Below are 144,179 nucleotides of genomic sequence, written 5' to 3' on the forward strand. Positions count from 1 at the left end.
TAATACCGAAACGCTAACCAGCTTGACTTTGACCTCCACCATGTCATTAACCACCCTGCTAACTAAAGCCCCTCCTTATCACCGGATCACATGCTTCCCCCTTAAGTCTAGTTGAAGGAGGTTGCAAGTCCGACTAACTAGACGAGCTAGTCTAAAGATCGGTTGACCGATCTGCCGTAATACTGGTTGAACCCCAACCGGTCTACCCGAGGGTGTCGGACAACCTTGAGATTGCTCCTTGAGGTCGATCGGTACTTCACCACTCACACTTGGAGAAATTTGTAGTTTCTATCCTTGGCTGAGAGCGGTCAATGCTGACATCATCCGAATCCCTTCAGAATTCGTGCAAATCATCTTCATTAAAGTCGAGCACGCGCCCATGCCTGTTAATGGCATTCATTAAATCCTGTCCTGTAGGCGTGTGCCACGTGTTATTGTCGTCGTCATCCCACGCCCGAAGCGACAGACGTTGATGTGACGTTTGACAGTTTGAATTCAACGACTAGATCTGCGCTCCGGCTTTCGTGACCTGAATCGGACGGCCCCAGTCGGTCGAACTCAAGATTTATAAAGCCACAGTGTCGGGTTTTTCCTCTTGCATTTTCTGCGAAGACTGTCAGCGAGTTCCTGCGCAGTTGGTGCTTCGGCGACGCTGCTCCTGTTTTCGGCGATATTTTCTTCTCCTGTAAGCTATCTCGTTCCTTCCTCTCACCAATCGATCGCAACCCTCTTCGTTCCTTGGAGTTTTCCTAGTGTTCGTTTTGCGTTTCCTGCTTACTGTTTCGTTAAACTTCTGTCGAACTTCTTGTTTTTCATTTTTCGACAATGGCAAGCTCTTCCCGGTTGTCCGACCCCGCTCCTGGTCTTTGGTAGACCACCATGGAGACCAGGTTTGACGAGGGTGATGCTGAGAACCTCCAAAACACTTTCAAAATCCCGCCTGACCATAAAATCATTTTGGCCTCTTCGTCCGACCGGCCTAATGATCCGTCGATCAACACAATATGTTTGTTCAGAGACCAATTTGTGACCGATCTTTGCTTCCCAATCCATCCTTTCATCCTTGAAGTTTGTAATTACTTCCACGTTCCTCTCCCCTAACTAGTACTCAATTCCTTTCGTCTGCTGTGCGGTGTTGTTGTCCTATTCCGACTACACGACATCCCTTTCAAATTGCATGGTGAGGGCCCGAGCGGCCACGATGTCTCCCGGGCAGCTCGACAACAATCATCTGCAGATGCCCACTGGGGTACGTATTTCATCACTTCATAATTTTTCTCCGATCGACGTTAATATTTTTCTGTTCTCCTGCAGTACTGGGTGGAGAGTGTGGCTATATGCCAACGACTCGCCCTTGTGGAGGAAGAGCTCAAGATTTTTTGTGGCGCGTCTTCCTCCCAGGGGCCATCGGTTGCGCAGCTACAGGCCAATCTGGAGAAGGCCCAACAGCTCCTCGCGGCAGAGTAGCAGAAGTCGCCCGATCAAGCCATTAGGCTAGGCCAGATCGAGACACAGTTGAAGACCTACGACAGAAAATTTGAGCTGCCCTCTACAAGGAAACAACGAGCCATCGCCGACCTGGAATTGAAGAACCAGGATGCTTGACGGCTCGCCCAAAAGCTTAAAGAAGCCAAGGACTATCTGATCGCCAAGCGGGCCTGCCGAGCGGCTGGAGAGGAGTCTCTGAGTAAGAAACTTAAGGATTCCGAAGATGCCCTGGAGGCCTCCCGTTCTACCCTAACGGTCTACCAACAGGAAGAGCCGAGCCGATTTGTAGTGATGAAATAGGAGTACCTCTGCTCGGACCAATTTACTGACAAGGTCGTTCGTCGGATCGTCCGAGCCTTTGAATTGGCTGTGGACGAGACGATCGGTCAGCTCAAGGCGAACGGTCACCTCCCCGAGGCCCTGACTAACGACATCATCAATCGCAGCCAGCTCAATGACTCAATGTCTGACGATGTCTTCAATTTTCTTGAGTGAGGTGGAGAGTTTGTAGTAAAAATTTTTGAAGTATGTTTGTATGCCAGCCATTCGGCTACCCCCACTTCTTCTTAATGAAAGATCTCTCTTGCCCACTTTTGATCCACCGGTTTGTCTTGCTCTCTGTGCCGTTAGCGAATTTTTAACTGTATCATCCTGAGCGGACAGTATATTCGAGATCGGGTTGTAGTTCGACCGCTGATAAAATCAGTAGGGTTATACCTCTCGGTTTTAAGGTCGCCGCTCGACCATTTATGAGGACTCGCGCTTGATCGCCACCATTCGACGATTTGATAAAGTCGTGGGTTTAGGATCGCCATTCGACGATTTGATGAAGTCGTGAGTTTAGGATCGTCATTCGATCGTCGATGGAGATCGGGGTTTAACATCGCCGCTCGACGGTTCGGTGGAGACAGGGGTTTAACGTCGCCGCTCGACGGTTCGATGAAGACAGGGGTTTAACGTCGTCGCTCAACGGTTCGGTGAAGACAGGGGTTTAACGTCGTCGGTCGACGCCTCGGTGAAGACAGGGGTTTAACGTCGCCGCTCGACGGTTCGGTGAAGACAGGGGTTTAACGCCGCCGCTCGACGGTTCGGTGAAGACAGGGGTTTAACGTCACCGCTCGACGGCTCGGTGAAGATAGAGGTTTAACGTCGGCACTCGACGATTCGGTGAAGACAGTGGTTTAACGTCACCGCTCGACGGTTCGATGAAGATAGGGGTTTAACGTCGTCGCTCAACGGTTCAATGAAGACAGGGGTGCCAAATTTGATCCTGTCCGAGAGTCGAGACAATGGATGTTGGGGACGTGCGCTCCCGTTGACCGTCGGTGGACTCCTCGTCAATGAAGTCTACAACCACAACAACGTTAGTGCCGAGGCGGAGAGGGGGTTCCCCGGCGATGACCTTCCACGCTCAAGTCAAACACAGACGATGTAGAAAAAACATGGAAGCAAAATGGCAGAGTAACTGTAGCTACTGTAGAGATTATGCATACCTCCGTCGAAGCTTGGAGCCCTCTGTATAGGGCTCCAGGGAAGCGTGTGCACGCTCCTCAACACATACCCTGAAAAGACGTGTCAGAAAAATGTCCCTGACATAATACCTTAACGACCCGAGCATATCTCTGACAGGACAGTAGAAGCTTTCGTCGTACGATCCTTTGTCTGACCATGTCGCCAAGCATGTCGTCTGTCGGTGCCACAGGTTCCCAAAAGGATATCCTCTGATCCTCCTTTTGTCTGTTACAGGCCGTGCGGAAGAGTCGCTCGGCCAGCTATCGGTCGTCCAGGTGATCCTGTCCTCGGGCCGAGCAGTCATCTATCGGTCGTCCGGGTGATCCTGTCCTCGGGCCGAGCGGAATGACCGCTCGGCCAACATCCCACTGCCCAGGCTCCGCTGCTATGCAGAACGGAGAAGCTGTGTCTGAATGTAGTCTGCTCGGTCGTCACTATTTTATCGATGTGAGTCCGAACGGTTTGGTCGCTCGGCACATACCTTGTATGTCTGAGCGTCGGAAGCTCGATACATGGCCGAGTTGTTCTAACATCTGCTTCATGTAGGCTCAGCGATTCTTCCTCCCGGTCGAGAAAGGGGGTTGCCCGATCAGACGATAATACCGAGGCGCTGACCAATTTTACTTTGACCTCCATCATGTCATTAACCACCCTGCTGACCAAGACCCCTTTTTATCATCGGATCAGTATTTTTTTATATAATCATCCCACATAGATTTATTATTTAAAATTTAAGAAGGCATGAAAATAATTACAATAAAAAAATATATTTACTCACAAGCCATCTCTAAATTCTCGATTCAGCATCAAAATCGGGCTTAAAACTGTCTAGCAATTATTGTCTCAAATTGCATGGTGGCCAATATTGATCTTCGTAATATTACTTTGACATTTGGTGCCAAACTATCAATTGAAAACTTAAGTTGTAAATTTTCTAAATATATAATTAATTCTGAATTTTGATAGGGACCCAATAACGATGAGAGAGTGTCTATATATTAAATTATGAAAAAAATTCAATAATATTAATAATTATTATTATTATTATAATTATATATAATTAACAATGAATCAAATAAAAATATGAGATTAATATATATATATTTTTAAATTTCTTCGGTCAATATCTCCTAAAATACTCTTACTGTTGGTGTTTTCTCAATGCATATGACCCTGGCTATGGTATAGTGGTACAATATTTAGATTATCACTTAAATATTCATGATTCAAATTCTAACTATGATAAATTTGTAGGAATTTTTTTTTCAAATGGGGCACGCAACTAAAGAATGTAGGGCTCTTGGATTGCCCACTGTAAATACTTCCTAATTTATCCTGATGATCGATAGAAAATTTCTATAGGATCGGATTAATCACCCCAACCTCGGCGTTATCCGGTCTAATTATTTTTTTTTTCTCAATGCATATTGTATTATACTGCACCGTCACTTATTTAGAGCACTTATTTAAATAGTGTTATAAATGAGGAGTATTATAATACTTATATATTAATTAGGTTCGATTATTTGAACACGGTTAATAAGCAAAATTTATATATAAAAAAAAAGAAAAATTAAGAAAATAAATTTTGAATATAAAAAATATAAATAAATAAATAGATAAATAGATAGTGACGCTCCTAAATAATAATAATCAATGCTAATATTAAAATAATTTTAAAATATATATTAATCATAGAGAAGTGTTAATACAATAGATACTTGATATCTTTTTTTTTAAAGAGATGTCGTATATTAACATTCAAACATGTGGCAAATGTTTGGTGTGGACTAGCGTGGACTAGCGTACTTGTGTTTCAATTAGGTTCACTTGTTCGGTGTGGACTAGCGTACTTGTGTTGTGAAGGATGGCTTAAATAAATATAATTATTTTTTACTATAACTAGTATGTATGTATTCGCTTCAATGTTGGTTGAAGGTCATACATATTATATGGTTAGACACTAAATTCTCGGGCCCACATCAAATGATAGATTCAATAAATTTAGCTAGGTGTTAGGGTTAGAGCAGGGAGGGTTTATAGGTGGGCTGGATGTTGGAAATTTTATATGTGATTGAAAGATTTATTTGGTTTTGATCCATCAGTTGGGTCGTGTTAGTTATCTTTATAATGAATCGGTGGCTTGAACTAGTAGAACTTAGTATGATGACGTGGACCTTATTTCATTTAAACTCTTGACACATCTTTTCGATTATCGAGGTACCTCTTCGAGTAACATATGTGATCTTTTTGATATCATCGTTACCCACTTAATCTCGTTGGTCATTGAATTATTTATTCGGATATCGACACAACTCCTTTAAGTAAATTTATCCCTAAGGATAAGAGTATTAAGGTCAAGGTGAAGCTTAGGCCTTCCTTTCTTAAGACGATATTACCCCACTCAAGTGATTACGGTTTACCAACAATCGTCTCTCAAGATACAATGACTTGCGTCTCGAAATAAGAGCACTTTAAATTTCGAGCCCTATCAAATTTAGAAGCCTTGAAACTCTTAAGAGAGAGGAGAGAATCCAATAGGAGAATTCACAACTTGAGAATTAAGTAATTTAAGTGGAAGAAATGATGTTTCTTTTATAGGGATGAAGGACTACTTCCAAAAGGTGAAAATACATGGGATGTGCCTTTTCACTTAAACCTTATCCATTATTATTAATTCAAATAATTAATTTGATTAATTATTTACTTAATCTATTATAAATATTAATTAATCAATTAATTAAAATCATCATCATGTTTAATCTTTTAATTAATCAATTTGATTCAATCAACAAAATTAATTATAATTTCACACACCTCAATGGTTCTGCATCGAGTTAGTATTCATGTAATCTCATCCATAAACTCAACTCGTGTGCGAGTCAAACTTTCATCCGATCATATTGGACCAATCATTCATTAGACATTAATTTCTCATTTACTCAGAAAATTGGTTTACGACGATCTACTTGCGAAATAGGCATCTTATCCCTATTTAATTTATTGGTCACCAAAACTAGTTTTCCAATAATCTCCCACATGAATGAAAATTATGGATAAGTTTCAAGTCGCAAACAAGAGTTTCATCAGAATACTATCACATCATGAGAGGTAGCTTATGTCTTTGAACCTTCTGTAGTGGAATACAATTGGATTTACTTGGCTGCCCAATGAACTATATATTGAATTGTTCAGCCGTTGATATCAACTAAGACAATCATATCCACATAATAGGCCCTAGGCTTTTACCGGTTCTATATCGTGTCCATCTTAGCCATGTACAAAGTTTGGGATTCATAATTGTTTCATTGAAGCGTCCGTCTTCACACTTATATAGGTGATCTCCTATTAAGAGTACCCTGTAATCCCCTATTATACCCTTTGTGGTATAATGTATGAATCATTAAGAATTTTTGTTCATCCTTTACTCATTTTACAATTGCACATTTTGTCTCTAGAATGAGTTAAAGTAATTATTTCTAGGTGCCTCTCTTGTAGCTTAGTCATCCCTTTGAACCATGATATTGAGATCTCCAATCAACATGATTGGGTTATCACTACTTGATTTAAATGTTAACTTTTAAACTCATTCCCCTAGACTTATAGTATAGGTGATCTCTTAGGGTATCCGCACAATTATCCATATTCAACGAAAAATTTCATTAATGAGAACTGCTTTTTTAATGGTATTAAGTCATTTCAAGACTTACCATTTTACACTAGTATCATTTTCATAATTTCTTAGATATCTATCATATATATTGGCACATATAGATGCATTTTATGCAATTAATTTTTTGAACCCCCAATTTGGATAGTTATATTCAAAGACCCCTATATTTATTGGTTCACCCCCACATTTATATGATTCGTTGGAAGGTTTGTGACCTTCCAATGCCCTATAGAGATTTTTTTTCATTTTTATCTCACCGGGATTTGTGGTTTGCCGAGAGAACAACTTCTTCCATAATTTTCATGATAAATCCTAAACTCATCAACATAATTTGTTATCATCTTTTCAATGTTTAGTCACCGTTGTTGAATTGAGATGAATGTGATATAGTCGATTATTTAATATTATTCTTTCTCGAGAAATATTCCTTAAGCAATATCCTGCATTCTCCTCCTCAATCATCATAGATGATCTTGTTTAATTGATTTTTTTCAGCCACATTTATAGTATTTTTAAAACACTTCATGGGATTCAAATATTGCTTAAAAGCAAATATCTAAAACTCAAAGTTTATGATTTCACCAAGTTAAAATTATGGTTATCTAATCAAGATGTTGATCAAGATTGTACTTGTTCTCAAAAGTGCTTAATCCAAAAAGTAAACATCACTTAGTCTTCCAATTTCATCAAGCCAAGCTGTGATTGTTTGATCGGAGTGCTGACCAACATCACTTGGTCTTCCAATCTCACCAAGCTAGAGCTATGATCATTTGATTGGAGTGTTGACTATGATTTTATTTATTCTTTGAGAGACATTCGACTCAAGAAGTATATATTTCTTGGTCTTCCAATCTCGTTGAGCCAAAGTTGTGACCATCTATTTGGAGTACTGACTAGGATTGTATTACTTTTTGAGAGACATTCGACTTAAGAAATATACATCCCTTGGTCTTCTAATCTTGTTGAGTCATAATTAGTCGTCTGATTGAAGTACTGACCATGATTGTATTACCCTTCAAGAGACATTTGACTCAAGATGACAAAAGGTGAATACGTTCGCCCGCAGTGCCCCCGCCAACCCATCCCTGGGCTAGCACAAAGGAGGTAAATAATGGGTGACTACTAGCCTTTGGAACAGTGACTAGCACATAAGGAAGACATTTACCTCGGCTTTGTCGAGATTCGAGCCCCATACCTCATAGTGGCAACACCTCATGTGCTAGCTACAAGACCGTCCCGAGGGAACCAAGGGACATTTGACTCAAGAAGTATACATCTCTTGATTTTCCAATCTCCTCAAGCCAAAGCTATGGTCGTCTGATTGGAATGTTGACCATAATGGTATTTACTCTTCGAGAGACACTCAAATAAAAAAGAATACATCCCTTGGTCTTTCAATTTTGTCAATCCAAAGTCGTAGTCGTCTAATTGGAGTGCTGACCATAATTGCACTTTACTCAATATTTTAGTCAATTGCAATGCATGCAACGCAATCCTCCTAATTTATTTATTTTTAACCTCCACTTAAGTCTCATTAAGTTATACTCAAATATAGTTTTTGGCCAAATGAGTTTGATCTTTTATCTGAAGTCTTTTATTAGTATTTTTTTTTTTATAGTTTAAACTCATTATCCTCAATTTCATGATTTTAATCAAATGCCTCCTACAAAACCTTGACTATCATTGTTACATTATACCCATAGTATAATTTTGTCGTCTATCATTTTAAGGCGTGATTATTGCATAGTAAAATTCTATTATTTCTTGCGAATAAATCTCTATCGCTTAATGTTCACTTTTAGATGTGTTAGAACTCTTTTGATAGTAACGTTAAAAGTTACATTTTCTTCGAGTAATACAGTGTATTTTATTGTCATCAATTGAAGATAATTATGGAGAATTTCTTCAATTTCTCTCTAGTAAGAATGATATCCATGGTCACCATACCTGCAAAATATAATATTAAGAAAAGAAAATCTAGCCTCCTTCTCGCTCTTAATACTCTTATCTTTAGGAGTAAGTTTATCCAAAAGGGTTATGTCAATAATTGAGATGATAACTCGACGATCGATGAGATTAAGTCGATAACGATAATATCAAAAAGGATATATCTATTACCCGAAGGATACTTTGATAATTGAAAAAGTGTGTGTTCTATCGATTCAAGCCATTGACTCATCATTAAGATGATTAACTAGGGCGGATCGAAAATTTTCAACAGTAGGAAGTGATGAATTTTTTGAAGATTAATTTTTAATTATGTATAAGTTATATTTTATATTTATCCAATAGATAAATTTTAAAAAAGACGCATCTATCTATTATAAAATTTAAATAAGACCACCTACAAATTCATTTTGTTCTCGAAATATGCATCTGTTGGTGTAGTGCTTATCTCGTAAAAAAAAAAAATGAACCTAGCGCCCCGTCAACTTGTCCCTAAGTCAACACGGAGGAGGTAAATCACGGATGGCTACTAGCCATTAGTATAAATGGCAAAGACATGAGGAAGGTCATATTCGGTCATGCCGAATTTCGATCACAAGACCTTATATGATAATACTCTATGTTTTAATCATCGCATCATCTCGAGAGAAAAAAAAAAAAAAAAAACCATGTTCACTATGTCAGTAACAAACGTAAAAAATTATTACAACAGTAGCGTCTCACATGCTTTGGAATATCTTGGACCGCAAAGACATAGCTCTGTGTTAACCAAGACTAAAGTTGCTGATCAAGTTCATTCCAAATTATATAGCGATATCATTGGTATATTTTAGTTCAATTAGTGCGACTTAAAAAGGTGATTTATCAAAATTTGAACACCCAATTGTAATGTAAAAGGGCAAATATAAATGGGACGTCTCAGTTTTTTTTTTTTCTGAATAATTAAAGAGGTATTTATTTTTAATAAAAGGTGTCTCATCCCACTAATAATTTTTTTTTATGTATAGTTATTCAACTGTCTTCTCATCTTATTACATTATGTATTATCTAATTGTCATTTCGGATAAATCTAATGATTAACGTATGAGATGTTGTCATCATGAGGCCTGAGGTTCGAATCTCGAAAGATTAATAATCGTCTATAATTTATCTTCTCCGTATTGATTCTAGCAAGAATTGACGAAGACATTAGAAATGAACGTTAACCATCATTGTGTATCATATATTTTTTTTTCAGTTAATTGTACTAATAAAATAATGTAAATTGTTTTTTCCACACAACACCTCCCACTCTCTCCTATTTTAAATGACCTTTTTCCGTCTCTGTTTTTAGAATAACAAGTTATTTTATTTTAACTCTTACCTTCTATTTTTTTTTTAAATTTATTTTTTTCTAATTTTATTTTTGTAATCAATTTTTTTTTATTTTTTCATCAATTATTATTTATAATTTTTTTTATCTATATTTTTATATTTTGACAAATAATAATTCCTAAAATTTACTGTTAAAACAAATAAAAGATTATAAGAGATCGAATCCTCTGGCCTCAATATTACCTATCTCTATGTCCCACTCATCACCCCAGCTCATCGCCAACGGCTTTCGGCTATCGTCTCGATCAAAACTATATCCTAGAGGGAAGGTGAACGCAGGGGGTCACAGCCGACTCGATCAGTGCCAAAATCCGGTCAAATTTGAGCTGATTTTTCTCTGCCATCGATCTGAGTCCTTGTTCAGATTCGGTCGGATTCCGACACTAATCGTGCTGGTAGCACCCCCTAGGTTCATCTTCCTCTAGGATATAGTTATGGTTAGCGTGGCAGTCGGAGGCCACCGTGCGGTGGGCTGAAGACAACAAGTGGGACACGAGAACAGAAAAAATTGAGGACAGAGGATCCGGCTCTAATTACTTTTCCCCCTACTTGACGGTATCTCTCATTTCAAATGACCTTTATATCTCTCTTTTTTATTTTTTTTTAAACAATTTTATTTATGATTTTTTCATCAAATTTTTATATATATAGATTTTTATTTTTATTTTAGATTTAATCAATTTTGTTTTTATTTTGATTTAATTTTTAATTTTATATTATTTTTATTAATTTCATATATATATATATATATAATCTACTATTAAAAAAAAATACAAATATATAATAAAAAAATATAAAAAAAATAAAACTGATAGAAAAGAATCTTTTGTTTTTTTTAATTTTTTTTAATGCTAACTGATAAAAAAAATAAAATTGATAAAAGAGTATAAAAATAGATTTTAGGGTGAAATAGGAGAGGGAAAAATATGGAGGTGAGAAAAGCAGGTTTCTAAGATAAATCTTGATTATAAGACAATATTACAGTAGTTACAGTTTAATTATCACAATTAAAATTTATAACTGCTACGGTATATATGATATTTTTTTAATAAAAGTTATTAATAAAAAATATAATACAAATATTATTAGACAAAATAAATCTATATTTTAGCATCTATAAAATTATAGATACTATAATATAAATATTGTAGAACCAGATGAATTTGTCTTGTGAAATGTTGCTATAATGTAAATATAATATTGTTTAACAAGTCAAATTCATTTGATAATATGTAATTAATGTGGCAGAAAATTAGAATGAGATGTTTATTTAATATTTTCTTTTACATGGTGAGTTATTTTAATTTTTGGTGTCCCGGGGCCATGATACGATGATAGAATATACAAGTTATCATCTAGACACCTCGAACTCCAATTACGACGTATTTACATAAATTTTTCTCTAAATGAGAGGTGTAATAAAAAAAATGATAGACTTCTAGACTGACCGCTACGTACGCTTCCTGATTTATCATGATGATCGATGAAAATTTTTTATTGGACCGATCGATCATCATGAAAAAAAAAAAATTAACGAGGCTAACTGATATTATTTTTTGTATTATTTTAATTTTTGCTAAAAAAGTTAAAATAACTTGCTACAAAAGTTATTTTCATTTTTGCCCAGAACTAAATTAGCTTGAACAAAATAGCATGTAAATAAAATCGAATAGGTCCCTACTGACACTTAATGGTCAAAAATGTGATTATCATTGCTAATACGGAAGACTAATTAACCTATTTCACATCGCCATGCTTATTAAAGTCCCCTTAACACTAATTAAAACTAACATAACTCATAAGTTAACAATACCTCATCAACAATAAAGAGTCACTGCCATTTTTTTTTTTTTTTTTGGGTGGGATGGTGTCATTCTTTATTTTAGATCTATTTTAATTGGATAATTTTTTTCCTTCAAATATTCTGTTTATACGGACTAATTTTAAGAATTCGACCTTACATTTTGTTCATCTTTTAAATTCAGAAACATAAAGGTCCATAACCTGATAACCTTGCATCGCCAGTAGTTCCAACATCACAAACGTCCAAAATAGACTGTATCATAATCAAATCCTAAAATCCTATTCTTTCAATTTGATGAGTGATTACGTACATAGCGTTCAAGTTGTGTGAGATGAATATGTGACTGTATAAGCTTGATTGAGCTCATTCAATCTTTATTTTGAATATATACATTTATCCTTCAGAATTTTACTAAATCACGTTAGAAAATTTAAGTATTATTTATACTTCATTTTTATAATTCTAAAAGCAGACATCACATTTCCCTTATAACCCCCCTTTCTTTTTCAAACTTAAAATTTTTAACTGCTCGTTAAAAAATTCACCTTTCAATTTACGGAATCGAATTCACCACGAAACTAATTAATAGATCTAACAAATTCTAAAGCATTTTAAAACCAAATCAATATACTTATGTAAGTCTCTTGAATGTATCCATATTCTTAAATATGAATTCAACATCATAAATTTAAGGGGGCATTTGATTTAGAGTAATAGGAGTGGAGAATGAGTATGAGAATCATTGATCCCATTGTTAATATTTGGATTATAGGAATAAGAATACAAATAAGGGAATGAATCCTTGAAATTAGGTAATAACTCATTCTCATGTACCTCCCCTTCAATGAGCCATTACCCTATTTTCATCAATCAAAATATTCCCTTATTCCAAAAATACCCTTAACTTAAAACTAAAATTTTCTCCATTAATATCAAATATCAAAATATATTTATTTATTTTTTCTTTCATATCACTTATCTCTCCTTATTATCTCTCATTATATTTTCTCTCTCATCATTTTTTCACACACTTTCTCTCTCCTTTATCTCTCCTATCACACTCTCTTTCCTCTTTTTTTTCATTACACTTTCTCTCTCTCATCATAATTTCTCTCTCCTCAATTTCTTCCATCGCACTCTCTTCCTTTTTTTTTCCTCATCACACTTTCTCTCTCCTCAATCTCTCCCATCACACTTTTTTTTTCTCATCACACTTTCTCTCTCCTCAATCTCTCCCATCACACTTTTTTTTTTCTCATCACACTTTCTCTCTCCTCAATCTCTCTTATCACACTTACTCCTTTTTTCCTCAACACACTTTCTCTCTCATCATACTTTCTCTCTCCTCAATCTCTCCCATCATATTCACTGTTCTCTTTTTCTCTCATCATACTTTCTCTCTCCTCAACCTCTCTCATGATACTCTCTCTCCTCATTTTTCTCACTATATTTTCTCTCTCTTCATCCTCTCCTATCATACTTTCTCTCACATCATATTTTCTCTCATCATGCTCTCTCCAATCATACTCTTTTTTCATTTTCTCTCATCACACTTTCTCTCTCATAATACTTTCTTTCTCATCATTTTCTTTGATCATATTTTTCTCTCACATTCATCTTTCTCTCACATCTAATTTTTTCTCTTATTTTCCTTTAAGGGTAAAAAAGGAAACTTTGATTTATTCCGAAGATATACAACTAACCAAACATTGTTTTTAAGAGTGATATCCATGCTCATACCTATTCTCATTCCATAATATAATGATTCCCATTTCGATTTCTATTTTTAGGAAAGAATCAAACGCCCCTAAATAGATAGAGTAAAAATTAAAATGTAGCAAAAAGGAAGCGACATAATGGACATGTAATATGTGCTTTTGAAATTATAAAAAATGGGGTAATACTCAAATTTCTTCGCTCGGTCAAATAAAATGCCGTTTATCCTTTATATACTTTTTTTATTAAATTAATAGATTTCCAATTATTTAGAGTTCAACTGTAAATTAAAGAACAATTTGGGGGCAAATAGAAATTTGTCCGCATATTGTGGGTTGGGTTTCATTTATATATAAAAGGAGGGACTTTAGCAGCATTTTCTCGATGGCAATGGCATGATTGATTGCTAGAGAGTGAGATTAAACATGGCTCGGCCTCGTTAGGGCGAAATAAAGAAGGGCAACAGCAGCGAGCGACCGAGGCAGCACAAAGATTATCAAGATTCTCTGCACCCTCTTCCCTCCGCCGTCGGTCATCCTCTTCCTCGTCGGTCATCCTCTTCCTCGTCGGAAAAGCCAGTCTGAATTTGACGCATTGAACTGTCCCGGTCGCTCACGACGCACCAGTATCAGGGCATCTCGCGGGAAAGGAAACCTGGTCCGAAGATGAAGGGGAGCGGCGATGTCGTCGCCGGGACGACGACGGCGGAGGCGCCCCTGCCTACGCAGCTAGACTGGAAATTCTCGCAGGTGTTCGGGGAGCGGACGGCGGGCGAGGAGGTCCAGGAAGGTATGAGCTTTTGATCCCTTACTCAGATCGGTTCTTGGTGGTGCTAAGTGAGCTTAGGATGCTGCTGGGATTGTTTTTGTTCTGTCGGAGCCGACATTCTTTTTTTCTCGCTACTATGCTCATAGGTCTGTAACCAATAATGTAGATTTGGTTGGCCTACGGCTGTAGATCTCCCTATTTTACGTAAAGGTTAAAGCTTTTTTGCTTTTCTGAAGCAAAGTGTCTTAATGTATATGAAGTTTCTGTCGTACTGTTTACCATTCGTTATTTGCGATTGTGAACTACTTAGCTGCTGAGCTTGCGATTATTGCATGGAGAAATAAAGTTATGGATCCACGCTGTGTTGTGGTTATAAAAGATTTACTAGACTTTCTGGATAATTCTCTTATGGTAGTCATGCCATGTACATTCTTTGATCTTTTCAGTTCGTTCATCATCTCTTTTCAGAAGACCACTAAGTTTCTCATATTCATTACCAACCTATACATTTCACTAGTAAACTGATATGTTTGCACGGGATGGAACTTGAATAAGGGAGTTTATGGATGTTGATATGTAGATGACACTCATGTATGAGTTGATTCATCCTGCATGCTCAAGTTAACCTAAACATCTCAGAGTTTCATGTGTGCATTAAATATAAACAACTTTTATCTATAGAAAAGATGATGATCCATCTTATCAGAAGATGGCATCATATTGTCTATCTGATGATGGGGTTTTTTAGTTCTTATGTTTGACACTATTGGATGGTGCTCTCTGATTAAAAATATGTGTTATTTTGCATGACATTCTTTATCATTCTGGGAAACATTTACATTTTAAGTTAAAATCATACTTTTATATGGAGACATTAGCAGATGTTACTTCTCTTCAAATTATTATTCATATCATTACTTTTATCTCCTATATACTTATTTTTGATGTAGCAAATCAAAATCAGGTGATGAAGTGTTGAACAAAGAAGAAATTGAGTGTTGTTTTAGAATTTTTAGATGTTAAACAACTCAGGAATGACCGAGTGTCATGTTCAAATGTTAGATTATTATACAACTAAGAAACAAGTCAGATTTTAGCTAATCTAGCTTGTTGCTAGTAAGTACTTTATTTTCTGTTAGATCACTGGCGATCTTTCATCTAAGTTGCATCCATGGCCCAACTCTTTTTTTTTTTTCAGTTGTGTTTCCTCCTCACTTAGTAGAGGGCTGATCAATCTCTTTCCAAGCTAATACTTATTAAGCTGGATAAATGAAGACAAGTCAGGACAAAGGATATAGGCTATGCCTTTTTAGTTTTTTTATTGTTGAGCCTTGAATATTATTATTTGTCTACCAGAGATTATAAATGGGACTTGCGAGTTTTTTTTTTTTCAATTCTAACGAGTCCTCAACAAAGAAAAACAGTTCAATGGACTGCTCCTGCAATGTTATGGAAATGAGATTAGGTCTCCTTGAGCTAGGAAGAGTAGGTTTCTTATGTTTCTTTATTTTTTTTAACACGTATGAATCTTTTTGGTAGTGTGACAACATCATTTCCCATCTATTTCTCTTTCTTTCTATTTTCTGTGTGTCAATCTGCATTCTATGTGTATGACCTCACTCCATTTATTTTCTTTATATGAATGTGTTATGTTTTGGGATATTAGGTCACTTAATCTGTACATATGGCACTTGTCTGTATTTGGTCCAGTTCTACCGATTTGTGAGACATCAGTTGCTACAGTCCAATGTTATTAGTAATGCCTATAATTCTTATTAAGATGGAAGGGTTAGATCAATTCTTCTTGTTATATCCTTGGGAAATGCTTTGCTAGGACCTTATTTCTATCTCTTTACCCTTATCTAACCTTCCAAATAAGGGAAGTAAAAAACTGTATTTAGAACTACAATTTTTTTGGATGACATGCTCTCATCATGATTGACTATTTTTCAAGACTTGTATAATAAGTTAATAACAGGTGTTGGTTTCTCAAGTCCTTTGTTAAGATTTATTCATCTAATCTGTCAGAAAATTAACCAAATCATATCAGGAACACTGGTAGTAGTTCCATTTCCACACACAAAATTTAATTGTTGTTTCCTTTTTATATTGATCGCTAACAAAATTACCATATTGGATATTCTGGTCATATCTTCATGTTCTATTTTTAATAATTTATAACTTTCTTGGCTTCTTCAAATCCTGCGTCTTGCCATGTGACAAGCTTGATGTCTGTTTCATTGCAGTCGATATTATTTCAGCCATTGAATTTGACAAGTCTGGTGATCATCTTGCCACTGGAGATCGAGGAGGACGTGTTGTTTTGTTTGAGAGGACTGATGTTAGAAATGTATATAAAATCCCTAATCTCCATTCTTGCTTGTGTCTTAGTGGTTGACTAACTTTTTTTTTTCCTTTCACATTTTCCATTTTAATCTGCAGCATGCTTCACGGAAGGATTTGGAGATGGATGGCGATCCAATTAGTAGGCACCCTGAGTTTCACTACAAAACTGAGTTCCAAAGCCACGAGCCTGAGGTACATTGTGATAAATAAAAGCTATTTAAAGTGTACCCCAATTTGAAATAGAAGCATGATGTGTCTCATGTTCATACTTCAGTTTGACTATCTTAAAAGCTTGGAAATAGAGGAGAAGATTAACAAAATCAAGTGGTGTCAGACAACCAATAATTCTCTTTTTCTTCTTTCTACCAATGACAAGACAATTAAGTGCTGGAAGGTAAGTCTTTTTCTCACTCCTGAGATTTTAATCTTTCTTCTTTGATCAGTATCATAGAACATTGGTTTTTCTTTTTGAAATTATGATTCTATATAAACTGAGAAATTCAATATGCTTGTTAACTTTTTGACTACACAAAAATGTTTTCTTTTTCAGAAGATAGTATCGACACAACACCAAATTGAACTATTGGATATGTAAGGACGAAATTGATAAAGCAAACGGGGATAAACTATGTCACATAAAATAAATTTTGATCTCACATACAAAATTGAAATGAGATTCTTTTATTAACTGAAACTTTGTCCTCATACGTGGAATCATAACTTGACAAACGCCATATCAAATTTGTTGCACGTTGAGAACCTAAGATCACAAAACTATCTTCCTCAATCTCCCATCTCTTCGTTGCTCTTATGTGGTTTAGCTGTTTCCTTACCTCCTTTTCTGTGGCAAGTGATCACTGCTGATTTCTTAAAACATCCATCCATTCCTTAATCCATCTGACTTTTATCAAGTCTCCAATGATTTTGCTGCTGTAATTTTAGTTCTATTTGTTTTTGTTCTATAACCTGAGAATTTGGACAACTTTGTATTGGTAGCAGTCAATTTTGAGAATTTGTTGAGTTTTCCAACTATGATATGTGAGGTAAAGATTTTCTTTGAATAACAACAATGCAATATTTTATCCCTTTTAACTCACTTATCGAGACTTGGTTGCTAAGTAAATAAACTTAATAGAAAGAGATTACAGGAGTAAAATTCATTTCATTTATCTCATCACACTTTAATGAATGTTGTGCCATACTAGGCACTCTAAGTGCATTACAATTAAGATTATAGAAAATTTATAATTTTCCATTTTTATTTTTTGTGCATTTGCTTTCATGTCTATTTGTTGCTTCTTTTGTATTATTTTGAATTCAGTGATTTTACATTAAACTTCATCTCTTGGATTCTTGGGTAAGTTTGCCTAGATTTTTCTATACTGTATTATATTTCTATACAGTTTTTTTTGTAATAACATATAATATGCATATTCATTTCTAGCAATTGTAAGTTCATCTATTCTTGTTTCACTTAAAAAAATTTGCTATAAGGAGAAATCAAACTGTGCTTGCAAATATAGTTTAGTGAATCATTAGTTTTGTTACCCTTAACAATGCATAAAAGTTATAAAAGAAACTCGTAATTCTTACGCATTTAGTTAAAATTTCATATAATTTCAACTCATTTTGAATTACTATAATTTTCCAAGAAAATTGATTCTCTTAAGTTTATAATGACATTTGACATTGTAGATATTTGGAATTTTACACCACCAATTGTTCCTTTCTGAAACTAAATAGGTGCAAGAAAAGAAAGTGAAGAAGATTGCTGAGATGAATATACACGCTTCAGAAAATGGGAGCATTGCGAGCTCAAGTACAACTACTTCCACGAGTTACTTGCCAAATGGTGCTTGTGCTGTAATACCCCACAATCACTTGAGCACCGACCTCTCTTACCCCTCTGGATGTTCTGCATCACTACGTCTGCCAGTGGTAGTTGTACTTAACTCTGCCTATTACATACAAAGTATGATCTGAAACCTAGATGCAAAAATAGAAAAAACCATTCAAAAGGAGTCGATCCCTGGAACAAAATGTCTTGGCACCTATAGCCAACTAGCAGACCTTGTTTGCATATGCGTTGCATTTACCCATTCATTCATGTATTTTGGGTTCTTATACTTCTCTGCATACTGTTCCATCATTTCAATTCATGAGTTCTATTGTACTATAGGTGACAAGCCAAGATACATGTCTTATTGCCAGATGTAGAAGGATCTATGCTCATGCTCATGATTATCACATTAATTCCATCTCTAATAACAGGTGAATGGCTCATCTCCTACAGTTCTATTTTCTCTCTTTTCATTTCTACCATGTTTAGTTACTTTATGGAAAAATTCTTTGTATCTTCCATTCAACTTGATGTTTTTGTTTTCTTAGGCCTCATTAATGTTGTTATCAAGGCAAGTTTTTGATAAGATAATTTCTAGGGATTATGCAATTAACAAATTCCATATATAATTTTGAATAGCCAAAGTCAAAATTGCCTTGGCTTATCATATTGGACTTTTGGCTTTGGCTTTGCTTTGGTTTACTCAATTTGTCATGACATATGAGGATGAACATGATAAGAAATGAGAACGTCAGAAAGAAAGTTAAAGCCAAAGTCAAAGTTGCACCTATTGAGAGAAAACTTACTTGACGACCAATGAATGCTACAATTAAGCAATGTGAAATTATGACAAATACACATATTAAACGAGGAAGAGGAAGATCAAAGAAGACTTTGTTAGCAACGATAAAATAAAATAAAATTTATTTAAATATAGATGATGATATACTAGGGGATAGAGTCTAATGATGTAGAAAGCACCAGATCGCTGACTCCACCTAGTTGGACAAAGCTTGGTTGTTGTTGTAACATCTTGGATGGTAGTCCTTGTAATCTGCTACAATTCTTTTATACAGCATCTTAAAGGAAAGATTTGTCAGATTTCAATAGCTATAATTTGAATTTGGATTTATATTCAATTTCTTAGTTAGGAAAAGGTGCATGAAAGATTTTGTAACTGAAATTGGCAAGAATCTTTTTGATGATTACACATTGACCTGAATTACATCAAAGGTGTATGTCTCATGAATCAACATTTGTATGATATCCAATCTATTACCATTGACCTCAAGTTCCTTTTTTATTATATACATCACACCTTTTCTTTCTTTTTAATGTGACATTGTCTCTTTTAATTATCATTAATTATTACTTCTCTGAGTTGCAAAAGTTCAGACATCAAATTGTCAAGCCAAAATTTATTTTGGCTACATATTGCGACTATACAAGGCTTTATTAGACTCATAGGATAGCAGACATTTTGGATCTTAAAACTTATATTCTTCTTTTGCATAATCCTTGTTCAAGATTTTCATTTAGAATATTTGCTAACCTATTGGCCATCACTTGATCCACATTGAATTCTGGATATAAACAATTTTACTGGAACAATGACCTTGTTTGTGTGGGTGGTGGAATATCTTTTGCCACTAGTTTGCCCTAATATAATAGAGTGCTTATACATTCCATAATGGAATGCTTGTGCTTCCAATGAGAGTTCTCAATAATCTTAGTGGCTACACTTTGAACTCTTTCTTAAGGTTAAACTCCTATTGCAATGCTAATTATATCTTCTTGAAATAAAGACCCAGTTCAGCCTAACTATGGTCCAGCTGACATTATTCAAACTCAGACAGTTATTCTGAAAGTCTGAGGAGTTGACGAAGATAAAACCAGACAAGAACTGCTTTTAGTTCATCATCCATATGGACTGTATGGGCTGCACCATGAGCTCCTGGAAGGTTCCAGACATGATCTGGCAAGCTCAATAATGGCAGTAACTAAATCATTCACCTTCAAATGTGAATTAGACTGAATAGTTCTGATTAATTTTCCTAAATGCCTTTGGGCAATCCTCTTACTTTTTTATGAATATTCAGGAGCTTTATGTGACATGGTATATCATTTCTTAAGTAGAGAAATTGTTATTGATGCTCAAAGATTACTTGTATTGTGAGACTTGATAAAACAAATATTGATTCTCATTTCTGCTCAGTGATGGCGAGACATTCATATCAGCTGATGATCTGCGAATAAATCTTTGGAATTTGGAGATCAGCAGTCAAAGCTTTAATATTGTTGATGTGAAACCTGCAAACATGGAGGATTTAACTGGTATTGCACAACATTTGTTTTATAGAAATTTCAATACACTGGCAACCACCAACTCAAGAAAAAAGGCATTTTCATCAGTTTGGTTTCCTTAGAGTTTCTGGCTGACTTAACAAGACATGGGATAAGGACTTGAGGCACTCCCTAATTCTAGATGCAAATCATCATTGGAACCACAGTTGTATAGGCAATCCATAGTTTCTATCATTCTATGTGAATCTGATAGATATTCTGTATGAGCCTTCTAAAAATCAATACAGCAGATTAATCTGTTGAACATTTTGGTCCTAATAACATTCTTAGCTGAAGACCTAGGATAGGACAGATTAACAAAATCTGTTGGGAAGGAATTTTTCTCTGCTTGATACTTATCTTTGAATTCATCCATTTTGTTTTCTGGTTTTATGTGATTAGATCATTTTCTTTTGGCGATGGGTTAATTCTTGATCCTTATCAACACTGGGAGTGTGGATATAACTTGCACTATGAGATTTCTCCATCCTTCAGTGAGAATTAAAGAGCCTATTTTAATATTATCCCGACACTTTGTGAATGCCAAAACAGATGTTTGGGAAAAAAAAATAATAGAAGATGGCCATATAAGATCCTCTTATTTGTTTGTTTGGGGCTTTTCTCTTGTGGGACATATTATATGCTCATTGATTCATGACAAGCTGTCATTTTTGCGGTTGTCCATCTCTCATATTGCTTCTCCTTTAATCTTCTCTTCATTGTCATGTATCTTAATTTCTTGTAATTCATTGTTATTTATTCAGAATGTTTCTTAATTTCTTCTAATTCATTGTTCTTTCCTGTAATTCATTGTTATAAAACTATTTTCATTTTTCTAATACTTCAATTTATGATTTTTTTTAATGGTAAAATTCCATTAGAGGTGATAACATCTGCTGAGTTTCATCCAACCCATTGTAACATGCTGGCATATAGTAGTTCAAAGGGCTCAATCCGGCTCATAGACTTGCGGCAGTCCGCCTTATGTGATAACCATTCCAAGATGTAAGTAATTCTTATCTTACTATATTCTCATATTTACTATATTCATCAATATGAGAATGAATGAAGAAGAAAGTGCTAGTCACCAGATTTGTCATCTTATGTTCTTGATGCCATCTAACATAGAAGTGAGATATTTGATCTACAGATTGGATGAACGTGAAGCACCTGGTTCACGGTCATTTTTCACAGAGATTATTACATCAATTTCAGATATTAAATTTGCAAAAGATGGAAGATATCTCCTTAGTCGAGATTATATGACCCTTAAGGTTCACTCTCCTTATTATTCTCGAGTCATTTGTCTTGTCTCATTACATTTATGCAATATCTCTCAAGCCACTGCCATTTTTTGGCATACATAAGATGAATAAAATTAAATAACCAAAGTATCATTGAGTAAATTATGGTAATTTATCAAGCTTGTTGGGTCTGTTGATATTGGTACTCATCAGATTTTTCTAGCTAGGTTTTAGGTAGTCCAAATTGCCTTGGGACACACTTGACCATCTATGGTTACTTCTGCCCATAGTTCATGATATTAGATAATTCTAAAGGTTGATACAACTCCAGGATCAGCATTAGCTGATTTAAGATTTATCATTTACACAAGAAAACATAAATCATATGGTGGTCTCAACGGCTTAGCATCATTTTGATAGTTGGTAGTGGTTTCACAAGAAGCATCATCATGTTGGCTTAGCTTGGTTCTCATAGAGAGATGATAAATTAAAAGATGGTTATAAAAAAGTTGAGAAAATGGAAGGGAAGAAAAACAAAAAAATTTCTTTTGGCTTTTTCCCTTGAATGGATGCATATAGATGTTGAACAATTTTCTATTGGAATTTTTGTGACGAAAGAAGCCATGCACATTGTAATGTCACATTGTAACAAGATCTCAGATCTCCTAATGGTTTCGAACCATCTTTAATGTTGACTATCAATCTAGATATTATTAATTAAAAGGTTAGATAAATAAGTATCAATTTCTAATTTATCTCAACAATTTTTGATTTAGAAATCAATTATTTACAACTTTTATAAATATTTTTTTAAAAAATGTTTCATGATCAAGTTAATTTTATAAAATTAATTTGAGCCTTTTAATATTCTAATTGAAATGTAATTAATACTCAATTAATTTTAATTTATCGCTTTCAATTTAATTGCATAAATTAGGCCCTTAATCTTGCAATCAAGCTCTCTAATTAAATTTAGTTGAATAAATTAACTCTTATTTTCTTCCAATTAAATCCTCTACTAGTTAATCAAAATAATTACCTCTTAATTATCTAATAACTAATTAGAATAATTAACTCTCCATGTTTATCAAGCTACATGCATTTCATGCTAAAGTAGACTTGAGCAAGTAACAATATAGACAATTTACTTAAATAATTAAAGATTCCAATTAAAATTCTTCTTTAGGTGTGCAAACTTTAATGATCCTTTAATAAGACATCAAAACTCTATTACTCTAGAAGTGGTGAGTAGCATGAAAGTCTTTTTAAGCGACAATTGTCATGCAATGCAATTTTTGTTATGATCTTTGGGTAATGTATGACTAAATAACTAGAGGGGGTGAATAGTGATGGTTCCTAAAAATACAAATTTTTACCATTTTTGCTATATATAGTTATCGGGCCATACCAATCGCTAATATGATCATGTAATGTGGTTCAAAACCCTTGTTCCCACACAACTTTGAGAAAAGAAGAATATCTTCTTCATTGAAGAGTAGGTATATTTATACACAAACTACAATCTATCTTAGGAAACTATAATTAGGCTAATTGATAAATTTGCCTAATTCACATATATATATATATATATTACCTAATATATGTAGATAATATGGAAACAAATAGTATATATAAATATGGTAACTATTACATATAATACTCCCCCTTAAGTTGGAGCATAGATATTTATCATACCCAACTTGTTACAAAGATAATTAACCCGAACCCTATTTAAAGCTTTTGTGAAGATATCCCCGAGTTGAGTTGTGCTTCAGTCTTCACATATCCTGTAGAAATCAAGTTTTGTTGAATTTTCTCACGAACAAAATGACAATCAATTTCAATGTGCTTAGTTCACTCATGAAACACATGATTCGATGCAATATGAAGAGTAGCTTGGTTATCACACCATAATTTTATTGGTACTGAAATTTTAAGTCCTACTTTAGTCAAGAGTTGATATATCCATATTATCTCACAAGAGAAATTATATGGAGAATTTTAGAAAAGAGAGGTGGTAGCGTAATATATATTGAACTAATTAAGGATATGTATGAGGATGTAACGACCAGAGTAAAGACTTCAGGCTGGGTAACTGAAACATTTCCAATAAAGATAGGGTTACATCAAGGATCAACTCTAAGCCCCTATCTTTTTACACTAATTATGGACGAACTCACTGCGCATATTCAAGACACAGTACCGTAGTGCATGTTGTTTGCAGATGATATTATTTTGGTAGATGAGACATGTGAAGGAGTAAATGTTAAATTAGAATTTTGGAGGGAAACACTAGAAGGGAAATGCTTTAAGCTTAGTAGATTAAAGACAGAATATATGGAATTTAAATTTAGCAATATTAGAAGTAATGAAACAATTGTTAAGATAGGAGAGGATGAGTTGCCCGGAACGGAGAGATTTAAATATTTAGGATCATTTCTACAAAATGATGGAGGGATGTCTTACATAGAATACAAGCAGGATGAGTGAAATGGAGGGGAGCGTCGAGTGTTTTATGTGACCGTAAAGTACCTCTTAAACTTAAAGGTAAGTTTTATAAAACCGCAGTTAGGCCTGCTATGTTATATGGAGCTGAATGTTGGGCTATGACTCGAGCACATGAGCAGAAGATGAGAGTTGCAGAGATGAGGATGTTAAGGTGGATGTGTGGACATACGAGGATGGACAAAATAAGAAATGAGAGCATTAGAGAGAAAGTCGGAGTTGCATCTATTGAGGAAAAACTCCGAGAGACACGTTTAAGATGGTACGGACATGTACTTAGACGACCAATAAATGCTCCAGTTAGGCGATGTGAAACTATGATAAACATGCATATTAAACGAAGAAGAGGAAGACCAAAGAAGACTTGGTTAGCAACAATAAAACAAGATAAAATTTATTTAAATATAGATGATAATATAATAGGAGATAGAGCTCAATGGCGTAAAAAGATTCATGCAGCCGACCCCACCTAGTGGGAAAAAGTTTGGTTGTTGTTGTTGTTGTATTCAACTTTCTCTCACATATATTTTTTTCTCTTATTTTCCTCTAAGGGTAAAAAAGAAAATTTAGGTTTATTCCGATTGAAAATATTTAACTAACCAAATATTATTTTTAAGAATAATACCCAAGCTCATATTTATTCCCATTTCATAATACTATGATACCCATTTCCATTCCGATTCTTAAGAGTGAACCAAACACCACCTTAAGATATGGGATTCCCATAGTATCACTTTCGTGATAATAATATCATCCACATACACCACTAATAGAATGATACCAGCTATTGACTGCTTATAGAACATAGAATGGTCTGGTCAGACTTGCTCTTCATCATACCAAATTTTTCAACAAATTAAATTTTCCAAACCAGACACGAGGACTTTGTTTTCAAACCATACAAAGCTTTATGAAGATGACAAACTTTCCTTTCCCCTAAGCAATAAACCCAGAAGGTTGCTCCATACACACCTCCTCCTGAAGATCACCATGAAGAAAAACATTCTTGATATCAAGTTGATGTAAAAGCCAATTATGAGTAGCAACCATTGAAATAAATAATCGAACAAATGTCAACATTACGACAGAAGAAAAAGTGTCAGAATAATCCACACCATATGTTTGAGCATAGCCTTTAGCAACAAGACGGACTTTTAATCTGGCAACCGATCCATCTGGATTCACCTTAACTGCAAATATCCATTTGCATCCAATAGTCCGTTTCCCAGAAGGTAGATCAACCAAGTCCCAAGTGTCATTGTCATCCAAAGCATTCATCTCCTCTTTCATTGCATCTTTTCAACCAGGATGAGATATGACATCATGGACAGTTTTAGAAATAGAGATAGAGTCAAGTGAAGCAATAAAAGAACACGAGGAAGACGACAAGCCGTTATAAGAAACAAAAGAAGTAGGATAAGTACACTAGCGTTTACCTTTATGTAACACAATAGGAAGATCATTGCTCGAGATGTGATCTGATGACAAAGTAGCAGGTGTGGGACATGAATTAGAGGTTGACGCCTGAAGTAGACTTGAATAATAGAAGGCTTGACAAGAGTCGGTTTTGGGACGAGTGCAGAGGATGTGATAGTATACATCAACAAATCATCATTCTCCCTTTGACGAGTCGAAATAGGTGAGGAGAGGAAATAAGGTATATCTTCCATGAAAGTAACATCAATTGAGACAAGATATTTGTTAAGGGACAATAACACCTATAACCTTTCTGAAGACGAGAATAACCAATGAAGATACACTTTAAAGACTTAGGATCTAATTTAGTGATATGTGGACGAACATCTCGAACAAAGCAAGTGCTACCAAATATCATAGGTTTAATAGGAAACAACAACTTATTGGGAAAAAATATTTTGTAAGGGATCTTACCATAAAGAACAGAGGATGACATGCGATTAATAAGAAAACATGTTGTATAAATTACATCAGCTTAAAAAGGTTTGGGAACATTCATTTGAAATAAAAGGGTCCGTGTAGTTTCAAGAAGATGTCTATGCTTACGTTCAACTACACCATTTTGGGATGGAGTATCAACACAAGAGGTTTTATGAAGCATGCCATTTTGACTCATATAAGATTGGAATGAACCAGATGTATATTCCTTGGCATTATCACTTCACAAAGTACGAACATATTAAACTGAGTTTTAATCTCAGCACAAAAGACACAAAATAAAAAAAATAATTCAGAACAATTTTTCATTAAATATAATCAAGTTATACGAGAATAATCATCCACAAAAGTAACAAAATACCTAAAACCAGGTTTAGACAAAATAGGACAAGGACCCCAAATATCAGAATGAACTAATTCAAAAGAAATAGTAGTACGTTTATTGATTCTAGGACTCAAACTAAGACGGTGATGTTTTGCAAACTGACATGACTCACAATCTAATGAAGATACCTTACCATATTGTGGACAAAATTGTTTGAACAAAGGAAGAGATGGATGTCCCAACCTATAATGAGCCTCGAAAGGAGAAGTGACACTCGAGCTAGCAAAAGAATTTGGGAGCGGTGTATCAAGAATATAGAGGCCTCCACACTCATGTCCTTTACCAATAATCTTCTTTGTCAAAAGATCTTGAAATAAGCAATGACTAGGAAAGAATGAGATGCAACAATTGAGATTATGAGTTAGTTGACTGACAAAGAGCAAATTAAAGGATAAATTAAGTAAATATAAGACAGAGGATAGAGGAAGAAAAGGAGTAGGATTAATTGTGTAGGCCCACGAACACAAGATAGAGAACCATCAGCTAAAGTACATAGAAGTGTTAGTTTTGGATTGAAAAGTAGAAAAGAGACTAGAATTACCTGTCATATGATTTGTGGCACCAGAATGAATGACCTATTTAGAGGATGAGGAAAGAAAACATGCGTTTTGTTCACCTGAATCAGCGATAGTAGTGATAGAGGAAGATGAAGGCTTGAGTGATTCCTGATATTTTGAGAACTTGACAAATTCATCTGCAGAGATAAGAACCGTTTTATTAGAGGTATTAGTTGATGCAATATGGGCCAAGTGTTTTTGTTGATTTTTATACTGAAGCTTTCAACACTCGAACTTCGTATGACCTGGCTTATGACAGTAGTTGCATACAATACCACCTGAATTTGACTTTCGAGTTCCAAAGTCTTGTGAGCTACCTCCTTTGTTTCCAGTGTTACTAGTTGATCTTCCAAGTTCATAATTTGTCTTGTGACTTACCAAAGCACCACTAAGAGGAACATGTATACGGAGAATACAACTAAATATATCTTGTAAAGAGGAAATCTCAGAACCAGAGAGAACTTATGACTTCGCAGACTCGAAGTCAAGAGATAGGCCAGCGAGGAAGCTCATGATAGCTCTAATTGGTGTTGTTGAACTTTCACATCAGGCCTAAAGGGCAACAACATATTAAGTTTCTCATATATCTTCTTAAATGCCATAAAATAATTGATCAGAGGTTGATCTTGTTTTTCCACACGGTAAAATTCCTTGCAAACCTCATACATGCGAGAGAGATTTTCTTTTCCGAGTATAGAAATTCTAAGTAATCCATTAGTTCTTTAACAAATTTGATTAATTAAACCAATTACCTCACTATCAATACAATTCTGAATATGAAGGAACAAGCGAGCATCTTCTCTAAGCCATGCCTGCTTCGAATCATCTTGAGGAGGGTCATCAGTCGAATGACCATCTTTGTCAATACTTCGTAAATAAAGATGAACAATCTTACTCCAATCCAAATAGTTCGAACCATTTAACTTATAGTCCGTGATCATAGGCACAACATCCGTCACAATAGAAGGCTTATTTTCAACCATAAGATTTTATCCCAAAGTTTGTGAAATAAAAGTCAAAGGAGCTAAGGCTAAAGGAAGACTAACTTCTCTGTTTGTACAAAAAGAAGACCAAGATGTGGCTATAGCTGCACAGAGGTGCGGTATTGGCCGGCAAAGCAATCAGCCACGAAGCAAAGAAGCAACGAAGACGAACCAAAGCTAAAGTTGGGAGTTGAAGCTAAAGTTTTGCTCCAAGTTGCTGGTTTGGAGGCTCCAAGTTGCTGTTTGGTTGCTGTTTGATTCAACGAACAGCTCCTAATTTTGCTGCTGTAGCCCAACGTGAACAACAACGAAGACGAAACTAAAGTTGGGAGTCGAAGCACCCAATCCAAGACCAAAACTGGGCTAGAGAAGCAGAAGGATGTTGTGCTTGCTCTGTTCACGAATCCTAATCCACGGTGTTGACAGTTCGATCTATGTGTTGATTGCGCCGAGGGAAGGGATGAAGAGGTTGACTTGTCAGATCGCAAGGGTGGAAGACGCGTCACACTACTCTGCGTCGGCGGATGTCGGGGAACTGTGATTATGTGCGACGTCATGCGCGCGCTGCTAGAGGAAGGCGGTGGAACGAACTCGCAGCTAGGAACACGCAAGTGTGAATCTGGTTGGAAGGAGAGGCGACGTCGTTGGGGCTTTGAGCTCGTCGGAGAGCACGTGAACAGGTGAGAGGCCGAAGGAGGCGATTGGCTACAGAAAACTAGGGATGGCAGAGGAGAACGCTCGGCACGAACAATGTATAGAGAATGACGATAAAAAGAATAACAAATACCCTAAATTTTAAATTTCTAAACTTGCTCTGATATCATGTTGATTTTGAGAAAAAAAGAATATCTTATTTATTGAAGAGTAGGTATATTTATACACAAACTGCAATCTATCTTAGGAAACTATAATTAGACTAATTGATAAATTTGCCCAATTCACCTATATATATTACCTAATATATATAGATAATATGGTAACAAATAGTATATACAAATATGGTAACTATTATATATAATAGTTATTTGGTTATACCAATCACTAATATGATCATGTAATGTGGTTCAGAACCCTTGTTCCCACACCACGACTTATAACTCGTCATTAGTGAGTCATGCCTGAAAGCCCGCTATCGTTTTGCTTCACAAATAACCTCTGAAAGTGAAGAAACCTCTTACAACGAGAACATGCAATCAAGCTTAGAGAGGAAATTAAAGAGGACTAGGTGTGGCGATTTCTGACCTGACACGAAAATACGACCCGAACCGAACATGAAAAAAATCAGATTAGGGTCAGGTCTTATTGGGTTTGGGTCGACCTGAAATGATCTTATTACAACCTATGAACCCATTTATAAATATTTTTGGATTGGATTCGGGTCAGATTCTGGTTGAGTTCGGGTTAAAATAAGTATATTTTAATAAAATGGGTCTTTTTGGGTTGGATTCGGGTTGAGCTCGCGTTTTGATGAACATGTTTTTATAAATGGGTCATTTCGGGTCGGGTTCGGGTCAAATACAAATAAACGGGTCGGGTTTGGATTGAACAATTTCATCCGAAATATTAATTAGGTCGGGTTTAGGTTTTGATGTTCCAACCCGTCAACTCGCTAACCCGAATCCGCCAATCCGAACCTAATCCGAATTGCCACCCCTAAAGAGGGCAAGGAAAAGACTTAATATGATCTCTATAATCATTTTACTGCTAGCCTTTAAAAAGAGCTCCATGCTCCCCTTTCTATAGCCTTTAAACACCTCAAACTCCACTTTCTGTTTTGTTGATCTGTCACCCATCAATCGGGTAGTTTCACTTCAGCCTGAGTCTGCTAATGACTACTTGAGTTGACTGCTCCACTATAGCTCTTAGGTGATGGAACCATTGCAATGCAACTTTGCCAAATTAAGGACTCGACTTTCTACTGTAGCAGCAATCGATACTGTAGCAGCAATCGATTAATTATTGATCAATTGACGATCCAGTTGATATAGCTATGAGCAGAAAGATTTAGTTCACTGGCTGATCAGACTAAGTGACTTAGCTCACCAATCAATTAGAATTAGCTCTAGTTGACTAGAAGCCTGACTATTATCATCCTAATTATCTAGTCTAATTGAGATTTACTCCAACATGTCTCTCAATTCTCACATCTCACATACCATATCTTTCCTTCCACAACCACAACATGGCTTCATCACCAAGGTCTGCTGTCGTCAAGTTACTTATATCCCTCGAATAGCTCGTGACTCACTTTACGTGTCATCTTTTATACTTCACCTACATAGTCCGCCTTTTTCTGTCTCTCATCAATGTTGCTCCTCGATGCTCCTTACTTGCGGTCCCTCGAATGTCCCGTACCATACTTCTCTAATCTTCAGTAGACCTCAAGTCATCAAGCCAATCAATTTAGTCGCGTTAAGTCATGATCCACAAGCTACTCTAACACTACCTCAATACTTCTCTTCCTATAGTCCCTTGAGAATATTGCTTATCCTAATTGAACACATTTATTCAATATAATTGTGACTGACTCGAAAGAATACGAATTTGAGAAATATTCTCAATTGGGTTCTACTATGTATATTTTTTGAAATGGTCGCCCACTAAATTGGCTAGCATTATGCACCTTTTTTTTTACTAAGAGTAATAGTTCTATGTTAACTATTCATTCACCTCCATAAGACTAAAAATATACCCACTAACAACAAAAAATGCATATGCAATCCTTTCAAGGATTCAACCCGTAAATGTCAAAGTATAATGATCCTGTTATAAGATGATTGGAAGCTCAAGTTGAAGGATTAGCTGCATCCCATAGTCAGCTATGTAAAATATAGTTCTCATGATCGCATATGTATACTCGTCTAGATATTAACATGTCTTTAGGCATGAGGTCACTTATAAATATAATATAGTCGAAACATACTATATACTAATTGTACTACAAATGTTCTATTTCAATGTCATTATGACTAAAGATTATCTTGTATGTTTTAAGATCGTATCACATTATAATTAATCATTCACTAAAGCAATAATACTGAACTTTCTATTACAATCTACCATTTATATAGAAAATAACAGGATTAACAATAAAAGAATAATTTCATTAACACAATATGCAATTATATCATAGGGATTCTTTACAATTCCTTTATCTTTAGGACACTATCACTACCATTTTCTTATACTTAACAAGTGTGATAAGTTACGTAGGTCGGATGCTTAAATTCATTAATTCAAATATTCATCCTCTCTCTTAGTTGAATAAAGAAAAGGGATAGATGATCCATCTGCCAACTCATTTCTTGCTCCCATTTTATCGTTTGAATTATGTGTGAACTTATATGGTTTAAACAGTTCATAACTAAGTTGGGCATGCTATTTCAAACTTATAAAATTGTACTGTGACAGCCGATCTGCTGTACACAAAGCCTCTAGTCTTCACAAGAGGACAAAACACAAAGATTGATTGTCATTTTGTAGTTTTGTTGGACAGAAGTTGTAATTTAGTGATGTTATCACATTGTTTGTTAGCTCCAATGATTAATTAGAAAATATGCCAATTCTTTAAGATGATCTATGATTGAGGATATGTGTAACAAGATAGGTTTTCATAATAATCTTAAACCAGCTTGAGGACAGGATGCTAGTGACTTAAATATAAACTTATATCATCTTTTGTTTGTATTTTCTGTTTCTGGTTAGTAATGGATGGGAAATGGTATTGGATTTGTTTTTCCTTTTTGTCTACGTGAAACTTTTTCTCAACTCTCTCATATGGTTTTGTTTTATTGTACAATAGCTATGGGACATAAACATGGAGTCTAGTCCTGTTTCAACTTTTCAAGTCCATGAGTATTTAAGGCCTAAGGTAATTGCTTGGTTTTAGACAATCTATATTTTCTCTATTCCAAATTGAGATTTGAGATTTTTTTGGTATACAATATTGTGGATGGATTCTGGTGACCATAGTCTCTTTTCATCAGCAGCTTTGTGATCTCTATGAAAATGATTCAATCTTTGATAAATTTGATTGCTGTCTCAGTGGTGATGGGTTGCGTGTTGCAACTGGGAGTTACAGGTATACTTCTATCTAGTGACGATCCTGCATTATTGCTGCTTTCTGGCATGTCTTTTATATTCTACTGTTTGTGAATTGCAGCAATCTTTTTCGTGTATTTGGTTGTGTTCCTGGCAGCGATGAAGCAACCACTTTGGAGGCCAGTAAAAATCCAATGAGGTACTGAAACCCTAAATCACTGTAGCATGTCTTCTGTTATGGAGTTATGCTCTTCAGGAATTGTTGTCAGGGTGGAGGTGGACTGCATTGGTTAGAGGATTGAAACTAAAATCGTAGAAAGTTATGGACCTTGGAATGTTAAAAGAAGATTGATTTCATTGAATCATTCTCAAAGTTTTTCATGTCAAAGAGTTTATGTTTTAATAGTTATGTTGTGTTTCCTACATAAGGTGTTTAGTTATTGGTTGTGTGAGAATCTACGGTGCAGTCGTTCTCCTTATTAAATATTAAGAATAATAATATAATTGTTATTCTCACATTAGGTATTGGAGCTAGCCGTCTCCTAGGTTTATAGTTGTGTACAAGAGCGCCCTTAGGGGGAGCTTGTGTGTTTGATGTGATTAAGCAGCCTTCCTCTGCTGTTGCAAAACCCTAATCTTCTCATAAGTTCCGTAACTCACACGTTCCTGGCTTCTGATATCAATATTCCCTCTTGCCTAAGATGACAAACCTTGCTATCATTTCTACACATATCTAACACCAGATCTAGTTATGAGGTCAGATCTTTCTTGATGACTGATCATCCAAAGAAGCCAAATTCAAAGATCTATCTGCCGTAGCTCCAAATGTCTGCCCATTGTAGCAACAAAGAGTTGTACTGTTCCACAGCTGACCATGATCTCTCAATCATCACCGAGCCACCCTTGGTGTCCTCTTCCAGCATGCTTGGTTGTAAGGTGTTCTAGTGAGTGAATATTTGATGGTGTGCTCTCTTCAAGACGGTGTTGATGCCCTTGACTTGAATTCATCTCAATTGAATCGCTGCTGCAATGATTGCAATAGTTGCATCTCTTCAAATGGCTGTTTCATCATCAGCTGTTCTTTTCTGAAGATCCTGAGCTACCTGTGAGATTCTAGAATTGAAGATATTTTGCACAAATTGAAATTTTATAATAACTTTGAATGTGCATGAGAGGGAGTTTTAGGGCCTATCTGCAAATAATTAGGTATTTATTAGTAAATATTCAAGTACACATGAATGGAAATGTAAAATGATAACAGTATATTATACATGTATAGAGGACCCACCTAATGAATTAATCCTAATAATTTCCCTTCATCAAGCATCTTCACTTGCTTATTGAGTCCTTCTGTTTAATAAATTAGGAAACTTCTGCTTAGTGGAAGTGGTTTGTGACACATCTTGGGTGGTTGTATCTGCATCTATTTTTCACCCTCTCTCTTATCAATGTTTGCCATTTGGAGATGGGAACAATTTGTGCCTTATGGATTGACTTCCTCTTTTGTTGAAAATCCCATTATAGGCTGCAAGTGCAAGCTCTTCCAAAACCTGCAAGGTCTCTAGGCAATTTGACACGAGTTGTCAGACGAGGTTGGGTCACTCCATGAATTATTATTTTTCACTATATTCTTATGCACTATGTTGTCTCATGTGAATTTAACTGCCACAGGTTCAGAAAGCCCTTCAGATGTGAATGGAAATTCATGTGATTTTACAAGCAAATTACTCCATTTAGCATGGCACCCTACAGAAAATTCTATTGCGTGTGCTGCAATGAACAGCTTGTACATGTACTATGCATGAAGATGCGACTGGACGGAGCCTCATTTTGCAACTGTCTTGATTTGTTTCCGGAGGCAATTAGCTTTTGATGTTCGATGAGCACGTACTGGGGCCATTAGTTGCTTCAAAAGTTGGACTTCTAGTTCGAAGGTTCTTATGATAAATTTTGTGGAACCGATGGAAATCTTGACTAATTTTTTGAATGCCCCACGTTGTGGTAGATCTGTTGCACATATTGCACAAGGTATTTTCATGATTCCGAAGTATGGCAGTTCAGCATTTGGAGTGGTATCTGTGCCTGTGGGATGTGCCTAAATGCGTACTGAAGCTCGCAAAAGCTGTTATCCTGCAGTGTTTGCATCAAATATCATACACTAACACCCCTCAGCTTCTTGATCTTTGGACTAGGTTCCCAGTAGCAATTGGCTCCATGTAATGGCTATCGTCATTGATATTTTTTTTTACTTATAATCTTTCGAATAAATACGCTTGGATGCCTCGTGTATGGCCGCTTGTATGTTTCACGTCCGTTTGTAGTTAACCTTCAACACTCTTTGCTTTCATAGTTCATTGCCTGATGATCTCAGTCATGTTCCTTGAAGTTCAACTTATGTTCTTTGATATTCATTGGTAGGGTTTTGCTAGGGTCTCAGTTCGCCTTGCAGTAAGCAATAATATAAGATGGAATAAGTGGGTTAAAGTAAATATTTTTAAAAAATAGAGTATGAAATGCAAATAAGTTGTAAAGGATGGGCATAGTTTATCTTCATGTATAGTCGTATGGATATGTTACTTTCCAACAAGAGTCACGCTATACCGTAAAGTGACTAGGTAAGAACAACAATTAGGTTTAAAATTTCAAATCATATCAAAGTTCTGGTTTTTGATTGAAGTGATATTGTTTTGGTATGTGTTGATATTTTGATGTATGATATCGGTAATGGATTGGTATTGTATTAGGTTGGGCGGGAATTCGGTAAATTATCAAAACTCGATATCATTCAAAGCTTGTTTTGTTTCATCTCCTTTTTTCTTTCAACATTCAATATGTCATCAGCACCCTGCATTGGAGCATCGACAGAAACTGGAATGGTATCTTTCCTGTCAAAGGTTGAAACAATGATACGATTTGAAATTTTGAATTTTGGTGAGTGGTATCGAATTTTGATGATGTATCATGCTGAGACTTGCCATACTTCTCACTCATTTCCTTGCTTAATGTGTTGTCAAATCATTGCATCAGCAACATTATAGTGATATCTGCAACATCAACATGGCTGAAAGACCATATGAGCTCTCCTCACTCTTGATGATGAGTACTTCCTGTGCAGAACAAGCACCAAAACTAAGTCCCGCCGTTGTTCCACAGGCCTTCTAGCATTGTAGACACTGATCCAATGCGTCCCAGTGAGGGCTAAAGGAGCTAAGCTGAATTAAATTTTGTAGCATTCAAACTATAAGGTAATTAAGTCATTGAAATTATTGTTCAAGCTTGGTTTAATATCCTTTTTATAAGTTTGAGTTTGGTTCAAGTTTAATTTGAGCTCGGGTTGTTTATATGTTATCAAACCGTCAATTCAAATTTATTTTATTATTTTAAATTTTTAAATTTTAAATTTATCTGATTAATTATTAAGTGTGATAATATAAATTTATTTTTAATTTTTAATTTTTTTAACATGTTGATAAGAGTTTTATTGATGATCATGATTCATGAATTATGTTTAATTTAACGAGTTATTTATTTTATTAATTTTATGTGTATTGAATGAATATAAATAAACTGTTATTAAGTTGAATATCAAATTTATTCACTTTAAATTCATTTACCGTCCTAATCTTAGGCACATCAACATGTAGCGGAAGAGTGTTAAGTTGTCATCCAGATATCTGATTTAATTCACAACTATGGCGCATTTAAAGAGATTTTTACTCCAACATACAACTACGAGATATGGGAAAATTTTTTATAAGACGAAATGATCGTCCCTCCCAGATTTATTGTTAACCATTTCATTATTTTTTTTCTTTAGTGGTTCTTCATCGTCGTCATCAATGGTCAGTCGACCTCTCTTTTGACTTCCTAAAATGATTCAGGAAACACATGAGGCTGGTTCTGGTTCGTGGCAGACGCCAATTGGAAGTTGAGTCGACTGTACGCCTCAAGGCTAGTCTTTCTTGCATCGGTTGGCTATATAACTGTACTCATTGGGATCAGAAAAGTAAGGGGGTGTTTGGTTTAGGGGAATAGAAGTGGAAAATGAGAATGAGAATCATTGATTGTCATTGTTAATGTTTGAATTATAGGAATAAGAATACAAATAAGGGAATGAATTCTTGAAATTGGATAATAACTCATTCTCATGTACCTCCTCTTCAATGTAGGGATGACAATGGTGCGGGACGAGGACGGGTTTGCCATTCCCATCCCCGCCTCATTCTCATTTTTTCGGATTCGGGGATTCCCCGAACCCGAACCCGAACCCACGGGGATCAAATCTCCATTCCCGCCTCATTCTCAAATTTAATTTATATTATTATTATTATTATTATTTAATAATAATTATTAATGAGAATATTAATATTAATATTAATATCAATATTAATAATATTATTCTTAATAATATTTTCAAAAATTTTAATATTAATATCAACACTATTATTAATACTTTTTTTTAAAAAAATCATATTATTATTTATTATTAATAATAATAATATTCAGAGCAGGTTCGGAGATGTGGATATTATTCCCATACCTGCCCCGAACCTGCCTCATCCCCGAAAAATCGGGGATCCCCATCCCCATTTCGGATTTTTCCCTGCGGGGCCCCAAACCGACGGGGAAAATTGCCATCCTTACTTCAATGAGTCATTACCCTATTTTCATCAATCAAAATATTCTCTTATTCCAAAAATACCCTTGACCTAAAACTAAAATTTTCTCTCTTAATATCAAATATCAAAATATATATATTTATTTTTTCTTTCATATTACTTCTCTCTCCTTATATTTTCTCTCTCATAATATTTTTCTCTCTCACCATTTTATCACACACTTTCTCTCTTCTTAATCTCTCATATCACACTTTTTTTTTTTCTCATTACACTTTCTCTCTTCTCAATATCTTCCATCACACTCTCTTCCTTTTTTTTTCTCATCGTACTTTCTCTTTTCTTAATCTCTCTCATCACACTCTCTTTTCTCTTTTTTTTCTCATCACACTTTCGCTCTCATCACACTTTCTCTCTCCTCAATCTCTTTTGTCACACTCTTTTTTCCCTCAACACACTTTCTCTCTCATCATACTTTCTCCCTCATTATACTTTCTCTCTCCTCAATCTCTTCCATCACACTCATTGTTATCTTTTTTTTTTTTCTCATTACACTTTCTTTCTCATCATACTTTCTCTCTCACTATACTTTTCTCTCTCCTCACTCTCTCTCATCTCACTCTTTCTTCTCATTTTTTCTTATTATATTTTCTCTTTCTTCATTCTCTCCCATCATACTTTATCTCACATTATATTTTCTCTCTCATCTTCTCTCATTATGCTCTTTCCTATCACACACTCTTTTTTAATTTTCTCTCATCACACTTTCTCTCTCATCATACCTTCTCTCTCATCATATTTTTCTCTCATATTCACCTTTTTCTCACATATAATTTTTTCTCTTATTTTCCTTTAAGGGTAAAAAAGGAAATTCTGATTTATTCCGATAGAAAATATACAACTAACTAAACATTACTTTTAAGAGTGATATCCATATTCGTATCCATTCTCATTCCATAATACAATGATTTCCGTTTCGATTCCTATTCCTAGAAAAGAATCAAACGTCCCTAAATAACGAAAGCTTCATTAACTGCACATATAAGAAAAGTTGAGATAATCAACAGAGTATTTTGTATAGAAATCGACTCCAGACATATTAATAATAATATTCTTATATGAACTAATTACACTAACGGGGCAAAATTTTCTGTGCATATATATATAAGTAGAAAAGGAAGGTTTTGCATAATTCTTTGTTTTTTCTATTTATCTTAAATTATTTTTTAATAATTTGTCATGCGGTAACAGAATTTTATATACATATTTATACATATCATTATAAAATTTCTATGCAGAAAATAAAAAATATCCTTAATTATTTTTTAGTTTATGAATATCCTCAAATGAGAATAAAGTTTTAGTTTAAATATTTTGTTGATTGTGAATTAAATTAAGCTAAAAATAGTTTTTAATAGATGTGTAATAGTGAAATGATTATTATTGTGATTATACTAATTTGTATTCATCGTCTATAAAATATTGGGGCCAAGATTTTGTTCAGCAGTGGCACTTTTGTAATTTCGGGAGGTTGCCAGGGGATTTCCCAAATCTAAAACCAGACTAGGGTTTTTAGCCACTCCCCACCCCTTTTTAAGGCCTGCCTTCCTATTCACCCGCCGCTAGAGCTGCCATTGCTTGATCCTCTTTCCGCCGGCGATTCTCTTATCTGCAATGGTGTGTGTCATCCACGCTCCTTCCTTTTGACTTAATTAGAATGCCGGATACGTTGTCGTCTCTTATGGATTTCTTTTTCTTTTCCTCCATCGCAGGCTTCCGAGAAGAAGCTGTCCAATCCGATGAGGGAGATCAAGGTTCAGAAGCTCGTCCTCAATATCTCCGTTGGCGAGAGCGGCGATCGTCTGACCAGAGCTGCCAAGGTGCTGTTGCGGTTTGCATCAATTTTCTGATCCAAGAAGCCATTGGGCGGATCACTATTTCACTTTTCCCATTTCAGACCATTCAGATGCTTGCTTCTTTTCTTGACTATATTTTGATTTATTTTGATTTTGATTTTTTTTTTCCAGAAAGATATAAACTTTGTTTTTTTATAGCCAAATTTTGAATTTAATGGGCAATGACGTGAAACAAGCACACACCTGCAATTGATGCATAAGATCTCCAATTCACATATGATATGTGCACGCACTAGTACCAGGATCTGGTAACCTAGTCACCTGTATTTTGGCTTTTGTTTGCCATTTTGTTCATTTTCCATCCATGCACCACCTATTTCTGCTTCCTCTCCATCTCGTCAGACACCTTTCAACAGCTATCGATCTCAGAATGGTCTGTTTATGCTGCTTATTTGTCTTTTTGAGTTCCATATTTACGTGTGCGCTGTATACATTTGGCAATGTAAATGAAGATCTTTAAAACTACAGATTATTTGAGTTTTAATTTTATTTTCGTGCTTTTAATTGCTCATATAGGTTCTCGAGCAACTTAGTGGACAAATACCAGTTTTTTCTAAAGGTACCTGTGTTCTTCCATGAAACTGTTGAACTATTAAAATGAATTTCTATTCATCTGCTCATTTGGTGGTTTCTCATATTGTTTTACAGCAAGGTACACTGTCCGGTCCTTTGGAATCCGGCGCAATGAGAAGATTGCATGCTATGTCACAGTTAGAGGTGACAAGGCAATGCAACTTTTGGAAAGTGGTCTGAAAGTGAAGGAATATGAGTTGTTGAGAAGAAACTTCAGTGATACTGGGTGCTTTGGTTTTGGCATACAAGAGCACATTGATCTCGGAATTAAGTAAGTTATGTCTTTTGTTTTCCGTTTAAGGTCACTTTGAAATCACATAATACACAGTACGAAGTTATAATTGTTTTGCGCTATCTACAATTCTATCAATTATTATTATTATTATTATTATTTCAATAATGCTGCTCACATCTTTTATTAGTTTATCTGTGATGCTTGTACTGAGTTAGTGTCAACACCTCTAATGTTCTACCTCTCATTTCTTTAAATGATTGGGACAATGTAGATCCATTCAATTTGCTGTAGAAATTTGAGACAGCTTAGAAGGGAGAGGAAGAAAGCAGGATAAGAAAAAAAACCTAATTTTGAAGGTTCCATATTTTAAAAGAAAGTTTTTAAAATGTTTCTTTCATTAATGCTAATTTTGATCATGTGGAAAATAAATTTTCTGTTCAAATACATCTATATGTTGTCTTCGATGCCTTATATTTCATAATACCTAGGTGGTTTGACATCTTCTGCTTTATTCAATAACTCGATCCACTTATGATAATTATGTATTTTTTTTTTCATCACTTGGGATTATTATTGCTACAATTTTTTTTTTTTGTTAAAGTGAATTCATTAGATTTCTTTGGGTGTTAATTTTAGCTCATTTTGACTCTAATTTTGCTACAATTTTACAAACGTGCTGATTGTATTTTGTTGTGTAGTTAAAGAGTCATTTGCATTTGAAACATATGGTGAAAACAAATCCACAGAGATCACAGATTACCGATTGCCATGGTTCCCTGTTACATATTTACTCTCTCTGTTGGCGGAGTTGCATTCTTCTTCCTCACTTTATGCTTGTCAATAGTTATGTTATTAAAAACCTTATTATTTTTACAGGTACGACCCTTCCACAGGTATTTATGGCATGGACTTCTATGTCATCTTAGAGCGCCCTGGCTATCGCGTGAGCCGTCGCCGTCGCTGCAAATCAAGAGTTGGCATTCACCAACGTGTCACCAAGGAGGATGCTATGAAGTGGTTCCAAGTTAAGTATGAAGGAGTCATCCTCAACAAAGCCCAGGGAACTAGTTAATTAGGATTTGGCACAACTGAACCTAGCTACTAGTTCTAGAGCTGAATTAAGCTCATCTATCCACTTTTTCCCCAAAGGAGTTTTTTTTTGGTAAACCGCTCTTATTTGTGTTTGTGCCCCCAACCAAGATCTTTGCTTTTAGTATTTGTCACTCTATTTTGGTGCCTATTTTTGTCTGTGACAACATTATTGTTGCCCTTATCTTTGAAAACTCACCTACAAATACTTTCACATTCCAAACAATATTTTCTACCTGCTACTCTCCATTACGCGCTCTGTTTTCCATTTGTTATTTTGTATGTTCTTAAAAAATTAACTATAACAGGAAGCTAAATGTGTTGGTTGACTTCATTCCAAAGCTTTGCTTGGTTGGGACTTGGGACCAACACAAATTTGTAGGCATATCAATTCCATGAACACCGTGCAGAATACATCTGGATTTTTACTGGGTTTTTCTTGTATGAGAATAGGTTGGCAGCAAAACAACATCAATGCATCAATCTAATTAGGTCAAATTTAGCACGGTATGATACCTCTCTTATTTACAGCAACAACGAACAAGAGTTACAAATTTCTGCGGGCAAGGGTAGATTCTATAGTGGCAAAAGGTGATATCGCTCGCCCCTCTCCGTCGCACCATAGAATCTACCTCAAGATTCGAATTCACGCTAGATAACCCTGTGGGGCAAGGGTAGATTCTATGGTGATAAGCTTCTGGGTGAATTCCTGCCTTTCAGATTTATCCGGTGGCTGAAATAAGAACAAATTTTATATCCGGTGGGCAAAGTAAGGAGAGACTTAAATTCGGTTGTGAAGATCTGCTGCTTGGTGAGGCATGCAAGCTAGGAAATAGAAATTAAAGTAGAAAAATAGCGGGGAGGAACTTAAATACAGATGAAAAAAAGAAAAACTTTGATCAGCAAATAGGACCTGAACCTCCTTGGAGCCAAACATCCATGGCCACCTTCTGTTTCTGAGTTGAAATTTAATAAGAAGACTGCGTTGATCAAGTTATGATCACAATGATATTGCAGAGCATACTTCAGTTGCACCTACCGCGGCGCTGCGCGCCGTGTCTCGCATCGAAGCAAGTGCAGAGATCGAACGACGGCCCCTCCGTTCTCGAGATCACGTATCGAGAGGAAGGCGCGGCCCGACGTTGTATCATCGCGACGCCCGGAGCCAGATCAGTCATCGCTGCTAGAGGAGTCTCGAGGTGGGATCGAGCTTGCACGAGCTAGAGCAGAGCTGCTTATCCTTCGCCTCCACACCTGCGAGCGGCTTCTCGCCTCCCTTCGCAGTCGCTGTGGAGGACGAGCGAGACGCCGGCGACGTGGGCTGGGACAGCGTCTGAATTCGCGGAGGTGGTCGCGGCTGCTCCGGCGGAGGAGTACCGCTCCTCCGCCGTGGAAGTTGCTTTCGTCCTCGATTCAGATGGCCTCTATTTGGGGGACAGCAAATCCTTTGTAACATTGAATTGGTTGTATCAAATTTAATAATAACTATTTTTTGGTATCTGGCATCCCTATAGTTTGTGAATTTGCCACACGATTCCTATCCATATAAATACGTCGCAATTATGGTTGGATTCCGACTATAATCCAATCCTAATTAACTGTAACTTTTCTTGGGTTTATATTCTTATCCAGTTTATAATTTGAGTTTGAGTTGGGAGAGATGGTTAGAAGCCGCCTGTGATGGACAAGCAACCAAATTATTAGGTGCTTAAAAATTATAATCATTAAATTTAATATAACTGACAAGTAATTATGAATGTGGTATAATGGATTTGCTCCCCTTCATCGTAATTCTGGCTTTATAAAAAAATAATATATAAACACTGGTTAAAAATATTTTTTTAAAAGAATATTGATTTTTATAGTATGTCATTTAACTTTTTAATTAATTTTATATTTTGTAAAATTAATTTCAAATCAAATAAAGTATAATTATTTTAATATTTTTACCTCTAATTTCTGTCCGAGTGCATGAAACTTTATTTTATATTCATTGTTATGAATATTAGTGTATGCAATTAATAAAATATCTATCATCTACCTTAAAGATTTTCTAACTCCTATGATAAATATTGTGACCTTTTGTATATGTAACCTACATGTATTGAATGTGACTATTGACTTTTTATATTCTAATTTACAGTCGTTTTATTCTATAAATTGAACAAGCTCAATCCATTTGTAAGATAGATATGAATTGAGTATAGAATAAAATTTTTCCTCTTTCTCTTATTCTTTTACTATTCTCTTTTTTCCTTGTCTCAGCTCGACGACATGTGCTCGCCTTGAGCACTCGCTCTTGATTTATAAGAGCACTCACTCTTAATTTATAATACGTTATCAACACGAAACTCTCGAGGAAGCTAAGTTGTTTGAGGTAATCGACGATTTTAATAAGCTCATTTATTTTATTTTAATTTCATCACTTTTACATCTTATAATGATCATGTTAAACTTCACGAAACTAGATTTTATAGCTCTTGACATCACCGGAAAGAATTATCTTTCATGGATCCTTGATGCCGAAATACATCTTGCCGCTAATGGCCTTGGAGATGCCATTATAGAAGGAAATAAAACTACCGACCAAGATAAGGCCAAAGCGATGATCTTCCTTCGTCGTCACCTTCACGATGTTTTGAAAATTGAATATCTAACCGTGAAGGATTCATTTGTTCTTTGGAACAATTTGAAGGAGAGGTATGATCATTTAAAGACAATCATTCTTCTGAAAGCTCAATTTGATTAGTTGCATTTGTGCCTATAAGATTTTAAATCTGTAAGTGAGTATAATTTGACACTATTTCGAATTACTTCTCAATTGAAATTATGTGGTGAAACAATTATTGACGGAGATATGTTAGAGAAAATATTCTCCACATTTCATGCATCGAATGTGCTCCTGGAGTAGCAATACCGTGCAAAAGGTTTTGAGAAGTATTTGGCATTGATTTCATGTCTCTTATTGGCTGAACAAAACAATGAGCTTTTGATGAAAAATCATGAGGCTCGTCCGACCGGATCTGCTCCATTCCCTTAAGTGAATGTGGCAAGACAACATATAATTTTGGAAACCAAACTCGAGGTCGAGGACGTGGTCGTGGTCGTGGTCGTGGACGTGGACTAGGTCGCCAACTATATTTTCATGATGATCATCATTGTTATATATGTTGGAACCCCAAGGTTATTTTGATGTAATCAACCAAGTTAGGTTAGGTCATGTGGTGTTTTAACCTTGTGTCTAAGTGTGCAGGAGCTTAGGAACACAAGAAGTCGAGCAAAAGACGCAGCTAGCAAAAAGGACGGCATGGAAGAGAACCGACGGACTCAGTGCGTCCGAGGGACGAGGTGCTGCGGAAGAGTACGCGGGCGGACGAGAAGGAGGCACGCGACGTTTTTGAGAGACGAAAAGCCGGAGCGGAAGGTTGCTCAAGAAGGCCGAAATTGGATTCGGGTGAGCTTTATTTCGGTTGGACGAAATCACCCAAGAGAGCAGAGCTGGAGCGGAAGACCCAGTCCGAGGCAAGCAACACCAGAGCAGAGGGTCCGGATCGAAAAAAGTCAACTATGTTGACTTTAGTGGTCCAGACGCTTGGAACCTGACTTTTGATCGGATCACATTTGACCGTGATCTGTTGCGAAAGGAATAAAATTTTATCCCCTTCCAGGCGCCTGAAACCATCTAGGTGCCCCGACCAAGGCTATAAATACAGCCTTGGTCCAGAAACTTTTCAAATCAAGCAATCATTGTAACAACACTTGTGCGTTCTTCTTTTAGTTTATCTTCTCATTTTTGTACTTTCATTACTGTAAAAGGCTTCTCCGCTTGAAGGAGATACTTAGTGTGATCCATTCCTTCGATTAACAACCTCTCCGATTGTAACCAAGTCAAACCCGTGAGCCTCGTCTTTTTAGTTTATCTCTTTATTTAATTTACGCAAGTGTTCTTTTAAAAGTCCGAGAAGGGTATTTTCTCTTTTATTTTTTGCAGGGCTATTCAACCCTTCGATAGTCGGCCACCAACGGTCCCCAACAAGTGGTATCAGAGCCAAGACGCTTCAGGAGGACTAACCGCCGATCGAAGCAAAGACGATGGTCGTACATAAGCATATACCCGCCAAAGTTCGAAGGAGAGTTCGCTAGTTGGAAAAAGCGAATACAGGTATTTTTTAAAATTGATTTCGATTTACTTCTAATAATGGAATTCAGTTTTATAGCACCGGAAGGCAAGGAAAAATACAGTGGACGAAAAAGGAGCAAACCGACTACGTGGAAAACGACAAAGCAGAGTTCTATCTGCCGAGCGTCCTTCCGCCACAAGAAGTCAACCGGATCGGCAACTACGATTCAGCAAAGGAGCTTTGGGAGAAGTTCCTTGAGCTACATGAAGGGACATCCGAAGCTAAGCTCGTGAGACGAGACTTACTTCGCAACCAGCTGACCAACCTACGGCTTGAAGAAGACGAAACAATTGTGCATCTTCACTCGAGCATTAAGGAGCTCATCACTAGACTATCGAATCTCGGAGAAAAGGTAAGTAACCAAGATTCGCTAAGGTACGCGTCAAATGCATTCCCTACGAATACGAAATGTGCTTCACTAGTAGACACTTTTTATATCTCTAAAGACTTATAAACTATTAACTTAGAAGAATTATTTTCTACGTTTAAAGTGCATGAATCGAGATGTGCAGGTATTTAAGAGCTAAAGCATAACATCACCCTCAAGGTAACAAAAGACGAACATGAGTCAAAATCTTCTCTCGATGACGAGGAAATGGTAATGATGGTAATGCGCTTTAAAAAGTTGTTTAATCCAAGTGAAACTAACCATCCGTAGGGTAGAAAGAAAATGACAATCAGGTGCTACCACTGCAATGAAGAAGGGCACGTCAAAGACAACTGCCCCAAGCTAAGGAAAAAGGACAAGGACAAAGGAAAGAAGACTGTCAAAACAAAAAAGTTCAAGACACTAAAAGCGACGTGGGATGATACATCGTCTGAATCGGAAGTCGAGGCCTTCTCCGGACTTGTATTAATGGCAAGTCATCAAGACGAGCACTACGATTCAAGCTCATTCGAAATGAGCATCGAGAGCATTGATGAAGGGGGAGCTACGTCAGAAGAAAGCAGCAGTTCAGGGGGAGCCATGGATAACGAGATCGATAAGGTAAGTCAGGTACGGTCTTTTCCTCCCGATAAACTATTTAAATTTGTTAAACTATTAACTAAAGATTGCTGCAAATTAGAAAAAGAGATTAAAAATTTAAAATTAATTCTAGCTAAATCCTGCTAAGAGTTTGACAAAGTAAAATTAGAAAATGATAATTTACAAAAAGGAATAAATAACTTAAAAAATCTTGCATGCTCATCTAATACAAGTTATAGAAAATTTAACAGTCTAAATTGGTATTTTAGATATCACAAAGGATAAATTAGGAAAATCTCTGAGAAATACATTTCAAAGAAATTACTAGTTAACCCAATCGGAAGGAATCTTTACTGGGTTCCAAAGTCTTATCTTAATTTAAAATTTTAGGGCTTTCAGAGAGTTTATTAATTGTTTAATTTTTTATGAGACTTTGTCTAGAAGTGGTTGATGATCCAATAACCAAGAAGGCCTACTGTCTCGCCACAGTCTGAAAGCTAAAATATTGAAAGAAAATATTTAATTGACTAACTGATAAAGCATTAAATTGGGATTAGTTAATACTTTAAAAAGTTTTTTTTCAAATATTTTTCTTACTTGGAAATGTCTCAAAAATATTTTGCAAAATGTCTAACTTAGATTTTTTTTACTTAGAATATTTTTTTCTCAACTTGAATTTTTTAAAAAAAATTCTCAAAAATATTTTTTGCAAAAACTTAGCAAAATTTTATCAATTTTTTTTTTATTTAAATAGTTAGTCAAAAATATTTTTTCTACTTGAAATCTTTTACTTAGAATTTTTTACAAAATTTTTAGTATTATCAAAATTTTCAAAGTTTTAAAAATTTGATAGAGCTACCACTAGATTTTTCTTGGTACCCCTTTTTTATGTGATCAAAGGGGGAGAAGGAAAAGTTTAAGTATAGGGGGAGGTAGATTTATTTTTTTATTTTTGGACTTTATTGCATAATTTATTATTTTAATTTTATGTCTTTTTACCCTAGCTTAACTTGGATTGCTCATATAAAAAATGGGGAGATTGTTGGAACCCCAATGTTATTTTGATATGATCAACCAAGTTAGGTTAGGTCATGTGTGTTAGATTATATAATTTAGATTATATAATCTATTAGAATTATTTGTTATAGTCTTGAGGGCAATTTGATCTTTTACCTTTTCAGTTTAGGATTTAGATATAGTCTTTTACCTTTTCAGTTTATGATTTAGATTTTTTTCTTGTAAATAACTATATAAGGCCTTGTACTTTTTATTTCTCAATTTAATTTGGATTCAATAATATGGTTAAATTTTCCCTTCTCTTATTTTTTACATGGTATCAGAGCGATTTTCCTTCTTTGACCTAATTTTTTTTCCCGCCCCTGTTATTGCTTCATGTTGCCGCTGCCGTCTCCTATTGCTGCTATTGATTTCTGCGCCGACATCTTTTTTCTGTCCTACTGCTGTTGATTTCGGCGCCGACATCTATTTTCTATCGATTGCGCCGACGTCCTATGTTGCCGATTTCTACATTTGACATCCTTTTCTGTCTCAGATTCTTTGTATGATCACGAGTCATCCCGATATCAGTTTTTGCTGATCATACAAATGAATGTTCTTACAGTTTGGTTATTCTGAGAATTATTTGCTCTGTCATCATGTCTGGTTGTGCAGATGCTTCATGGAAATTTTATTCATATTTGTTTGAGCAGTTTCAATAGTTCCTTGCTTCACAGCACTCTGCCAAATCAACTTCCTCTCATATAGGTTTGTCGTCGTCTGGTATTTCAGGTATATCTTCATCCTTATGGATTTTGGATTCTGGTGCCTCCCATCATATGTCATCCAATTTGTCATCTTTTGTTTCTTTTTTCTCCGAGTTCATCTATATCTATTGTGACTGCTGATGATACTCCTATGTCATTAGTAGGTGTTGATTCAATTGTTACACCTTCTTTATCTCTTACTAATGTTCATTATATTTCGAGTCTTACTTTAAATCTTGTTTCTGTTAGTCAATTATGTGAGTCTGGATACCTAGTCTCTTTTTCTTCATCCAATTGTTATGTTCAGGACCCGCAATCTCAGAGGCTAATTGGGACAGGCCATATGCAAGGAGAACTCTATATTTTCGATCAACTCAAATTACCAGAAGTTGTAGCTTCGAGTGTGGATTTATCGTCTTTTTATCTAAATCATTCATCTTCTGATTTTTATTTATGGCACTCTCGCTTAGGTCATGTTTTAGCGCCTCATTTGTAGTTTTTAGCCTTTACGGGAGCATTAGGACCTTTAAAAATTTTTGATATTTCTGATTGTAGTGGTTGTAAATTGGTCAAATTTTCTGCCTTACCATTTTCTAAAAGTCTTTCTTTTTCTTCTGCTCCATTTGATCTTATCCATTCTGATGTGCGGGGACCCTCTCATATTCCGACAAAAGGGGGGTCAAGGTATTATGTTTCATTTATTGATGATTGCACTCGTTACTCTTGGGTCTATCTTATGAAACACAGGTCTGATTATCTTACAATTTTCAACAACTTTAGAGCTCTTGTGAAAACTCAACATTCTAGTGTCATAAAGTGTTTTCGTTGTGATTTGGGGGGTGAATACACTTCGAATCAATTTTCACATTTACTTGCTTCTGATGGTACTATTCATCAAACCTCGTGTACAGATACTCCTGAACAAAATGGCGTGGCTGAACGAAAACATATACATCTTGTTGAAACAATCCGTTCATTTTTATTATCTGCTAGTGTTCCTAGTGCATTTTGGGGGGAAGCAATCCTTATTGCTGCTCATTTCATTAATAGAATTCCAACATCACACAATTCAGGTTTGTCACCTTTTGAAAAATTGTATGGGTATGCTCCTGTCTATTCTTCTTTGCGTGTTTTTGGTTGTACTTGCTTTGTCCTTCGTCCACATGCAGAGCGTAATAAGTTAGCCTCTCGATCTGCTCTTTGTGTCTTTCTAGGTTACGGTGTTAGTCAAAAAGGATATCGTTGCTTTAATCCCGTTAGTCAAAAATTGTATGTCTCTCGTCATGTTGTGTTTCTTGAGCATATTCCATTCTTTTCTATTCCGGCTAGTTCGCATAATATGACAAAGTCAGATCTGCTTTGCATTGATCCTTTCAATACTGATACTGAGGAAAATTCACCCACAAATCCTACTAGTAGTTCAACTGAATCTGGTACTTTGGTTCCCGAGATATCCGCTCCACATGTTCCTCTTTCTGCCACTACCCAATTATCTCCTGAGGTTGCGGATGATCCTTCTGTCCACCGTCGTCAATCCACTCGTGTTCGTAAGTCTACTAAACTACCGAATTTTGCTTACTCTTGTTATTCCCATTCTTTTGCTTCATTTGTTGCATCTATTCATTGTCTTTCTGAGCCTGAGTCCTATAGAGAAGCTATTTGTAATCCACTTTGGCAGAGTGCTATGGCTGAGGAACTAACTGCTTTGCATCAGAGTCATACATGGGATATGGTTCCATTGCCACCAGGAAAACATACTATTGGTTCTCGTTGGGTATATAAGATCAAAACTAAATCTAATGGATCTATCGAACGATACAAAGCTCGTCTTGTTGCTAAAGGATATTCTCAGGAGTATGGCATGGATTATGAAGAAACATTTGCTCCTGTTGCAAAAATGACAACTGTTCGTACTCTAATTGTTGTTGCTTCTGTTTGTCGATAGAGAATATCTCAGATGGATATCAAGAATGCATTTCTAAATGGTGATCTTCATGAAGAAGTTTATATGACACCTCCTCCTGGTATTTCACATAAACCTGGTGAAGTTTGCAGGCTTCGTAAAGCGCTTTATAGTATCAAACAAGCACCTCATGCTTGGTTTGAAAAGTTCTCTACAGTGATTACTTCGTTTGGTTTTCATCCTAGTAATCATGATTCAGCATTGTTTATCAGATGTACGAGTGCAGGTCGTATTCTTTTATCATTATATGTTGATGACATGATTATTACTGGTGATGATTCTGATGGAATTGCTTCCTTGAAGTCTGAGTTGACTCATTATTTTGCTATGAAAGACTTGAGTATACTACGCTACTTTCTGTGCATTGAGGTTGCTTATTCCCCGAAAGGTTATCTTTTATCTCAGTCAAAGTATATATCTGACCTGTTTGAGCGTGCTCGCCTTACTGATAATAGAGTTGTTGATACTCCTATTGAGACTAATGTTCGATATTCTCCATCTGATGGCTCACCTTTGTCGGATCCTAGTTTGTACAGAACTATTGTTGGAAGCTTAGTTTATCTCACCGTGACTCGTCCAGATATTGCGTATGTTGTTCATGTGGTTAGTCAATTTGTTGCTGCACCAACTACAGTTCTTTAGGCTGCTGTTCTTCGTATTCTCAGATATCTTCGGGGCACTCAATTTCAAAGACTTTTATTTCCTTCTACGTCATCTCTTGAGCTGCGTGCATACTCTGATGCGGATTGGGCTGGTGATCCTACGGATCGCAAATCTACCACTGACTTTTGTGTTTTTCTTGGTGATTCCCTCATTTCTTGGAAGAGTAAAAAGCAAGATGTTATTTCTAGATCTTCCACAGAAGCTGAGTATCGTGCCATGGCGTCATCTACTTGTGAGATAGTTTGGTTGCGTTCGTTGCTTGCGGATATGAGTATCTCTCTTCATCAACCTACTCCGTTATATTGTGATAATTAGAGTGCTATTCAAATTACACGCAATTCAGTTTTTCATGAGCGAACGAAACATATTGAAATTGATTGTCACATTACTCATCACCATCTTCAGATTGACACCATCACATTGCCTTTTGTTCCTTCAAAGCTGCAGATTGCTGATATGTTTACCAAGGCTCATTTTGTTTCGCGCTTCCGATTTTTATCTGACAAACTCTCATTGCTTCTGGCTGTAGCGTCATGCGTTTGAGGGAGGATGTTAGATTATATAATTTAGATTATATAATCTATTAGAATTATTTGTTATAGCCTTGAGGGCAATTTGGTCTTTTACCTTTTCAGTTTAGGATTTAGATATAGTCTTTTACCTTTTCAGTTTATGGTTTAGATTTTTTCTTGTAATTAACTATATAAGGCCTTGTACTATTTATTTCTCAATTTAATTTGGATTCAATAATATGATTAGTTTTTCCCTTCTCTTATTTTTTACAATGTGGTGTTTTAACCTTGTGTCTTAGTGTGCATGATCTTAGGAACACAAGAAGTCGAGCAAAAGGTGCAGCTAGCGAGAAGGACAGCACGGGAGAGAACCGACGGGCTCGGTACGTCCGAGTGACGAGGTGTTGTGGAAGAGTACGAGGGCAGACGAGAAGGAAGCGCACGACGTTTCCGAGGGACGAGAAGCCGGAGCGGAAGATTGCTCAAGAAGGCCGAAATTAGGTTCGGATGAGCCTTATTTCAGTTGGACGAAATCACCCAAGCGAGCAAAGCTGGAGCGAAAGACCTGGACCGAGGCGAGCAGCACCGGAGTAGAGGGCCCGGATAAAAAAAGTCAACTATGTTGACTTTAGTGGTCCGGGCGGCCAGAGCGATTCCGGGCACCTGGAATATAACTTTTGATTGGATCACGTTTGATCGCGATCTGTTGCGAAAGAAATAAAATTTTATCCCCTTCCAGGCGCCTGGAACCCTCTAGGCGCTCCGACCAAGACTATAAATACAGTCTTGGTCCAGAAGCTTTTCAAATCAAGCAATCATTGTAACAACACTTGTGCGTTCTTCTTTTAGTTTAGCTTCTCATTATGTACTTTCATTGCTGTAAGAGGCTTCTCCGCCTGAAAGAGATATTTAGTGCAATTCATTCCTTGGATTAACAACCTCCCCGGTTGTGACCAAGTCAAACCCGTGAGCCTCACCTTTTTAATTTCTCTTTTTATTTAATTTGCACAAGTGTTCTTTTAAAAGTCCGAGAAGGATATTTTCTCTTTTATTTTTTGCAGGGATATTCAACCCTCCGATAGTCGGCCACCAATGATTCCTAACAATATGGATAAGAGAGGAAGTACTAGAGAGGTACAAGAAGTCAAGAAAGACCAAGGAAACAAAATCGTCGAGAATAAATGCTATCGTTGTGGCAGGAAAAATCATTGGTCGCGTATTTGTCATGCACCGAAACATCTTGCTCATCTCTACCAAGAATCAATGAAGAATAAAGGAAAGTATGTGGTAGAGACAAATTTTGTAACCAATGATATTAATATCAATTATGTTCTAGACGACCTTTCTCAGTTTGATGTGGCTGATTTTCTGATTCAGCCCGAGAATACTATTAATCACATTATCGAATAAAGTTTTTTTCATCTATTATGTTTCTTAATTTTCTTATTTTATCTTTTGTGAAGAAAATGGGAAATCCTCCAATGGAATTCTCGATCAATGAGGACAATGCATGTCTCGCAGACAGTGCATCGACACACACTATCCTTCGAAATAAAACTTTCTTTACCTCATTGGTAGTGAAAAATATAAGTGTGAGCACTATATTGGGAAGTGCAAGAATTATTGAAGGTTTTGGAAGAGCTAATATTCTTCTATCCAATGGAACAAATCTTCATATCAATGAAGCATTATATATATTCTCCTAAGTCTCTAAGAAATTTGTTAAGCTTTAAAAATATTCGCCGAAATGGATATCATATCGAGACTATGGATGAGAATGAAAAAGAATACTTGTGTATAACGAGTAATATCTCGGATAAGAAATGCTTATTAGAAAAGCTACCCGCAGTTTCATTTGGATTATATTGTACTAAAATAAATGCCATTGAAATACATTTACTACAAACCAAAAGTTTATTAAACGAAATAATTTTATTACATGGCATGATCGATTGGGGCATTCAGGGTCAATAATGATATGAAGAATTATTAAAAATTCAATTGGGCACTCGTTAGGGAACAAGAAAATTTTATTACCCAATAAATTCTCATATGTTGCTTGCTCTCGAGAGAAGTTGATTATATGGTTATCATCAATTAAAGTTAGGGTTGAACCCTTAACATTTTTAGAACAAATACAAGGTGATATTTGTGGGCCTATAAATCCATCATGTGGACCATTCAGATACTTCATGGTCTTAATCGACGCATCAACGAGATGATTGCATATATGTTTATTATCAACTCGTAATCAATCTTTGGCTAGATTGCTTGCACAAATAATTCGATTACGAGCTCATTTCCCGGATTATCCAATCAAGATTGTTCGTCTCGATAATGCTGGAGAATTTATTTCCCAAGCTTTTAATGATTATTGCATGTCGATTGAGATAAGTGTTGAACATCCTGTAGCACATGTTCACATACAAAATGACCTTGCAGAATTATTGATAAAACGTCTTCAATTAATTGCAAGACCTTTACTAATGAAGATGAAACTCCCAATTTCTACTTGGGGACATGCTATTTTGCACGCAGCAAAATTAATTCTCATCCGACCTACCAATTATAATGAGTTATCATCTTTACAATTGGTTTATGGTTAGGAACCAAATATTTCCCATCTAAGAATTTTTAAATGTGCGGTATACGTACCTATTGCTCCACCGCAACGCAGTAAGATGTGTCCTTAAAGGAGGTTGAGAATTTATATTGGATATGAATCTCCATCAATTGTTAAATATTTAGAGCCATTAACTGGAGATTCATTTACAGTTCGTTACGCCGATTGTCATTTGGATGAAATGACATTCCCAACAATTAAAGGGGAATTTATTTTTATGAACATTTGCACATCATTCCCTAAGGCATCTTGGAATTGACACATATTTTATTAGCTTCATAGACTACTATTCCAGATTTGACTATCTTTACCTTATTCATGAGAAGTCGTAATCTTTTGACATGCTCAAAATTTTAAAGCCGAAGTTGAACTTCACTAAGGTAAGAAAACTAAAGTCGTCCGATCCGACCATGGAGGTGAATATTATAGTTGATATGATAGATCAGGTGAACAACATCCAGGACCTTTTGTGAATTACCTTATTGAGTGTGAGATTGTGCCTTAGTATATCATGCCTATTACTCCTATTCAAAATGGTGTAGCTGAATGTTGCAATCGTACCCTAAAAGACATAGTAAGAAGTATGATAGCTTTAACTTCTCTATCAAAGTCTTTGTAGAGTGAAGTACTCAAGATTATGTTAGAGTGTATACTAAAAGCCTAGCTTTTTGTAAATATTTATTTTGAAATAAAGAATCACATTGGTCAAATGTCTACATTTATATGCTAAGTGTAATTGTTCAATTAATTTATATTGTAGATAACATGGTGTGTGGTGTCACACACAGAAGATTATGCTATCAGTTCCTTATAAATTATAAACAGTAGCTCACGACCAAGATGGATAGGAACAAATCATTGGAATAGTCGTAGTGTAATTTGGTATTAGTTTATCTTGATTATAAAATTATACTAGTACACTCTGAGTGTATTGAACAGGACCATTTGAGGTAGTTTCTTTTTTATACTGACTATATAAAAGAACAAACCTCTATTATTATGGAAGTGTTACTCTTAATCATGATATAATAACAGACACATATACTTAATACTTATTTCTTTAATTTATCAAAGGGTGTGATTTAGCTCGTTAAATCAATAGGCCCGATAAGTTGAGAAATGATATTATTTATATGGTGTGTTGTTGATTATAGAATGAAACTGTGTCCTAGTAATCTAGGTTGATGATGTCCTCTTGAGAAGCTCATAAGGATTGTCATGTAAACCCTGCAGGTGAACTTAGTCCGACATGACGATAAGGTTGAGTGGTACTACTTTTGGAGCTAGATATTAATTAAGTGAGTGTCAGTAACTCATTTAATTAGTGAGCATTCGATATCTTAAACACAGGGAGATTAACACACTCATGATAAGAAGGAGCCCAAAATATAATTTGAGATTGGTGCGGTAGTTCAATAATAGCTCTTTAGTGGTATGAGTTATTATTGATGAACTTGAGTTGGGTGTTCGGGGCGAACACGGAAAGGGAGACCATAATCAATTCCTCCTCTCGGTCCCTATTGTAGTCTTTTATATATAGCCTTATATCCACCCAAAGCCTAGCCTCTTAGCCCATGCTAGGGGCCGACCCCTTTCCTTGCTTGGAGCCCAAGCAAGGGGCCGACTAAGCCAAGCTTGGAGCTAAGGCTAGGGCCGGCCAAGCCTTGCTTGGTGCCCAAGCAAGGGGCCGACCAAGTATGAAAAGGGAAGAGAGTTTTATTAAAAATAAAATTTTGATAAAATCTTTCCTTTTATGTTTTTATCCACATGGTTTTAAAAGAGAATTTTAAATTTTAAAATATTTCCTTTTATAGATTTTCTACAATGGATTAAAAGAGAGATTAGATATCTTTCCTTATTTGTAATTATCTATAATGTGAAAGAAAGATTTTAATTTTTTGACAAAAATTTCTTTTTTTGTAACCATGATATAAAAGGAGTTTTGTTTTTAAATCTTATCTTTTATAGATATCCATAAAAGGATTTAAAAGAGAGAGATTTTAATTTATAAAACATTCCTTTTATAGTCAACTACAAAAGAGATTTATAAAAGAGAGATTTTAATTTTTGTTTAAAATCTTTCCTTGTATGATTAAACAAGGTGTGACCGGCCATAGAGAGGAATAAAAGGAAGTTTTATTTTTGTTATAAAACTTTTCTCTTTTGGATTTACCAAGGAATATAAAAGAGGGGGAGAGGGTGCCTGCATGAGATACACAACTTATCCTATTGTTCCTCTCCTCCATCCTTGGTGGTCGGCCCTACCTCTTCTCTTTCTCTTCTTCATTGTGGCCGGCGGCATCATCTCTTGTGGAGCTCTTGCTGGCCGGTAGCTTGGAGGTGAAGAAGTAGAGAAAGGAGACATTGTTTTCTAGCATCCCTTGGAGCATTGTGGTGATGGCCGAAACTTGGAAGCAAGGAAGGCTTTGGTGGTTTTCTTCTTGGTAGATCATCGCCCACACGACGTCCAAGAAAAGAAGAGGAATACAATAGAAAATCAAGAGGTTGTTGCTTACAAAGAAAGGTATAACTAGTAGTTTTATTCCGTATCATACTAGTTTTGTTTGTATGAATTTTGAAATACCAAACACAAGAGGCTGACGATTCTAGGTTTCGAATTTATGATTCGAGTTTGTGTTTCTTTTTTTTTGTTTCGATCTTGTGATTCGATTGTTCTTAATGGTTAAACCTAGGGTTACCGTAAGGAGATTAAATATTGAATTTTGTTGAAAGGCTTTGTCTAGAAAGTGGTGGATGATCCCATACCCAAAAAGGCCTAGTGCCTCGTCATGTTTAACCTGAAAGCCGATCTCTGAAATAAATATTTAATCGAATTTGTAACATGGGTGAATTTGGATTAATAATGTTAAACATTATTTGCGATCCAAGTCTAAACCTCTAAGAACAGATAAGTTGAATTTGGAATCAATAATTTTAAGTTCTGTTTGTGATTCCAAATTTAATTTCTAAAGAACACAATAGGTTGTTAGAAATGGTTCAGGACTTGTATAAAATTTTTGTACAGGGGAACCAGTATGATATTTCGAGTAGCAATCAACAGATTATAGTTTACCTACTCAATAGAATACTTAGTAAGACAGTAACTAAAACCTCATTTGAGATGTGGACGGGTAGAAAGCCTAGTATTAGACATTTACACGTCTAGGGTGTTGGGATCGAAATGTAGCTAGAGGGGGGGGGGGGTGAATAGCTCGTCGCGTGCTCGTGGTCGGCGTTGCTTGTTTCTTCAAAGATGTGCAGCGGAAATATACAAGAAACAAACTCACACAACGCTAACAAGGATGGTTTACTTGGTATCCACCTCACAAGAGGTGACTAGTCCAAGGATCCACACCTACTCACGCACCCTCCACTATGAATAACACTCCTTTATGGTAACTACCAAAGGCGGAGAAGTCCTACAACACTCTCAATATAAGAAGAAGAAAGGGAAATACAAGATACGCAAAAGCTTACAAGATGTACAATAAAAACCCTAACCCTAACTTCTTGTTGTAGCCTTTGATCCGCCTCTTGACTTGGAAAAGCCTCCAAGAACCTTCAAGAATTGGTGATATGGAGCTTGGAGAGAGCTGTGGAGTTGCTGGAGAGTATCGGGAGTGAACAGTGTAAGCAATGTCGAAGGAAACGAGCGCCTGCGGCTTAAATCGACGATAACGGTCGAATCCCGATCGATTGGATTGCTCCCAATCGATCGAGGAGGCTTTGGATTGATCCACGGATTGATCCAGAGTGCCTCTGTGCTCTAGGAATTTGCCTGGATCGATCAACTGATCGATCCAGGGCTTATCGCGACAAAACGCACCTTCCCGATCGATCCACTGATCGATTGGGACCTCTGGATCAATCAGATGATCGATCCAAAGGCGTTCTGTGAGCTCGCAACTTCCTCCCAATCGATCCACTGATCGATTGGGACAAAGGCTTCTCGCGGGGACACCCCAATCGATCGACCGATCGATTGGGCTCCAGCTAATCGATCGGCTGATCGATCCAGCTGCTGGTTTTTGCCCAAAACCAAGTCCCAAAGCCCCCAAACCAACATCCGGTCAATTCATGACCTGTTGGTTCATCATGCCTAGCATCCGGTCACCCTTGACCTGCTAGGACTCCCTCACCAAGTGTCCGGTCAATCCCTTTGACCCACTTGGACTTTTCCTCATCATGCCAAGTATCCGGTCACTCCCTTGACCTACTTGGACTTTTCTTCCTCGTGCCAAGTATCTGGTCAATCCCTTTGACCTACTTGGACTTTCACCAGATGTCTGGTCAACCTTGACCCATCTGGATTTCCAAGTGTCAAGCATCCAATTAATCCTTTGACCTACTTGGACTTCCCAACACCAGATGTCCGATCAGCCTTGATCCATCTGGATTTTCCCAGTGCCTGGCTTCACTCACCAGGATTTCCATTCTGCCTAGCTTCACTCACTAGGACTTCTCTTCTGTCTGGCTTCACTCACCAGGACTTTCACCTGGCTTCACTCACCAGGATTTTCACCTAGCTTCACTCACTAGGACTTTCACCTGACTTCACTCACCAGGACTTTCATTCTACCTGGCTTCACTCACCAGGACTTTCAAACTACCTAGCTTCACTCACTAGGTCTTTCACCTGGCTTCACTCACCAGGATTTCCTTACTGCCTAACATCCCAGTTAGACTTCCCAGTCAAGTATCCGGTCAACCTTGACCTACTTGACTCTTCTTCAACCAACCTGATCAGACCCTGATCAGAGGGGAATTGCACCAAACAATCTCCCCAAATGAACAACTGCATTGTCAAACATTGAAACCCAAACCAAGACTCAAGCTTGGTCAACCAGGTCAACCTTGACCTGAGGGATATTACACCAACATGGGGTTGTCCAGCTGAAGCTAGGCATTACAGGCCTAATGAAAAGAAACTGGATTCAAGAACAATTAGCTGTAATTTTATAGGTTACTCTGAGAAGTCAAGAGAGTATAAATTTTATGATACCTCTAATAGATCCTTCTTCGAAATGAGAAACGTTAAATTCATTGAGGACAGTGGGAGTGATAAGGTCAAGAAAGTATCTTTTGAGGAATGCATTGGTGATCCTCCTGTGGTCACTACTAGTACGATTAGTAACGGTGTGGTTATCATATCATATTATGGGTATCATACATCCAGTGAGTATAGTGAAGCAATATATTCCCATGACATCTCCAATGCAATTGGAGGAGTCTACCATTGAAATTGAGATATTGCCTCATATTGATGAGCAAATTCCTCAACCACATCAAAAATAAGTACCTTTAAGGTGATCCACAAGGGAAAGGAGAGCCACTAATTCTTGTGATTATATTTATCTCCAAGAATATGATTTTAACATAGGGTTAGAAAGTGATCTTACATCTTTCCAAGAAGTCAAACAATGTTCTAACCTTGAAAGGTGGATTAACGACATACAAGAAGAGTTGAAGTTTATAACAGACAATGACATTTAGGAACTAATTGAATTGCTTGAATGTAAGAAGCCCGTTGGTTATAAATGGATATTTAAAAATAAGCGGGATTCAAGGGACAATGTCAAAAAGTATAAGATTCATCTTATTGTCAAGGGATTAATTCAAAAAGAAGATATTGATTACAAGGAGACTTTCTTAACTATGTCGATAAAAGACTCCCTTAGAGTAATTATGGTACTAGTAGCTCATTATAATTTGAAGCTACATCAAATGGATATAGAGACTGCATTCTTTAATAGAGACATAAAGGAATCTATATATATAGTGTAACCAGAGAACTTTGAGTCTAAGAACTCAAAACACCTAATATATAGATTAAAGAAGTCTATTTATGGTTTGAAACAGACATCCCGTCAAAAGTACTAAAAATTTGATCAAGTGGTTAATTACCTCATTTGGATTTAAAGAGAACCCTGTTGATCAGTGCATATGATCCTGTCCGAACCAGGGGTCAACGAACGCTGGGGATGTGGCGCTCCCTGCTGGATCCTCGAGTGCTCCGGCCAACCTGCAACAAAACCGAGCCGGGGGGGGGGGGGTGTCCCGGTGACGGCCCTCCGACGATCAAGTCAGGCAAGGGAATAGATGAAGAAAGTGGCTGCAGGATGAAGACTCTCGTACCTTCGGTTGAAGAAGTGGAGGCCTTATATAGACCTCTCGAAGGAGCCTGGGCACGTCAATCAAAGCAATCACCTGCTTTCGACTATGCCCAGGTATGGGTCTGTCAGAAGGGCATCCATAAGGCCATACCGCTACTGTATCAACCTCTCCATGATGTGAATGCAAGACCCTCTATCGTGAAATCTTGTGTACGGCATAATCATCAGACATGCCTTTGCTGACATCCCATATCCCGAGCTGAACGAATAGGCCGCTTGGCTAACCTTTGTATCCTCGCCCTTATCCTGGCCGAACGGACCACCCGCTCGGCCCTTCGGTTCCAGCCGGGCAGACACCCGCTCGGCCATTCAGTCCTCCCGCCTTGGCGTCGGAAACCCAAGCCTATGGCTGGGTTATCTCTGGCTCCGCTCGGACCTGCTCAACTGCTTGACGCGGCCATTACCCACTTAGTCAGCCCTCCATCCGTCCTCAGGCTGGGACCCTTCAGGAAGTGGGTCCCCCATTCTTACCGCCGGATCAGCATATATGTCAAGTTTAGCGGGAGTAAGTTTATTATACTTATTTTGTACATGGACGATATATTACTTGCGAGCAATAATAAGGGTCTGCTACATGAAACCAAGTCATTTCTGTCTAGTACTTTTGAAATAAAAGATCTTAGTAAAGCATCCTTTGTTTTAAGCATACAGATCTGTCGTGATCGTTCAAGAGAGATTCTTGGACTTTCACAACATGCCTATATTAAAAAGGTACTTATGAGGTAAGACATGTAGAATTGTACACCTAGTGACACCTTGTGTCAAGAGGTGATAAGTTCAATTTACAATAGTGTCCACGACTTGAACTTGAAATAAAAGAGATGGATCAATTCTTATATGCATCAGTAGTGGGAAGTCTTATCTATGCACAAGTTTATACTCGACTAAATATAACGTTTATAGTGGGGATGTTAGACAAATATGTTAATAGCCCAGGACTACCATACTGGAAAATAGTTAAGAAAGTGATGCAGTATTTACAAAGAACTAAAGGATATATACTCACGCATCAGAGATCAGATCACCTGGAGGTGATTAGATATTCAGACTCTGATTTTACTGGATACTTGGATAGTAAGAGGTCCACTTCAGACTATATTTTCACGCTTACTGGAGGGGCTATATCTTAGAAGAGTATCAAGCAGACGCTAGTAGCCACTTCTACTATGGAAGTAGAGTTGGTAGCATGCTATGAAGTATCCAATCACAGGATTTTGCTGCAGAACTTTATCACAACATTGTAGATCAACCACAGTTCGTCGAAGTATAAACACATCGGCATCAAGTTTCTAGCGGTTAAAGAAAGAGTTCAGAGTTGTTAGGTCATGATATAGCACATCAACTAAGATTCCACTCACCAAAAGCTTGGCACCTAAGGTGTTTCATGCACATATTGTGGATATAAGAGTCCTTTTTATAGAAGAAGAACTCATCTAGTGGAGTTTATATTTATTTTATTGATCTATGTTGATTAATAAAAACAAATATTTATTTTGATTATTGTACATACTTAAAGTTTAAAATATTCATGGGTATTTTATTTATTTAACACTCTGACTAAAATATGTCATGATTTACTGTTGATGTTTAGCATTTGGTATTTATAAATATGATATATAAATTTCTTTTAGAATCATAAAGTTGATCATGATTTGCTATTGTAATTTAACATAAAGTATTTTATAAATATGATCTGAACTATTTTTATGTCATCTTATGACCAGTTGAAAATTGATATGTCACATATCATATAATTTCTACTCTTTACATCCACATCTTGATCTATGTCACTAATGCCATTGGTATTACAATTACTGTTGGGGTTTGTTACGATCATATACAGTAGTGATGACCTCTTTAATCTTATACCGATGAAGTTAATGGAACAGATTATTTACAGTGGTATTTTATACCCATAAAGTATGATATCAACTAAAATTACATTCGCATGTTTTCTATAATCACATATAGTCCAAGTGGAAGATTGTTGGATTTAATATCCCTTAAGGCGAGCTCACATGTGATTTAAGAGACTTGCAATATCAAAATTTGTTAAGTAATCTAACTTAAGGTTAGTGAGTTTCGAGTTATTGGATGTGAGTTCAATGTGTAGAATATTTTAGCCCAATCTATTATTATCTATAGACTGATAACAGATTGGATTCCTTTATAAAGGGGAGGCTCCTAAGGGTTTAGGATAATCTTGACAGAATTTTTCGTTCCCCATTAACCTAGAGCTTTTCGACGTCGTCATCGCCTAAGTCCCTTGGAAGACCTTCCTTTCCGCTACATCTTCTTCCATAGGGATCAAGCCAACAATGCTAAAAATAAGGATATGACTCTTTAAACAAGTTTCTTATCTATTATGCTTTCTTATGTGATATCATGTTTACAACATAAGTAGATCATAATCTTACATTTTCTCGATTCTAGTTCATATTCCATTCCTAGAATTCATTTAGGAGAAAACTCAAATTCTATCACTGATCTAAAGATGGTCTAAAATCTTTTTGGATTCTCTATATGTTTGGATAATTAGATTACCAAGATTAAAAATTAAAATGTAAAATGATACTTGAAATGTTTACAATTGAATTCTCTCATTAAATTATAGCAATCTCAGACACCACTCACATTCCGTCCCTAAGTTATATAAAGAGAGATAAATTACGGACTCAATTTATAATGATATGCTAAGTGAAAAGTAATGTAACATGAGCTAAATTAAAGAAGAATACCAAGATCTTAAATTGAAGTCTTCACTCGCTTTGAGATCTTTAAACTTGGTTAGCATAATATGTACAAGAATGTATTCGTGCAACCTCTTGCAAAACAAAACTCCCAGAGAACTTTTATAGATATTGCATATTGGCTAAGGTGCAGGCCATTATGCCTAGGACCCCAAGTTGATTGGGTCATATATATATATGTTAGGATCGACGGTCGCGGCTAGAGAGGGGGGGTGTGAATAGCCGACCCCAAATCTTCGTTTCTTTCTACAAGTTGACGTTAGCGCAGCGAAAAATAAAACAAAGAAACAAAGACAAGAAGATCAAACCTTAACACGCAGCGATGTAACGAGGTTCGGAGATATACTCCTACTCCTCGGCGTGTCCGTAAGGTGGACGAAGCCTATCAATCCGTCGGTGGATGAGACCCCAGAAACCCGGCTAATAATCACTCCTTCTGGGTGGAGAAACCTCGCCACAATAGCTTGCAACAGCAATATGGAAATACAAAGAAGAGCAAGAACAAAATACACAATGAATGTACAAATACTCGCTTGCCTTCTCGTCGACTGAAGTCCCGGATGAAGCACCAACTTCACGGACGAATGCCAACAAGCAACTCAGTCAAAGAAGCTCACCCGAAGCTTCGGAGCTCAGCAAAGCTCAAGAGCACAGCTTTCAGAAGAACAGCAGCTCAGTTCAGAGGAGGAAGAAGAAGTAAGAAGTAGCAGCCCTCGATCTCCTTTTATAACCTCGATATCACGAGCCAACTGCGAACACGCAAGCAAAAGGCGAATCTGAAGCCGAATAACCTGGCCGTTGAGTCACGCGGCTAGTCTGAACCGATCGAGGCTCCACCGATCGGTCCGAGTTCTTCGATCGGTCATGGAGACCGATCGGGCTCTATGCTGATCGGTCCCCGGACCGATCAGAGAGTTCCGCCAGTTGCCCTCTCTGTGCGTACCTGATCGGTCCGGGGACCGATCAGGCTTCTGATCGGTCCCGGACCGATCAGTGTCTGAGAAGCACTAATCGCTCGATCGGTCTCCGGACCGATCAGAAACTCTGATATCGATGGATCGGTCACGGACCGATCCGAGTCTTAATTTTGCCCAAACCAAGTTCAAACCAATATCCGGTCAACCTTGACCTCTTGGTACATCATGCTTAGCATCCGGTCACTCCCTTGACCGCTAAGACTCCCCACCAAGTGTCCGGTCAATCCCTTTGACCCACTTGGACTTTTCTCTTCGTGTCAAGTATCCGGTCACTCCCTTGACCTACTTGACCTTCTCAACACCGATGCCCGATCACCCTTGATCCATCTGGATTTTCCTGCCGGCTTCACTCATCGGGACTTTCACCTAGCTTCACTCACTAGGATTTTCACCGCTTCACTCACCAGATTTCCAATCTGCCGGCTTCACTCACGGGACTTTCCAAGCTGCAGCTTCACTCACTGGGACTTTCCTTGGCTTCACTCACTGGGACTTTCCCACCGTCGCTTCACTCACGGGACTTTCACCTAGCTTCACTCACTAGGGTTTTCCAACCGCCTGGCTTCACTCACTTTCCCTCTTGCTGGCTTCACTCACCAGGACTTATCATTCTGGCTTCACTCACGGGACTTTCCACATCCGGTCCAGAGAACGAGCTACCGAGCCCTCTCTGACCACAGTTCGGGGAACGAGCTACCGAGCCCTCTCCGACTTCCATCCGGTCCAGAGAACGAGCTCCCGAGCCCTCTCTGACCATAGTCCGGAGAACGAGCTACCGATCCCTCTCCGACTTCCCATGTGCCAAGCTTCCATACTTGGACTTCTCCGTGCCAAGTCTCCATACTTGGACCTTTCCCGTGCCAAGCTTCCTGCTTGGACTTTTCACCATGCCAAACTCCCTGCTTGGACTTTTCACCATGCCAAACTCCCTGCTTGGACTTTTCCCGTGCCAAGCTCTCTGCTTGGACTTTTCCGAGTCAGGTCAACTCACCTCGGGTCAACCAGGTCAACCTTGACCACGGGTTGCACCCACAATCTCCCAAGCTTGTATCCTTGTAAAACATCAAGATACAACTTTTCTGTTCACGTCAAACATTGTCAAACATAACTCGTCAAACATCAAAACACAACTCGAGTCAAGTCAACTCGAGTCTGGTCAACCAGGTCAACCTTGACCTAAGGTTGCACCAACGATATATATATATATATATATATATATAGCATGCGAAAGCATCCGGACTGAACTCGGGGCCCATGGTCCAGGTGTCTGAAATGAAACCGGGTGCTAGACTCATTTAGTATTTTTTTTAAAATTTTTTAATTTTGTTTTAGGGTATATTATATGTATTTAGGATTCAAAATTTTAGAATTTAGGAGTTGAGTTATAACGGGTTTGAGTCAATAAGATTTTTCCTCTAGGGTTCATACTTTCCTTTTGATTTATAGTGTTCCAGATTAAAAATTTTAGATGTTCATAGGATTTATTATATGTATTTGTGGGTTAATATTTTAAAATTTAGAGGTTGTATTATAATGAGTTTAAGCTAATAAGATTTTCCTATAGGATTAAGGCTTCACTCTTTAGTTATAGTGTTCAAGATAAATAATTTTAGATGCTTACGGGGTATAATATAGATATTTAGGATGTTTTAAAACATATTTTATTTTTATTTTTATTTTTTAAATTAAGAAAAATAGAGTCGAGGTGTCTAGATTTAATCTAGGCGCTCCGACCAAAACTAAAAAAAACAAATCGAGATACCTTGATTAATTTTAGGCGCCTCAATTGATATGTCACATATTGTTCCATATGGAACGGTCCGCAACATATCATTATATATATATATATATATATATATATATATATATATATATATATATATATATATATATATATATATATATATACAGTTTTGATAAAATGCGGACCTTGGCATGCGGATTCGTCCGCAACCATAGAATTTGATTTTTTTTAAATATTTTGTTTATTTTTTAAATACAACTTCTTCTCATTTTATTCTCTTCGTTCACGCCGAAACAAACGTGCTCATCGCGCCTCCACCCTCGCGGCCCACCGCCGACCGGCAGCCGCGCAGCTGGCCTCGCGCCCCGCCGCCGACCGACCGCCCCCGTCGCTGCCCCGGCAGCCTCACGTTCGGTCGTGACACGCCCGGAATCCGGCCGCGATCGCGCCAAATTTCGGACACGATCGCGACCGGAATCCGACGTGCGATCGCAGCCGGATTCCGGCGCGATCGCAGCCGGATTCCAGTCGCAATCGCGGCCGCGCCGGATTCCGGCCGTGATCTCGCCGGAATCCGGCACGATCGGGTCTAATCGCGAGCGTCCAGTCGCGATAGCGTCCGGAGTCCGGCCGCGATCCCCGACGGGTTCACCCCTTGGGCTATAGTGTGGATGGGTCCAGGCGGCCGGAGGTCGCCGGCCGTGGGCAGATGGCTGCGATCCCTAGCTTCGTCGGCGACTCTGTTAGCTTGTGGCGTCGGCGAGAGGAGAGCAGGCGCAGCGTGTGGCCTCGGCGAGAGGAGAGCAGGAGAAGCAGGAGAGGATCGCGAGGCCTCGGCGAGATGAGAGCAGGCGCCGCGTGTGGCGTCGAGGAGGATCGGGGCTTCGGCGAGAAGGAGAGGATCGCGGCTTCGGCGAGAGAGAGGATCGCGGCTTGCTTCGGCGACGAGAGGAAAAGAAAATAAGGAAAATTAGGAAGCCGCGATAAAAAATAACGAGATAAATATAACACGTGAGTTGGTCTGTATAGTTCCGTAGAAAAATGTCCGTAGGATATCAATTCTCTCTCTCTCTCTCTCTCTCTCTCTCTATATATATATATATATATAATTGATAGCCTGCGGAGCTTCTCCTACAGAATGCTACGGATTACTTAGGAGGATCGCTTGTGGGGAGGAGGGGTTCGGCGGAGGATGATCGCGTGTGGGGAGGAGGGGTTCGGCGGAGGAAAAGCAGATTTGGGAAAAAAATATGACACGGATTTTCTTAAAAAAAAATATAATTACGCGGATTTTTCCACCTAAGCAATCCGTAGGAGAAGGTCCGCAGGCTATCAATTCTAATATTTAGAATTGATAGCCTGCGGACCTTCTCCTACGGAATGCTACGGATTGCTTAGGTGGAAAAATCTGCGTAATTATATTTTTCCTCCGCTGAACCCGTCCTCCCCACAAGCGATCCTCCTCTGCCGCTCTCCTTGCCGCCGCCCCACACGCGATTCCTCACCTACGCCGCGCCCTTCCCTCCCTCGGCTCGACGTCAACCCTCACCGCGACGCCGCGCCACAGCAGTCCCTCGCCGCGACCTCACCAGCCCTCCCTCACCGCGCCCTCCTGCGAGTCTAGGTTTTCCAGTCGTGCCCTGCCCTCCCTCACCACGACTTCGACCGTCACCTCGCCGAGCCTCCCTCCCTCGCCGGGAAGAAGTAGGTTTTCCCTACACTGCGACGAAGCTAGGTTTTCCCAACACTGCGATGAAGCTGGTGAGGGTGCGGCAAGGGACTGCTGTGGCACGGCGTCGCGGTGAGGGTTGAAGAGGGCAACTGATGTCCAAGATGCACAAATCCATACTAGTTTTCTAAGTGATGTACTATGCTGAAGAGGGAAGGTGTCGCAGTTAAATTTGATTGTATTATGCTTTGTTTCTTTGATTCATTGTATTTTCTTGGCGAATCCAATTGAAAATTTTGGGTTTGTTTCAAACCAAACTGAACTGGTTCGTTTGATTCATCTTTGGACTTCGTTTGGAATTTTTTGAATTATTTTTGGGTGTGTGGAATTGTAGTCACATGGATGTGGAAGAGTTATATTTCAAACATGTATGAAGTTTGTTAATATCTGTACAGGATATGTTATTGTAAAATGATAATAATCTTTGTGGTGTGCAAGTTCTGGTAAAGATAAGTAGAGAATATGAGGATGTGTAGTTGGTAAATTCTGGATTACCTTTTCGTGTGTTGATTGCTTGTTAATGGTTGTGTGCTGGGCTTGTATGGCTTATTGAAGATGTTTGCAGTGTCGTGCCAAGGAATAGGTGTGTCGTTTCGTTTTTATCTTTGATTGGAGTTGGAAGCTTTTAAAATTTATGTGGGTACTTGATGATGTTATGGTGGAGCTTTCGTGCCATGGTGTCCGTGTAGAAGTTGAGGAAGTGTAGGGTGTGTTGGGAAGTTTTAGCTAATGTTTTGTTAGTGGATAGTCTGCAAAGAAATTGGTTTCAAGATTTATGAAGCCGCGGAATTCTTAGTATTTGCTGGATTTCATTATTGTGTTGTTGGCTGTGGATTTCTTATTTTTGTACTCATGGAGGCTTTTGAAAAGGGCAACACCTTCTCATCAGATATAAACTATTGAATAATCCATAGTGTAACAAAAAAAACTTCTTTGATCATCAACTATATTTTTATTTCCTGGAATATGAGATGAAGTTTGCCTTTCAGATGATAAAATTCAACCGATACCAGAAATCTAAGAAAAAAAATTAACTACAAGAAAATTTTCAACCCAGACATAAACCTGCATTACCAAGCAATGTACATGGGGAATAGACTCCGGCTTATTGTTGATATAGTTATTTAATTAGCTTAGAAGTCACAATCAAATAGCATATAGATCTCTATAACATGTTCAAGATCCTCTTCCGGAGATTCAGTTGCTAAAACAAAGTAGATTGCAAGAGGAGCCAACTGCAACTACAACCCATGCACTCCAGAACTGTGAACAGGTAGCCCAACCTGCGAGCACAAATGAAGACAAGTGCATAAAATTTTGCTATTCTAATCTAGGAAATGCAACCAAATCAAACACCATATAATAGATATTACCAGATCATCCAAGTTTGAAACATTTGAAAAGAGAGTACATTTCAGTTCTTTTCCCATATACCGCATGCAAGTTGTAAGCAAGTCATTGAATTGTATTTCAACAACTAAATATCAAAAAGTAAAGCACCAGTTATCTACAAAAATTTAAAAAGCAAGTTAGTAATTATATTTGTATTACTGAACTAGCTCAATAAAAGAAAGATGAAATATACTTTACAATTGTGCAAATAAAGGAAATAGACGATTACCAGTCGTCATAAATAATTACAAATATCCTACCGCATGTTGTTAGAACCTGCAACCATAAAGATAATTATTAACTTCATTTTCTCAATAATCAACTATAATTTAATAAAATAAAACCTTGATAGTACCAGCTCTAGATGTCAAATCTGCTTCATATGTGTCGTCAATGTTGTTATGATAATTATCTTCAGTTGATCTGACAGTCGACACATCGTCCGTCATATTTACAAAATATAATATAATAAAAAGAATTTGAGTTTGCAAGTAAAATTATAATAGAAATGCAGAATTAATTGGCACATACCTTTGTTGTAAAATTGGGCAGTTGCGCTTGTCATGTGACACACCTCGATGTCCACATCCACGACATATCCTGGACTTTGAGATTGACTTCTCCTTTGATGATTTCAATCTTTTCCCACATCCCTTTGTTCTTACTGAAGAAGGATCAATAATACCAAGACCTTCCTCCATGGATTTCTTCCTTTTATTTCCATCACCGCATGTTTTACTAATGTTTATCTCTTGAATTTTGTTGTAGATACAATCGAATTGTTCTTCCAAGAAGTTTGTCCCCTCATCAGTCAAAGATGCATCATCAATTAACACTGAAGCTTTATAGGATAACCTCGAGTGTCTCGACATCAAAAATCTTTTTGGATCTGGATCATCGACGAACTTTTGCTTCCCCAAAGCATATATTGCTCCAACCTTTGCATCTCGTGTCCATCGTTTGAGTATATACGTATCAGGCAAATGAAACACTTGGTTGATACGAAAAAATGCTAACATATGTCTGCATGGAATGCCCTCAAACTCAAATTTCGTACAACTACACGATATATAGTCCCTCTGTTTGTCATGCGTAAGCATCCTTGGTTTGGAAGAAGAAGAACTTTGAAATTTCATCACATGATAAACCACTGAGTCAGCTCCTGTAAATGCTGATTGTACATAATAACCATGACTATCGGTCATTTCACTTTGAAACTCCAGCCATTTCTTTTTTGTATACAACTTAACTATTTGAGTTTCCATTGGCCAGTTTGTATTAATCTTGGGATGCTCATTCATATCAACATGGTCTGCAACTAACTCATTATGTCTTTGGTGTCTCAATGTCCTATTGAAACGGGTGATAAAATCCATCAATAAGTTCTCATTTGAAATATACCTCTTGAAAAATGAATGTGAGCTTTCAGATCTCTGACTACTTGACATTCCAGCACAAAATACATGCCTAAAATATACCGACACCCACTTGTGTCGCAATTCATACATCGAGGATAACCAATCATTTTTCTCCAAGTTAGCACACTTGATAACCTCTTCCCATGACTTCTCAAAATAATCAAGTGTTGTAGAATTTGCAATGACATTCTTTATGCTTTGATAATGATTTTGAAAGGTCAAAGGGTCTAATTTATCTGAAAATTTATTCAGTAAGTGCCACAAACAATATCGATGCACTGTCGTTTGTGGGAAAACTTGTGCAATGGCTTTCGTCATAGCAGGATCTTGAACAGTGATGATAACATTTGGTGGACCCTTAGGCATGGCTTATATGAACTTCTGAAGTAACCAAACAAAAGATTCAATTTTTTCATCACTTAGAAACCCACAGCCAAAAAGAATTGTCTGATGATGATGATTAACTCCTACAAATGGTGTCAAAATCAATCCATATTTATTGGTGTTATATGTTGTATCAAATACAACTACATCACCAAATACACTATATGCCCTCCTTGATACATGATCATCCCAAAAACACCTACTAAATTTGTTATCTGAATCAGTCTCGTAATCAAAGAAAAAAGATGAATTCTTCTCTTGCTCAGATGTAAATAACTCGATCAGTGTTTCGGCATCGATACCCTTTTGATCATCTTTTAGGGTTTTCTCAAAGTTTCTAATATATCTTTCTGTGCAACCTACCCTCTCAGGCCCTCCATATTCTATCTCTAATAATCGCATTTGTTGACAAGTTAGTATATTGGCCTCTGAAAACTGTTTAGTTAATGTTTTCTTTGCTGCTGAAACTCTACGATGTGAGCGTAGCAAATGCACCTTTGAGGGAGTCGAGAATGGATGATTATGGATTTCTATGAAGTTACTGACAACCCAATTAGATCCGGTCTGTTTCTTAGATAGGGCAATATTTGACTTACAACCTGTTCTAACTGTGCCACGTGCTCTTTCCCTTATCAGTTGATCAGTTTTTGCATGTTTAGCATTCCGCATTAGATCAGTATGCCCTTCTTTAAAGCATACAATTTGTTTCCACATCACTTCGTTTGTTATCTTATTTTTCTTGCTTGTGTTTATCCTTGAACTAAATCTGGCTTCTCGTGCATATTGGTTATAGAATGAATATGCTTCCTCTAGCGATGAGAATTCCATCCCAATTTTTGACTTTCTAACATCTGCAACTTGAGGAATGTATTCCTGATCATCAACTCTATTTTCGTCCATTTCTGGAAATGTCACATTATATTTGAGAACAAATAAGTATACAAATAAATAAAAATGATAACTTATTTCAATTTAAACTCAAAATTACAAATTTCAAATCATTTGATAAAAACTAGTTCTTATTTCAATTTTAATTTCTACCATTTTTATTTTTTGTCTACTTTGATCAAAAATATATCTAATTAGTATCACTATCGGAATTTCAGAAAATGATTGACCAAATCAAATCAAATAGTCATAACAATAGCTTGGTGAACCATGATATAGAAGGAAATGTTTTACAAATAAAATTAGAAGAGACTGAACCAGAAAAAGGAACATGATATATAATTATTCAATCAAATGCTTCATCAGTCATACTATTTTTAATCAATAATTTAAATATATTTGTAACTCAACAAACATGTGTGTCTAAATCTACAATAGATTGAATAGGAAAAATGAAATATATATGTATGTGAATGGAATACAACCAAAATTATGTAAGTATGGTTAAGAGAGTTTACACCATATATATATATGTGTTGGACATAATATGACAAATCCATGGCTGTGAGTATTCTGTGTGAGTAAATGTAAATACCAGGTTAAGTATAACTAGTTTCTCAGAGAAGAAGTTAGATAGAAGCAAGAGGAACATATGATTTGATACCAAGTTATGCACCATAAATAACAGAACTACTAGAACCAAGAAATATAGAGATGAATGCTCTGTTAAGACTTACATAGTTATACAGTTTTGTTGCTGTCACTAGTTGCAGAGCCTGCAGAGATGAAGCAGAATTAAGATTTTCATATCCAATGCAATACCAGCACTACTATAACAAAGAAATTCTCATTGGCTGTGAGTAAATAAGAACTCACGGTGATGGAATAGAAATGTCGTCAGGTTTCAAAAACCTCTGAAATAGAAATGTCGGCAGGAGACGGATCGGCGAGCAAGGAAAAACTTAGCTTCGTCGCAGTGTAGGGAAAACCTACTTCTTCCCGGTGAGGGAGGGAGGCTCGGCGAGGCGACGGTCGAAGTCGCGGTGAGGGAGGGCAGGGCACGACTGGAAAACCTAGACTCGCAGGAGGGCGCGACGAGGGAGCGCTGGTGAGGGAGGGCTGGTGAGGTCGCGACGAGGGACTGCTGTGGCGCGGCGTCGCGGTGAGGGTTGACGTCGAGCCGAGGGAAGGAAGGGCGCGGCGTAGGCGAGGAATCGCGTGTGGGGCGGCGGCAAGGAGAGCGGCAGAGGAGGATCGCTTGTGGGGAGGAGGGGTTCGGCGGAGGAGGATCGCGTGTGGGGAGGAGGGGTTTGGCGGAGGAAAAGCAGATTTGGGAAAAAAAAATATGACGCGGATTTTCTTGAAAAAATATAATTACGTGGATTTTTCCACCTAAACAATCCGTAGGAGAAGGTCGGCAGGCTATCAATTCTATATATATATATATATAAACATTTACTTTAAGTTTAGATAATTTAAATTTATTTATTAATTTTTTAATTATATATTTTATTTTTAAAAATCTAATCTACTTTTTCTTTTTTTTATTGATCTCTTAAAAATGTACATTCTAGTAATTATAGATCTCATGTTCTTTTCCTCTCTTATGGATGTTTCTATATTCTTTCCTCTCATCAATCTTATGTCATTTCCCTCCTTTATTAATCGACGGTAAAAAAAATTATAACTCTCACCCTGAGGCTCTCCAAGATTATCCTATACACATTGGAAAGAACGTAAATGTAAATCTAAGACCGATCCTGAGGTATATCATCTGGGGTGATAGCCTAAGACCTCCGATTTTTTGGGACCACCAAATTTGACCTATATATATTATATATTATATATTATATATAGTTAGATTGTTTTAATTCAAAAGTTAAAAAAAAAATATTTTATTAGATTATTTTAATAAAGGTCCAATAAATATATATATATATATATATATATATATATATATATATATATATATATATATATATATATATATATACTATTAGACTATTTTAATAAATGTCTTAAAAAATATACTTACCATTAAAATTTAAAAAATCTAAAAATGAAAAGAAATAAAAAAAAAAGGTAAACGGTCCTTTTTCTTTTCCAAGATATTATTTGTTGTACAACATTTTTTCATTCATTTGTTTATAGGAGTAAGAAGATTCTAAAAAATGAACGTCAACTTTCTCTCTTCTTCTCCTTTCAATCTCTTCAATTAAATCATAAAAGTCTATTCTTCAATTGAAATTTTAATTTCATCAATATTATTATTCATCCATATATAAATAGCTTGACAATTTTATTCATTGAAAATAATGTGTTATAAAAATTTGATTTTAAAGACATCTACTTCTCAAAATGTTAAAAAATTTAGATTTTTTTAATGATTATTTGATATATTTTTTTATTTATAGGTATTGTACTTTTTGGAGAAGGTCAAGAAATATAGAGAATCGTGAGAAATATATTTTATATAAAATTTATCATATTTTAAATAAAATATATTGATTTTTAAATTTTACTACTAAACTCTATATGTCAGTTTAAAACAAAATTCTAAACTCCGTTTTTCTCTTTCGCCAGAGAGCATTTTAGCATTACACTTTTTACATGGAAGAATATATAAGCCCGTGGATATTCTCACCTCTCTTATATTACACTATTATTCATGGATGGATGTTCGTTTTTTTTCTATAAATGGTCTCCTTTTTCTTACTTTTTCTTTTCCTTCTCTATAATAAAATGTGGAAATTTTTAATTCATTATTAAAGTAGTATGTTAATTTTTTAAACATCAAATTATTATTTTTATTATATAAATGAAAAAATGACTATCTTTAATTTCTGTTGGTATTTTTAGATGATTTTTTCTTTTTTACAGTTAGCATGTTTGAATCTTGAACACTTTTTTGAAATAGGAGATATTATTTGATACTAATAGTTCAGATTTATTTTTAGAATTATTTTTTAAAATAAATAATAAATTCCGAATTAAATAATTTTATAAAAAATAAATTTTAATTAAAATTAATAAAGTGTGTAATAATGTTTAAATATTAAATAATCTATATTTTATTAATTTATTTTTTTTTATCAAAACTTGAATATATAATTTTGTTGGTAATTTACTTCTCAAAAATTAGATTTTTTTTAAAAAAAATAATATTTACTTTAAAAAAAAATTGCCTAGGGCCTCTGAAAGTTGCGACGGCTGGATATTGCCCTTACAACCTTATTTTATTTGCCTTCAATCAATTGAAAAAAAAAAACGTTCAATCAATTGTTTGGGCACATGCAATTATTGTGAAGGCAACAACTATATCACTAGTCAATAAAATTTATTTTAGCCAACCGCAAAAGTCTTGACATTGACTAAACAAACCTCCAATTGCCAAAATTATATTCACTAAAACCTCATGTTTAATTTAATTAACACCATAATCAATTGAATTGTCAAGTCAATTGAGGTTCATTTTTAGTCAATTGAGTTGATTATTTTTTTTTTAATCGACTTGCAGAAGTTTGTGAAGTTCTACTGTGTTAAATCACATGACTAAGATTTATTACGCCACAATCGAAAACTTTATTTATTATTTTTTTATATCAAGTATTTAGATTTTACAACTCAATTAATTTTGAGGTAGATGACTTAGTCCCACATTTCTTCCACCAAGTAAATCTAGGAAGTACAGGGATGGATGACTCCTAACGTACACAATTGAATACTTTAACCAAGCTATTAAATAGAGTACCTTCAACTTATCATCCATCTCCTTTATACATATTCTAACTACCTACACACTACACATTTGATGCATTATCACAAAAACAAATCAAATCTAAATTACACCCCACGTGAAACACATGATCAAAATAACTAATTAGCTAATCTAACCAAGTGAAAGTATCATTGCACTAATTAATTCATTCCGGATCAACTTGCCCAAATCATTCATTCTACATAAACAACCAATGGATGACAAAGACGAAGAGATGTATTGATAGAACAAAAGAATTACAAATGAATATATTATATATATATATATATATATATATATTGTAACATGTTAATAAGCCATACATATAGCACCACCCATTAACTCATATTATATATTTCCAATCCTTAAACCACGATTTGTTTGAATTACATATCTATTTCATCATATTCATGAAATTACCCAGCCATTACGGCAAAAATAACGTGAACTTTTAGCTACACGTCAAACCCAGCCACCAACGCAGTCAACTAACTCTTCGGATCAGTAGATCACGACATCGCCCCCGCCGTCGCGCCGGCGGCGAACCGCTCCGACGCGGCCTTCCTCACCGTGGCGTCGGCGTCGTAGTCTATCCCGGGCGACGCCGAGGCCGCCGCCGCCAGTTCCTTCTCGCAGACCTCCGGGATCGCCTCGAGCCGGCCGGACCGCAGAACCTCGCCGTCGCAATAGAGCCCCGCGTGCTGCTGGTCGTGGGACCGGACTCGCGGGGCGCCGAACACCGATCTGTTCAGACGGAGCACGGACTGGACCAGCTTCTGGACCGACTTGGCGAGCCTGGACCGCTTCCGGCGGGATGACTGCGGCTGAGCCATGCTGGCGGCGGCGGCCGCGGAGGAAAAGGAGGAGGAGGAGGAGGAGTGCGGCATGGAGAGGCAGCGGGAGGAGGAAATGGCGGAGTCGAGGCGGAGCATGAAGGAGTTGAGCTCGAAGGAGTCGTAGAGGGAGCTGCCGCAGTCCCACACCTGCCTTTTATTGACGTCCCTGTCCTCGGCGATCGCCATGTGAGCTAGAGAGATGTTGGAGCAGTGGATAAGAAGGAGGAGGAGAGAAATGGACTTTGTGTCAAGAGAAGGGAAGGAAGAGGCTTTACAGGTGGACAGAGGAAGGACCTAACGCGTTTGCGAGGTAAACGAAGAGTCACGACCTCTCCACTCCCACCATTAAATACCTACCTCAATTCTACGCACGACATTTATATCTATCATATAAATAATAGATATATATATATATACATAATGAACAAAGAGTTTTTTTAAAATATATATAAACAATCTTACGATATTTGAGATATACATATACCGTAACTACTACAATATTATACCAACTACAATTTCATAACTATAATTACTACAACATAAATATTGTTCAACAAAACAAGTTAGTTTAGCAACTTTGAAATGATAATAGCTATAACTACAGAAATAATAGCTACTACGACATGTGACAAATGATAATAATATCAAATAATATATTTAAAAACTACAAGAGATTAATGGATAGTACCATACGTCTTTGATTGGTGTTATGGCTAAGCCGATGCAGGCTGTGCTACGTTCATTTCAGAAAGTCTTGTTCGTACACAATCATGGAAGAATTTCGCAACTAAATTCAAAGTGAATATTTGAAAGCCAGTTCCATACTAATTTTTGAAAGCATTTTTCATCAGCGTTCGCATTCGTTATTTCATAGAAACGCCAGAGTGATAACGGACACACCATGTTATTTTGCATATATGAGCTACATTACACTAACATAGAGCATCGGGATAAGGAAACGATCTTAACCCATTGCATACTTCTGGGTCCAGCTCCTAGCGGTAGTCTCATACTTGTTCCGATCAGTTTTGTAGATGTGAGCAATCTCAGGAACCAATGGATCATCAGGGTTTGGGTCCGTCAAAAGTGAACAGATCGAAAGTAAAACCTATAAAAGGTCACGAGTACCCATCATGGACTTGGGAACAGATTTAATAGTAGAAGACGATAAGAAATCGGATACCTTGGAAATAGTTAATGCAGGACTCCATTGCTCCTTCAAGATGTCCAGGCAAATGCTGCCGTTGCTGTTAATATTTGGATGGTACACTTTGGTCCTGAATGCAACCTGCAAGAACCTCCCAAAGTTAAAATTATGTCTTCACTAGCTCGATTCAGCTAACTACTAAAAGGAGACCTACCGAATCATGAATGTTTGACAAGAACATGAAAGAGTTTCTTCTTCTTTTTTTTTTTTTTTTGAAAAATAAAAAAAATAAGGTAGAGACTCCTACTGAGCAAGTACATATAATTAAGTTCTGTTAAGGCCTACATACAAGGAAGAAATTACTTTCAAGATACCTCAATCAAGAACCCATTTTACGTGGCAAAAAAAAAACTTGATCGACACTCAAACTTACAAACTAGCAACTAGACCCTTACGAAATTTAAGCTCCAAATATGAGAATTGGATGTTGAAACAATTGAGTTAAATTTCATGCCATCAGAAACTAATAGGAAATGAAGTAATGATATCATGCTCTTTTTGAGTTTGGAGGTCTAATTCCATAGAAGATAAGGCTGTTTCTTTCTAAAGTTAGTATAAGCTTTGTTGGCAGATAAGGGTAAATCCACTATTTAATTTCTTCTCATCAACCACCTCATTAACAAAAGCTCTTTAGAGCTCTATTGATCCAAAGTCTCTATCAGCACTACATGGAACCTTTCCTCATTTAGTAAACAAATAAAAAGTTCCAAGTCCGAAATCATCTTTCACTTTGGTATAGTGAAAAATACATTTTCCAAATCAAGTACTACAAACTAATTAGTTGCATGAACATAAGATGGAAAACTTGACCACCCACCTACTTGCAAATATAGGATCAATAATAATAATAATAATAATAATAATAATAATAATTATTATTATTATTATTATTATTATTATTATTATTATTATTATTATTTTACATAGGAAAAAATGGACAAACTGAAAAAAAATTATTCATGAAGAGCTATGGCCAAAGGCCAAAGTAGCAACCACTTTATCTGTCGTCCATCTATGGAGAGCTAAAGAATTAAACAGACACGATACCAAGTACAGAAGTCAAAGCAATAAGCCTAAGCAGTTAAACAGTTGCTGATGCTCATCGTACCTTGGGTGGTTTGAATGGATAGTCTGGAGGAAAATGGATGGTAACTAGAAATACACCTCCAGCATAAGGACTATCTGGCGGACCCATTATTGTTGCTTGCCAATGGAACATGTCTTCAGCAACAGGGCCTATTTCGACACAAAGTCAAACAAAATTATGTAAACACAAAATCATAATGGCAATGCAAAGGAGATAGCAAAAGCTGATGACAGAGCAAGATCAAGTTCTTTATTTAAACAACCACTGAAGCAAACTAACGAGAAACTCTCATAAATGAAAATGAGCAATGCTAAGAAAAAGTTAAAATAAAGCATAGACATGATATGAAGCAAGCGTCTAATCTTTTCTTTACCAAGACATGATTTAAAGCCTAAGGTTGACACATAAGGCATGGTTGTCAAGATCCATATACACAAAAAAATTACTGAGCCTTTCAGGTATATATCATGAAGGGGAGCCTTGGCGCAACGGTAAAGTTGTTGTCATGTGACCAAAAGGTCACGGGTTCGAATCCTGGAAACAACCTCTTGCAAAAAGTAGGATAAGGCTGCGTACAATAGATCCTTCCCCGGGACCCCGCATGACATGAGCTTCGTGCACCAGACTGCCCTTTTTTTTCAGGTATATATCATGACTAGCACAGTCAATGATTTTTTAATTACAGGAAAGGTTAATCCCCAGTTAATTTTGCATATTTTGTTGTAACCAAAAGCATGCAGCCTCATTTTTTTAGTTGTCTAAGTTTGACAATGTTTGATGTAAAATTGGTCAAATCTGAACCGTCGCTTTTTGCTAAGTAAATTACAGTGCCAAATACATTAGAAATATTAACTGAAGATATAAGATTCACGTAGCTGACCCCAAATACTTTGAGTCAACATGTCATTATGGTGATGACAACGAAGACATTACACATTCTAGTTGGCAGGAAAAAGAAAATACTTTTGAAACAATAAGATTTAGATCACTGTAAGGAATAACTCATGTCTAAGAAACTAAAAATGACCTTATACATTGCAATCACCTTAGATGATCTTTGATATAAGTGATATGCAAAAACAACTCAATGATGACAACGACAATGACATTGCACATATTAGCCAGTAGAAAAAGAAAAATACTTTGAAAATATATGATTACCTAGAGCATCATATAAACAAATCATGTTTAATAAATTAAAAGACATGTTAATATTACAATCGCCTTAGATGGTTCTTTGGTATATATCTCATCCTTGATTTCAGCAACAATTTCTAGTATCTACAGTACACAGACTCTTGATCCACCTGCATGGACCTATGTCAACACAACATGGGCACCCTGTTTTAAAAACTATTTTGTGCATGCTAGTACACGCGATGATAGGATCTTGGTCCTAACAATTATAACAAGATTGACTATAATTCTGTTAAATTAGACATTTTAAATATTGGTATTTGTTATAGAAAATAATATATTTCATGTCATCATCTGAGAAAGCTTTCAATTGTATTTCCTTTTAACTCCCTCCCAAGTAGACAAAGACTTGTTAATTATTATCTTTATCAACAATCTTATAATTATCATTCATGTTAGACAAGTTGCTACTTGCTATGTAAAAATGAAAAATTTTAAAAAAAATGTTTGTATATTTCACATAGTTACTATATACTAGTTTCATTTATTCTTTATGATATTGACATGATAGTTTTTAAATGTACATAATAGTACTATGAAAATTTATATATATGATAAATTACAAATGTCAAATATAATTTTAAAATATTTTAATTAAATTGTAGGATCTTATTGGGCAAAAGGTCATACGTTGATCTCAGGCGCCCCCACACACGGCCGGTCCCACAACCATTTGTAAAGAGATAAATCAGGAACTGAGCAAGTCACCACATGAGAGAGTATTTCTCCGGGCTTCGTCGGGAATAGACCCTTACTTGATTTGGCAATTCTACCATATGGTGACCAACTCAACCAAGCTCGGGGGCAAATTGCAGGATCTTATGAGCCTATGCTCGAAGCTATGATCTAAACCTATGGAACTTTTTTTTTGTTCTTAGAAAGGATCTCAATACTAACAACCTTACTCCATTTAAGTGACATAGTGACATGTGTAACATTGTCGAGACACAAGAAGCTTTCATCCATCAATCGTGAGGATTCCAAAATGCTATCCTCATTTCTATCCAAATAGTGCAGTGAAGAAGAAATGCCAACATCCCATCACTTCCTCTTTGAGCTACAAGAGTGGAGCACATGATTTTCCATGTTGTCTTCCTCTTCTAGATAGAGCAAGGGTTCTTCTTTGAGGAGCAGTTAAAGAACTCTAGAGAGTGAAGCAACAAAATGATTCTCCAACATCCTCTTTTTCACTTCAAGATACAAGGATGACAAATGATTCTTCATCGACACCTATTCAAAACATGTAAGTCAAGGCCAAGGTAAGTATTCCAACATTCTTAGTCCTCACTCATCTCCTCTATTTCTTCTTCTTCTTCCCCTCCTTTGTTTCTTCCTCCTGCCTATTCCAACATTCTTAGTCTTCATCCACTCCTCCATTTCTTCTTCTTCCCTTCCTTTGTTTCTTACTCCTGTCTAGGATCAAAACCCCAAAACCTATGCTAAGCTTGATGATATTTTCCCATTTATTACAAAATGATGTTAAATTACTTCATACACCAAGATCCATATACGTGTCGAAAGTATTTTATCACAAATTTATATTTAAGAAGTATTTTAACACAAAAAACTCAAAAGTATCAAGCTACCAATGAAGCAAATTGCAATATTGTCACAGGATAGTAATTTGTTAAACAACTAATGAACAGTACGGGCACGTCCTTTAGCATCCAAAATTCCAAAGCCTTGAAGTAGAATATCCACTATGTATGATCACAAATCTTGTAGAACAAAGGCATCATAACATAAGCTACCATTATTATATTAAATCTTTTGATATCATTATATACGTTACGGATCCCATGAGTGAACTAGGTTTTTCTTGGTATTCCTTCTCAGGCTTCTATTTCTTCCATTAGGAGGGATTTGGGAAAGACGGAATAGGAAGATGTGCTTCCAAAAAAAGAAGATACTGGTGAAGAGGAAGTTTGTGAAGTTCAACAATGCATTGGGACATCTATTGATGTACCAGATTGGCTAATGCTCCCAGGTTAATGCGATTCATTCCATAATGGTATATTGATCAGTCGGGTACAGGTTGAATTAGGGGAGGTAAAGGAAACATTACAACCAATGATTGCATCATGAAACTCTGGATGGTAATTACTTGTTTTGAAATCCATCAATAGAGAAGATCATTAGATGAAGGCTCAGCAGGTATGTCAATGGCTGTTATGGCTAGGATAGGACTTGGAGTACAATTTGCATCCAATTAATAAGGTTTAGGGAAAAATGAAGCTATTATTTTGGATGAGCTTGAAAATATACACAGTTAAATATTTTAATTTATCAATTTTGGAAAAAAAAACAACTATCCAGAATCAGCCAAAATATATTTAATTAACCACAATTATAAATTTTATTATTGTATATGATGTATTGATGTGACATATGCTTTCTTTTCAAATGAGATAATGAATATGCTTAAATTCATATGAGTAAATTTTTTATAAAAAAAAAAGGAAAAAAACCCTATGAAATGGGTCAAATTTCCTCATGCACTATCATTGTTTTTTTATTCTAACATATCTTGTAGTAGTTGATAAATTTAGCATATGGATAGAGACATAGAAATGATGTTATGGTTGGGTTGGGCTTTGAAAATAATACTAAGCACAATTTTGAGTTTATCCAATGAACAATAGAGCAAGACAACAATATAGACTAAATCAAGCCTCTAAAGTCTCAACAACTGCTCTCTACTGATTTAGTAAGCACATCCTATAATTTTTTAAAGTACATTTTAAACCAGAGCAAACCAACAATTCAATTGGTTCAGAGTCAAATCAAGGTATAATTAAAAATAGAGTAAAAAAACAGACTAGTTTGCAATAAGAATGAAATTAATAAACAAATTATACTGGAAAAGGAAGAAACTAATAGAATGTGGATTGAAAAAGAAAACATATGAATCATATTACATATGTAAAACGAAGATCATGCCAGTAATAGAAAGAAAATTTCATCTAAATAACAAAAAAAGCTAAATATACAAATATGGAAACCATACAACAGAAACTATTAAAATGGGTTTCTCTACATTTTACTTAAATTTCTTCTCATTGAGGGATGCATAGTATTTGAAATACCAATTTTCCTATGAGACATATTAAATTAGAAGACTCAGATCAGTTGGAGTGGTCAAATAAGAGCAGCTGATCAGCATGTTCAACTACTGTTCTGGTATTGAAACCCTTGATTACGACAAATGGATACAATTAAAAGCAGGGCAGCCCAGTGCACAAAGCTCCCGCCAATACGAGATCCCAAGGAAGAGTCTATTGTACGCAACCTTACGAAGTAGCAGATAAAAATTTCTTCCTGAATTAACACTATTAAAGAAACATTAACTTTTACAGTGAAGAATAATTATATGTCACTTGTCATGCTAATTCAAGATAATATGGACCTTTGTGTGCCGAAAAGAAAAACTATAATGGTCAATATGCTAAAAAACAGCAAAAAGATTTAAAAGTTTTGACCATAGCACATAAAATAGGGTCCAAGATAAGGATCTATATAAAACGAACTCGGAATGAACAAACGAAGGAAAAACGATTTTAGTCCTGTAACTTGAGTTAGACTAATCTAGGGATGAGAGGCAAACTGCAACTTCCAGAATACAATTTGTGCCAAACTAGTGAAGAGTTGGGACTAACAGCCAGACTTAAATTTCCAGAATATAAAATAGGTTTCTGGTGAGATTTTTTAGACAATCAACAAATCAGATAGGAAGGCTTAAACCTTGAAAATAGATGGTGAGTAACGCACTCCAGTTAGCTTGCTGCAAAAATAGAATATTAATAGTCTCATTAAAGACCCTATTGACATTTGAAAAATCCTTACAACCACTTATAAGTTTGCAGCAATGTAAAGAGATGGAAGTTTTGCTGTCAGGTGAAAGTGGTAAGAACTAGGATCTCCACCTCTAGGCATATATTAGCAGCTTGTGTAATGTGTCTATTAATCTTAAGGAACTTATTGTAGGATAAAGTAATCAAAAGCCTTGCAGAGTAAGAAATAGCATCCTTCATGTTTGATTTGAAATTTATTCACCCAATAAAATCAGACAAAGCAAGATGATTATTGACAACAAACAAATGGTAAAGAATATACATGGATGGAAAAGAGGGATAAGACCTCAGAAATGGAAGTCTTTGCATCATGGGATGGAAAATAATAAGATATAAATGGGAAACATGAAAGTCAAAACCATAATACAAGAGAATCGCTTTAGTCTTCAGCAAAAACACATACATCAATTGTAATCTAGATTGGACTCTGACATTTTTTTTTATCATTCATCTCAAGAAAACTATAGTTAAAAATACTCACAGAAATGCAGGAGCACACGCTGCCTCACTGATCACTCACCAAGGAGAAGATGGAGAATTTGTTATTGAATTTAATTACAGAACAGATAGGAAAAATAGTCAATGTTACGAATCATCTAAATATTAAGGAGCAACATTTTGGAAAATAATAGAACTCTTTGTTATAAGGTCCTGTATAAGAGACACAAAGGATATCAATCTAGTTACCTGCACTGCAATTTCCAGGAGGATCCATAATAAGATCCTGTAGCTCCTTCGTGATTCGAATTGAAGCCATTGCAGAGGACTTGGTTTAGTAACAATTGCAGATTGGCCCAACAATAAAAAGAGAGACATGGGTCTAGTGATGCAAAAAGAGAAAGAAAAGGTACAGAGAGTTCTCATGCACAGTTCGAAAGGGGAAAAGAAGAAAGTTTGTTACACAAACACCATGCCAAATTCTGCAAGGGGCATGTAGAGCACGTGTACCGTGAAAATCAAAGACGCAAACAGACATAGAGACATTTGGTGTTCTAGCCCACATGAGAAAGCAAATGAATAGCACCTAATATGCGGAGCAAAGTTACACATGCATACAAAAAAATGTAGTGACAATCTGTTCTTTTGATCCCTCTGGTCTGACACCAAGAAACACATCATGTTATACATGATGTCCTGACATAATCTACGCATGCTATGTTAATGCTAAACAGAACGTATGGAATTATGACCCTTTTGCTAACTATTGCTCTTTCTCCTTTTTTTCTTGAGGGATTTAGTGAACAAGGTTTATGGCATGATATTATCCATTATATTGGAAATGTGAACTAATAGCAAACAGCCCAACAAGAAATATCTGATCAATTCCGGATCATTCCCGGAATCAAATAACACTAGACAATTGTAAGTTGCCGCACCTATGATAATTCGAACGATTAAAAAAAAAAGATCAAAAAGAAGAAGTAAAAAGAAAGAACTATTTCGTAATCCAGAGAACGCGGGACACAAAAAGAAACACCTTTACACGAAAAACCTAATTAAAACTTCCACTTCAGCAACGAGATCTCACGCAGAATCAACACCCGATACACGCGTATCTCAAACCCTGCACAACTTGTCTCAGTTCGAACCAAATGCAAGCTAGAAGCGAGCTTTTCCCATACATCAGAGAGTTAATCTGCACATCTGGAATTTCCTTAAATCAAAAGTACCTGCGCTGCATGAAGTAGGGGGATCCTTCTGCAGATCCTTCAGCTCCTTCAAGATCCGCTTGGACGCCATAGCAAAATCGCCGGACCGCTGCAATCAAACGCGGAATCGATCGGATCGCCATAAGAAACGCAAAAGTTACTCGAAAAGCGCCCCAAATCGACACAAACAACGTACCTGCTCGAAATGTCTGATCGTCTCCTCCTCACTGAAACACGAGTCAACTGCGAAGGCCGAGAGAGAGGGGAAACGAAAGGGGAAGGTCGAGTATAAAATGCAATAAAGTAATAATTACAAGAATAAAAATTTAGCAATTTACTATTATAGAAACAGTAAAATTCTGTGAACCTTTATTTAGTTTTTTATTTTAAAATAATTTTATTTTTATAAAATTGAAAAAAATGATTTAGTGGTTGCTGTTGAATGAACACTTAACAAATATATTCGTCAATTGTAATGAACAAAAAAAGGTGAGATCAAAACAAAGATGATTATATTTTAGAAAACATTCAAAGAATGATTCTTATTTTTGTAAAATATTACATATATAATTAAAGTTTCAATCAAATAACAATATTTAAAGTACTTAAAAAATATATTTTATAAAAATAAGTTATATTAATTAGAATATCTTTTTTAATAATTTAATAAATAATAGCAATAAGTTGTAAATGGACATTGAATCGTGCCTGAGTTAAGCCGCTAGGACTCGTTGGGCCGTATTGTAGCTAAGGCCCAATGAAAGGATGATTGTGATACTTCAAATCGTAATTTACATGTAATCTAATTCATAATTTTACAATAAAAAAGTTATAATTCTCAAATACTGAGATTTGAGATTTTCAGTTCAATCGCATCGCAGTAGTCAAAATTCTTTTTTTCTCTCAAAATTAACGAGTAGAGCCCGTGATTAATTAATAATGAGATTTGAAATTTATAAGGAGATTTTTTTTTATTGTAGAGAGAGAAGCATATTATCAGCATATTAAAAATTATATAAAAAAAACTTATTTAGAGCTTTAGGGGAGATCAACTACTTTAACGGTGTTCTAGTGTCGATCTCATAGATATAGAAAGAAATAAATATATATTAGGAGTATAGTGAGATAAACTTAAGGTTATTGGTTCTTAAAAATCAACCTCTAACAATTATATCAGAGATGTCATGCATTACACTTTGGGGGTTAATTTAAAGCTCTATAAAAATGATTAATCAGGCTAGGTAACATCGAATTTAGGGTGACCGGTCCGACCCCATGGAAGTTTCTTACCGGCCACCAGGGTAAATCGAGAAATGATCGCAGCGGGCAACCCAGTAACCCAATATCATTTAGTTACGTGCCCCACTTGGAGGAAATTTTTTTACAAATTCGTCATACCTGAGGCTCGAACTATGGATGCTTGGGTGACAATCTAAATGTTCTGTCACTGCACCATAGCCCCGGGGGGCTAATTTAAAGCTCTAAGAAAAAATGATTAATCAAGCTGGGTAACGTCGAGTCTGAGATGACCGGTTCGGCCCCACGGAAATTTTCCACCGGCTACCAGGGTAAATCGGGAAGCGCTTGCAGTGGGCAACCCAGAAATTCAACATCCTTTAGTTGTGTGCCACATTTAGAGGAAAAAATTCCTATAAATTCGCCATAACTGAGGCTCAAATCGTGAATATCTGGGTGTTAATCTGAATATCCTGCCGCTGCACCATAACCCGGGGGCTAGTTTAAAACTCTAAGAGCATCTATAACAGGACGTTTTAAAAGAAATTTGTAACACGAAAAACATAGAAAAAAAACTCTAATTATTATAGATAAGATTTGTTGTTTGTAATTTAAGAATGTGTTTGATTTATTTCAAATTATCATATATATATATATATATATATATATATAATATTACATAGAACAAAATATAAGATAATATAATCTAATGTTGTTTGATTCAACTTAGGTAATATAATAAAAATTTATTTGATTAAAGATTTTAATATATAACTTAGTTTAATATTTTACTGTATTACCTCGGTTACAAAACCAATTGATGCAGTGATAAGGGAGAGCCCACCTATCACGGATCAATTGACACAGTATCGGTCAAAGTCAAGGCGGTCAACGCTGGGGATTACGGAAAGAGCCTCGGCCAAATGTGGTTGTCTGGTTATCTCAGTCGGCAAAGGAGTGGTCGAGCGGATCACCCGACCGGTCAGACAAATGGACATCATAGGTTGGTCGGACGAATGGACAAACCCGCAGTCGGTTGTTTCGGTCGGCAGAAAAACGAGCTGCTCAAAACGCCCGTCCAGTACAAGGAATGACATTACACAGGAGGGAACGAGAAAATAAAAGAGAACACTCCATCTATCATTAAATATGAAGAAGTCAAGACAAAGAAGAATACTCCATCTATCATTAATGCACAGAAGTCAAGACAAAGAAGTCTTCCTCTGCAATTAATATCATTAAATAAGGGAAGATGAACGATCACAAATAAAGGAACCCCTTCTTTGGTTTGACTTTGTTTTGCAGGATTGAGGTCTTCATCCCGTCAATAGTCACCTCATCCCCGACTTTCCAAGATATTAGAGCAACAGTAACAGGCGTTGGCCGATCGACCAACGTGTGAGCCTGCTGCCTCTATAGCAGGTCGACAGGCTGAAAGAGGAGATCGAGTATATCAACTTTCCGCTTGGGAGCCAAATAGGAGATCGATCAGCTCCTATGGGGACTCCCGTAATACGACAGCCCCTTCGATCGAGCGCTATCGTGTGTGTAGGACCGTTGCGGTCGGCTAGAAGGGAGTTGTTGAGTAGTCTTGTAAAAAACAAAAACAAGAACACCCTTCTCGAACTCTTTAAGCTAACACTTGCATAAATAAAGCAAAGCAATAATTAAAATCATAAAGAACGAGACACAAGATATTTACTTGGTTACAATCGATGTGGTTGTTAATCCAATGAAGTTAAAAGCACTAGAATACTCCTTCAGGTGGAGAAGCCTCGTACAACAATGAAGCACAAAAACAGAAGCTTAACTCTAAACTAAAGCACACAAGTGTTGGGATTACAATTCGTGAGTTCGTTGAAAAGCTTCTGGATCAAGGCTATATTTATAGCCTTTGTCGGGACGCCCCGAAGGGTTCCAGCGCCCTGGGGGGATAAAATTTTATCCCCCAACGTCCAGATAGCGAAAGACTCGTTCTGGTCAAACTTCGACTTCCGGGCGCCCCGGTACATTCCAGGCGCCCCGGAGCGGTCCGGGCGCCCTGGTACATTCCGGGCACCCCGATCAGCTCCGGGCGCCTCGGAGGGAAAAGTCAACCTCGTTGACTTTTTCCAGCCCCGGGTCTTTTGCTCCGTTCGCTTGGGTGATCTCTGCCATCCTAAAAATGGCTCATCCGAACCCAAGTTTCGGTCTTCTCGAGCAGGCTTTCGCTCCAGCTTCTCGTCCCTTATAATCGCTGTGTGCTTCCTTCTCGTCCGCCAGCGTACTCATCCGTAGTTTTCGTCCCTCGGTCGCACCCCGTGCTGACCTTCCCGCTAGCTGCGTCTCTTGCTCCCCGAACAATCTTCCGCTCCTGCTTTCGTCCCTCGGAACCACCACACGCTTCCTTCTCGTCCACCGGGGTACTCTTCAGCATCGCCTCGTCCCTCGGACGCACCGCGTGCTGTCCTTCTCGCTAGCTGTGTCTTCCGCTCGACTACCTGTGCTCCTAAGTTTGTATACACTTAGACACAGGGTTAGAAACATACATGACCTAACTTAACTTGCTGATCACACCAAAACAACCTTGGGGTTCCAACAGTGGGCTCCCGTAGAAGAAAGGGGCCCAGCGGATAGAGACCGGGGATCTTCCTCAGATGAGGCGCTCATACGAGATGCACGAAAGGGAAAAGCACTAAGGGAAGACAACTCGCCCGAGCGAGTCAATCAACAATTTTTGGAGGAGATCCTAAATGACCTTCTGCCAAAGCATTACACCCCGTTGACGATCGGGGAGTATAGTGGAGCGACCAATCCCGACAATCATTTGGCCAAGTTTGACAATGCAATCACCCTTCTCCAGTACACGGACAGGGTGAAATGTCGAGTCTTCCTTACCACTCTATTTGGATCGGCGCAATGATGGTTCAAACATTTGTCGAACAGCTCGATCCACAGCTTTAAGGACTTCTGAGCGGCATTCCTACATCACTTTGCTAGTAGTCGCCGCCACCAGAAGACGAGCGTGAATCTGTTCTCGCTAAAGCAAGGGCCCCGAGAGGCCTTGAGGGCATATATCCAGCATTTCAATCAGGTAGCGATGAACATTCCGACAGTCTCCTCAGATGTGTTGGTGAAAACCTTTACCCAAGTGCTCACTAAGGGAGAGTTATTCCAATCACTCATTCGGTGGCCGTTGAAAGACTTTGGTCATCTCCAAAAGAAGGTCAATGAATACACTAATGTGGAAGAAGCTCAGGTGACAAGAAAGAAGGAGACGACCCCTGAGCCCGTAGGAGCATTCGAGCGGCGTCAACCGAGCAGTCATCAACCACCTAAGGGGCCTCGGTTGGGAGCCACTCCACACCAGGAGACTAGGCCACATGCCGTGCAGCAGGTGGCGACCGCTCGTCCAAGAGGCAAGAGGTGGGCACCGATGTTTTGCACCTTCCACCAGTCGACGATGCACAACACCAGGGACTGCTACGACCTGGCAGCTAGTAGGTCGGTTCCGCGCGGATATCGCCGTCAATTGCCACTTCCAGACCAGCGTCACCGAAGCCGATCTGCAGAACGAAGGAAGAAGGAAAGGACGACCGAGCCACTCCACCACCAACTACAAAGGGACCGAATCCCTGCCCGAGCCTCTTCCGAATGGACTAGACCGTCCGCAAGGGAAGAAGAGAACAGGAGTAACGCCGCTCTGGAAGAGATAGGAATGATCGTCGGTGGAACGACCAACGGAGATTTTAACCGAGCAAGGAAGTTGCATGCGTGGTGGCTCGAGATCCACGTTGTTGGTTGCAGCAAGGAGAAAGCTAAGGGACCTGAGATTAGCTTCGTTCCTAAGGATTTGGAGGGAGTGGAGGTCTCCCACGATGATGCATTAATCATTCGAGTGGTAATTGCCAATTAATTATATAGTCCATCGAACTTTTATTGATATAGGGAGCTTGGTAAATATCATATACAGGAAGACATTCAATTAATTACAATTTGACCAGAGTGAACTGATGCCAATGACGACTCCACTCTACGACTTCACGAGCAACGAAGTGTTTCCGATCAGCCAGATCAAGTTGGCCATCTCACTAGGAGAAAAACCTCTGAAGTGGATAAGGACCATAAATTTCATAGTGGTTGATGCGCCCTCAACCTATAACATCATTTTGGGCCGACCGGCACTCAATGAGTTCCCAAGCGGTGGTGTCCACCTACTGCCAGAACATCAAATTCCCGGTGGACGGTAAGATAGGAGAAGTCAAAGGAGACCAGTTAGCCTCTCGACGATGTTACATTGAGATGGTCAAGTCTGAAGCAAGAGTCGCTCGGAAAAACTCAAGTTTGGAGGTAAACGCCATCATTGAAAAAACCCCCCACGTTGGTTTACGAAGAAAAAGAAGAAGCTCAGATCCACCCTTACCGCTCGGAAGCAACTACCTTCATCGCTGCCAATCTAGAGGGCGAGAAAAAGGCGGAGATGGTAGCCTGCCTCAGACAAAATAATGATATGTTCGCTTGGGCGACACATGAGCTTTCCGGCATTTCGCCAAGTGTGGCTCAGCACGAGCTACACATTTGACCAAACACTCGGCCAGTAAAATAAAAGAAAAGGGACTTTAGCACAGAATAGAACTTCGTCATCTGAGTGGAGATAAACAAATTGCTAGAGGTTGGCCACATACGGGAGGTACAATTTCCGAGATGGCTTGCTAACATTGTACTGGTCCCTAAGCCAGGTAACAAATGGAGGGTTTGCATATACTTCCGTGACTTGAATAAAGTGTGCCCAAAGAATTTTTATCTTCTACCCCGGATAGACCAAATGATGGACTCTACGGCAGGCTACGAACTAATCTACATGCTCGACGCATATCACGGTTATCACCAAGTGCCGCTCGCATGAGAAGATCAAGAAAATGTTAGCTTTATCACGACCGACGGAATATTCTGCTACAACGTCATGTCGTTCGAACTAAAGAACGCCGACGCCACCTACCAGAGGCTCATGAACAAGGTGTTCTGGCGGTAGATCGGCCGCAATATAGAGGTATATATCGACGACATATTAATAAAATCTCCAAGAGCTATTGATCTTTGCACGGACATCATGGAGACTTGTCAACTCTGAGGGCTTATGGAATAAAGCTGAACCCGAACAAGTGGCTATTCGGTGCCAAGAGCGTCAATTCCTGGGATACATCTTCACTGAGCAAGGGATCAAGGCGAATCCGAGCAAGGTCAAGGCTCTGCAAGATATTCCACCGCCACACAACTTGAAGGAAGCCCAACTGCTGACCGAGTGTATTACCACTCTGTTCAGATTCATATCCAAATCATCTAACCAAACCCTACCATTCTTCAAGGTGTTGTGTCGGGCGATAAAATTCCAATGGGATGCGGAGTGCGATCGGGCATTCGAAGAGCCCAAAGATTATCTCAACTCCTTGCCTATATTAGCTAAGCCGAGCGCAGAAGAGTCACTCTGGATCTATCTATCGTCTATCGAAAATACGGTCAGTTCGGCATTAGTTAAGACAAATGGATAAGAGAAACATCCCGTGTATTTTTTAAGTCGCATATTGAAAGACGCCGAATCCCGCTACACTGGTATGGAAAGGTTAGCTTACGCTTTGGTACTAGCCGCTCAGAGATTCCGCCCGTACTTCCTCTCCCATCCAATCATCCTGATGACCAACAGTACCTTGGGAAGAGTCCTCCTCAACCCAGAAGCATCCGGTCGGCTGATCAAGTGGACAACTGAACTAAATGAGTTCGACATCCAATACTAGCCTTGAACGATGATAAAAGCTCAAGCCTTGGCTGATTTTATCACAGAAATCTAGAACGACAAGCTAGAAAAAACTTAGAGAATATATGTTGATGGCTCTTCCACCCGACCAGGCAGCGGGATCGGCATCCTGCTCATTTCTCTAAAGGAAGACCGAATGCAACTTTCCATTAAGTTGGATTATCACGCCACCAATAATGAGGTTGAGTATGAAGCCCTGATAGCTGACTTGCAAGCAGCACGGCATGTCGGAGCCGCAAAGGTCCTCATTCACTCGGACTCCCAGTTAGCCGTTCAACAGCTAGCGGGGGCATTCGAGATTAGCAGCCCCCGACTCAAGTTATATGCAGAAGTCTTCGAGAAGCTAAAGATAAATTTTTAAGAAGTCACTATGCAGAAAATCCCTTGATCGGACAACCAAGAAGCAGATAAACTGGCTAAGTTAGTAAGTTCATTATCATCGGTCGTGATCAGCCAGCCGATTGAGCAGGTTTCTTTGGTGGCGCATATTGACCGGATGGAGAGAGTTGTCTTTCCAAGTGATTAGAGAACACCGTTAATCGAATTTCTCCGATTGGGTAGTACGTCGGTCGACCAAGAGGTGGCGCATCTATTAAAGAAGAGGGATGGACTGTTCACCTTGGTCGAAGATCAACTGTATAAAAGAGTCTTCTCTAGGCCCTTGCTCAAGTGTGTTGGACCAGAGAACACAACGTACATCTTGCAAGAAGTGTACCAAGGCTCCCGTGGAAGCCATCCAGGTGGGTGTTCACTAGCTCGAAAGATTCTCCTGGCCGGATACTTCTAGCCAACTCTCCAAGAGGATGTCGCTCGGACGACAACCACATGTATGCCCTGCCAAAAGTATCACAATATTTCACACCGACCGACCGAAGAGATGAAATCATCCACGGTATCTTGCCCGTTCAACCAATGGGGCATAGACATCGTAGGACCATTTCCCATGGTGATGGGTCAACGAAGGTTCCTGCTCATTGTTGTGGACTACTTTTCAAAATGGGTGGAGACTGAGCCCCTGGCAAAGATAATGTTGGATCGAAAAGAATTTAGATCTCTCCACAATTGCATGATATTGTCCACTTTGGGCCTAAGCCCTTATGGTTTTGCTCTTGGGTTCTACCCAAAAGGCCTCATGCCAATGGAGATATCTTTTCTCTTATAAACTCATGATCTTTCCCATGTGTTTTCAATGTGGGACAATGTTTGCAACCTTGCAACTCCAACAATCCCCCCCCCCTCAAACAAAGGACTATAGGCTTCCCACGTCCGATCCTCGACCCACTAGGTCTTCCTGCCCATCGGTCCACCTGACCTACTAGGACTTCCTTGCCTTACCGCAACTAGGACTTCTTGCCTGGTATCTGGTCCTCTTGATCTGAACATAGGAGCCTCCACTTTCTTTGTTCGAGGTCAATATTATACCCACATGGCTCAATCAGACCATAGCTCTTGTGTACAGTCGGCGGTTAAACCTTTTGGCAGCCCGGACTCTGATACCAATTGTTGGATCGAAAAGAATTTAGATTTCTCCATAATTGCATGATATTGTCCACTTTGGGCCTAAGCCCTCATAGTTTTGCTCTTGAGTTCTACCCAAAAGGCCTCATGCCAATGGAGATATCTTTTCTCTTATAAACTCATGATCTTTCCCATGTGTTTTCAATGTGGGACTATGTTTGCAATCTTCCAACCCCAACAGATAAGTGAGCACATGTTCATCAAGTTCATCTGACAGAACATCCTTTGTCGGTTCGACATCCCCCACCGGCTCATCTCAGATAACGGGAGGTAGTTCATAGGTTAGAAGTTCAGGGAGTGGTGTGATGGCTATGACATCCAGCAAGCCTTCACCTCAGTCGCATACCCCTAGAGCAACGACCAGGTGGAGGTTACAAACTGAGAGATCCTTAGAGGTTTATAAACTCGGCTCTACCACATAGGAGGTAGCTGGGTCGACGAGCTCTCAAGTGTCTTGTGGGTACTTCGCACGATTCCAAAGGAGGCGACCGGCGTAATACCATTCCAGCTAGTGTACGGAGGAGAAGCGGTGGTTCCTATAGAGGTTGGAGTAGAATTCGATCGGATGCGACTCTACGACGAGGGAAATGGCGAGCGAAGGTTAATGGAGCTTGACTTGGTGGATGAAGCGCGGGATAAAGTGGTCGTTAGGCTAATGGCTTACCGACAACGAATGAGGCAGAACTACAACAGGAGGGTGATCCCAAGGTCCTTCTAGGTAGGTGATCTGGTGTGGAAGAAAATCAAGTCGGTCAATGACATCACCAAACTCGAGGCACCATGGGTGGGACCTTACAAGGTCATACAGAAACTCCGCTTGAGGGCCTATAATTTGGAAGACCAAAACGGTGGATGACTCGAGCGACCGTGGAGCGCGAATCATCTCCAATCCTACAGACTCGGGTGAGAGGTGAGTGAGCAAATATAAATGTACTTGTGTATATGTTGGATCATGAGTGAATCGATAAAGGGGGGTGAATATCAAAAAACGTTCGAAGGCGAGTAGGCACAGCGGAAAAGAAAGAATAAGCCAAAGAGAACACAAGGATTTACTTGGTTCAGAGCCTTTGGCGACTCCTACTCCAAGACCCGCACACGAGGGTGCTTTCGATGGACAATCACTATCAATTCGAAAATAGAATTACAAGATTAAAGTACAGGAATTGATAGAAAGAAAATACCAACAAATATAAAACAATAGAAAGGAGCAGAGCTTTGTCGGAGTAGCGTCGCAGGAGCACAGGAGAGCAGATCGTCAATTCTGAGTTGTGTGTTGAGCTCCACCTTTGACCCTCCTTTTATAGGATGCTCGGGGTGCCTGGATCCCTTCCGGGTGTCCTGGTGTGACGTAGCAGTCTCAACCAGCGAGCTCCATGTGTCGACGCCGTGTCTTGGATAAAACTTGCCTCCGGGCGCCCGGACCACCTTTCTCCAGAAAACATCTTCTCCTGCAAGACAAGGTTAGTCCGAGGCAAATAAATAATGTATATCCTGCAAAACAAAGTATTAGCACAGTTTGTAATTAGACAGAAGGAGTATGACTTAGATTCCGTCTCTCCGAGACCGGAATCTAGTCAAGATCTCGACTTAGAGTTCCGAAATGGTTCTAAGTCGGATCGGCGCCTAAGTTCCCCTCCCGGGAACGTGTCCTTACAGTCACTCCCTTCGAGTGACTTACCTTTACTCACCTGCCAAACGTCCGGTCAGCCCGTCGACCTAGCTGGACTTCGTGCCAAGCGTCCTGTCAGCCCGTCGACCCGCTTGGACTTCTCGCCAGCTATCCGGTCGGCCCGTTGACCTAGCTGGGCTTCATGCCAGACATCCGGTCAGCCCGTCGACCTATCTGGGCTTCGTCTGCATACTCGATCAGAGTGTTATACAACGACAAATCTAACTTAACCTAATTTGTCATTCATCAAAACCTGAGTTAGACCGTTAGTGCTAACCGCACCAACAGTATATGCCTTCTAGATGCAGGACCGACATGAATACAAACCAAAGCTTTCCAGACTCTTGGGTTGACTAGGACAAGTTAAAAGTCGAGCGGCGACTATAAACCCCTGTCTTCGTCAACGGTCGAGTAGCGACCTTAAAACCTTGTCTCCATCAACAGTTGAGCGGCGACTATAAAGCTCTGTCTCCATCAATGGTCGAGCAGCGACCTTAAACCCTTGTCTCTATCAACGGTCGAATGATGACCTTAAACCCTTGTCTCCATTAACGGTCGAGCGTCGAATCTAAAAATAGCCGACCGGGAACATGCGCTACTCAAAAGCTCCAAGTTTTCAAAATACGGTGACCGATCGGAGGGTTCTAAAGCCACACTTAAAAGTATAAACAACTCGTAGTTTCGCTCGGGTTTGCGCAGTAACACGTGAACGACTAAAATGCAAGTCAAACCGAAAAATGCCAAATGAAGGGATGAATGAACAAGAAAAGATTGTCGGACGAGCGATCATTCATTAACACTTGCATGAGGATTACAAACATGCATGAAGGGCAATACAAAATCATTCGAGCAAGATCACTCCAGATAATCCAAGGCATCATCAAGCAACGACTCAATTAGCTTGTCCTAGCTAATAACCTTGCTCGTCAGAGCGACAAGGAGGTAGCCACCTTCCTTGAGTTGGCCGAGAATCTCGTCGATCGTAAGGTCGAACAGACGAAGTGCCTGATAGGCGACCTTATCATTAAAAGCATTCGAGTGGATGTAGGATCGCTTCATGAGCTCGAACCTACTTGACTCGGCCTCCTGATAAGTCTCTAAGGTCATTCAAGAGGCTTCTAACTCTGCCTTCAGTGCCACCAACTCCTCAACATTTGTAGCGAGCTGGGTTTTCATGGCAGTCTGCTTGGCCGACCGTCCGTCCTGCTCTGCCTTCAAGGTAGCCTCAGCTTCCTTCAAGTTTTGGGTCAACACTCGAAACTCTTTATTTTTGATCTCCAGATCTTCAATAGCCCAGAGCTTCCTAGTGTTGGTTGAATGGATTTTAGATTCAAAGGTGCTGGCCTGCTTATTAAGCCGAGCTAATTGGGTGGCCTGCTTGGCTTATTTTCCCTTGTCCGCCTCCAGCTGCTCGGCGCTGTTAGCCAGATCGGCTCTTAGTTGAGCCATCTCAGCATTCATCTACTCCAGCTGTGCCTGGACTATTTAACTTTCTGTTCCAAAAAAATAAGCCTTTGACACATGGCTAAGCTCTCTATCCAATACTACGAGGAACCAAGAGATTATAAGAGTTGATCAGAGATAAATTAAGAACATACAAAAGTATAAACAACTTACCCTAGTGGACATTTGGGTATGACTATCCGCGAGTGCCCCCGGAGGTATGACCGCTGCACGGGCTCGGGCGTCAGCTCATATTTGTGTGAGAGGCCCCTGAATGATTATCTGGTGCTCAGGATTCAGCATCGTCGGACTCATGCCATTCCTCAGTCGGAAGATAGATAACCACCGTTATGTGGCGTCAGTCGTTCGAGGCTGATTGGGTCGAGGTTGCTCTGCCGGACAACCGAGACGTTGATGCCGGTCGGATGCCAGACTTTTGAATCTTCGGTGGTGGCGGCATAAAAGCAATTGACAGCGTGTAAATAGTTCCCTGTGGCAGACCGGATAAGGATGGTGTCCGATCAGATGATGTAGGGAGAACGGTCACCGTGGCGGGAGCTGGCATCAAGATTTAAACTCGCTCGTCGGAAGGAAGGCACGGGCTAGTTCTGGTGGGAGTCCACACCACGGAGGAAGTGGATCGTGATGTAGTCTCCACCTAGAGCCTCTTGCAACTTATCAGTGGTTCCTCAAAAGAGGCCAAGTCTGACACCCCCTCAATCGGAATCACCGGCAGCTGTGTAGAGGGAGGATTCGATGCACCAACCGCTCCACCACTGGGCGTTTGACTGGCTATCCCTTCGCTCACTAGGGATGACGCTCCCTCATTCTCTCAAAGTGAATCTTCTTGTGAGTCGATCGGTTGCAAACCGTAGCTCTCCAACTCAGCCACGACCGCAACATTGATCTCTGCGTCCGCAAGTTTGGCTTTGCCGGCCAGACACGCCCTTAGCATTATGTGAGCTGCAAAAATGGAGAAACAATCAGTTAGATTCAATGAGAAGGATGACAAAGAGCATACCTAAGCCGGTCAGGAGCTTCGTGCGGATTGAGCTCAAGCCGAACACGTAGAGGGCCTCATGCAGCAATTTATGGATATAGTATTTTTGCCCGGCCAATTGTGAAGTTACATGGAGGTAGTCCGATCGACTCTTGTATTTCTTGAGCTCTAGAGGGTTCGGCGCCTCTAATTGCCATCTGGTCGAGAAATCCAGCCGCTCGGGAAAGTGAACGAAAAAGTAATAGTCCTTCCAATGCTTGTTAGAGGACGACATCTTGTCAAAGAAAACTAGGCTCACTCGCGTTTGGAAGAGAAAAGTCCCTGACTCGAACAATTTGGGATAATAAAAATAGTGAAAGAGTCAAGGAGTGAGGGGAATGTCGTGCAGGAAGAACAGAATGACGACCCCGCACAACAACCGAAAGGAGTTACACACTAGTTGATGGAGAGAAATGCGGAAATATTTACAAATAGCAGAAAAGAAAGGGTGGATCGGAAACCATAGATTGGCAATAAATTGGTCCCTAAAAAATGTTACAAAATCGGGTGGCGGTTCGTTCGGATGGTCAAAGGTAGAGGAAAGACCAATTTGATAGTAAGGCAAAATTTCATATGCAGCCCTCAAACTCTCTGCATCGCCTGCGTCAAACCTAGACTGAATGGAGGTGTACCAGAGTCCAAGGACGACGACGGGAGGTTGAGATGAGCTTGCCATCGAGAGAACGAAAGAACAAGATCAAAGATGAATGATAAAGGAACACTAAATCGAATCGATAAAAGAACCTTACAAGGAAGATCACACAGAATCGATCAAAGAAGCTTACAGGGAGACCACCGGAGTACAGGGAGACCACCAACAAAGAAGCGGAATGCTACAGCGGTGAAGCTCGAAGACGAAGGCACGAAGTGGAGAAGATGACGACACACGCGAGGCTTATAAACCTCACGGTCGGTCGGTCGCTCTCAACCGTTCGATTCAAGGTTTCGAAAACCTAAAAGAAGATCTGACCATGGAATTCGAAAAGGCGTTAGTCATGTCAGCAGAGGATATTCGCCTGTCTTGTCAGGCGTACAGCGGTAAAAAGAGGGACACATGACATGCGATTACCGGACAACATTTAATGAACTTAATTAAAAGGGATGACTGCGTGCTCGACCATAATTGTCAAGGATTTGGACAGGCTTCGAGAAATGTGGATGATGTCGGCTGATCCGGATGTAGTTGAGGACATGGGGGGAAATAAGGAGAGAAGGGAGGGAATTTTTGTCTTTTGGTGCATTTAGAGGTTTGAGTGCTTTTAAGCACTGTTCACAGTGCTAAGGAGGGGAGGTTTTTTTTTTTTGGGGACCCGCCGCCAGCCAAGGAGAAGGTCGGGTTTGCCCCTCTCACGCCCTTCGTCGGCGACCGACGAAGCCGCCGGAGTTATCCTCCTCCTCTCCTTTATCACCTCTTCACTCCTGCTCCGTCATCAGGAGGGAGGGGACGGGTTCGTGCAGGGAGTCGTCGCCAGGATAGGGGCTGCTTCCTCCTACATGCTCTGCCAGCGCCGACGCCGGTGCCGGCCGCTCTCCTCCTCCTCTCCTCCACCCCTTTCCTCAGGTCTCACGCCATCGACGCCGCCTAGGAGAGGGCGTTTGCACCGCTGCCAGGGAGAAACCGAGCACCGTCGTCGTGTATGGCGTCCAGCGCCGCCTCCTCCTCCTGTGTCGCTTCCTCCAGCAGCAGCCGGCGTCTCCAGCCGCCACGGCCACCTCCGGCGACTGCCACAGCCGTCGCCGGCGTCTCCAGCAATACCAGGAACTGCGCCTGTTCCACCACGCCGCCCGCCTTGCGGATCAGCCGGACGGCGGCGCGTGCGGTGCCACCGGTGGCGATCAGGTCATCGACCAGCAGGACACGCGCACCGGGAACCAGCGCGTCATCACCCTCCAAGCAGCCGTCATACGACGGGCTCAGGTTTGCTTATTCATAGCTTCGTGCCAAGATTATGTTCGACTTGTGAGCCGATGTGGATCCGGCCATCGTGCCGTTGTATTTCATTCTTCGTACCATTATTATGCTTGTTAGTCATTCGTATTATCTGGCCTGTGAGCCGCTGTATTGTTCCGGGCCGCTGCGACTCGATTAGCGACACAACCAGCTCATTCATCCATCCGAGGGGGCCCCCTGGGCCAGGGTACGTTCTCATACTCGGTATCTGTTCATTTTATTGTTATACTATTATGTGGTTACTTATATATCTGTGGGATCTGCCTCGAGCACTGAGGTACCAGAGGCCGGGGCGACCCGGTCGCTGGATGCAGGTACAGTTGACCGGAGGAGGACTTCTGACGATCTGGTCAACGTAGAGGACAGCTCACCACCGGGTCAAGAGGATGCGGTCAACCCTCCAGACACGTCATACCGGCAGGTTCGTCTTCTCAGCTTCCAGACAGGAACAAATTGGCGCCGTCTGTGGGAACGCGCCTGATCTGGAACGTGAAGATGGACGACGCCGGAGAGTCCTGCCATTCTCATGACCTCGGTCAGTTTTTCCGTTATCTGTTCTCAGTTAGTTATATGATCTGTATTAGTCCCACGAGGACGAAGACCCCCGAGCCGATCGGCCGGGCGGATTATATCCGAGCTGCAGGCTCGATGACGAAGACCCCCGAGTCGATCGGCCGGGCAGATTATATCCGAGCTGCAGGCTCGATGACAAAGACCCCCGAGCCGATCGGTCGGGCGGATTATATCCGAGCTGCAGGCTCGATGACGAAGACCCCCGAGCCGATCGACCGGGCGGATTATACCCGAGCTGCAGGCTCGATGGCGAAGACCCCCGAGCCGAGCAGGATTATATCCGAGCCCGTGGCTACCACGGGCTCGATGGCGAACTCCGGGCCGTCGTAGGAGGATTATATCTGAGCCGTGGTGCCACGGGCTCGATGTGAACCCCGAGGATCGGTGGGAGGATTATATCTGAGCCGTGGGCGCCACGGGCTCGATGGCGAACCGGCCGTCGGTAGGAGGATTATATCTGAGCCGTGGTGCCACGGGCTCGATGTGAACCCGGCCGATCGGTAGGGCGGATTATATCCGTGCGGGCTCGATGGCGAAGACCGAGCCGATCGTAGGGCGGATTATATCAGTGCGGGCTCGATGGCGAACCCCGGCCGATCGGTAGGAGGATTATATCTGAGCCGTGGTGCCACGGGCTCGATGGCTGAACCCTCGAGCCGATCGGTAGGAGGATTATACTCGAGCCGTGGGCGCCACGGGCTCGATGGCGAACCCCAGCCGATCGGCCGGGTTCGAATATCCGCGTCGTCTAGCCCAGACGTTAAGCCGTAGAGTCGAACCGACGCTATAAAACCCGCAAGGCCGTCTAGCCCAGACGTTAAGCCGTAGAGTCGAACCGACGACTATAAAACCCCGGCTTGAAGACCTTCTCGCCCAGACGTTAAACCGTAGCGAAATGCTAAAAAAGCGAAGACCGTCTAGCCCAGACGTTAAGCCGTAGAGTCGAGCCGAGTATGAGCCATGTGCGCCGAACGACGAATCCATGAAGTCGAACCGGCGACTATAAGAACCCCGGCTTGAAGACCGTCTAGCCCAGACGTTAAACCGTAGAGTCGAACCGGCGACAATAAAAACCCCGGCTTGAAGACCGTCTAGCCCAGACGTTAAACCGTAGAGTCGAACCGGCGACTATAAAACCCTGGCTTGAAGACCGCTGCATGGACTAGTTATCAGATATTCTATCTCCCCCGTTCGGGGTCGAGTTGTCGCCACTGGTCTCGGACCAGCTTCAGATATTCTATCTCCCCCGTTCGGGGTCGAGCGGTTGCCACTGGTCTCCGACCAGCTTCAGATATTGTATCTCCCCCGTTCGGGGTCGAGCGGTCGCCACTGGTCTCGGACCAGCTTCAGATATTCTATCTCCCCCGTTCGGGGTCGAGCAATTATCACTGGCCTCGAGCCAACTTATCAGCATATAGTATTTCTTATCTCCCCCGATCGGGGTCGAGCTATCTCCGATGGTCACGGACAGGAGTACCCCCATTGGTTGTGGACCAGGATCTCTGGGCTTTGCACTTATTCGGCTCACGACACTCCAGCGCTGTTTGCGCATGATACGCCCGTATGGGTCCGGCCATTTAGTTTACTCGATTGCTGGGTGGCACCTTACGATCGCCCGTTGACTATTATTGAGGCTGCGCAGTCAGCACTTTCATAGCCATCCGATTGACATCATTCCGATCACACGCTCGACATCTATCCGTCCGATCGACATCATTCCGATCGCACGCTCGGCATCTATCCGTCCGATCGACATCATTCCGATCGCACGCTCGGCATCTATCCGTCCGATCGACATCATTCCGATCGCACACTCGGCATCTATTATTCTGATCGACATCAGTTCGATCGCACGCTCGACATCGTTCGTCCGACATCGATTTCCGTTCCTATGAGTGCTTGGTCAACACCTTCGTAGTCGCACGCACGACATCGTCCGTCCGACATCTATCCGATCGACATCATTCCGATCACTCGCTCAGCATCTTCGTTGTTGTGTGCCCAGCATCGTCATCGCTCGCAGAGATGTTTTTGTTTCTCATCCGGCATCTCTGCAGTCGCGCACTCAGCATCGCTTGTCCACTCGGTCTATTCGTAGTCCACCGTATCGCTCGGTCTGCTATCCAGGCACTCTTCGCTTGCTTGTTGTTTTGGCACTCGCTTGACGTTGTCGCTCGCTCAGCATCTTTTGCTCGGCGTCTATCCACCTGATAGGCATCACTTCGATCGTCCGGTCGGTATCTTCGTGGCTGCGCACTTGGCATTGGTCCAGTTTCCGACTTAGTCTGCTCGGTATCGTGACCATCTCCTGCGACACCATTATTATAGCGATCGCTCGAGGGACATTATATTATCGGTTCAGCGATTTGGCTTTGACATCGAGAGCGGTTCAGCTCTTTACGATTGACTGTCCAGTCAGTCGGACTAACGCCTCCTTCGACTAGACTTGAAAGGGAGGCTTGTGATCCGGATGTAGTTGAGGACATGGGGGGAAATAAGGAGAGAAGGGAGGGAATTTTTGTCTTTTGGCGCATTTAGGGGTTTGAGTGCTTTTAAGCACTGTTCACAGTGCTAAGGAGGGGAGGTTTTTTTTTTTTTTGGGGACCCGCCGCCAGCCAAGGAGAAGGTCGGGTTTGCCCCTCTCACGCCCTTCGTCGGCGACCGACGAAGCCGCCGGAGTTATCCTCCTCCTCTCCTTTATCACCTCTTCACTCCTGCTCCGTCATCAGGAGGGAGGGGACGGGTTCGTGCAGGGAGTCGTCGCCAGGATAGGGGCTGCTTCCTCCTACATGCTCTGCCAGCGCCGACGCCGGTGCCGGCCGCTCTCCTCCTCCTCTCCTCCACCCCTTTCCTCGGGTCTCACGCCATCGACGCCGCCTAAGAGAGGGCATTTTCACCGCTGCCAGGGAGAAACCGAGCACCGCCGTCGCGTACGGCGTCTAGCGCCGCCTCCTCCTCCGGTGTCACCTCCTCCAGCAGCCGCCGGCGTCTCCATCCGCCACGACCGCCTCCGGCGACTGCCACAGCCGCCGCCGGCGTCCCCAGCAACCGACCACCTCCAGACCACCGCCATAGCCGCCTTTGGCAGCCCGCGTCTTCGGCGGCCAGCGCCTCCGGCGTCCAACGCCGTCACCTCCGGCAGCCCCTGCCGCAGCCACCGGCACCTCCGGGCAGCCGTCATCACCCTCCAAGCAGCCGTCATACGACGGGCTCAGGTTTGCTTATTCATAGCTTCGTGCCAAGATTATGTTCGACTTGTGAGCCGATGTGGATCCGGCCATCGTGCCATTGTATTTCATTCTTCGTACCATTATTATGCTTGTTAGTCATTCGTATTATCTGGCCTGCGTGCCGTGTGCCGGCCTGTGAGCCGCTGTATTGTTCCGGGCCGCTGCGACTCGATTAGCGACACAACCAGCTCATTCATCCATCCGAGGGGGCCCCCCTGGGCCAGGGTATGTTCTCATACTCGGTATCTGTTCATTTTATTGCTATACTATTATGCGGTTACTTATATATCTGTGGGATCTGCCTCGAGCACCGAGGTACCAAAGGCCGGGGCGACCCGGTCGCTAGATGCAGGTACAGTTGACCGGAGGAGCACTTCTGACGATCTGGTCAACGTAGAGGACAGCTCACCACCGGGTCAAGAGGATGCGGTCAACCCTCCAAACACGTCATACCGGCAGGTTCGTCTTCTCAGCTTCCAGACAGGAACATCGGCAATGACCACGCTCGCTCGAAGAAGCACATTTGGAGAATTCTCAAAGTATTGTCGCTCATCATCTTGCTCTACATAGAGAATGGGTTACCAGACCGGTCATCCATTTGCCATGGTTAGACAATGACCGAGCGACGTTGGTTGATGCGCCGATCAGATACTAGGGACTGAACACTCCGATCGGACGTAGAAATCACTAGGAAACCAGTTGTCCAATCAGTCGGACCTGTAGCCTCTTTCGACTAGATTTTAGGGGGAGTCTTGTGAAGCGGCGATAAAGGAGAGTCCACCTATGACGGCTCATTGACACGATGCAGATCAAAGTCAAGGCGATCAACGTCGGGGCTTACAGAAAGAGCCTCGACCAAAGGTGGTTGTCTGGTTATTTCGGTCGGCAAAGGAGTGGTCGAGCAGATCACCCGGCCGGTCAGACGAATGCTCATCATTGGCCGGTCAGACGAATGCACATCATTGGCCGGTCAGACGAATGGACAAACCCGCAACCGGTTGTTTCGGTTGGCAAGAAAACGAGCTGCTCGGAACGCCCGTCCAACGTAAGGAATGACATTACACAGGAGAGGACGAGAAAATAAAATAAAAAATACTCCGTCTATCATTAAATATTAAGAAGCCAAGACAAAGAAAGACACTCTATCTATCATTAATGTACGGAAGTCAAGACAAAGAAGTCTTCCTCTGGTAATTAATATTATTAAATAAGGACAGATGAACGATCACAAAAAAAGGTATAAAATGGTACGTTATGCATGAAGAAATGCAAGATTTATCTATTTCTTGATTACTCATTCTCTTTTCTTGATTCTAACTTGAGCGTCGGAGGGTCAACGCCAGGATCTCTTCCCTGGTTTGACTTTGTTTTGCAAGATTGAAGTCTTCATCCTGTCAGTAGTCACCTCATCCTCACGACTTTACAGCTTCCCTAATTCGTACAAGATCACCAACCATATATATTATTATTATTTTAAACTTTAGTATTGTTTATATATATATAATCACATATTTTTATTTACTTTTTATAATTTTAAATATTATTTTTGTTATAACAATTTTAAATGTATTTTTATTCAAAATATAAATATAGGAGTATATTTTTAGCCAAAAAAATTTATTAATCTGGAATAAAAAAAACTTACTTTTCCAAATCTTTTTTATTTAAAATTACATGATACTTTTATCTACATGTCTAGTATGAATCATTACTTAAAAATATTATCTAAATCAAATAAAATTTTAATTGATAATTTTAGATGAATAATAAAGATCATTGTTCCTGTCTGGAAGCTAAGAAAACGAACCTGCCGGTGTGACGTGTCTGGAAGGTTGACCGCATCCCCATGACCCGGTTGATGATCTGTCCGCTGCGTTGACCAAGTCGTCTGAAGTCCTCCTCCGGTCCACTGTACCTGTATCCAGCGACCGGGTTCCCCCGGTCTCTGGTACCTCGATGCTCGAGGCGAATTCCACAGACGCATAAATATCCAGATAATAGTAAAATATTGAAATAAATGCAAAGAAGGTACGAGAACGTACCCTGGCCCAGGGGGGCGCCCTCGGATGGATGGGTGAGCTGGTCTGATACAGATCGAGTCGTAGCGGCCCGGACCAATACAGCGGCTCACAGGCCGGCACACGGCACGCAGACCGGATAATACAAATGACTAACAAGCATAATAGTGGTGCGAAGAATGAAATACACCGGCACGATGGCCGGATCCACATCGGTGGGCTGCCAAAGGCAGCTATGGCTGTGGTTTGGAGGTGGTATTCGCCGTGATCACCGGCACCCATCACGGGAAGTGCAGGCAGTAATGGCGGAGGTGTCGGCGGCTGCTGGAGACGCCGGCGACGACTGTGGCAATCGCCGGAGGCGGCTGTGGCGGCTAGAGACGCCGGCTGCTGTTGGAAGAGGCAACACCGGAGGGGGAGGCGCTGACGGCCGCTGGAAGTCAGGGCCGGCGGAGGCACTCACTGCCGGCAGTATAGGAGAGGTGTCAATGGTCGCCGGTGGCAACGGCGGTGACATCCGCAGCCACTGGAGGTGGCCTGGGGCGACGACAAGGGTCGCCGGTGGCAATGCCATCAGCTGGCGCCTGCTGGAGGCGGCAGCGATTGCGGGAGAAGGCGGCAGCGGGTACGCCCGCTAGAGACGATAGATCCTCCATGGCATCGGCGTCGACGAGTGGAGAGGAGGGAGGAAGAAGTGGCTCGTCGGCAGCCATCCTCGAAGGAGGCGGCCATGGATGATGAAGGACCGGCTGCTCCTCTCCATGGCGGTGGAGGCCATCCTGCTACCGCAGGTGGTGGCGGCCTCCTCCTCCAAGAAAATCCCCCCCCCCTTTTTTCCTTTTTCACGAACCGGCTGCCAAAATCCCTAAAACCCTCCCTCTTCGAAATGACGCCTCTGCCCCCTCTCTTCTCCCTAATCCCTTCTATGCCCTCACCTATCATTCGGATCACAAGCCTCCCCTTCAAGTCTAGTCGAAGGAGGCGTGAGTCCGACTGACTGGACAGTCTATTGCAAAGAGTTGAACCACTCTCGATGTCAAAGCCAAATCGCTAAACCAATAATACAATATCGCTCGAGCGGTCGCTATAATAATGGTGTCGCATGAGATAGTACTCGTGCCGAGCGGATCAAATCTGTAACCGGACCAATGCCTAGTACGCAGCCACGAAGATACCGACCGGACGATCGAAGTGCTGTCGATCGGATGGATAGATGCTATACGGACGCTGTCGCGCGAGCGATCGAAATGACGCCGATCGGATGGATAGATGCTAGGCGAACGTCGTGCGAGCGATCGAAATGATGCCTATCGGTCGGATAAATGCCTGGCGGATGATACCGCGCGTGCGACCGGAATGATGTCGATCGGTCGGATAATTGCCGGGCGGACGATACCGCGCGTGAAACCGGAATGATGTCGATCGGTCGAATAAATGCCTGGCGGACGATACCGCGCGTGAAACCGGAATGATGTCGATCGGATGGATAACTGTCGGGCGGACGATACCGCGCGTGCGACCGAAATGATGTTGATCGGTAGAATAGATACCTGGCCGCGACGATTGCTCGACCCCGAACGGGGGAGATAGATGATCATGAATCTGGTCCTTGACCAGTGAAGGCCGCTCAACCCCGAACGGGGGATATAGACATATGATGTGCTAGTCCGCTGAACTGGTCCGAAACCGGTGATGATCGCTTGAATATAATCCTCCCGGCCGATCGGCTCGGGGGTCTTCGCCATCGAGCCCCTGGCTCGTATATAATCCTCCCGGCTGCTCGGCTCGGGGGTCTTCGCCATCGAGCCCCTGGCTCGTATATAATCCTCCCGGCTGCTCGGCTCGGGGGTCTTCGCCATCGAGCCCGGCTCGTATATAATCCTCCTAGCGGCTCGGGGCCTTCGTCTTCGAGCTTGTGGCTCGGATATAAACCTCCGGCCGAGCGGCTCGGGGCCTTTTTGAGCTGTGGCTCGGATATAAACCTCCGTCCGAACGGCTCGGGGCCTTCGCTCGAGCACGTGGCTCGGATATAAACCTCCGGCCGAGCGGCTCGGGGCCTTCGATCGAGTGGCGATGCTGATATAAACTCTCGAGAGACGGCTCGGGGTTTTCGATCTTGAGCACGTGGCTCGGATATAAACCTCCGTCCGAACGGCTCGGGGCCTTCGTCTCGAGCACGTGGCTCGGATATAAACCTCCGGCCGAGCGGCTCGGGGCCTTCATCTTCGAGCACATGGCTCGGATATAAACCTCCTACCGAGAGCGGCTCGGGGCCATCTTGAGCACGTGGCTCGATATAAACCTCCGTCCGGGCAGCTCGGGGCCTTGATGATAACTCGACCCGAGCAGGGAGAGAATATATGATATCTTTGGTCGTCGCAGAGGTCTTGACCGGGAGGTTTATAGTCGCCAACACGACTCGTCCGGGCTCTTGGTCGATCGCGGAGGTTTATAATCGCCGGCGCGGCTCTCGATTTTTAACGACGGGGCTCGTCGGTCTCCAAGTGACACTACACACCCGGCCGAACGGCTCGGGCCTTCGTCGTCGAGCGCTTGGCTCGGAAAACCATATCGAGCGCTTGGCTCGTATATAATCCTCCCCGAGGTAGTCTCGGCTAAAATGTACCTGGCCGAGCGGCTCAGGCCTTCGCTCCCTGAGGTAGAGTACTCAGCTATAATGTACCTGGCCGAGCGGCTCAGGCCTTCGCTCCCTGAGGTAGTACTCAGCTATAATGTACCTAGCCGAGCGACTCAGGCCTTCGCTCCCTGAGATAGTACTCAACTATAATGTACCTGGCCGAGCGGCTCAGGCCTTCGGGTTCGAGCCCCTGGCTCGGATATAAACCTCCCGGCCGAACGGCTCGGGGGCCTTCGTTTTCGAGCCCCTGGCTCGGATATAGACCTCCCGGCCGATCGGCTCGGGGGCCTTCGGCTTCGAGCCTGTAGCTTGGATATAAACCTCCAGGCCGAACGGCTCGGGGGCCTTCGGCTTCGAGCCTGTGGCTCGGATATAAACCTCCCGTCCGAACGGCTCGGGGGCCTTCAGGACTAGTACAGATCATATAAATGACAGAACAAATAACAGAAAAACTGACCGTGGTCATGAGGATAGCAGAACTGTCACGCCCCAGAGGAGTCCCTGTCCGAAGAAATTTCGGCAACATCTCCCCTGTACGACGGACAATCTGAAACTTTCTACATACATAAATACCTCAGCCACAGGCGGCTGGAATAATAAAGCTGGAATCATAACAGTAATAAAAATGCAACAACCAAGCATCCACGTAATAAAATAGTAAACAAAACAATAAAATACGACTCAAAATCCACCCTACTCCACTACACTCGTAAAGCTCAAAACCGATTTTTAGGCAGGCATATAATAGAATAAAATCCAAATCATATCAAAGGTCCATCAAACGAAAGGATTTCAATATCCATATGAAAAATCCAAAACAAGACTAAAACAAAGTCCGATAGAGAAAAAAAATAACTAAAATAAAATAACAACTCACCCAGAGAGGACCCTCGCGTCTCTGTGGGGACTAGCGTTGGAACTCCCTCTGTGACATCAACGAAAATATCAATGATGGAGGCGGGGTGAGTCAGCAGTGCAGTTGATATGCAAGTAAAGAAATAACACCTAGCACTAATCGTGCGTCTGGTCTCGATAAAGATAAAGGTAACTACTGAACCAAGAAGAAGGCAGGAGAGAATCATGACTAACCGGACCGGTAAAGGACAAACGGTCGAAAGGTATAGAAGACACATGCGTATCGATCAGGTATCAAGCGCATATAAGTGCAACAAACACAAACATAAATAATAAATGCATCGTGCGTATGATGCGATGTCATGGTCACCACGGCCGGTCGGTAGACTCACAACGGTGGGACCGAGTGGGTAGAGTGTGACAGCAGACTCAAAGACACTACTCACGATGGTGATCGAGTGGACGGGATCTTTGTCGATGCATCGTCTGCTACCCCAAATCATAAATGGGGGAGCTTGATGCTCAACTCCCGGTACGCTATGGCGGGGAGGGATCTCTAACGTCTTACTGCTGCGTCACACTACCCGTGGCGGACCAGCGGAGCCGGAAGAGCAGACGTCTACCGCATGTCCCGCTACCCGTAAGGCGTCGCGGAGCGCGAACGGTGATGAAGCGGCAAAGTGCTCGACAATAAAGGAGCAATCACTCATCATGCAATCATGCGAATGGTGCATGTCACTAAACATGGTAATATACTAACTCAATCTCTGGACATATCATAATGTGCACCAAAGCGAATGAATCATATCAAGGTATCTGATTCTATAAGGTATCAAACCTAGGTCCTGACATGGTAAAATATGGTTATATCACTACCCATGAGCATGTGGAATCAGGTACATATTCATACAAGATGTAAACAAACAATCAATCAACAGGTAGCATGTATTGGGCAGTGATTAACCGAAACAAGTAAGAAACACAATTAATGCATCTTGTTAATTTAATTACTAAGCATATCAAAGACAATAAGTCAAAAGTACCCGCCTCCGATAAGAAAAGTCCAATCCGACTCCGAGATACTCGTCTCGTGTCAAAATCCTGTGTCACAATATTTAATTTAGTTAATTCTATCATGCCTTCATTAACTAAATCAAATCATAATTTCATTAATCAATTAGAGTTAAACTCATTAACCCTAACCCTTTTCACAACTACAATGGATTAGGTATCTCCAATTATCTACAATGAAAAAAAATCAAATTCCTCCACAATACCTCAACCACCGTTGCTGTTGCTGCTGAAGCAAGGGCTACTGGATGGGGTTGCTGCTGGAAGTCTTGAACAAACTAAAGCACACTTTACAAGTCGGACACTTCACTCTAAAATCACCACTCTGCTGTAAAGAAGAGAGTGGCACCGGTAATGGTGCACTAGGGCACAGCAGCAACACAGGGAAAAGAAATCTCCACCGACTGGTCCAAGCAAGGTCAAGCACTGAGATCACTAACATAGATCAAGCCATAATCCAAATTCCACATCACACAATACTACTCAAATTTCACCAATTAGGGTATAACACTCACCTCCCAGATCACTGCTAGGGCACTAGAGGTGTGACCACAGTGAAGAAGGTGTGGAGGCAGTGGCACGCAGAGGCAGTGGCGCAGAGATGAAGAAGTCGGCGTCGGCACGGTGCAGATGTGGAGCGGTCGTGAACACAAGGAGGAGAGCCGGCTCTCAGCGGTGTGCGGCGGTGGAGAGGCCGAACACAGAGAAGAATCGGCGCGTTGCCATGAACCCAACCCTCTAGGGCACGCGAGTTCGGCGGCTGGCGGCAGGAACTCAGGCTGCCGGCGGTTGAAAGAATTGTGCTAGGGCAGAAAAGAGGCCGAGAGCGAGGGTGTCCGGCGATGGCTCGTCGGACCAGAGGAGGAATCGAGAGAAGGGCGTCGGCGGCGTTGGGTGGCTAGGGCAGGCGGTCGGGCGGCGGTGCTAGGGCTCCGACAAGGAACCGGCTGCCGGCGTTCGGGAAGAAGAAACCGCCGGCGTCGGGCGCGAGAGAAGAAGAGAGGAACGGATTAGGGCTCGGCACAGTAACGAGGGAAAAAATATATAAATAAGGAAAAGAAAAGGAAAAAGGAAAAGAAAAAAAAATAAAACTTTTCCTTATTAAAACTGGGTAGCCTAAACAGGCTTTTCCGGACCCCGTTTTTATCCCCGTTAACTCGTCCGTACGAGCTCCGAAAAATTCCCGAAAAATATCCAAAAATTCCGGAAAAATTCCCTTATTAATATTCGTCATTTTTCCGGTATTTTACAAGAACTCTCCGGCGTCGTCCATCTTCACGTTCCAGATCAGGCGTGTTCCCACAGACGACGCCAATTTGTTCCTGTCTGGAAGCTGAGAAAACGAACCTGCCGGTGTGACGTGTCTGGAAGGTTGACCGCATCCCCATGACCCGGTTGATGATCTGTCCGCTGCGTTGACCAAGTCGTCTGAAGTCCTCCTCCGGTCCACTGTACCTGTATCCAGCGACCGTGTTCCCCCGGTCTCTGGTACCTCGATGCTCGAGGAGAATTCCACAGACGCATAAATATCCAGATAATAGTAAAATATTGAAATAAATGCAAAGAAGGTACGAGAACGTACCCTGGCCCAGGGGGGCGCCCTTAGATGGATGGGTGAGCTGGTCGGATACAGATCGAGTCGTAGCGGCCCGGACCAATACAGCGGCTCACAGGCCGGCACACGGCACGCAGACCGGATAATACAAATGACTAACAAGCATAATAGTGGTGCGAAGAATGAAATACACCGGCACGATGGCCGGATCCACATCGGTGGGCTGCCAAAGGCAGCTATGGCTGTGGTTTGGAGGTGGTATTCGCCGTGATCACCGGCACCCATCACGGGAAGTGCAGGCAGTAATGGCGGCTAGAGACGCCGGCTGCTGTTGGAAGAGGCAACACCGGAGGGGGAGGCGCTGACGGCCGTTGGAAGTCAGGGCCGGCGGAGGCACTCACTGCCGGCAGTATAGGAGAGGTGTCAATGGTCGCCGGTGGCAACGGCGGTGACATCCGCAGCCACTGGAGGTGGCCTGGGGCGACGACAAGGGTCGCCGGTGGCAATGCCATCAGCTGGCGCCTGCTGGAGGCGGCAGCGATTGCGGGAGAAGGCGGCAGCGGGTACGCCCGCTAGAGACGATAGATCCTCCATGGCATCGGCGTCGACGAGTGGAGAGGAGGGAGGAAGAAGTGGCTCGTCGGCAGCCATCCTCGAAGGAGGCGGCCATGGATGATGAAGGACCGGCTGCTCCTCTCCATGGCGGTGGAGGCCATCCTGCTACCGCAGGTGGTGGCGGCCTCCTCCTCCAAGAAAATCCCCCCCCTCCCCCTTTTTCCTTTTTCACGAACCGGCGGCCAAAATCCCTAAAACCCTCCCTCTTCGAAATGACGCCTCTGCCCCCTCTCTTCTCCCTAATCCCTTCTATGCCCTCACCTATCATCCGGATCAATCATCAAGGATAATTTTCAATCAAAAAATATCTTAAGAGTAATAGTAAAATTTCACTTATTCTTTTATCTCAAAATTAATAATATAAGTGGGGCCGATAATTAATAATACATAAAAAGATTGATAATTAAGGGTTCATAACAAGGAGATTTTTTTTATTACGGGGAGAACAATATTTTATATGTTTTATATGACAGATAATTTATTTGACACTAAAAAAACTCATATAGAGCTCACAGGATGTCCTAATATGTATAATTTATACTCCAAATTTAAATTTGGTGGGTAAATAAGAAAACGATCGTCTACTGTCATACCACAGACATGATATCGTGTTAAAATAATTAGGTAAAAAAAAATTAGAGTTCGAATTTCAGTAAAAATGAATATTTTGAACGTTAAATTGTATTTCAAATTTACTGGATAAGTAAATTATAAAAGACTAACTCCAAAATTTATCTAATACAACTTAATGAGATACATAGAAAGGTTATGCTATCGCATGCTCGTGACGACCGACGTGTCCTTTACCATGCAGGTTATTCACTTATTCTATTGAATCCAAAATGTACACACACCCACATGCTCCCACCTCTAAAAAGTTAATTATATTCTAAATTTTTATTTAAAAATAAAATAAAATAAAATTATCTAGCATAAATGCATAATACGTTACGAGCCCACAATCATCCAAGATAATAATAAATAGTGACATATTTATCACATGAATCCATGAGATCAAAATCATAGAACGAGCGATTTCATCTTTCGTTACATAATCCGTTACGTGACTATAAATTACAGTTTAAATATTGTATTATCGCATTGCATGCATCATGCATTCATGGATGGCACCATGGCAGCAATCTGCTTCCTCTCGTACAGCTACAAAAACTAAGTGCAATAGTAGTTAGACGCTAGTGCCGCCGTTGCCATTGGGCTGTTCTTCGGTTGAGATGGCCGGAGATCCTTTGTCGTCGCCGCCGTCGGCTGTTCTTGAAGAGATGACGATCAAGAAGACTTACGAACTTTCCGCTCACTCCATCTTCTACGCCAGGCCCGCCGCTGCCATCGATGCCCTGAAGCTGCTCGTCCTTGGGCCATGTTGCCCCTCCCCGCCACCACACTACATCCTCCGCGACGTCTCCCTCACCGCCCGCCCTGGCGAGCTCCTCGCCGTCGTCGGGCCCAGCGGCGCCGGGAAGTCCACCCTCCTCGATATCCTCGCCGCCTGCACCGCCCCCACCGCCGGTCATCTCCGTCTTAACTCCTCCCCTCTCCATTCTGCCTCCTTCCGCCGCCTCTCCGCCCACGTCCCCCAGCACGATGCCTCCCTCCCGCTCCTCACCGTCGCCGAGACCTTCGCCTTCGCCGCCCGCCTCCTACTCCCCCGGCTCTCCTCCTCCGCCACCGACACTGTCATCGCCTCCCTCCTCGCTGACCTACGCCTCTCCCACCTCGCCCGGACCCGCCTCTCCGGAAACCTCTCCGGCGGCGAACGCCGCCGCGTCTCCATCGGCCTCAGCCTCCTCCGCGACCCCGCCGTGCTGCTCCTCGACGAGCCCACCTCCGGCCTCGACAGCTCCTCTGCCCACCTGGTCCTCCAGTCGCTCCGCGGCGTCGCCGCCTCGCGCCGCACCACCGTCGTCCTCTCCATCCACCAGCCCAGCGCCCGCCTCCTCTCCTCCATTGATTCACTCCTCCTCCTCTCCAAGGGCTGCGTCATCCACCACGGTTCTCTCTCCGCCCTCGATCACTCCCTGCTCTCCTCCGGCTTCGCCGTGCCCACGCAGCTCAACCCCCTCGAATACGCCATGGAGGTACTCGATGAAATGCCCCACCCAACCACCACAGCCATCATAGCCCAGAAAGCCGCCTCCGCCAGGTTAAAGATCATCTCCAAGAGTCCCAAAGAAGAAGAAGAAGACGACGATGACATACCCGTGCATTATTCGAGTTCCCGCCTGCGAGAAGTCGCCACCCTCTACGGCCGCTGCTGGAAATTGGTGTACCGCACGAAGCAGCTCCTCCTGGCGAACACGCTGGAAGCCCTAATCGTCGGCATCCTCCTCGGGACAATCTACATCGACTTGGGCTTCAACGACGAGGGCGTCGTGAAGCGGCTCGGCCTTTTCGCCTTCACCCTCACCTTCCTCCTCTCCACCACCACCGAAACCCTCCCGATCTTCGTAGGCGAGCGCCCGATCCTCCTCCGGGAGACCTCCTCCGGCCTCTACCGCCTCTCCTCCCATCTCGTCGCCGGCACCCTCGTCTTCCTGCCCTACCTCCTCGCGATCTCCCTCCTCTACGCCGCCGCGGTCTACTTCCTAGCTGGGCTCTGCGCCTCCTGGGCCGCCTTCGCCGACTTCGTTCTGGTCGTCTGGGCGCTCGTCCTCACCGGCAACTCCTTCGTGCTGTTCGTGAGCGCGATGGCGCCGGACTACATCGCCGGGACGTCGCTGGTGACCCTGTCGCTGGCGGGCTTCTTCCTCTTCTCCGGCTACTTCATCTCGAAGGAGAGCATGCCCAGCTTCTGGGTGTTCGCGCACTACCTGTCGCCGTACAAGTACGGTCTGGACGCGCTGCTGGCGAACGAGTACAGCTGCCAGGCGCGCCGCTGCTTCGGGCGGTCTGGCGTGGAGATGGGCGGCGCGTGCCTGGTGACCGGCAGCGACGTGTTGCAACGCCGAGGGCTGAGCGGCAGCGAGGGGTGGGCCAACCTCCAGGTGTTGGCCGGCCTCTTTGTCTTCTACCGCGTCCTCTACTGGGCCGTCCTCTGCAGACGCGCGTCTTCTTCCTCTTAACTAGTAATTAATTAATTTTTGTTGGCTTGGATCATTAGATCCCATCGACGATCGATCAATTGTGTGTATTAATCAGCTCAACCTATAATAATTGATGCTCACTGTTTGTAATAATTTCTTCGCTTTCGTTCTCAACTACTGCAATTCCCGACGTTCGCCTCGCGTAGCTATCAATTATCCGCACTTCGTTTTCTGGATAAAGCAGCCGGGAACATATCTATAAAGTTAATTTCAGCGCATATTTTCGATCCATCGCATTCCAACGCTTCTTTTTCTCGGCATAAGTTCTTTCAGGTCCGATTAACAAAATAATTATAAAATAATTTAATGGCATACCCATTAGGACTGGAGGCTCATGAAAGCAATCTCCACCACGAGTTTGGAGCTGGGGCCCGATGCTAGCGAAGGAACAGTCGCGAGAGGAAACTGGTGGCTGGGAAGAGTTTGGACGTTGCGGCGTGGCTACTCGTCGTCTCGAAGTGGCAGCCGAGTGGGTGGTGGATATCAGTCACAGGAAGGGAGTGAGTTCACGGGTTCTTGGGCGTTTCCGCTCGCATGCACGTGATCTCCGCCTCCAGCGACGTCCTCCTGACCTCGCTCTGCCAAGCCGATGCGCCGTGCAATGCCACGCTGTCATGAATGAGAATCATTCCATTGCCAACTCAGCCCCACCGCCACCGTCATTTAGAACAAGATCTAGGAGCTCTGCTCCTGTAACCGGTGGATCTGACTGTTATAGAAAGTAGTTAATTTAATGAGCCAAGGAGGCGAGCTCTTCCTCGTTCTAACAGTGGCGAAAAAAAAAATGATGATATATATATTAAAAAAAGCAATGTTTTGTATGCTATCGATAGTATCAAAATTAAATTTTTTTAATTTTTTTCTCATACAATAATTTCTCTCTCTTTCTTTTTAAATTAAAATAATATTTTATCTTTTCTCTCCTATTATCACATGCAAAAAAATTATTGTGATAATGATGATATAACGTTGTAGCAGTTACTATGCAGTAGCTATTACAACTTATAACAGTTACTATGCAATAGTTGCAACAACTGAATAATAGCTGCTACAACGATACGTTAGTTACTACAACGATGCAGAAGCTGCTACAACGGTACAGAAGCTGTTACAACGGTGCAGAAGCTGTTACAACGGTGCAGAAACAACTACAACGGTGCAGTATCTACTACAACGGTGCAGTAACTGTTACAATATAATAGCTACACAATAACACTGCTACACGTTATAGCAGCAACTATACAGAAGCTGTTATAACGTGTAGTAGCTGCTACAATGTTGTAGTAGCTACATCACCTTTAAAAATTAACAGAACAGTGATTGTTGCATGCAATCGGATGAGAGAGAAACGAGAATTTTATAGTTGTTGCATGCAGATGAGAGAGAAAAGTTGTTGCATGCAGATGAGAGAGAGATTAAAAAAAATTTAGATTTTAACCGCGTCATATAGCCCACGTCGGATTTCGCTCACAGTCGCACACAAAGTGTAATTTAACATATCAAATCTCTCTCTCTCTATATATATATATATATTCTTTCTCCCTTTCCACCTTCTATTCAAAACTTCATCGAGTAAAATTTTATAAATTAAAATTTCCATCGCCACTCTCTCGCTCTCGCTCTTTCCTTTTTCATCGTCTGTCAGACCTCGTGCTCCTGTTGGAAAAATAAAGAAAAGACACTACAAACTAGTTGGCTTGTCGCTCTCTATCTCACCGCTCTCTCTCATTCTCGTCTCTTCCTTCATCGGTGTTTTTAATCTCACAATTGTTGTTGTGCTTACCACCTCTTTCCATTCTCGATCGTAAGGACGACACCTTTAATTCTTTCCATTTCATACACAATGATAATTAGTAAAATCTTTCAAATACATAGCGACTAAACCAGAACAAGAACAACAAAATGAGACATATTCTAGCCCTCCACTTCTTTCTCCTAATCCTCCAATCCTTCCACCGTATTCATCCACCAAATGCAGATTTGTGCGCCTCCATCTCGGCGCCATCCTCCATCCCCAACTGAGAAGCAAGCGATCAATCAATTAATCATTCATGTTATGATACCAAAATATTATAAGAGAATGGACAAAGCGGTTACTTGCTCGGGCGTTTGATCTTCTCCGACCTTCCAATGATCGAAGGTGGAGCTCAAGGACGTAAGCGGGAGGCACTTGCTCTCGCAAAACACCTCCATCACTTTGCCCAGCTTCGTCGTCTGGCTCATCTTCATGCTGAGATGGTTACCGTCCTATAGCAAACATTTAACTTCCCTCTTACAATATTTTAATAACGACAGATTATCAATGTTTATATATATATATATATAGATATATATTGTTCGAGTAGATATATTTCATGGCTGATGACTCTGATGGAGATTCTATTGTCGATGGCAATGGCGAGCTTGTTCTTCTCTATATTGACCATGCTTGCCTGCCCTGATTGGCTACTTCTCTATGAGTTCACCGAGGAAGGAAGAAGGCATAGAGAGTAAGAGGTTGGTGGTGAAGGTGCTTTAATAGATGGTTGCCAAATAAGGGCAGCAGAGAAGTGGTTTGTGTGTGGCCTCACCATCAAAATAAAAACAAAAACAAAAAAACCAAAAACGGGTTTGAAATTTCGAACCCACTTCTTATTTTTGACTGAAAACTCAGCATAATAAATGATTTGGAGCTATCGTATCGTGTGCGCCGAGTGCAGGTGGATGAGTTATGAATTTTTAATTTTCAATCATGTATTATCGGTTTGTTTTTTTTTTAAAAAATACTTTATATATATATTTCCACATTTTTCATTATGGCCAATAAAGAATTATAATGAAAATGTAACCAACTTTTTATTTTCAAAGTTAATAATCAATAATCATAAAAACATTCTTTTGTTTATTAGAATTACTAAGAGATGTTCTTTTTAATTTTCTTTTTATTATTGAAAAGACGTCTCGTCTCATTAACTCTATAACTTCATTTGATTTGTGAGATAGAGATTAAGGGCGCGTTTCATTCAAGTTATTATGTATAATTTTAGTTATGAGAGATGATCTGATGATAAGGACGGGGGATCCTCATTGACGGAAGGTCAACGGCACGTGGAGGTCAAAGGTCAAGAGATTCAACCCTGAGATCGACCGACCGGCCGACCGACCGGCCGACCGACCGGATGAAGCGGGCTGACCGACCAAGCGAGGCAGACCAACCGGCCATGAATCTCCCGAACCGAAGGAAGACAACCCGACTGGGGGTCGGGTTTCCGATGCTCAAAGTAAAAAGGTTCAAGTCCCGAGCGGGATGTCCGTTCGGCCAGTATACAAGGCAACACAGGCGGGAGCAGTCTCATCCGAGCATACGACCGAGATAGAAGTTATATGCTTGCCGAGCGGCCAACCTGCTCGGCCCTGGAACAGACAGGGAAAGCAAGAGGACAAAGGAGAATGGGGATAACATCATCCTCGAGACGTCTGCCGCCGACAAGTAACAGAGTTGGCGGCCGAGCCGTACACAAGATCATACGGTGGAAGCTTCCACCATCACATCCGGGATATGCTCGGACGATTGTGGAATGACGCCAGAGGTATTTTTCTGACACAGACTCGTTAAGGTATGTTTGGGGAAGCGTGCACGCAGCGGGAAGCGTGCCCGCGTTTCCCCTGGGTCCTATATAAGGACCCCCAGACGTCGACGAAGGTATGCGCACATATCTACTGTAGCCACATTACGCTGCTTCACTCGTTGCCTGACTTGAGCGTCGGAGGGCCGTCGCCGGGAAACCCCTCCCGGCTCGGCTTCTTTGCAGGTTCGCCGGAGAGCTACACCACCAGTAGGAGACAGCGGAGCGTGCCACGTCCCCAGCGTCCGTCGACTCAGCGCTCGGACATGATCAAATTGGCGCCGTCTGTGGGAATGCACCTGAATCCGAGTCGAAAAGATGGAAGAAGCTGGACGTCAACTTCTGATAATGCTCTCTCCCGAAAAGCTCGAGGCACTCGTCCAAGCGCATGCAACAAAAATCGTGGAGCAGCAGCAGAAAGCTCAGGCCGAGCGGGCAGCGCAGCAGGCGATATCAGCCTCGGGGGGCCGAGCGCCGCCCGAAGATAGGCAGGAGCAGCTCTCAATATGGGGGCAAAACAAGGGGTCGACCGACACTCAGATGGGGGCGCCGCCCGCCCCGATACCTTTTCATCGGGCTCTGTTCCAGACGCCCTCGGAGGTAGCGCAAGCTAACCAAGACAAGGGATCTTCATCGGACGAAGCACCCATCCGGGACGCCAGAAAAGGAAAGGCACCCAGATCGGACGCATCTCTCGAGCGGACCAACCGACAGTTCTCAGATGTCATTCTTCGCGATCCACTACCGAGGCATTATGTGCCCCCTGCGATCGGGGAGTACAACGGGACAACCAACCCAGATAACCACCTGGGTAAATTCGACAGCACCGCCACTCTGCATCAGTACACAGATGGTGTAAAATGCCGAGTGTTCCTCACCACGCTTTCGGGATCGGCGCATCGGTGGTTTCGAAGACTGCCGGAAGACTCCATCACAAGTTTCAAGGAATTCCGAACGGCGTTCCTCCATCATTTCGCAAGCAGTAGACGCCACCAGAAGACAAGCGTCAGCTTGTTTGCCATCAAGCAAGGCACTAGGGAGCCGCTCCGAGCGTACATTCAACGCTTCAACCAGGTGACCATGGACATTCCAATGGTCACCTCGGAAACAATGGTGAACGCGTTCACGCAAGGGCTTGTGGACGGTGACTTCTTCCGATCGCTCATCCGGAAGCCGCCTTGGGACTACGACCACATGCTGCATAAAGCCAACGAATACATCAATGTGGAGGAAGCCCAGGCGGCGAGAAGAAAAGAAGCCCAGAGCGACTAACCAGCTCCCGCCGAGCGGAAGCAGCCAGTCAGCCACCAACCCCCCAGAGGACCGCGAGCCTAAGTCGCCCGTCCTCATCAACACATTCGGCCGCACGCCGTCCAGCAAGTCGTGGCTGATCGGTCCAAGCCCAAGGGGAAGGTATGAACCCCGATGTTCTGTTCACTCCATCAATCGGCCACTCACAATACCCGAGACTGTCGGAGCCTATCCCCCATCACTCATCCCGCACCGAGGAGTTACCGCGCGCCGATCGCCTTCACCAGATCGGCAACATCGACAACGGAGCCCCGTGCCAAGGATAGAGAGACGATCCCCCGAGCGGCATCACCGTCTGCAGCACGAAGCCCACCACCGAGCGTCAAATGAATGACCTCGACCTTCTGCTCGGGAGGAGGAAAATAGGGGCAACGCATCTCGGGGAGAGATCAACCTCATCGCCGGAGGCCCGACCAGCGGAGATTCCAACAGAGCCAGAAAGGCACACGCAAGGCAGCTGACGATTCATGCGGTCGGCTGCAGCAAGGAAAGGGCGAGCGGACCCGATATTAGCTTCGGGCCCAGGGACCTCCAAGGAGTTGAAGTCCCTCACGATGACGCCCTGATCATTCGAGCGGTAATAGCCAATTATACTATTCACCGCATTTTCATTGACACAGGCAGCTCGGTCAACATAATATTCAAGAAGGCCTTCGACCAACTGCAAATTGACCGAGCTGAACTACTGCTAATGACGACCCCCCTCTACGGATTCACGGGGAACGAAGTTTTGCCGGTCGGCCAAGTCCGACTAGCTATCTCGTTGGGCGAGGAGCCGCTCAGAAGGACAAGGACCACCACCTTCATCGTGGTGGATGCTCCTTCTGCATACAACGTCATCCTGGGGCGACCGACTCTCAATGAGTTCCGGGCGGTCGTCTCTACCTTCTGCCAAAAGATCAAATTCCCGGTGGAGGATCAAGTAGGGGAGGTGCGGGGAGACCAGCTGGCCGCTCGAAGATGCTACGTGGAGATGGTCTGAGCCGAAGCCAAGTCCGCTCGGAAAGTGCCGCGGGTCGAGGTTCATGCTATTACTGAAAAACCACCTTCTTTAGTTTATGAAGAAAAGGAGGAGGTGCAGATTGACTCTTCCCGATCGGGAGTAACACCATTCCACCTGGTGTATGGGGGCGAGGCGGTCGTCCCAGTCGAAGTCGGCGTAGAGTCCGTCCGGATCCAGAACTACGATGAGGCGAATTCCGAGCGGAGGCAGCTAGAATTGGATTTGATCGACGAGGAGCGAGCCAAAGCGTCCGTTCGGCTGATGGCCTATAGGCAAAGAATGAAGCAGAACTACAACCGCCGCGTGATTCCTCGAGCATTCCAGGTGGGCGATTTAGTCTGGAAGAAAGTGAAGCTGGTCGGGGACGTAGGCAAGCTGGAGGCGCCCTGGGCAGGACCCTTCAAAGTCGTCGAGAAGCTCCGATCGAGCGCCTACTACTTGGAAGATGAGGATGGACGACGGCTAGAGAGACCCTGGAGCGCAAACCACCTCCAGTCCTATCGGGTCGGATGAAAGGTGCGCCGATGTAATGTATTTCATGAATATTCCGTGCGAATGTATCATTTGGTTGCATAAATCAAAGCTATAAAAACAAAACAAAGGTATGAGCATTGCGCATCGAGCGGGTAGCTACAAGATCGATGGCAAAGACCCCGTGCCGTTCGGCCGGGAGTATATTATACAAGCCAAATGTTCGATGGCAAAGACCCCGTGTCGTTCGGCCGGGAGTATATTATCCGAGCCAAATGCTCGATGGTGAAGACCCCGTGCCGTTCGGCCGGGAGTATATTATCCGAGCCAAAAGCTAGATGGTGAAGACCCTGTGCCGTTCGGCCGAGAGTATATTATCCGAGCCAAATGCTCGATGACGAAGACCTTGTGCCGTTCGGGCGGGAGTATGTTATCCGAGCTACAAGCTCATCATCGAAGACCGTCGAGCGGCGACGTTAAACTCTAGAGTCGGACCGGCGACTATAAACCCCCTGGCTTGAAGACCGTCGAGCGGCGACGTTAAACTCTAGAGTCGGACCGGTGACTATAAAAACCCCGGCTCAAAGACCGTCGAATGACGACGTTAAACTCTAGAGTCGGACCGGCGACTATAAACCCCCCGGCTTGAAGACTGTCAAGCGGCGACGTTAAACTCTAGAGTCGGACTGACGACTATAAACCCCCCGGCTGGAAGATCGTCGAGCGGCGACGTTAAACTCTAGAGTCGGACCGGCGACTATAACTCCCTCGGCTTGAAGACCGTCGAGCGGCGACGTTAAACTCTAGAGTCGGACCGGCGACTATAAACCCCCCGGCTTGAAGACCGTCGAGCGGCGACGTTAAAATCTAGAGTCGGACCGGCGACTATAAACCCCTCGGCTTGAAGACCGTCGAACGGCGACGTTAAACTTTAGAGTCGGACCGACGACTATAAACCCCCCGGCTTGAAGACCGTTGAGCGGCGACGTTAAACTCTAGAGTCGGACCGGCGACTATAAACCCCCCGGCTTGAAGACCGTCGAGCGGCGACGTTAAACTCTAGAGTCAGACCGACGACTATAAACCCCCCCGGCTTGAAGACCGTCGAGCGGCAACGTTAAACTCTAGAGTCGGACCGGCGACTATAAACCTCCAGGCTAGAAGACCGTCGAGCAGCGATTTTAAACCTTAGAGTCGAATCGGCGATTATAAACCCTCCGGTCGGAAAAAGACAATAAAGAGGTCGACTTGTGAGTCGATTGGCCGATCGGCCAAGTTACCAAAGGTACTTCGTGAGCATCTATCGGGATCTCATTTAAAGAAGTGGGGGATGTTCAGACGAGCGACCTGGTTGTGTAGAATACTTCATGAAAAATTCCTTAGGAAAGCAAGGCAGGACGAGAAATGATTAAGGGAGACACGAACGACAGTAATTCACAAGCCGATCGGAAGACACAAGCATTGACAAAAAGAAAAAGGAGTAAGTTACTAAAAATACGGCATAGCTTCATTACAATTTAGGCCCTTAGGGCCGATCGGAAGGGTTACAAGAAGCACTACTCGAGAAATTCATAAACGGTCTTCGGGATGGAGGAAAGAAGCGCCACATAGTCTTCGGTCGGGATGGTTGTGGAGTCGAGGAGCTGACCCTTGGACTTCTGATAGTCCGTCGTGGCGGTAATGACCAACTCAAAGGCGGTATACATCCGCTTGCAAACCTTCTCAGAAAATTCATTCGAGCGGATGTGCTGCTGCTTCAGGGCTGCGACCTGGCCTGGTTCGGCCTCTTGATACTCCTTGAAGACAGCTTGGGAAGCTTCAAGAGCCTCCTGCAAGTTCTTCAGCTTGTCCTTATGTTTGATCGCTTCACCCGAGCGGCTTGCCTTCTTGCCATCCAGCTGCTCCACCAACTCCTTAATTCGTTGTTCCAGGCCCCGCGCCTCGACGTTTTTCTTCTCCAGATCGACGATGGTCATTTTCTTCAGATCGGTGGCTAGGCTTATTTTCCGGTCAAGTGTCTTGACCTGTCTTTCAAGTTCAGCCAGAGTATGGGCCTGGTCGGCCGTCTTCTTTCGCTCCACCTCCAATAAATCTTGGGCATTTTGAGCTCTTTCTGCAGCTCGGCATATGAGGGACCCTGGGAGGGGGCGCCGCCAGAACTCTTTAGCCTCTTCAGCTCTTCATCCACCATGGCCAGCCGATTGGAGACAGCAATCTCTTCCACCCATCTCTGACATAAGCAGGAATATTGATAGCCGATCGGAAAGAGGGCGTAAAGGACTTCGGAAGAAAACGCACTTACCCCAGTGGCCTACTGCATATGACTATTGGCCAATTTGTCGAGCGGAATCATCGCAACTCGGGCCCAAGCATCGGCCCACATCTCGGCGAGAGGCCCCTTCATGGTGATCATATGCTCGGGCGTAGTCGGTCGATCAGACTCGGGCAAAAGTTCCTCGGTGGGAAGATGCAGGGTGGCCCTGATTGTGCGGCTCCGACCGGGAGACGTATGAGCAGATGCAGAAGGAGCAGAGGCCGGGGTGGAGAATTTGGACAAAATAACCGAGCGCTGGACCCGACTGGGGGCAGGTGGAAGAGCGCTGACCGACACAGCCTCAATAGGGTTGGCGGGCAAGTTTAGTTGAGACGGTGTCCGATCGGAGGATAATGCCTCCACCATTGGAGTTTTCCCACGAGAATCGGACCCCGCCCGCTCGGACACGCGAACAGCAGAAGTAGCCGATCACAACGGTGTATCCGCCCGACGCTTCTTTTGTCTGAGTGGCTGCTCGTCTTCTTGATCGGAGCCTTCCTCTTGCATGGTTGGCTCCCTGTTTGAAGTGTTGCCTCCCGTCACCTCCACGGGGGAGGCCCGGACGGCCGACTCTTCTGCATGTGTGTCACTCTCACCCTCGTGAGAGCCAACCGGAGTGATGCCCAGTCGCTCCATCTCTTTGGCGCACGGCCGCCTTGAGCGCCTCGACCTTCCTCTTCAAAATACCTTGCATCACGGACTCCATGACGATATTCGCTGCAAAGGAAAAAGAAGAAAATCAGTTAGCACTCAAAGTACATGTGCAAGTGAAATTCTTACCGAAGTTGCTCGGAAGTGGAGTGCGGCTCGGACTCAGGCCGAATATATACAACACGCCTTCGGGCAGAAGCTTGTTGATATCGAGTTTCAGACCGGCCAGCATGTTCGTGGCCTCGAGATAATCCGGTCGGGTCTTATATCTTTTCAGTTTAGGAGAAGTAGGCGGTCCGACCTGTCATTTGGTTCGGAAGGAAGCCCACTCGGGGAAACGGAGATAAAAGTAATACTCCTTCCAGTGTTTATTGGAGGAGGGGAGTTTATCAAAAAAAGACAAGGTCGGGCCGAGCCTGTAATAGATAGGTGCCCAGCTCGGACTGCTTGGGATAATTAAAATAGTAAAAAATCTCCGGTCGGAGAGGGATGCGGTGTATCTTGAACAATACCACCACTCCACACAAAAGTCGGAAAGTATTGAGAACTAATTGGGCGAGTGGAATACCAAAGAAGTTGCAAACATCGGCGAAGAAGTGGTGAAGAGGAAACCGCAGACCGACTGTGAATTGATCGCGGAAAAAACAGATGGCTCCGCGCGGCGGTTTGTCAGGCCGAGCGATTGGAGAGGGTAGAATAAATTCAAAGTCAGATGGAATGTCAAAACCGTCAAGCAAGGCTTCGGCGTCACGCCGATCGAAGCGAGATTCCATGGTAGTATACCAGGGACCTAAAGTGGGTTCTACGGGTCGGGATGAACTGGCCATTATCCGATCGGGCAAAAAACAAAAGCCAAGAGAATAGAAAATGACACAGCAAGGAGACAATGAGAAGGATAGCGACCAGAAGACGAGAACTCAACAAAAGGACGAGGAAAATAGAGAGGAAAGGAGGAGGAACCTTACGAAGAGGCTGGGGATCGAAGGAAGACGGCGGGGAATCGTCGGAAAACAGTGAAGCGGAGTCGCCGGAACACTGAAGCACTGAAGAAAGGCGGCGGACACGCGAAGGCAGAAGTGTGACGGAGGGGGAAGATGACGGCTTTATAAGGTCGGGCCCGATCGACCTCGACCGTCCGATGCAGGTCACAAGAACCAAGGCTCCCATCGGGCCGTTCATTTCAAACCGCTGATGTCCCATCGGACACATCGCCGAGCCGTACGGTGACGCCAGTGGAGGTGCCACGTGGCACCGGGGTCATAGGGGCGCATTTAATGAGCGCCATTACGGCGCACAGCGCGCGTGCTTGGTCTTAATGGAGAAGATTTACACGAATCCCGAGGAGATCCGAAGGGCGTCAGCAATGATGGTCGGCACGGTAGCAGAGCCAGTGCTCGGAGGAGGCCGAGCGGCCGAGGGAGGAACATTTCAAAAGGGCAGGGCGATGTCATTCAGGCCGAGCGGCAGTCCAGTCAGTCGGACTTAACGCCTCCTTCGACTAGACTTGAAGGGGAGGCATGTGATCCGGTGATAAAGACGGGGGATCCTCATTGGCGGAAGGTCAACGACACGTGGAGGTCAAAGGTCAAGAGATTCAATCCTGAGATCGGTCAACCGGCCGACCGGATGAAGCGGGCTGACCGACCAAGCGAGGCAGACCGACCGGCCATGAATCTCCCGAACCGAAGGAAGACAACCCGACTGGGGGTCGGGTTTCCGATGCTCAAGGTAAAAAGGTTCAAGTCCCGAGCGGGATGTCCGTTCGGCCAGTACACAAGGCAACACAGGCGGGAGCAGTCTCATCCGAGCATACGACCGAGGCAGAAGTTATATGCCTGCCGAGCGGCCGACCCGCTCGGCCCTGGTACAGACAAGGAAAGCAAGAGGACAAAGGAGACAGGGGATAACATCATCCTCGAGACGCCTGCCGCCGACAAGCAGCAGAGTTGGCGGCCAAGCCGTACACAAGATCATACGGTGGAAGCTTCCACCGTCACATCCGGGATATGCTCGGACGATTGCAGAATTGCGCCAGAGGTACTTTTCTGGCACAAGCTCGTTAAGGTATGTTTGGGGAAGCGTGCACGCAGCGGGAAGCGTGCCCGCATTTCCCCGGGGTCCTATATAAGGACCCCCAGACGTCGATGAAGGTATGCACACATATCTACTGTAGCCACATTACGCTGCTTCTCTCGTTGCCTGATTTGAGCGTCGGAGGGCCGTCGCCGGGAAACCCCTCCCGGCTCGGCTTCTTTGCAGGTTCGCCGGAGAGCTACACCACCAGTCGAAGACAGCGGAGCGTGTCACGTCCCCAGCGTCCGTCGACTCAGCGCTCGGACAGGATCAGGGGAAATAAAATATAACTAAATATTGTTTGGTTCAACGTAGTTAATGTAATAGCTCCTCTTTATGGGGAGGCTACGAGTTGGTGGCGGCGGTGGTGGCAGGAACAGTGCCGCCACCGACGGTAGCGTTGAGATTCTCCCATGGGAGGGGATATGCGAGGTCATGCTGGAGGAAGCGGGCGAAGGCGCGGTGTTGGATCTTGAGGGAGCTCTTGCGAGAGTTTGAGGCGGTGATTCCCATGGCATGCTAGAAGAGATCCTTGAACTGGTAGCACTGCTTCATCTTGCCAGGGCAGAAGGGGCAGCGGAAGGTGCTGTCTTGGTTGTGGATCCCATGGTTCCCGGTCCTCAGCGTTGTGTAGCTCTTCTCTACGTAATCATCCACCTCCGAGTCGTTCACATTCGTCGCCTAGTCTGATGAAAATCCGTTCTCCATGGGCTATTCCGACAGATCAGGAGGAGAAGCAATAGGGACAAATAACTTTGATTAAGAGAGAAAAGAGTAGAAGAAAGATCTGGCTCGTTCAGTAGTTCGGTGCTCCACCAGTCCCAGTCCCGTTGTACAAGAGGAAAGTCGGACTCGGTGAGTAGGTGGATTGCTTTGATTTCGCTTCCAAAGCAATCAATTTTCTTTCTATTAAGACTCGGCATCTTCCTTGTCCCCTGCAAAAAAACCTATTTCCACAAGTCTCGCACTACAAGAGGAAAGTCGGAGCCGGTGAGTGTTGGTTGCTACTCGGAAAACCTAATGATTCCACTGTACAAAAATTTTGTATAGAGGTCTGAACCTTTTCCTAGCTACCATGCGTTCTTTTAAATTAAACTTGGATCGCCTGTGGAACTTAACACATTTGATCCAAAGTTTAATCTATTTGTTCTTTTAGGTTTAGACTTGGATCTCCTGCGGAACTTAACACGTTCGATCCAAATCACCTAGGTTATTAATTCCATTAAATATTAATTTCCAAAATTGGCTTCCAGGACTGCATGGCGAGGCACATGACCTTCTTGGATATGAGAACAACCACCACCGCCTAGACAAAGCCTTTTAAGGAAAGCTAATATTTAATTTCCTTAAATAACTTTAGGTCAACCGAAAAGAACAATCAAATCACAAGGAAAAGAAAAACAAAGAACACAACATCGAAAACAAATTCGAAATACTAGAATCGCATACCTATTGTATTTGGTATTTTTTACATGAAGATAAAACTACTATGATGCGGAAATAAAATACTAGTATACCTTTTCTTTTGTAAGCAAAAACCTCTAGGTCTTCTACCGTATTCCTTTTCTAACCTCAGACGTTGTGTGGGCAACGATCTTCCAAAATGAGAAACCACCAAAGCACCTTCTTCTCCTCCTTGCAAGGTTCGGCCACAACAAGAGCACCTCCAAGGATGAAGAGAAAACACCAACCAAGCTCCAAGGGATGAAAGCTTTCTCTCCTTCTTCTCCAAGCTAGAAACCGGCCACCACTTAATCTCCAAGAGCTAAGGAAGTTTCGACCACAAAGATGGAGAGAAGAGAAAGGATGAAGCCGGCCACACCAAGGAAGAAAAGAGGGAGAAAATAATAGAGGTTGTTCACCTTGAAGACTCCCAAAACCCCCTCTTTTATAATCCTTAGCTTTGGCAAATAAGAAAATTTAATTACAATAAAATTTCCTTAACTTTCCTTGACATGAATTAATTAAGAAAAATAAAATAAAATTTCCCAATTAGACATGTCATGGCCGACCACCTCATGGAGAGCAAACAAGACAATTTTCAATCAACAATTAAAAATTCCTTATTTGTCTTCCAAAATTTTAAAAAATAAAATTTCCCTTTAAAATCCCTTCATGGTTGATAAAAAGAAATTTCTATAATTTTAATTTTTCAACATGTGAATAATTTATAAAGAAGAAAAATAAAATATCTTTCCAATCTACAAATAAGGAAAGAGATTTAATCTCTATCTTTAATCTTTTGTAGAACCTTATAAAAGAGATATTTTAATTTTTAATCTCTCCAATAATTATATCTTTCATATAAGAAAATTTTAAAATTAAAATTCTTTTTAAATTAAATAGGGCCGGCCACCTAAGCTTGGGTTCAAGCTAGGGCCGACCACCCAAGAACCAATGGTTTGGCCGACCCTAGCTTGATCCACAAGCTAGCTTGGCCGGCCCCTACACCATGGGTATGAAGGTGAGTATAGGTGGGTATAGTACTCTATAAATAAGAGGCTACGATAGGGACCGAGAGGAGGAATTGGTTTTGGTCTCCCGATAAAATTAAGCATCCCGTGTTCGCCTCGAACACACAACTTAATTTTATCAATAATAATTCATTCCACTAGAGAACTATTATTGAACTACCGCACCAATCTCAAATTATATTTTTGGCCTCCTTCTTATTATGAGTGTGTTAGTCTCCCTGTGTTTAAGATGTCGAATGTCTACTAATTAAGTGAGTTACTCATAACTCATTTAATTAATATCTTAATCCAAGAATAGTACCACTCAACCTCATCGTCATGTCAGACTGAGTCCACCTGCAGGGTTTAACATGACAATCCTTATGAGCTCATCTTGGGGACATTATCAACCTAGATCACTAGGACACAGTTTCCTTCTATAATCAACAACACACACTATAAGTGATATCATTTCCCAACTTATCGGGCTTATTGATTTATCGAACTAAATCTCACCCATTGATAAATTAAAGAAATAAATATCAAATATATGTGCTTGTTATTATATTAGGATTAAGAGCACACACTTCCATAATAACTGAGGTCTTTGTTCCTTTATAAAGTCAGTATAAAAGAAACGACCTCTAATGGTCCTACTCAATACACTCTAAGTGTACTAGTGTAATTATATAGTTAAGATAAACTAATTCCTAATTACACTACGACCTTTCAATGGTTTGGTCCCTTCCATTTTGGTCGTGAGCTACTGTTTATAATTTATAAGATACTGATAATATCATCTTCTGTATGTGACACCACATACTATGTTATCTACAATATAAATTAATTGAACAACTACAAACAAATGTAGACAATTTGACCAAATGCGATTCTTTATTCAAAATAAATGTTTACAAAAGCTTAGGCTTTCAGTATACACTCTAACAGTGAGTAGCTGGAGTGCTTTAATTTCGCTTCCGCAGCAATCAATTCCCTTTCTATTATGACCTGACATCTTCCTTATCTGTCCTATAAAAATGGACTCCTATTTTGAAGAGGAAGGCTTTCGGGTTCCGCACCAACTCAAGGAAGAGAGTCCGACGAGGAGGTTAAGGCAGCTGACTAAATCCATATGTTAAGAAGGGTTTGTGTGAAAGAAGAGACCTGCCTTTTTAACCTTTATGCCCCTTATTTAATGTCCCCGTTTTTTTTACTTTTATTTCTATAGGGCTGCCAACATTAAATAGAAACAAGGACAAAGAAAAATGAACGAGAACAACACCGCATACCGCATGGATAGATAGATTGTGTTTCCCCACTCATCATCATATTACAAACAGAATATTAAAGGGAAATTACCAAATATAAAGACTATTTTTTTGAAGCAATTACAGTTCTACAAACCTCTTCCTTTTCATCATGCATCTTCCTCATCGTTCACCTCAGACTTGGATTTGTCAGCGACAGTGGCAAGTACAGGTGCAAGACGACTTCGTCCATCAAACTGTTTCCCGGGCAAAAAATGAAGATTTAATGGTCCAACGCGCTGAAGTAAACAAAAGATTTCAAACTGGAGGTCACTACATACCGGACCCTTATTGTAGGCTCCACAAGAAGGGGATGTTTTTTTTGGGAGGGGGGGGGGTGGGTTTCTTCGACGAGCTTTCATCGCTTCCAGACTGGATCAGCTTCGTATGGAGCTTTCTCATACTTCGGTTGGTGGATGAAGAAGTTAGTTTTGTTGTTCCTCACTTCCAAGTCATGCAACTGCTTATTTTTAACGTCCAGTACATGTGCTAGATGGGCGACAAGCTAACCATTTTTCTTTTTCTCCTCTTCAGTTATCTGCTTTACGATCTTTAGTTCGCCATATTTCCTTAGGTACCGACCAATATGGCTGTCTTCATTGTAGTCATCAGAGAGGGCTAACCATCCATGCAATGCGTTGGAGCTGTCACCCTGCAGCTCAATCCGTTCTTTCCTACCACGTCGACTTACCTTCAATTGTTTCTCAAAGTGCATAGCATTCTCAAAGCCGACCCAGCTGGGTTAGAACTTAACAATCACGGTTGTGCCAGTAGATCTTCCTCCTTTCTCATCCTTCAAATACAAGAAGACGTCGTCGGTGGGATGGAAGTCTGCGAGCTGGTCAGCGAGTGTGTTAGCTTCCCCCTCTGCGTCGGACGGATCGGCATTGACAAGGACAACCATCCAAGGCCATATGAACAACTCCTCTTTAGGGGGAGGCTCCGAGTTGGTGGCGGCGGCGATGGCAGGAACAACGCCGCCAACGACCGTTGCTTTGAGATCCTCCCAGGGGAGGGGATATGCGAGGTCATGCTGGAGGAAGCAGGTGAAAGTGCGGTGTTGGGCCTTGAGGGAGCTCTTGCGGGAGTTTGAGGCGATGATTCCCGTGGCATGCTGGAAGAGATCCTTGAACTGGTAGCACAGCTTCATCTTGCCAGGGCAGAAGGGGTAGCGGAAGGTGTCGTCTTGGTTGTGGATCCCATGGTTCCCGGTCCTCAGCGCCATGTAGCTCTTCTCTACATAGTCATCCACCTCCGAGTCGCTCACATCCGTCGCCTCGTCCGACGAAAATCCGTTCTCCATGGGCTATTTTGACAGATCGGGAGGAGAAGCGATAGGGATGAAGAACTTTGATTAAGAGAGAAAAGACTAGAAGAAAGACCTAACTCGTTTAGTAGTCCGGTGCTCCACTAGTCCCAGTCCCACTGTACAAGAGGAAAGTCGGACTCGGTGAGTAGGTGGATTGCTTTGATTTCGCTTCCGAAGCAATCAATTTTCTTTCTATTAAGACTCGACATCTTCCTTGTCCCCTGCAAAAAAATCCTATTTCCACAAGTCCCGCACTACAAGAGGAAAGTTGGAGCCGGTGAGTAGCTGGAGTGCTTTAATTTCGCTTCCGCAGCAACGAATTCCCTTTTTATTATGACCTGACATCTTCCTTACCCCGTCCTACCAGAATGGACTCCTATTTTAAAGAGGAAGGCTTTCGGGTTCCGTGCCAACTCAAGGAAGAGAGTCCGGCGAGGAGGTTGAGGCGGCTGACTAAATCCATATGTTAAAAGGGTTTGTGTGAAAGAAGAGACCTGCTTTTTTAACCTTTATGCCCCTTATTCAATGTCCCTTTTTTTGTACTTTTATTTCTATAAGAATCTGCCAACATCAAATAGAAACATGGACAAAGAAAAATGAACGAGGATAACACCGTATACCGCATGGATAAATAGATTGTGTTTCCTCACTCATCATCCTGTTACAAACAGAATAATAAAGGGAAATTGCCAAATATAAAGCCTTTTTTTTGAAGTCATTACAGTTCTACAAACCTTTTCCTTTTCATCATGCATCTTTCTCATCGTTCACCTCAAATTTGGATTTGTCAACAGCAGTGGCAGGTGCAGGTACAAGACGATTTCGTCCACCAAATTGTTTCTCGGGCAAAAAACAAAGATTAATGGTCCAGCGCGTTGAAATAAACAAAAGATTTCAAACTGGAGGTCACTACATACCGGATCCTTATTGTAGGCTCCACAAGAAGGGGATGTTTTTAGGGGATGGGTTTCTTCAATGAGCTTTCGTCGCTTCCAGACTGGATCAGCGACGTACGGAGCTTTCTCATACTTCGGTTGGTGGATGAAGAAGTTAGTTTTGTTATTACTCAGTTCCAAGTCATGCAACTGCTTATTTTTAACATCCATTACATGTGCTAGATGGGCGACAAGCTTACCATTTTTCTTTTTCTCCTCTTCAGTTACCGGTTTTACGATCTTAGCTCGTCATGTTTTCTCAGGTACCGACTAATGTCGCTGTCTTCGTTGTAGTCATCAGTGACAACTAACCATCCATGCAATGCGTTGGAGCCGCCACCCTATAACTCAATCCATTCTTTCCTACCTCGTCAGCTTACCTTAAATTGTTTCTCAAAGTACATAGCATTCTCAAACCTGACCTAGCTAGGTTGGAACTTAACAATCACGGTTGTGCTAGTAAATCTTCCTCCTTTCTCATCCTCCAAATGTAAGAAGACGGTATCGGTGGGATGGAAGTTTGTGAGCTGGTCAGCGAATGAGTTAGCTTCCCCCTCTGCGTCGGATGGATCGACATTGACAAGGACAACCACCCAAGGTCATACGAACGACTTCTCTTTAGGGGGAGGCTCCGAGTTGGTGGCAACGGCGATGGCAGGAACAGCGTCGCCGACGACCGTAGCTTTGAGATCCTCCCAGCGGAGGGGATATGCGAGGTCATGCTGGAGGAAGGGGGCGAAGGTGCGGTGTTGGGCCTTGAGGGAGCTCTTGCGGGAGTTTGAGGCGGTGATTCCCGTGGCATGCTGGAAGAGATCCTTGAACTGGTAGCACTGCTTCATCTTGCCAGGGCAGAAGGGGCAGCGGAAGGTGCCGTCTTGGTTGTGGATCCCGTGGTTCCCGGTCCTCAGCGTCGTGTAGCTCTTCTCTGCGTAGTCATCCACCTTCGAGTCGCTCACATTCGTCGCCTAGTCTGACGAAAATCCGTTCTCCATGGGCTATTCCGACAGATCGAGAGGAGAAACAATAGGGACGAAGAACTTTGATTAAGAGAGAAAAGTGTAAAAGAAAGATTGGCTCGTTCAGTAGTCCGATGCTCCACCAATCCCAGTCCCAGTCCCGCTGTACAAGAGGAAAGTCGGACTTGGTGAGTAAGTGGATTGCTTTGATTTCGCGTCTGAAGCAATCAATTTTCTTTTTATTAAGACTCAACATCTTCCTTGTCCCCTGCAAAAAAACCCTATTTCCACAAGTCCCGCACTACAAGGGAAAAGCCGGAGCCGGTGAGTAGCTGGAGTGCTTTAATTTCACTTCCGCAACAAGCAATTCCCTTTCTATTATGACCTAACATCTGTAGGTCCCTTTGGAGGCCGGCAAGAGGGGAGAGGTGAATTGCCCTACAAAAAATAAACCAAAAACCTTTCTCGGATATTCAACTAATTTAAAAGAACTTGTAATCAAAATAAAGAGACTAATAAAATGCAAATTAGACACAGAGGTTTACTTGGTTTGCAATCAAGGGATTGCTAATCCAAGGAAGATTAAGCGCACTAAATACTCCTTCAGGCGGAGAAGCCTCTTACAACGTTGAAGAACAGAAACAGAAGCTTAACTCTGATAGCACACAAGCGTTGGAATTACAATTCTGAGTTTGTTTAAAAGCTTCTGGACCAAGGCTATATTTATAGCCTTGGTCAGGGCGCCTGGAAGGGTTCCGAGCGCCCTGGGGGGATAAAACTTTATCCCCCAACATTCAACGAGCGAAAGACTCGATCTGGTCAAAGATAGAACTCCTGGCGCCTGGACCCAAAGTCAACTTTGGTTGACTTTTGGTCCGGGCTCTCTGCTCCGATTCAGCTCGGCTTTGGTCTAGGTCTTCCGCTCCGGATCCGCTCGCTTGGGTGATCTCTGCCATTCGGAAAAGGGCTCACCCGAACCCAACTTTCAGTTTTCTCGAGCAGCCTTCCGCTCCGACTTCTCGTCCCTCGGAATCGCCGCGTGTTTCCTTCTCGTCCACCAGCATACTCATCCACAGTCTTCGTCCCTCGGTCGTACCCCATGCCGACCTTCTCGCTAGCTGCGTTTCTTGCTCCCCGAGCAATCTTCCGCTCTGGCTTTCGTCCCTCGGAACCACCGCACGCTTCCTTCTCATCCACCGGGGTACTCTTCCGCAACACCTCGTTCCTCGGACACACCGCGTGTCGTCCTTTTCGCTAGCTGCTGTAGGATCGAAAAGAATTTAGATATCTCCACAATGGTATGATATTGTCCACTTTGGGCCTAAGCTCTCATGGTTTTTGCTCATGGGCTCTCCCCAAAAGGGCTCATGCAAATGGAGATATCTTTTCTCTTATAAACTTATGATCTTTCTCATGTGTTTTCAATATGGGACTATGTTTGCAACCTTGCAACCTCAACAATCCCCCCCTCAAACAAGGGATCATAAGCTTCCCACGTCCGATCCTCGACCCACCAGGTCTTCCTGCCCCTCGATCCACCCGACCTACTAGGACTTCATTACCTTGTCGCAACTAGGACTTCCTGCCTGGTGTTTGGTCCTCTTGATCCGAACATAGGAGCCCCCACTTTCTTTGTTCGAGATCAATATTGTACCCACATGGCTCAATCAGACCATAGCTCTTGTGCACAATCGGCGGTTAAACCTTCTAACAGTCCGGGCCCCGATACCAATTGTAGGATCGAAAAGAATTTAGATATCTCCACAATGATATGGTATTGTCCACTTTGGGTCTAAGCCCACATGGTTTTGCTCTTGAGCTCTCCCCAAAAGGCCTTATGCCAATGGAGATATCTTTTCTCTTATAAACCCATGATCTTTCCCATGTGTTTTCAATATGGGACTATGTTTGCAACCTTGTAACCCCAACAGCTGCGTCTTCCGCTCGAGTACCTGTGCTCCTAAGCTCCTGCACACTTAGACACAAGGTTAGAAACACACAGGACCTAACTTAACTTGTTGATCACACCAAAATAACCTTGGGGTTCCAACAACATCTTCCTTACCCGTCCTACAAGAATGGACTCCTATTTTGAAGAGGAAGGCTTCCGGGTTCCGCACCAGCTCAAGGAAGAGAATCCGGCGAGGAGGTTGAGGCGGCTGACTAAATCCATATGATAAGAAGGGTTTGTGTGAAAGAAGATACATGCTTTTTTGACCTTTATGCCCCTAATTCAATGTTCTCGTTATTTTTTACTTTTATTTTATAGTAATCTGCCAACATCAAATAGAAACAAGGATAAATATGTTGGATCGAGAAGCGCTAGAGGGGGGGGGGGGGGTGAATAGCGCTCGTGGCTATTTCGTTCGTTTCATAATCGTAAAAACAATCGAGTAAATAAACGCAGCGGAAAAATAAAAGAGCACACAGAAAGACGCAAGGGATTTATTTCGTTCGGAGCATGTGGCGACTCCTACTCGAAGGTCTGCGATCCTTGATCGCTTTCCGTGGCCAACAACTATAAGCATGAAATTATTACAAGCTAAATACAATTTAAAACAGTAATTAAAAATACCAACGACACTTGGGAAATATCAAATTTGGAGCTCCGGGTCGTCGGGAAGTAGTTGCAGCACTTCTGGGTCGTCTCGTTGACAGCACGTTGAAGAAAGGTTGCTTCGAGGAAGTTATATTGATTTGCTGGTCGAGTGCTTCTTTTATACAGTGCTCAAGGCGCCTTGAAATCCATCCAAGGCGCCTCCAGGATGGCCGAGTCGCCCACGTGGATCAAGCCTGAACTAGGCGCCTTCTGTGCTCTCCAAGGCGCCTTCATCCACCAGTCCAAGGCGCCTTGAGCTTTCTTCAAGGTGCCTCCAAGCTTGCTTCACAGCCAGCTCAGCTTTGCATCCGAGGCGCCTCCAAGCCCCACGGAGGCGCCTCGGACACTGTTCATCCGAGGCTAAGTTGTGCTCTTTTGGTCCTGCAAAAAGTGTTAGTCCCAAACACATACCCTGTAAAACCAAGTTAGCACAAAACAACAATATAGATATGATAATAAAATATGATGACAGTCTCCGGACTGTCCGGGTCTGACTTCGGATTTCCAACCGGAAACCCTAGGTCGACCCGACGTCTACTGTTCCCTCTACGGGGAACGCGTCCTCACCTACTCCACTCAGGAGATTTACCTGATGCCAGTCCGGTCCTCCATATCGACTGGACTTTCCGCTTAGGGTTACCACCCCCTAGGACCTAGGGTTACCACCCCCTAGGGTTTTTCTCCACTTAGGGTTACCGCCCCCTAGGACCTAAGGTTATCTCCCCCTTAGAATTTTCCTCCACCTAGGGTTACCACCCCCTAGGATCTAAGGTTGTTGCCGCCCCTTAGGGTTTTCCTCCACCCAGGGTTACCTCCCCTTAGGACCTAAGGTTGCCGCCCCTTAGGGTTTTCCTCCACCTAGGGTTACCTCCCCCTAGGACCTAGGATTACCACCCCCTAGGGTTTTCCTCCACCTAGGGTTAACTCCCCATAGAACCTAGGGTTACCACCTCCTAGGGTTTTCACCTGCCTAGCCGCAGCTAGGACTTTTACCTAAGTATCACTTAAGACTTTCCTGCAAGCTCCATGAACCTTGCTAGATAACACCACAGCTTAACTTTGAGTCCTTTGCCATAATCACAACTCAGGTTCGATCATCTAGTGCTCACTGCACCAACAAAATAAAAATGAACGAGGACAAAACTGCATACCGCATGGATAGATAGATTGTGTTTCCTCACTCATCATCCTGTTACAAACAGAATATTAAAGGGAAATTGCCAAATACAAAACCTATTTATTTATTTTTTGAAGTCATTACATTTCTACAAACTTTTTCCTTTTCATCATGCATCTCTCTCAGCGTTCACCTCATACTTGGATTTATCAGCAGCAGTGGCAGGTGCATGTGCAAGACGAATTCACCCACCAATTTGTTTCTCGGGCAAAAAATGGTCCAACGCGCTGAAATAAATAATAGATTTCAAATTGGAGGTCACTACATACCAGGCCCTTATTCTAGGCTCCACAAGAAGGGGATGTTTTTTGGGAGTGGATTTCTTTGACGAGCTTTCGTTGCTTCCAAACTGGATTAGCGACGTACAGAGCTTTCTCATACTTCAATTGGTGGATGAAGAAGTTAGTTTTGTTGTTCCTCACTTCCAATTCCTGAAACTGCTTATTTTTAACATCCAGTACATGTGCTAGATAGGCGACAAACTTATCATTTTTCTTTTACTCCTCTTCAGTTACCTGCTTTATGGTCTTTAGTTCATCATGTTTTCTCAGGTACTGACCAATGTCGTTGTCTTCGTTGTAGTCATCAGAGAGAGCTAACCATCCATGCAATGCGCTGGGGCCATCACCTTGCAGCTCAATCCATTCTTTCCTACCTCGTAGGCTTACCTTAAAGTGTTTCTCAAAGTTCATGTCATTCTCAACCTGACCCAGCTGGGTTGGAACTTAACAATCATGGTTGTGCCAATAGATCTTCCTCCTTTCTCATCCTCCAAATGCAAGAAGACAGTGTCGGTGGGATGGAAGTCCGTGAGCCAGTCAGCGAGTGAGTTAGCTTCCCCCTCTACGTCGAATGGATCGACATTGACAAGGACAGTCATCCAAGGCCATACAAACAGCTCCTCTTTAGGAGAAGGCTCCGAGTTGGTGGCGACGGCGGTGGCAGGAACAATGCCGCTGACGATCGTAGCTTTGAGATCCTCCCAGGGGAGGGGATATGCGAGGTCATGCTGGAGGAAGCGGGCGAAGGCGCAGTGTTGGGTCTTGAGGGAGCTCTTGCGGGAGTTTGAGGCGGTGATTCTCGTGGCATGCTGGAAGAGATCCTTGAACTGGTATCACTTCTTCATCTTGCCAGGGCAGAAGGGGCAGCGGAAGGTGTCGTCTTGGTTGTGGATCCCATGGTTCCCGGTCCTCGGCGTTGTGTAGCTCTTCTCTGCGTAGTCATCCACCTCCGATTCGCTCACATCCGTCGCCTTGTCCGACGAAAATCCATTCTCCATCGGCTATTCCGACAGATCGGGAGGAGAAGCAATAGGGACGAAGAACTTTGATTAAGAGAGAAAAGAGTAGAAGAAAGACCTGGCTCGTTCAGTAGTCTGATGCTCCACCAGTCCCAGTCAATCTGTACAAGAGGAAAGTCGGACTCGGTGAGTAGGTGGATTGTTTTGATTTCACTTTCGAAGTAATCAATTTTCTTTCTATTAAGACTCGACATCTTCCTTGTCCCCTGCAAAAAAATCCTATTTCCACAAGACCCGCACTACAAGAGGAAAGTCAGAGCCAGTGAGTAGTTGGAGTGCTTTAATTTTGCTCTCGCGACAACCAATTCCCTTTCTATTATGACTTGACATCTTCCTTACCCGTCCTACGAGAATGGACTCCTATTTTGAAGAGGAAGGCTTCCGGGTTCCGCACCAGCTCAAGGAAGAGAGTCCGACGAGGAGGTTGAGGCAGCTGACTAAATCCATATGTTAAGAAGGGTTTGTGTGAAAGAAGAGACCTGCTTTTTGACCTTTATGCCCCTTATTCAATGTCCCCGGTTTTTTTTTTACTTTTATTTCTATAGGAATCTGCCAACATCAAATAAAAACAAGCACAAAGAAAAATGAACGAGGACAACACCGCATACCGCATGGATAGATAGATTGCTTTTCCTCACTAATCATCCTGTTACAAATAGAATATTAAAGGGAAATTGCCAAATACAAAGCCTATTTATTTATTTTTTGAAGTCATTACAGTTCTACAAACCTCTTCCTTTTCATCATGCATCTTCCTCATCGTTCACCTCAGACTTGAATTTGTCAGCGACAGTGGCAGGTGCAGGTGCAAGACGACTTCGCCCACCAAACTGTTTCCCTGGCAAAAAACGAAGATTTAATGGTCCAGCGCGCTGAAGTAAACAAAAGATTTCAAACTGGAGGTCACTACATACCGGATCCTTATTGTAGGCTCCACAAGAAGGGAATGTTTTTTGGGGGTGGGTTTCTTCTAGGGGTGTAAACGAACAGAATCGAGTCGAATATGTAGAAAAATTTAAGGCTTGAATTCGGCTCGAATTAGGTATATTCGAGTTCGAGTTCGATTCTAAGCTCTAACAATTCAAAATGTTTGGTTTGAATTCGGTTCGCATTAAGGCTCGGGTTCGAGTTCGGCTCGAAATATTCGAACATGTTCGCGAACTATTCAAATTATTGGTCGAAAATAGATTCGAAAGGCTCGAAATTTATTTATTTAATATATATTTAACTTATATTAATAAATATTAAGGCTCGCGAGCAGCTCGCGAGTGGCTCAAACAATATAATTTGAACTCGAGTTTGGCTCGAAAAAAAGTTCGAACATGTTCGAGTTCGGCTCGAATTCGATAAATTCGAATACGAATCGAATATTTTTCGAGCCGGCTCGAAAAGCTCGTAAGCCGGCTCGATTCGTTTGCAGCCCTAGTTTCTTCGACGAGCTTTCGTCGCTTCTAGACTAGATCAGTGACGTACGGAGCTTTCTCATACTTTGGTTGGTGGATGAAGAAGTTAGTTTTGTTGTTCCTCCCTTCCAAGTCATACAACTCCTTATTTTTAACGTCCAATACATGTGCTAGATGGGCGACAAGCTTATCATTTTTCTTTTACTCATCTTCAGTTACCTACTTTGTGGTCTTTAGTTCGCCATGTTTCCTCAGGTACCGACCAATGTCGCTGTCTTCGTTGTAGTCATTAGAGAAGGCTAACCATCCATGCAATGTGCTAGAGTCGTCACCCTGCAGCTCAATCCATTCTTTCCTACCTTGTTGGCTTACCTTAAAATGTTTCTCAAAGTACATGGCATTCTCAAACCCGACCCAGCTGAGTTGGAACTTAACAATCACAGTTGTGCAAGTATATCTTCCTCCTTTCTCATCCTCCAAATGCAAGAAGACGGTGTTGGTGGGATGGAAGTCCGCGAGCTGGTCAACGAGTGAGTTAGCTTCCCCCTCTACGCCAGACGAGTCGACATTGACAAGGACAACCATCCAAGGCCATACGAATAACTCCTCTTTACGGGGAGGTTCCAAGTTGATGGCGGCGGCTGTGGTAGGAACAGCGCCGCCGACGACCGTAGCTTTGAGATCCTCCAGGGAGGGGATATGCGAGGTCATGCTGGAGGAAGCAGGCGAAAGCGCAGTGTTGGGCCTTGAGGGAGCTCTTGCGGGAGTTTAAGGCGAGGATTCCCGTGGCATGCTGGAAGAGATCCTTGAACTGGTAGCACTGCTTTATCTTGCCAGGGCAGAAGGGGCAGCGGAAGGTGCCATCTTGGTTGTGGATCCCGTGGTTCCTGATCCTCAGCGCCGTGTAGCACTTCTTTGCGTAGTCATCCACCTCGGAGTCGCTCACACCCATCGCCTGGTCCGACGAAAATCCGTTCTCCATGGGCTATTCCGGCAGATCGGCAGGAGAAGCAATAGGGATGAAGAACTTTGATTAAGAGAGAAAAGAGTAGAAGAAAGACCTGGCTCGTTCAGTAGTCCGGTGCTCCACCAGTCCCAGTCAATCTGTACGAGAGGAAAGCCAGAGTCTATGAGTAGATGGATTACTTTGATTTCGCTTTCAAAACAATCAATTTTCTTTCTATTAATGATTATGCATCTGAAATCTTTTTTAAACAAATAATAATAATGGAGGATCAAATTATGAATATCTAGATAATAGTTTAATACCACCGTAATCCGGAACAAATTATTATGGACAACCGCTAGAGTACTTTGTTTCAGTTTCATTAACAACAAATTATTATTGAACTGACAAGGATATTTAATTGGATAAATTTTTAGCACAAAAGTTCAAACTCAAGTTTCTTCGTCGTAGAAGCTACTCTTTAGCCATGGTAATACCATAAACAAGCCATGATGAGACAGAATTCCTGTTAATGCAAGGAAATTGAACCGAATTTTGTACCTTCACCAAGATGTGCAAGGACTATTTGTTGTCGTTGTTCTACTGTAGCTCTACAGGCTTGTTCAATACTTCAATTACATGGCTGGAGGCTGGAACTAAGAATATCATAATATATTCGATACCAGAAATGACCGGTCTCAAATCCGGATAAAAGAGGAGGGTTACTTTAGGTTATCAGTCAACATCAAATTATGACAAATATTCAATGAATAAATCCATTAAATTATTGTACTAATGTTAGGTTGTTCCCCGGAAGGAACGCTTTGCAGGTTCCGACTGTAACGTCTCGGCAAAGATTGTTACATCTCCAAAACTCGAGTGTAGTGCTAAATATGCAAGAGTTTACGTTATAGGGTCCGACTATAAAACCGTTGTTAGACCTGCTATGTTATATGAAGCTGAATGTTGGACTATGACTCGAGTACATGAGCAGAAGATGAGAGTTGCAGAGATGAGGATGTTAAAGTGGATATGTGGACTTACGAGGATGGACAAAATAAGAAACGAGAACATTAGAGAGAAAGTCGGAGTTGCATTTATTGAGGAAAAATTCCGAGAAACGTTTAAGATTGTACGCATATGTACTTAGACAACTAACAAATGCGCCAGTTAGACGATGTGAAATTATGATAAACATACATCTCAAACGAGAAAGACCAAAAAAAGACTTGGTTAACAATAATAAAATAAGATAAAATTTATTTAAATATAGATGATGATATATAATAGGCGATAAAGCTCAATGGCATAAAAAGATTTATACAGCAGACCCCATCTAGTGAAAAAAAATTTGATTGTTGTCATTATTGTTGATCCAATACCAGGCAGTATAGTACCCGAGCCAATGTTTTAATATTATCCTAGGTCGACTTGACTTATTTTTTCAATTGAACCAATCAAAATTCTAATTCATTCATAATTTTCTAACATGCTGACCGGATCGATCTAGTCTGCAAATCACCAATAAATCAGCTGAAGCCGCCAGTTCAGTTCGATTTAGCTGTAATTACAACTTACTGGATCTATAATACGTTACAAGTTGCAGAGCAAAAAATGATGCATTTTTTGCAAAGTTGCACGTTGGCGCAAGTGCCTGAAATATATTTTGTACATGCACCAAATGATCAAGGTGAGCATCAGCATAATCACTGATCTTAAGCAAAATGAAATATTTTAATTTTGACCCATCCTGTACATAAAACCATGTTATAACTATGAAGAAGACTAGCTGAGTTTACTTTAACGGTATAAAGACAAGTTTATATTGTACAAAAGGGAGGCACATCAGCAGCATCTGAATTCTACTTTGCAAATCATAGAACTCAATTACTACTTGTTAAACGCCGTGTCAAGAGGCTGAAGCACCATGAAGATACAATCCAAGTAGTTACTACTGAAATGACCATCATCATACAGGCCTGGGAAGTAAGAAGCAAGAAATATCTAAACTTGGGGACAGTATGATTTTAACTTGTAGGATACAAAATCTTTGATGCAAAGGGAGAACTGAATATTTGAGACTACACACCAGATAAAAGACAACAAAGTCGTTGCCGAGATCAGCAGTGAACTCATTCATTTTCAAGTCATGTCTAATTGAATCTTGGAGCTGCAAGAATTGAAGTACGTCTAGTTGTCAAGTTAGTGAACACTGAGAAATAGTTGTAGAAAGGGAAATTGCTAGCACGTGAGTAATGACAGTTTGATTTTATAGATTTCACAAAGCATGTATATGTATCACGTCGCAACCACATCAGGCCTACAGTTTGCATCGGCCAAAAACATTTCAACGCTAACATCATGCAACAGAAATAGCACTTATATCATTCCCTAAGGTTGTTGGTTGCTACTCGGAAAGCCTAGAGGTTTCACTGTACAAAAATTTTGTACAAAGGTCTGAACCTTTTTCTAGCTACCATGTGTTCTTTTAAATTAAATTTTGGATCGCCTGCGGAACTTAACACGTTTGATCCAAAACTTAATCTATTTGTTCTTTTAGGTTTTGACTTGGATCTCCTGCGGAACTTAACACGTTCGACCCAAGTCACCTTAAGTTATTAATTCCATTAAATATTAATTTCCATAATCGGTTCCCAGTACTGACGTGGCGAGGCACATGACCTTCTTGGATATGGGAGCAACCACCACCGACTAGACAAAACATTTTATAGAAAGCTAATATTTAATTTCCTAAAATAACTTTAGGTTAACTGAAAAGAATAATCAAATCACAAGGAAAAGAAAAACAAAAGAACACTATATCGAAAACGAATTCGAAACTCTAAAATCGTATGCCTCTTGTATTTAATATTATTTCCATAAATAACTAGCATGATGCGGAAAGGAAAAATTACTAGTTATACCTTCTAAAAGACCTCTTGATCTTCTACCGTATTCCTCTTCTAACCTCGGACGTTGTGTGGGCAACGATCTTCCGAGATGAGAACCACCAAGCACCTTCTTCTTCCTTACAAGTTTCGGCCATCAAAACTTCTCCTAGGATGAAGAGGTTCGGCCACCACCACCAAGCTCCAAGGGATGCAAGAAATAAAACCACCTTTCTCTCCTTCTTCTCCTAGCTAGAACCGGCCACCATCAAGAGCTCCAAGAGAGGTTGCCGCCGGCCATAAGAAGAAGAGAAGAGGAAGAAGCTAGGGCCGGCCACCAAGGAGGAAAAGAGAGGAGAAGAATAATAGAGTTGATCACCCATGAAGGCACCTCTACCCCCTCTTTTATAATCCTTGGTCTTGGCAAATAAGGAAATTTAATTAAAAACTTCCTTAATTCTTTTGCCATGAAAAATAAAAATTTATTTAATTAAAAACAATTTTCCTATTCTCAATTTACATGGCCGACCACCATCAAGCTATAAACAAGGAGAGTTTTAATTAATTAAAACTTCCTAATTTGTCTCCAGAAATT

The 144,179-nt window shown here is 41.3% G+C and overlaps 7 protein-coding genes and 1 long non-coding RNA gene across 10 annotated transcripts in view; 3 read left to right on the plus strand and 5 right to left on the minus strand.

The window, feature by feature from the left end:
* The first annotated feature begins 13,900 nt into the window (after window positions 1–13,900).
* On the plus strand, window positions 13,901–34,787 carry LOC122008168 (serine/threonine protein phosphatase 2A 55 kDa regulatory subunit B beta isoform-like). Of its 2 annotated transcripts, none has more exons than XM_042563785.1 (14): window positions 13,901–14,303; window positions 16,529–16,632; window positions 16,725–16,820; window positions 16,903–17,022; window positions 18,372–18,569; window positions 18,808–18,899; window positions 20,684–20,802; window positions 21,693–21,816; window positions 21,962–22,085; window positions 32,202–32,270; window positions 32,389–32,480; window positions 32,562–32,639; window positions 33,965–34,032; window positions 34,112–34,787. In XM_042563785.1, the coding sequence occupies exons 1-14, from the start codon at window positions 14,180–14,182 to the stop codon at window positions 34,243–34,245; spliced, it is 1,542 nt and encodes a 513-aa protein (XP_042419719.1). In that variant the 5' UTR covers window positions 13,901–14,179; the 3' UTR covers window positions 34,246–34,787. The 2 variants fall into 2 exon arrangements, with proteins under 2 accessions (XP_042419719.1, XP_042419720.1); XM_042563786.1 differs by having other exon boundaries at window positions 18,372–18,566.
* A 3,799-nt stretch (window positions 34,788–38,586) lies between these two features.
* Window positions 38,587–41,121, plus strand: LOC122008169 (60S ribosomal protein L11-like). Its single transcript, XM_042563787.1, has 5 exons — window positions 38,587–38,733; window positions 38,829–38,936; window positions 39,489–39,531; window positions 39,621–39,816; window positions 40,657–41,121. The coding sequence occupies exons 1-5, from the start codon at window positions 38,731–38,733 to the stop codon at window positions 40,850–40,852; spliced, it is 546 nt and encodes a 181-aa protein (XP_042419721.1). The 5' UTR covers window positions 38,587–38,730; the 3' UTR covers window positions 40,853–41,121.
* A 26,739-nt stretch (window positions 41,122–67,860) lies between these two features.
* LOC122008170 (protein FAR1-RELATED SEQUENCE 5-like) lies at window positions 67,861–72,314 on the minus strand. Of its 2 annotated transcripts, XM_042563788.1 has the most exons (7): window positions 71,873–72,314; window positions 71,734–71,772; window positions 68,838–71,010; window positions 68,662–68,729; window positions 68,536–68,582; window positions 68,288–68,421; window positions 67,861–68,197 (listed from the first exon to the last, which is right to left on the minus strand). In XM_042563788.1, exons 3-5 carry the CDS (start codon window positions 70,088–70,090, stop codon window positions 68,563–68,565), a joined length of 1,341 nt encoding a protein of 446 aa, XP_042419722.1. In that variant the 5' UTR covers window positions 70,091–71,010; window positions 71,734–71,772; window positions 71,873–72,314; the 3' UTR covers window positions 67,861–68,197; window positions 68,288–68,421; window positions 68,536–68,562. The 2 variants fall into 2 exon arrangements, with proteins under 2 accessions (XP_042419722.1, XP_042419723.1); XM_042563789.1 differs by lacking the exons at window positions 71,734–71,772; window positions 71,873–72,314 and having other exon boundaries at window positions 68,838–71,726.
* A 2,761-nt stretch (window positions 72,315–75,075) lies between these two features.
* LOC122011819 lies at window positions 75,076–75,885 on the minus strand. Its single transcript, XM_042568206.1, has one exon. It carries the CDS (start codon window positions 75,773–75,775, stop codon window positions 75,263–75,265), a length of 513 nt encoding a protein of 170 aa, XP_042424140.1. The 5' UTR covers window positions 75,776–75,885; the 3' UTR covers window positions 75,076–75,262.
* Window positions 75,886–76,392: 507 nt separating this feature from the next.
* Window positions 76,393–84,908, minus strand: LOC122008172 (ubiquitin-conjugating enzyme E2 10-like). Its single transcript, XM_042563790.1, has 5 exons — window positions 84,777–84,908; window positions 84,602–84,689; window positions 77,905–78,032; window positions 76,773–76,877; window positions 76,393–76,697 (listed from the first exon to the last, which is right to left on the minus strand). The coding sequence occupies exons 2-5, from the start codon at window positions 84,669–84,671 to the stop codon at window positions 76,554–76,556; spliced, it is 447 nt and encodes a 148-aa protein (XP_042419724.1). The 5' UTR covers window positions 84,672–84,689; window positions 84,777–84,908; the 3' UTR covers window positions 76,393–76,553.
* Window positions 84,909–109,583: 24,675 nt separating this feature from the next.
* On the minus strand, window positions 109,584–110,633 carry LOC122011458. The gene is made up of 3 exons (XR_006119950.1): window positions 110,128–110,633; window positions 109,819–110,038; window positions 109,584–109,642 (listed from the first exon to the last, which is right to left on the minus strand). It is a non-coding gene; the product is annotated as an uncharacterized LOC122011458 (long non-coding RNA).
* A 2,172-nt stretch (window positions 110,634–112,805) lies between these two features.
* LOC122008173 (ABC transporter G family member 4-like) lies at window positions 112,806–114,976 on the plus strand. Its single transcript, XM_042563791.1, has one exon. The coding sequence runs from the start codon at window positions 113,015–113,017 to the stop codon at window positions 114,860–114,862; it is 1,848 nt and encodes a 615-aa protein (XP_042419725.1). The 5' UTR covers window positions 112,806–113,014; the 3' UTR covers window positions 114,863–114,976.
* A 27,833-nt stretch (window positions 114,977–142,809) lies between these two features.
* Window positions 142,810–144,179, minus strand: part of LOC122011543 — a 12,129-nt gene continuing 10,759 nt past the window's right edge. Inside the window, exon 6 of the mRNA XM_042567929.1 lies at window positions 142,810–142,866. The gene's annotated coding sequence lies outside the window, so the exon portion shown is untranslated. The remainder of the gene's footprint in view (window positions 142,867–144,179) is intronic.

Source organism: Zingiber officinale, chromosome 8A (genome assembly GCF_018446385.1).
Source record: "Zingiber officinale cultivar Zhangliang chromosome 8A, Zo_v1.1, whole genome shotgun sequence".
Taxonomy (NCBI): Eukaryota; Viridiplantae; Streptophyta; class Magnoliopsida; order Zingiberales; family Zingiberaceae; genus Zingiber; species Zingiber officinale.

Bases quoted from the DNA above. Each gene is read 5' to 3' on its own strand.
- LOC122008168 (XM_042563785.1), top strand. From the start codon at position 14,180: ATGAAGGGGAGCGGCGATGTCGTCGCCGGGACGACGACGGCGGAGGCG. The intron at 17,023-18,371 runs GTAAGTCTTTTT...GAAACTAAATAG, and splicing joins AGACAATTAAGTGCTGGAAG to GTGCAAGAAAAGAAAGTGAA. The intron at 18,900-20,683 runs GTGAATGGCTCA...ATTTCTGCTCAG, and splicing joins AATTCCATCTCTAATAACAG to TGATGGCGAGACATTCATAT.
- LOC122008169 (XM_042563787.1), top strand. The intron at 38,937-39,488 runs GTGCTGTTGCGG...TTGCTCATATAG, and splicing joins GTCTGACCAGAGCTGCCAAG to GTTCTCGAGCAACTTAGTGG. The intron at 39,817-40,656 runs GTAAGTTATGTC...TTATTTTTACAG, and splicing joins CACATTGATCTCGGAATTAA to GTACGACCCTTCCACAGGTA.
- LOC122008170 (XM_042563788.1), bottom strand. From the start codon at position 70,090: ATGCCTAAGGGTCCACCAAATGTTATCATCACTGTTCAAGATCCTGCT. The intron at 68,730-68,837 runs GTATGTGCCAAT...GTCGACTGTCAG, and splicing joins TGCCCAATTTTACAACAAAG to ATCAACTGAAGATAATTATC. The intron at 68,583-68,661 runs GTACTATCAAGG...TTATGGTTGCAG, and splicing joins AGATTTGACATCTAGAGCTG to GTTCTAACAACATGCGGTAG.
- LOC122011819 (XM_042568206.1), bottom strand. From the start codon at position 75,775: ATGGCGATCGCCGAGGACAGGGACGTCAATAAAAGGCAGGTGTGGGAC.
- LOC122008172 (XM_042563790.1), bottom strand. From the start codon at position 84,671: ATGGCGTCCAAGCGGATCTTGAAGGAGCTGAAGGATCTGCAGAAGGAT. The intron at 78,033-84,601 runs GTACTTTTGATT...GTGTCGAAATAG, and splicing joins CCCTACTTCATGCAGCGCAG to GCCCTGTTGCTGAAGACATG. The intron at 76,878-77,904 runs GTACGATGAGCA...AGGTTCTTGCAG, and splicing joins ATCCATTCAAACCACCCAAG to GTTGCATTCAGGACCAAAGT.
- LOC122008173 (XM_042563791.1), top strand. From the start codon at position 113,015: ATGGCCGGAGATCCTTTGTCGTCGCCGCCGTCGGCTGTTCTTGAAGAG.